This window comes from Halichoerus grypus, chromosome 6 (genome assembly GCF_964656455.1).
Source record: "Halichoerus grypus chromosome 6, mHalGry1.hap1.1, whole genome shotgun sequence".
NCBI lineage: Eukaryota > Metazoa > Chordata > Mammalia > Carnivora > Phocidae > Halichoerus > Halichoerus grypus.
In genome coordinates, this window is record NC_135717.1 from 16019337 (window position 1) to 16163515 (window position 144179).

General features: G+C 41.8%; 2 protein-coding genes and 1 pseudogene across 9 annotated transcripts; 1 reads left to right on the top strand and 2 right to left on the bottom strand.

The window, feature by feature from the left end:
- Positions 1-2161: 2161 nt before the first annotated feature.
- ITGAX (integrin subunit alpha X) lies at positions 2162-66778 on the bottom strand. Of its 3 annotated transcripts, XM_036118992.2 has the most exons (30): positions 66645-66778; positions 65952-66057; positions 64563-64666; positions 64197-64267; positions 63929-64043; positions 62545-62675; positions 62282-62427; positions 61903-62056; positions 61442-61592; positions 61162-61235; positions 60835-60964; positions 60583-60725; positions 60253-60393; positions 59950-60159; positions 56918-57048; positions 56631-56788; positions 56334-56488; positions 55493-55624; positions 55330-55403; positions 54974-55115; positions 7416-7532; positions 7247-7326; positions 7079-7162; positions 4906-4984; positions 4688-4795; positions 4501-4584; positions 4182-4295; positions 3940-4041; positions 3564-3674; positions 2162-2778 (listed from the first exon to the last, which is right to left on the bottom strand). In XM_036118992.2, exons 1-30 carry the CDS (start codon positions 66697-66699, stop codon positions 2680-2682), a joined length of 3501 nt encoding a protein of 1166 aa, XP_035974885.1. In that variant the 5' UTR covers positions 66700-66778; the 3' UTR covers positions 2162-2679. The 3 variants fall into 3 exon arrangements, with proteins under 3 accessions (XP_035974885.1, XP_077930684.1, XP_077930685.1); XM_078074558.1 differs by having other exon boundaries at positions 62282-62675; XM_078074559.1 differs by lacking the exons at positions 64197-64267; positions 64563-64666; positions 65952-66057; positions 66645-66778 and adding an exon at positions 62974-63079 and having other exon boundaries at positions 62282-62675; positions 63929-63992.
- Positions 66779-84272: 17494 nt separating this feature from the next.
- On the bottom strand, positions 84273-141844 carry ITGAM (integrin subunit alpha M). Of its 6 annotated transcripts, none has more exons than XM_036118983.2 (31): positions 141761-141844; positions 140095-140203; positions 127196-127299; positions 126827-126897; positions 126565-126682; positions 120275-120405; positions 119684-119829; positions 118813-118966; positions 117624-117774; positions 116907-116980; positions 109977-110106; positions 109538-109680; positions 99238-99378; positions 98938-99150; positions 95392-95522; positions 95134-95297; positions 93344-93498; positions 93116-93247; positions 92853-92926; positions 92483-92624; positions 92265-92387; positions 91418-91497; positions 91067-91150; positions 90676-90751; positions 90046-90153; positions 89767-89850; positions 89499-89612; positions 89312-89413; positions 88962-89072; positions 88418-88526; positions 84273-84915 (listed from the first exon to the last, which is right to left on the bottom strand). In XM_036118983.2, exons 1-30 carry the CDS (start codon positions 141786-141788, stop codon positions 88455-88457), a joined length of 3465 nt encoding a protein of 1154 aa, XP_035974876.1. In that variant the 5' UTR covers positions 141789-141844; the 3' UTR covers positions 84273-84915; positions 88418-88454. The 6 variants fall into 6 exon arrangements, with proteins under 6 accessions (XP_035974876.1, XP_035974875.1, XP_035974877.1 ...); XM_036118982.2 differs by having other exon boundaries at positions 88407-88526; XM_036118984.2 differs by lacking the exon at positions 84273-84915 and adding an exon at positions 87418-88128.
- Positions 120469-120969, top strand: LOC118552520 (prefoldin subunit 4 pseudogene; annotated as a pseudogene).
- Positions 141845-144179: the final 2335 nt, after the last annotated feature.

The following is a 144179-nucleotide window of genomic DNA, read 5'->3' on the forward strand; positions in this document are numbered from 1 at the left end:
ATGGAGTTACCTCAAAAAGTTAAAAATAGAGCTATCCTATGACCCAGGAATTACACTACTGGGTATTTACCCCAAAGATACAGATGTAGTGAAAAGAAGCGGCACATGCACCCCAATGTTCATAGCAAAAATGTCCACAATAGCCAAACTGTGGACGGAGCCAACATGCCCTTCAACAGATGAATGGATAAAGAAGATGTGGTCCACATACACAATGGAATATTATTCAGCCATCATAAAGGATGAATACCCACCATTTGCATGGACATGGATGGAACTGGAGGGGATTATGCTAGGTGAAGTAAGTCAAGCAAAAAAATACAATTATCATATGGTTTCACTCACATGTGGAACATCAGGAATAGAACGGAAGACTACAGGGGAAGGGAGGGATATCTGAGGGGGTAGAAATCAGAGAGGGGGATGAACCATGAGAGACTATAGACCCCAGGAAATGAACTGAGGGTCTCAGAAGGGAGGGGGGTGGGGGGATGGGGTAACAAGTGTGATGGGTATTAAGAAGAGCACATGTTGTGATGTGCACTGGGTGTTATACATAACTAATGAATCATTGAACACTACCTTAAAAACTAATTATGTACTATACAGTGGCTAACTGAACATAATAAATAAATAAATAAATAACACAACACAATAGCAAATCTGTAAATATGCAAAGGGAAAACGTGAAAATAACACCTGTTGCTTTCATTTTACACAAGAACCCACTCCAGTCTTTGGAGTCCATGGACAACCTTTAGGAAGATAATACGAAGGATATAGCAAGTTTTCTATGAAAGTCACCATTTGTGATGAGCACTGGGTGTTACACACAACTAATGAATCATTGAACACTACACCAAAGACTAATGATGTACCCTATGTTAGCTAATTGAATTTAAATAAAATTTTTAAAAAATGGAAGTCACCACTTCGAATGTGTGAGATGTATGGGTTAAAAACTGCTTCTTGCAGTTTTTTTCTCTAAAACTTACCACTTAGGAGACCACCAGAGACCACCAGTGATTCATGGAACACATTTTGAGAAACAACAATCCAAAGTTGGATTCTCATAAAGTCTATTCTGGAGCCCTACTGAAAGCTACTGCATAATATTTGGTCCTTCTGGAGACTCCAAAGGGATTTTGGATCCTATGATGATGAAAGGAGGAGACACTTTTGGGTGCCTGTGAAGAGCCATTTTCTAGCTTCCCCTATAATCACATGATCAACTGCCTCCTCTTTCTGTGTTTCTAATTAGAACATCCACATGACCCAAACCCCTTGGAGGTGGCAGGAGCAGTGGGATCACTCCAGGGCAGAGAATGGCCTGCTATGTGTTGACACCCAGCTCAGTGCCAGGCACCACTTTGAGCTTTATGCTAAGATGGGTGGCATAATAGCAACAGTGACCATATTGGGGGCAGCAGATCTCTGATATAGGACTTCAAAGTGCCTGCCAATCACTAACCATATGCAAACAATGTCCCCTTCACGACCTCTTAAGATTTGTAAGAAACACCAGTGTATTGCTTCACTCTAAAGACCTTTCCACCTGAGGCCATTTTCTTGTCCTACCCCCACCTGCCACAGCCCCATTAGCTCCCCATCAGTGACAGCTTTGAGAATTGAGTGAGTAGAATAAGAAGTCAGGTTACCCCAATATAGGGACGTAATAACCTCCCCTCTATTTAACTTTCTTGTCCTGGCCCCAGGATTCAGGGCTGGCCAGCACCCAACATTGGTTAAGGGACACAATGGGCATCATTGTACAGGACCCACATCCCTAAAAGGCCCGAATTTTAGATCTTTGACTTATTTCCCAATAAATGTACATACGTTGGTTTTGTGTAATGTATTAATTTGTTAAGGCAAACATTTAAATACACACTTTTTATAATTATGTCTCAGCATTTCTTCATTTACTATATTTGCAATCTCAAAAAATGGAAGTGTCCTGGGCCTCTTGATCTCTGAGAGTTGCTAGAGCTAGGTGAGCCAAAGTGGCATTGGGGCAATACTCCTGCTGGAGTTCTATTCCTCCCTCCCAGCTAGCAATGCTGACAAAGCCTGAAAGCCAAGTTTACAAATTCCAATGTGTAGACATTTTATTCCCAGTTCAGTTTGGGAAATCTGGACAGAAATTCCTGAGACAAAGTGCTGATAGTGACAGTATTTTACTAGGAATAAGGGTGATAGGGAAGCACAGAACAAATCATGGTATGTGCATCAAAGCCCACCCTCTAGAAATGGAACAGGAATCCTAATATCAATCTGGAGAGTTCAGATGTCAATCTGAAAATTATAGGGAGCCACTAAAGATAGATGAGGATTGTGGCTTGTTTAGTACTGTATTTTAGAAAGATCGTGGGTGGCAAGTGAAGCAAGAGAGACTGGAGCCTAAAGCTATTGTTCATGTATTTCTAAGTAGAAATCCAAATCAACTCCACCCAGGGGCATGGTTAGGGTCCTGTTCTGGGGTTTCCAGTTACAGCCTTGACAAGACAAATGGCCCTTCCCAGGCAAGGCACTTTGTGTGGATATATTGCATCCTCCCAAAGGAGAAAGCAGCTTCACGTGGAACATTTCTCCCCCTGCAGGCCTAACTTAGTTGGGAGTAAGAGGGCCAGGAAACCTCTCAGAGGATAACAGGTCCAAGGGACAATAGGAGGTAGTTTCTTATTGGGCAACTTGAGGGTCTGAAGTTCCATTTTCTGGGACAGTCTGCCCATTGGCTTCCACCATCATTTCCTTATACTGACGTTTGAAGAAGCCAGCCTGTGGGGGAGGAAGGAAAAGAGAATTAGGAAATCCAGTGGAAGAGAGGAAAAGGGATGGCTGGGGGGAGAGGGATCACCATTTCTGGAACGCCTACTATGTTCAAGCACTGCACTAGAATATTTAGATACACTGGGTCATTTAGTGAACCGGGTGGAATCACCTTCAGCATGAGAAATCAAGGCCCAGCCTTGAACAGACACTGCCTAGAGTCACAGACAGAATCATTGTTGGTGTCAACACCTAATCCAGGCCACTGTTTTTATGTTATAATTTGCCGTGAAGGGAAACATGTAGCGAGGAAGATGAGAGTACAAAAGACAGGAAGAAGAAGAGAGTGGAAAAGACAGGGAGAGCAATTAAAGGAGGCCTGAGAATCAGATAGGAAGGCATGGACATGGGGGACGGTTGGGGACCAGTGATGTCATAGGTGAATGGGGATCTCTCACATGCAGTGACTTAGCAAGAATGTGCACCTATATCCAAGGTGAGCTCTTTCTTACATTATAGAAAGAATGGGATCAGGGCACCTGGGTGATTCAGTTGGTTAAGCGACTGCCTTTGGCTCAGGCCATGATCCCGGAGTCCTGGGATCGAATCCCACATTGGGCTCCCAGCTCAGCAGGGAGTCTGCTTCTCCCTCTGACCCTCTCCCCTCTCATGCTGTTTCTCTCTCACTCTCTAATTAAATAAATAAATAAATAAAATTTTTGAAAAATAATAAAAAAAAAGAAAGAATGGGATCAAATTGCTGGTGGTGTCAACAGCAGAATGGAAACACTCACCTTGTACAGGATGGCTGTGATGAGAGCCAGCAGCAGCAGCCCTCCCACAGAGCTGCCCACAATAATGGGGATGGGGTTGTAGACCTCATACTTCTCCAGCACCGTCTCCACCTGGAGTGGAGGTGACCTCATCAGAAAGAACCAGAACTCTTGCTACCCCAGATTCTTCCTAGGTTCACCAATTTTAACTCCCTCCCCTCCTTCCCTTTCTCCAAAGGGTGGGACATAGAAACACTCATGGGCTTAGGGATAACTCTTCTGCTGATGGACCTTCATTTTCCCTCCCTCCAGACTTCTGAGCCTCCCACATAACACTGGAGATTTAGCATTAGGAGCCCTCTTACAAGGCTGGCCATTCCTACCACACAGTCACTACCTGAGCTCTCAAGAATGCCTCCTGTCCTGGAAGCTGGGAATACACGGATCTGTTGAATGTGATTTCAGCCACAGTCGTTACCAATACCTTCTTCTGCAATGTCTGCAAGACAGAGGGGTAGAGCTGGGGATTAGCTCTGGGAAGGCTCAGAGTTCAAGTAAAGTCCTGGTTTGAGGGTGGCCACAGACACATCTGTTACCACCTGAATTCAAGGGAGAGACACTGCTGTTGGGCCCACACACCTGGCTGACCCAACCAAAACTGAGGTTGCCCTTCAGAATGAAGTCAAGTTCCTCCTGAATGCCAAAGGAGGGGAGGTCACAGCAGAACCTCAGACAGTCAGCAATGGAGCAGTCCTAGGAACAGAGAAGTAACATTAGGCCATAGAAAGGTGGTTTTAAAGGTAGAAGACAGCATTAAACTGACTGATATGAGAGGAGCAGCCACATTTGAATTCAAGAAGGCTATTCGGCAGACAGCCATCTGAGTGTAATACTGATTTTTGAATTAAATTCCTCTGATGTGTGGCTTAAAGTGGAAATGTCCCAGAGCCCTCCTTACCAGCACAGAATTTTTCTGAATGTGGGTCAGGAAGTCAGACTCTCTGTGCACTATTCTCTCTGAAGAACACTGAATGGAGGGATTCTAGGAAAAGACACAGCAAGCATCTCAGTGGGGCCATCAAGGATTCATGAGGGACAGAGAGAATCCAGGTAAAGGGCATGAGCTGTACACAGTCCTGGAGTACCTGGGGGTGGAAGACCTCTAATTCTCTCCACACAGGTACCCCATTCAGCTCCATAGGCACAGAGAAGATGATGCTGATAGGCAGGTCCCTCTGTCCCAGGTTGTTCACCTGCACAGAGGGCAGTGAGGGCAAAGACCATGCCAAAACCCACATCCCTCCCTAATTGCTGGCTCCCAGCCCCCTGCCACAGCCCCTGCTCTTGAGTCAGCATCACCTACCTGGTATCTATGCTGAGCCTGGCTGCTTTCCTCCTGGTCTGAGGCTGAGAAGTTGAGGTACTTGGTGGACTGTTCATGGCTGGTGAGAGAAGAGGTATGGATGGATTTGAAGTTCCATGGGGGCCTCCTAAAGAGGTTCTGGCTAGCAGCATGACAGGATAGGTAGTCAGTGGGGCCTTGGGGTAGCCCGCAATGAAGTCTATGGTTGATGTTGGATAATGAGAGTGTTTATGGAGCAAGGCTGGGTTTCAAGCTCGGTGTAAGGTTCTTGCAGAAGCTCCCAACAGAGGAAACCGCCCAGGGGACTGGGCAGAGACTACAGTGAAAGGGACCCAGAGCTATGCCATTGACTCACTGGAGGCAGGGGCCGGGCCATCCGCTTTCATGGGCACAGAGGATACCGGATATGCATGTGAGACACAGAAGAGCTTTAGAGAGACTTGGGCTGATGCTGTTGACAAATGTGTACTGAACACTACCCCTGTCTGGCCTCCCACAGGCCTTCTCTCCTGTCCTGTTTCCTTGGCTTTTCTGGCACTGGGGCTTAGAGGTGAGGGAAGGTCTAACAGTAGACTGTTGACTGGATCTCAGTGTAACAATTCCTCCTGAGACCTTCTCAGACCCACGTGTGGAGACCCAGTGGCCAGCTTGGCCACTTGAACAGATGGGTGGTCTCACCTCTGCCCCTTCCTGCTCCACTGCCTAAGTACCTGTCCTTTGCCTGTACGGTCCAAATTCTAGACCACTTTTACTCTGAACTCTTATCCCTCCTCTGTGAGGAACTCCCCCAAAATGCCCCAGACTCATCCTATGGGCCTCTCAGAATGTCCCCACCCACAGAGTCAAATCAGCAGAGCACAGCTGAACTGTAGAGTCACATACATCTAGATGTAGTGTGCCCTGCCTATGGGTCCCCAGTGCACACTCTAGCAAGCAAGCTCAGAGCATGCACCTGGCTGGGCTGCTGAGAGCTCCTGGTGTGGAGGTATGAATTAGAGTGTGAGACTGGGAAGGGAGAGGATGTCCAATGAGTCACAAGGGCAGAACTAGTACAGGGGAATGTACCCAGACTAAGCCACATGGGCTTGTTGTACATCATGAGTGTACACGTTGCACAAGGGCAGGTTGTTATGTCCGGTTTTGATTATACATAATAATGTCAAATGAATTTATAGAAAGCAACTATAGCCCTGTGCTTAGAACATAGCAAATGCTAGGAAAGTATTTACTGAAAGAGGGTATATGCTCAAATATATGACTTGACTCCTGAATTTTAAACACCTCATCTATTATCCCTCCTGGAACGGCATTTTAAGGTCTTTTTCTTTTATCTAGCTTCTCCCTGATACTCGGCCTCTGCAGCAAGCAGTTCATTTCTACCTATACCTCCCAAAGGGGACTGGGAAAGGAAGAATAGCAGTTCTAAAAGCCCTATAGGGTGAAAATCTGTTTCTTGCAATGAGGAATTGTCTCACCCAAATGCCAAGGGCTCCTTTGAGAATCACTGGCTAAGCTCAATGCTATGGACTCTTCAACATTCAGCTGAAGCCTCCCCTGAAAGGAGTCTCTAGCTGCTCTTGGAAACTCATAATAGCCTCAGGGTACAGAACCACAGAGAGGTCCTTGATGAGATTCTGCCTTGGATCAGGGTAACCTCACTCCCCAACAAAGTTGTAAGAACCTCAAGACAGGAAAATGTCTCATATTTCTCAGGAAACCCAGGACAATCTTGGTGCTTTTAAGAAAGACTTCTAAGAACCGTAACCTCAGGCACCCAAGTTGCTCAGTCGGTTAAGTGTCTACCTTCGGCTTGGGTCCTGGGATCGAGCCCCGCATTGGGCTCTCTGCTCAGTGGGGAGCTTGCTTCTCCCTCTCCCTCTGCCTACACTCTGCCTACTTGGGCTCTCTCTCCATGTGTCAAATGAATAAATAAAATATTTTTTAAAAAAGAACTATAAACTCTATTAAATGTATGATGTAATGATAATATCACAATTATTATTATAGTTAGCCCACAATAAACACTCCATACCTAATTAGTAAGTGTTAGCAGTATCATCTACCAATAGAAAGGGTAGTGATAAAACCTGAATGTCCCAGGTGTTCAACTGCTGCAGGGACTGAAAACCTTGCCTAGACCGATCAGAATGTTGGAGAGGTCATGGTATGGTACCTGCTGATCACGGTGTAGATGGCATACTTCACCATGAGCTCCATCTGAAAGGTGCTCTTGCTGGTCCTGGGAGTGTTATTTTCACTGGAGAAAGAGGAGGAGCCTAGTTGGCAAGGACCCCAGAGGAGGAGGCTAGCGGGCAAGGAGGTCTAAATACCCCCAGCTCACCTGCTCACATTAGCTGTCAGAAGCAGCCGGTCTCCCAGCATGGCCTTGGGGGAGACATCAAAGGTGACCAAGAAGGTGACCTGAGGAAGAGGCAGTAATGAAGGATGTCACCAAGAAGTGAGGTAGGGTGGGGGGAGGGGAGCTGGGGCTGGACAGAAGCAAGGCTGACCTGGGCACCCTCAGGGAGGATGAAGTGGTTGATGCTGCAGCGGGTGCTCTGAATACCTTGGCCCTGGGCTGGGGTGCCATCACAGGTCAGGTGTGGGGAGTGTGGCTGCAGCTGGCTCTAGGCAAGGGCAGATGAAAAAAAGGCAGGTGAGCATTTGTTCACATTCCGAAGAGACTCCAGGAAGTAGTGACAGTTTCCTGGTATCTACCTTAAGATTATGTTTTTTAAAAAATCCTCAGACCTAAAAAAATAAAATAAAAATCCTTAGACACTATCTGGTAAAACTTCATCCTAGTAGAAATGCCAGATTTATTAGAGTTTACCCCCTTTTTATTTACTGTTCTTTAAAAAAAAAAAAAAGCATTTTATTATGGAAATTTTGAAACATACTCAAAAGTAGAGAGAGACTAGGTAAATCAACACCCCCCCGCCATGTTCCCATCACTCAATTTAAATTACCAACACCTTTCTACTCTTGTTTTATTCAGCTCTTTGCCACTTTTTTTCTGAAAAATTTAAAGCACGTTCTGAATATCACATCATTTTATCCAGAAATACCTCAAAGTATGCCACAAACAGATAAGGGTATTTTTGTGCATTTCTTTTTTTTTTAAATTTTTTATTTAAATCCAATTTAGTTAGCATATACTGTATTATTAGTTTCAGGGGTAGAATTAGGTGATTCATCAGTTGCATATAACTAACCCACTGCTCATTACATCAAGTGCCCTCCTTAATGCCAATCACCCAGTTACCCCAACCTCCCCACCAACCTCCCCTCTAGCAACCCTGTTTGTTTCCTATAGTTAAGAGCCTCTCATGGGAGGGAGACAAACCATAAGAGACTCTTAATCTCAGGAAACAAACAGGGTTGCTGGAGTGGAGGGGGTGGGAGGGATGGGGTGGCTAGGTGGTGGACATTGGGGATGGTATGTGCTATGATGAGCACTGTGAATTGTGTAAAACTGATGAATCACAGACCCATACCTCTGAAACAAATAATCCATTATATGTTAATTTAAAAAAATAAAAATAATAATTATAATTGGGAAAAAAGCAGCCTTTCATGATTTGCTTCCCTCTCTGTTTTCATCTTATTTTATTTTTCCTTTCCTTCCCCCATGTTCATTGGTTTTATTTCTTAAATTCCACATATAAGTGAAATCATATGGTATTTGCCTTTCTCTGACTTATTTCGCTTAGCATAATACCCTCTAGTTCCATCCACATCATTGCATATGGCAAGATTTCATTCTTTTTGATGGCTGTGTTATATTCCATTATAAATATACCACATCTCCTTTATCCATTCATCTGTCACTGGACATCTGGGCTCTTTCTATATTTTGGCTATTATGGACATTGCTGCTATAAACATTTGGGTGCAGGTGCCCCTTCAGATCACTAGGTTTGTATCCTTTGGATAAATACCTAGCAGTGAAATTGATGGGTCAACTTCTTGAGGAACCTCCGTACTGTTTTCCAGAGTAGCTATACCAGTTTGCATTTCCACCAACAGCGAAAGAAGGTTCCCCTTTCTCCACATCCTCACCAACATCAGTTGTTTCCTGACTTGTTAATTTTAGTCAGTGTGCCTGGTGTGAAGTGGTATCTCATTGTGGTTTTGATTTGTATTTCCCTGATCCAAGTGACGTGGAGCATTTTTTCATGTGTCTGTTGGCCATTTGTATGTCTTCTTTGGAGAAATGTCTCTTCATGTCTTCTGCCCATTTCTTGACTGGATTTTTTGTTTCTTGGGTGTTGAGTTTGATAAGTTCTTTATAGATTTTGGATACTAGCCCTTTATCTGATAAGTCATTAATGAAAATCTCCCATTCCATAGGTTGCCTTTTAGTTTTGTTGACACGTGTATTTTTTTTTTAAACATACATATTTAACTTTATTACATCATTTTAAGGGGTGCATGGATGGCTCAGCTGGTTAAGCATTTAACTCTTGTTTTCCACTCAGGTTATGAACTCAGGGTCCTGGGATTGAGCCCCAAGCTGGGTTCCACATTCAGTGGGGAGTCTGTTTGAGGATTTCTCCCTCTGCCCCTGCCCCCACTCATGTTTGCTTTCTCACTCTAAAATAAATAAATAAATTTAAAAAATAAGTAAAATCTATGAAATAATATTTAAAAAGGCTTGATTTTGTGGTGAGCGAAATAAGTCAAACAGAGAAAGACATGTATCATATGACCTCACTGATATGAGGAATTCTTAATCTCAGGAAACAAACTGAGGGTTGCTGGAGTGGGGGGTGGGGTGGGAGGGATGGGGTGACTGGGTGATGGACACTGGGGAGGATATGTGTTCTGGTAAGCGCTGTGAATTGTGCAAGACTGTTGAATCTCAGATCTGTACCTCTGAAACAAATAATGCAATATATGTTAAGAAAGAAAAAAAGAAGAAGAAGAATGTAGCAGGAGGGGAAGAATGAAGGGGGGGAAATCGGAGGGGGAGAAGAACCATGAGAGACAATGGACTCTGAAAAACAAACTGAGGGTTCTAGAGGGGAGGGGGTGGGAGGATGGGTTAGCCTGGTGATGGGTATTGAGGAGGGCACATTCTGCATGGAGCACTGGGTGTTATGCACAAACAATGAATCATGGAACACTATATCTAAAACTAATGATGTAATGTATGGGGATTAACATAACAATAAAAAAATTAAAAAATAAATAAATAAAAATAAAAAAATAAAAAGGCTTGATTTTGTGGGTATTAAGGAGGGCATGTACTGCATGGAGCACTGAGTGTTATACGAAAACAATGAATCATGGATCACTACATCAAAAACTAACGATGTATTTATGGTGACTAACATAAAATAATAAAAAATAAATAAATAAATAAAAATAAAAAATAAAAAGCCTTGATTTTATAAAACATAAAAAAATTTTTTAAGAGTTCTGTATCACAGGAATTTAAATAGTGGCAATATACATAGTGCTGTAGGTTCAAGTTATATAAATTAAAATCAAATAATTGGAATGTTTTCCATATGGAAAATATACAAATGAAATAAATTACAAAAGGACCTAATAGGAACAATATTTCATTACTTATAGATTATCATTAGGTAATTTCAGCATCTAAACAAAGACTCTGAATATTCTTTTGTTGTATTCTATATTTAAATATCTCCCTACCTATATTCCAAGTCAAGGTACTTGACTAAAATGTCTGATTTAAGGGTGTGAAAAAGATGGTGGAGGAGTAGGGTACCCTATTCCAACCGGTCCCCTGAGTTGAGCTGGATATCTATGAATGCCCATGAAATCAGCCTGAGATGTAATAAGATATATCTGGATCTCTACAAACAGAATATTGCAGGCAGTTGGTTTCGAGGTATGAAGCAGGGAGCCGTGATTCCACAGGCAGATATCAGAAGATAAACAGAAGGGGGAGGGAGCCATGGGGATCCTACCACCAGTGAGCGATAGCCTCCTGCACTAGGGACAGGGCACAGACTCACAGAGGGGTAGCAGCTGGGAAAGGAATTTATGGCAGTCCCCCGGACTGAAACACAGAGCAGTGGGGCCACACACGCAAACTGGGGGCTGCTGGCGGTTTTAGAAGCACAAAGGGCAGAAACGTGCCCCTGTGCCCCAACCTGGAGACAAGGACTGCGAGCCCTGCTGAGGGGCACAACCCAGGACGCTGCAGTTTATAGCAGCACAGACAGAAATGAAGATAGTGTGGCCTGGAGAGCTCACTGAAGAACAGACTGCGATCTCTCTGTTCTGAGGCAGAGGGTTGGACACGGTCTCTTCTGCTCTGACTCTCGGAAGAGAGGCAGAAAGCCACCAGGGAACGCCACCAGAGAACAAAAGCTCCAAAAAATGGTTCTCACTGAGCCCATTCCTCCCATCAAAAGGGGGCAGGGCAACTCTGCCCAAACAGGATTGCATGAGTAACAGCATGGCAGGCCCCACCTTCAGAAGACAGACTGTGAGAACAAGAGGCCGACATCCCTAAGGTCCCTATAAAACAGGTACATCTTGCATCAGTTGTGTTCAATAATTTAGACTCTATACATTCCCTCAACCACCCCTTAACAGAATGACTAGGAGGAGGAAAGACTCAGAGACTGTGACTTCTGCCACAGATTTACAAATGAATACAGATATAACCAAAATGTTGGAAATGGACTTTAGGGTAACAGTTATGAAGATGATAGCTAGAATGGAGAAATCAATTAATGGCAACATAGAGTCTCTAAGGGCAGAAATGAAAGCTGAACTGGCAGAACTTAAATGCTATCAATAAGATCCAATCTAATCTAGATAATCTAACAGCTAGGGTAAGGGAGGCAGAAGAACGAATTAGTGATCTAGAAGACCAATTGATAGAAAAGAAAGAAAAAGACAAGGCCAGGGAGAAACAACTCAAAATCCATGAAAACAGAATAAGAGAAATAAGTGACACCCTGAAACGTTCCAATGTCAGAATTATTGGGATCCCTGAGGGGGTGGAGAGAGACAGAGGACTAGAAGATATATTTGAGCAAATCATAGCTGAAAACATCCTTAATGCGGGGAATGAAACAAGCATTCGTGTCCGAGAGGCAGAGAGGACCCCTCCCAAGATCAAGGAAAACAGGCCAATGCCAGGGATGTAATAGTAAAACTCGCAAATCCTAGAACCAAGGAAACCATCTTCTTTTTTTTTTTAAGATTTTTATATATTTATTTATTTATTTATTTATTTATTTATTTATTTATTTATTTAACAGAGATAGAGAGAGAGCACAAGTTGGCAGAGTGGCACACAGAGGGAGAGGGAGAAGCAGGCTCTCTGCCGAGCAGGGAGCCCGATGCGGGGCTCGATCCCAGGACCCTGGGATCATGACCTGAGCCGAAGGCAGCCGCTTAACCGACTGAGCCACTCAGGCGCCCCCAAAGGAAACCATCTTAAGGGCAGTTATGGGGAAGAGATTCCTTACATACAGAGGGAAGAACATCAGAATAACGTCAGACCTATCCACAGAGACCTGGCAAGCCAGAAAGGGCTGGAAAGACATATTCAGGGTATGAAACGAGAAGAACATACAGCCAAGAATACTTTGTTCGGCAAGACTGTCATTTAGAATGGATGGAGAGATGCAGAGCTTCCAAGACCAGCAGAAACTGAAAGAATATGTGACCACTAAGCTGGCCCTGCAAGAAATATTAAGGGGAGTCTATAAAAGGAGAAAGACCCCAAGAGTGATATACAACAGAAATTTACAGGGACAATCTAAAAAAACAACATCTTCACAGGCAACATGATGACAATAAATTCAAAGCTTTCAATAATCACTCTCAACGTGAACGGCCTAAATGCACAGGGTTGCAGATTGGATAAAAAGACAGAACCCATCCATATGCTGTCTACAAGAGACTCATTTTGAACCTAAAGATACATCCAGACTGAAAGTGAAGGGATGGAGATCCATCTTCCCTGCCAGCGGACCTCAAAAGAAAGCTGGGGTAGCAATTCTTATATCAGACAAATTAGATGTTAAGCTAAAGACTGTAGTTAGAGACACAGAAGGACACTATATCATTCTTAAAGGGTCTATCCAACAAGAAGATCTAACAATTGTAAATATCTATGCCCCCAACATGGGAGCAGCCATCTACATAAGACAACTGTTAACCAAAATAAAGAGTCACATCGATAACAATACGTTAATTGTAGGAGACCTCAATACTCCACTCTCAGCAATGGACAGATCATCTCAGCAGAAAATCAACAAGGAAACAAGAGCTTTGAATGATACATTGGACCAGATGGACCTCATAGATATATACAGAACATTCCACCCTAAAACAACAGAATATTCATTCTTCTCGAGCACACATGGAACTTTCTCCAGAATAGACCACATACTGGGTCACAAATCAGGTCTCAACCGATACCAAAAGACTGAGATTATTCCCTGCATATTCTCAGACCACAATGCTTTAAAACTGGAACTCAATCACAAGAAAAAATTTGGAAGAAATTCAAACACTTGGAAGCTAAAGACCACTCTGCTCAAGAATGTTTGGGTCAAGTAGGAAATCAAAGAAGAACTTAAACAATTCATTAAAATCACGAGAATGAAAACACATCGGTCCAAAACCTATGGGATACTGCAAAGGTGGTCCTAAGGAGGAAATACACACCATCCAAGCCTCACTCAAAAAAATAGAAAAATCCCGAATTCACCAACTAACTCTACACCTTAGAGAACTAAAGAAAAAGCAACAAATGATGCCTAAGCCACGCATTAGAAGAGAAATAATAAAGATAGAGCAGAGATCAATGAAGTAGAAACCAGAAACACAGTAGATTAGATCAACAAAACTAGAAGTTGGTTCTTTGAAAGAATTAATAAGATCGATAAACCACTGGCCAGACTTACCCAAAAGAAAAGAGAAAGGACTCAAATTAATAAAATTATGAATGAAAAGGGAGAGATCACGACTAATACCAAGGAAATAGAAACAATTATTAGAAATTATTATCGACAACTATATGCCAATAAACTGAGCAATCTGGATGAAATGGAGGCCTTCCTGGAAACCCATAAGCTGCCAAGACTGAAACAGGAAGAAATTGACAACCTGATGAGGCCAATAACCAGTAATAAGATTGAAGCAGTGATCAAAAATCTCCCAAAAAACAAGAGTCCAGGGCCTGATGCATTCCCTGGGGAATTCTACCAAACATTCAGAGAAGAAATAATACCTATTCTCCTGAAGCTGTTTCAAAAAATAGAAACAGAAGGAAAACTTCCAAACTCATTCTATGAGGCCAGCATTACCTTAATCCCCAAACCAGGTAAAGACCCCATCAAAAAGGAGAATTTCAGACCAATAACCCTGATGAATATGGATTCCAAAATCCTCAACAAAATCCTAGCTAATAGGATCCAACAATACATTAAAAGGATCATCCACCACGACCAAGTGGGATTTATCCCCGGAATGCAAGGGTGGTTCAACATTCACAAATTAATCAATGCGATAGAATACATTAATAAGAGGAGGGAGAAGAAACATATGGTCCTCTCAATTAATGCAGAAAAAGCATTTGACAAAACACAGCATCCTTTCCTGATTAAAACTCTTCAGAGTATAGGCATAGAGGGAACATTCCTCAAGTTCATAAAATCCGTCTGTGAAAAACCCACAGCGAATGTCATCCTCAATGGGGAAAAGCTGAGAGCCTTTCCCTTAAGATCAGGAACAGGTCAAGGATGCCCACTCTCGCCACTATTGTTCAACATAGTACTAGAAGTCCTAGCAACAGCAATCAGACAACAAAAAGAAATAAAAGGTATTCCAATTGGCAAAGAAGAAGTCAAACTCTCTTTTCGCAGATGACATGATACTTTATGCGGAAAACCCAAAAGACTCCAGCCCCAGATTACTAGAACTCATATAGCAATTCAGTAATGTGGCAGGATACAAAATCAATACACAGAAATCAGTTGTTTTCTTATACACTAACAATGGAACTGTAGAAAGAGAAATTAGAGAAACGATTCCATTTACAATAGCACCAAAAACCATAAGATACCTCAGAATAAACCTAACCAAAGAGGTGAAGGATCAATACTCTAGGAACTACAGAACACACATGAAAGAAATTGAAGAAGACACAAAAAGATGGAAAAATATTCCATGCTCATGGATTGGAAGAATAAATATGTTAAAATGTCTATGCTACCCAGAGCAATCTTTACCTTCAATGCCATCCCGATCAAAATTCCAATGACATTTTTCAAAGTGCTGGAACAAACAATCCTAAAATTTGTATGGAATCAGAAAAGACCCCGAATCGCCAAGGAATTGTTGAAAAAGAAAAACAAAGCTGGAGGCATCACGTTGCCTGATTTCAAGCTGTATTACAAAGCAGTGATCACCAAGACAGCATGGTACTGGCACAAAAACAGACATATAGACCAATGGAACAGAATAGAAAACCCAGATATGGACCCTCAACTCTACAGTCAAATAATCTTCGACAAAGCAGGAAAAAATATGCAATGGAAAAAAGACAGTCTCTTCAATAAATGGTGCTGGGAAAATTGGACAGCCACATGCAGAGGAATGAAACTCGAGCATTCTTTAACACCATACACAAAGATAAACTCAAAATGGATGAAAGACATCAATGTGAGGCAGGAATCCATCAAAATCCTAGAGCAGAACATAGGCAGTAACCTCTTTGACATCGCCCACAGCAACTTCTTTCAAGATACATCTCCAAAAGCTAGTGAAACAAAAGCAAAAATGAACTTCTGGGACTTCATCAAGATAAAAAGCTTCTGCACAGCAAAGGAAACAGTCAACAAAACAAAGAGGCAACCACAGAATGGGAGAAGATATTTGTAATTAACACTACAGATAAAGGTCTGGTATCCAAGATCTATAAAGAACTTCTCAAACTCAACACCCAAAAAACAAATAATCAAGTCAAAAAGTGGGCAGAAGATATGAAAATACACTTCTCTGAAGAAGACATACAAATGGCTAACAGACACATGAAAAAATGTTCATCATTAGCCATCAGGGAAATTCAAATCAAAACCACATTGAGATACCACCTTACACCAGTTAAAATGGCAAAAATGGACAGGGAAAGAAACAACAAATGTTGGAGAGGTTGTGCAGAAAGGGGAACCCTCTTACACTGTTGGTGGGAATGCAAGTTGGTACAGCCACTTTGGAAAACTGTGGAGGTTCCTCAAAAAGTTAAAAATAGAGCTACCCTACGGCCCAGCAATTGCACTCCTGGGTATTTACCCCAAAGACATAGGTGTAGTGAAAAGAAGGGCCATATGCACCCCAATGTTCATAGCAGCAATATCTGCAATAGCCAAACTGTGGAAAGAGCTGAGATGCCCTTCAACAGATGAATGGATAAAGAAGATGTGGTCCATATATACAATGGAATATTACTCAGCCATCAGAAAGGATGAATACCCAACTTTTACATCAACATGGATGGGACTGGAGGAGATCATGCTAAATGAAATAAGTCAAGCAGAGAAAGTCAATTATCATATGGTTTCACTTATTTGTGGAACATAAGGAATAGCATGGAGAACATTAGGAGAAGGAAGGGAAAAATGAAGCGGGGGGGGGATCAGAGGGAGAGATGAACCATGAGAGACTATGGACTCTGAGAAACAAACAGGTTTTAGAGGGGAGGGGGGAGGTGAGATTGGTTAGCCCGGTGATGGGTATTAAGGAGGGCACGTACGGCATGGAGCACTGGGTGTTATACAAAAACAATGGATTGTGGATCACCACATCAAAAACCAATGATGTATTGTATGGTGACTAACATAACATAATAAAATTTAAGAGAGAGAGAGAAAGTGAAGGAATGGAGAACCATCTATCATGTTAATGAACATCGAAAGAAAGCTGGAGTAGCCATACATATATCAGATAAATTAGATTTGTGGGGGGTTAATTTAAATTCAATTTAGTTAACACATAGTGCATTATTAGTTTGAGGGGTAGAATTTAGTGATTCATCAGTTGCATATAACACCCAGTGCTCATTAAATCAAGTGCCCTCCTTAATACCCATCACTCAGTTACCCAATCCCCCACCAGCAACCCTCAGTTTGTTTCCTATAGTTAAGAGTCTCTTATGGTTTGCCCCCCTCTCTGTTTTCATCTTATTTTATTTTTCCTTCCCTTCCCCATGTTCATCGGTTTTGTTTCTTAATCTCCACAAATGAGTGAAATCATAGGGTATTTGTCTTTCTCTAACTGACTTATTTCGCTTAGTATAATACCCTCTATTTCCATCCATGTTGTTACATATGGCAAGATGTAACTCTTTTTGATGCTGAGTAATATTCCATTGTGTGTGTGTGTGTGTGTATACACATATACATATCACATCTTCTTTATCCATTCACCTGTCACTGGACATCTGCGCTCTTTCCATATTTTGGCTATTTTGGACATTGCTGCTATAAATATTGGGGTATAGGTCCCCTTCAGATCACTATGTTTGCGTCCTTTGGATAAATACCTAATAGTGCAACTGCTGGTTGTAGAGTAGTTCTATTTTTAACTTTTTCAGGAATCTCCATACTGTTTTCCAGAGTGTCTACACCAGTTTGCATTCCCACCAACACTGCAGGAGGGTTCCCCTTTCTCCATACCCCTGCCAACATTTGTTATTTCCTGAGTTATTCATTTTAGCCATTCTGACTGGTGTGAGGTGGTATCTCATTGTTTTGTATTTCCCTGATGCTGAGTGATGCTGAGGACTTTTTCATGGGTCTGTTAGCCACAAACTAGATTTTAAACAAAAGATTGTAATAAGTGATGAAGAAGGACACTATATCGTAATAAAAGTGTCTATCCAAAAAGAAGGTCTAAGAATTATGAATATTTATGCCCCCAACTTGCTAGCAACCAAATATATAAATCAATTAACAATAAACATAAAGAAACTCATTGCTAATAATACAATAATAGTAGGGGACTCTAACACCCCACTCACAGTAATGGACAAATCATCTAACAGAAAATCAATAAGGAAACAGTGGCTTTGAATGACACACTGGACCAGATGGACTTAATAGAGTCCATGTTATATTCAGAACATTTCATCCTAAAATAGCAGAATACACATTCTCTTTCAGTGCACATGGAACATTCTCCAGAATAGATCCCATACTGGGTCACAAGTCAGCCCTCAACAAGTACAAAAAGATTGAGATCACACTGTGCATATTTTCAAACTGCAACACTATGAAACTTAAACTCAATCACAAAAGACCAAGTGGATCACCCTATTTGTCCACCTGAGAGATTATATTCCCCCCCCCGCCTTTTTTTTTTCTTTTATTCCTTTCTTTTTTTGGTTTCTGACCTCTTTGGATTTGTCTAGTATGTATTTCACTTGGATCGTGGTTGATATTTTTGATTTTGTACTCTCGTTCATTCATTCCATCTGGGCAAAATGACTAGAAGGATGAATTCGTAAAAAAAGAAAGAACTAGATTTAATGGTTCTTTGCCACAGAACTAATTGATACAGATATAAGTAAAATGTCAGAGCTGGAATTCAGGATAACAATTATAAAGTTAGAGCTGGGCTTGACAAAAGCATAAAAGACACAAGAGAATCTCTTAGTACAGAAATGAAATCTAATTGGGCCGAAATTTAAAAATGCTTTAAGTGAAATACAGTCTAAATTGGATGCTCTAAAAGCTAGGGCAAATGAGGCAGAAGAGAGAGTCAGTGACATAGAAGACAAGTTGATAGAAAGGAAGGAAGCTGAAGAAAAGAGAAAAACAACTAACGGACCATGAGGGGAGGCATCAAGAAATCAGCGATACTATAAAACGAAACAATATTAGAATTATTGGGGTCCCAGAGGAAGAAGAAAAAGAGAGAAGGAAAGAAGGAATATTTGAGCAAATCATAGCTGATAATTTCCCTAATCTGGGGAAGGAAAAAGACATTCAAGTCCAAGAGGTAGAGAGAACCCCTCTCAAAATCAATAAAAACAGATCTACACCCAACATATAATAGTGAACCTTGCAAATTTCGGAGATAAAGAGAAAATCCTGAATGCAGCTCGAGGCAAGAGCTCCTAAATCCTACAATGGTAGAAACATTAGACTGGCAGCAGACCTATCCACAGAGACTTGGCAGGCCAGAAAACACTGGCATGATACATTCCGTATACTAAATGAGAAAAACATGCAGCTAGGAATACTTTATCCAGCATGGCTGTCATTCAGAATGGAAGGAGAGATAAAGAGCTTTCAGGACAAACATAAACTAAAAGAATTTGTGATCACTAAACCAGCCCTACAAGAAATATTAAAGGGGATCCTGTAAGTGAAGAGAGAGCCCAAAAGTAATATAGGCCAGAAAGAAACAGAGACAATCTACAGAAACAGGGACTTTACAGGTAATACAATGGCACTAAGTTCATATCTTTCAATAGTTACTCTGAATGTAAATGGGCTAAATGCTCCAATCAAAAGACACAGGGTATCAGATTGGATAAAGGAGCAAGACCCATTCATATATTGTCTACAAGAGACTCATTTTAGACCTAAAGACACCTCCAGATTGAAAGTGAAGGGGTCGGGACGCCTGGGTGGCTCAGTCGGTTAAGCGGCTGCCTTCAGCCTGGGTCATGATCCCAGGGTCCTAGGATTGAGTCCCACATCGGGCTCCTTGCTCAGCAGGGAGCCTGCTTCTCCCTCTCTCTCCCTCTGCTTGTGCTCTCTCTGTCAAATAAATAAAATCTTTAAAAAAAAAAAAGTGTAGGGGTGGAGAACAATTTATCATGCTAATGGACCTCAAAAGAAAGCAGAGGTAGCAATCCTTATATCAGACAAATTAGATTTTAAACCAAAGACTGTAGTAAAGGATGAAGAGGGACACTATATCATACACAAAGTGTGCATCCAACAATAAGATCTAACAATTATAAGTATTTGTGCTCCTAACTTGGGAGCAGCCAATTATATAAACCAATCAATAACAAAATTAAAGAACTACATTGATAATAATACTATAATATTAGGGGACTTTAACACCTACTCAAAGCAATGGACGGATCATCTAGGCAGAACATCAAGAAGGAAACAAGGGCTTTGAATAACACACTGGACCAGATGGACTCCACAGATATATAGAAGATATCATCTGAAAGCAACAGAATACATGTTCTTCTCCAGTGCGCATGGAACATTCTCCAGAATAGATCACATCTTGGGTCACAAATCAGGTCTCAACCAATATCAAAAGATTGGGATTATTCCCTGTATATTTTCAGACCACAATGCTTTGAAACTGGAACTCAATCACAGGAGGAAATTTGGAAGGAACTCAAACACATGGAAGTTAAAGAGCATCCTACTAAAGAATGAATGGATCAACCAGGAAATTAAAGAAGAATTTAAAAATTCATGGAAACAAATGAAAATGAAAACACAACTGTTCAAAACCTTTGGGATACAGCAAAGGCAGTCCTAAGAGGGAATTATATAGCAATACAAGCCTTTCTCAAGAAACAAGAAAGGTCTCAAAGACACTACCTAAACTTACACCTAAAGGAGCTGAAGAAAGAACAATAAATAAAGCCTAAACCAAGCACGAAAAGACAAATAATAAAGATTAGAGCAGAAATCAATGAAATAGAAACCAAAAGAACATGAGAACAGATCAATGAAACTAGGATCTGGTTCTTTGAAAGAATTAATAAGATCAATAAACCCCTAGCCAGACATATCAAAAAGAGAAAGGACCCAAATAAATAAAATCTTGAATGAAAGGGGAGAGATCACAACCAACACCAAGGAAATACAAACAATTTTAAGAACATATTATGAGCAACTATATGCCAACAAATTAGGCAATCTGGAAGAAATGGATAAATTCCTAGAAACTTATGAACTACCAAAACTGAAACAGGAAAAAATAGAAAGCCTGAACAGACCCATAACCAGCAAGGAAATTGAAGCAGTAATCAAAAATCTCCCAACAAGCAAAGTCCAGGGCCAGATGGTTTCCCAGGGGATTTCTACCAAACATTTAAAGAAGAGCTAATACCTATTCTTTTGAAGCTGTTTCAAAAAATAGAAATGGAAGGAAAATGTCCAAACTCATTCTATGAGGCCAGCATTATCTTGATCCCAAAACCAGACAAAGACTCCACCCAAAAGGACAATTACAGATCAATGTCTCTGATGAACATGGATGCCAAAATTCTCACAAGATCCTAGCCGATAGGATCCAACAGTACATTGAAAGGATTATTCACCACGACCAGTGGGATTTATTCCTGGGCTGCAAGGTTGGTTCAACAACCACAAATCAATCAGTGTGATACATCACATTAATAAAAGAAAAGACAAGAATCATATGATCTTCTCAATTGATGCAGAAAAGGCATTTGGCAAAATACAGCATCCTTTCTTGATTAAAACTCTCCACATTGTAGGGATAGTGGGAACATACCTCAATATCATAAAAGCCATTCTAAAAAAATCCCACAGCGAATATCATTCTCAATGGGGAAAAACAGAGCTTTCCCCCTAAGGTCAGGAACGGGACAAGGATACCCATTCTTACCACTGTTGTTCAACATAGTACTAGACAACAGACAACAAAAAGAAATAAAAGGCATTCAAATTAGCAAAGAAGTCAAACTCTCACTCTTCACAGATGACATGATACTCTATGTGGAAAACCAAAAAGACTCCACCCCAAAACTGCTAAAATTCATACAGGAATTCAGCAACGTGGCAGGATATAAAATCAATGCACAGAAATCCATTGCATTTCTATACACTAACAATGAGAAAGAGGAAAGAGAAATTAAGAAATTGATCCCATTTACAATTGCACCACAAACTATAAGATACCTAGGAATAAACCTAAACAAAGAGGTAAGGGATCTGTACTCTAAAAACTACAGAACACTTATGAAAGAAATTGAGGAAGACACAAAGAAATGGAAAAGCATTCCATGCTCATGGATGGAAGAATAAATATTGTGAAAATGTATGCGCTGCTCAGAGCATTCTACACATTCAATGCAACCCCTATCACAATACCATTGACATTTTTCACAGAGCTGGAAAAAACAATCCTAAAATTTGTATGGAGCCAGAAAAGACCCCAAATAGCCAAAGGAATGTTGAAAAAGAAAACTAAACCTGGTGGCATCATAATGCAAGACTTCAAGCTGTATTACAAAGCTGTAATCATCAAGACAGTATGATAGTGGCACAAAAGTAGACACAAGGATCAATGGAACACAATAGAGAACCCAGAAATGGACCCTCAACTCTAAGGTCAACTAATCTTTGACAAAGCAGGAAAGAATATCCAATGGAAAAAGGACAGTCTCTTCAATAAATGGTCCTGGGAAAAGTGGACAGCCACATTACGAAGAATGAAACTGGACCATTCTCTTACACCATACACAAAGATAAACTCAAAATGGATGAAAGTTCTAAATGTGAGACAGGAATCCATCAAAATCCTTGAGTAGAACACAGGGCAGCAACCTCTTCAACCTCAGCCGCAACTTCTTCCTAGACACATCGCCAAAGGCAAGGGAAGCAAGGGCAAAAATGAACAATTGGGACTTCATCAAGATAAAAAGCTTTTGCACAGCAAAGGAAACAGTCAACAAAACCAAAAGACAACCAACAGAATGGGAGGAGATATTTGCAAATGACATATCAGATAAAGGGCTAGTGTCCAAAATCTATAAAGAATTTCTCAAACTCAACACCCAAGGAACAAATAATCCAATCAAGAAATGGGCAGAAGATATGAACCGATATTTCTGCAAAGAAGACATCCAAATGGCCAACAGACACATGAAAAAGTGCTCAACATCACACAGCATCAGGGAAATACAAATCAAAACCACAATGAGATATCACCTTACACCAGTCAGAATGGCTAAAATTAACAAGACAGGAAACAACAAGTGTTGGTGAGGATGTGGAGAAAGGGGAATCCTTTTACACTGTTGGTGGGATTGCAAGATGGTACAGTCACTCTGGAAAACAGTGTGGAGGTTCTTGAAGAAGTTAAAAATAGAGCTACCCTATGACCCAGCAAATTGTGCTGCTAGGTATTTACCACAAAGGTACAAATGTACTGATTTGAGGGGTACCTGCACCCCAATGTTCATAGCAGCAATGTCCACAATAGCCAAACTGTGGAAAGATCCAAGATGTCCTTCAACAGATGAATGGATAAAGAATATGTGGTATATATATACACTCGAATATTACTCAGCCATCAGAAAGGATGAATACTTACCATTTACATTGACATGGATGGAGGGTATTATGTTGAACAAAAACAGTCAATCAGAGAAAGACAAGTATCATATGGTTCCACTCATATGTGGAATGTGAGAAACAGCACAGAGAATCATAGGAGAAGCGAGGGAAAACTGAATGGGAAGTCATCAGAGAGGGAGAAAAACCATGAGAGACTCTTAACTATAGAAAACAAATGGAGAGTTGCTGCAGGGGAGGTGGGTAGGTAATGGGGTAACTGGGTGATGGGCATTAAGGAGGGCACTTGGTGTAATGAGTACTGGGTGTCATATGCAACTGATGAATCACTGGATTTTAGTCCTGAAATTAATAATATAGTATATGTTAACTAAATTGAATTTTAATTTTTAAAAAAAGGAAAAAAAATCTCAAATACACAACCTAACCTTACAAGTAGAGGAGCTAGAAAAGGAACAGTAAATATTAAAGATTGGAGCAGAAAAAATGATATAGAAACAAAGAAAGAAAAAAAAACAGTAGAACAGATCAATGAAACTAAGAACTAGTTCTTTGAAGAATAAAATACCTAGCCAGACTTATCAAAAAGAAAAGAGAAAAGACCTAAATCGATAAAATCACAAATGAAAGAGGAGAGATCACAACCAACACCATAGAGATACAAACTATAAGAGAATACTATGAAAAATTACATGCCAACAAACAGGGCACTCTGGAAGAAATGGGCAAATTCCTAGAAACTTACAAACTACCAAAACTGAAACAGGAAGAAACAGAAAATTTGAACAGACCCATAACCAGCAAAGAAATTGAATAAGTAATCGGACAACGTGATGCCCCCAACTTTGTTTTTCTTTTTCAACATTTCCTTGGCGATTCGGGGTCTTTTCTGATTCCATACAAATTTTAGGATTGTTTGTTCCAGCACTTTGAAAAATGTCATTGGAATTTTGATTGGGATATTATAGATTGCTCTGGGTAGCATAGACATTTTAACAATGTTTATTCTTCCGATCCATGAGCATGAAATGTTTTTCCATCTTTTTGTGTCTTCTTCAATTTCTTTCATGAGTGTTCTGTAGTTCCTAGAGTATTGATCCTTTACCTCTTTGGTTAGGTTTATTCCGAGGTATCTTATGGTTTTTGGTGCTATTGTAAATGGAATCATTTCTCTAATTTCTCTTTCTACAGTTGCATTGTTAGTGTATAAGAAAGCAACTGATTTCTGTGCATTGATTTTGTATCCTGCCACATTACTGAATTGCTGTATGAGTTCCAGTAATTTGGGGGTGGAGTCTTTGGGTTTTCCACATAAAGTATCATGTCATCTGCGAAAAGAGAGAGTTTGACTTCTTCTTTGTCAATTTGAATAACTTTCATTTTTGTTGTTGTTGTTGTCTGATTGCTGTTGCTAAGACTTCTAGTACTAAGTTGAACAATAGTGGCGAGAGCGGGCATCCTTGACGTGTTCCTGATCTTAAGGGAAAGACTCTCAGCTTTTCCCCATTGAGGATGATATTTGCTGTGGGTTTTTCATAGATGGATTTTATGAACTTAAGGAATGTTCCCTCTATCCCTATACTCTGAAGAGTTTTAATCAGGAAAGGATGCTGTGTTTTGTCAAATGCTTTTTCTGCATCAATTGAGAGGATCATATGGTTCTTCTCTATCCTCTTATTAATGTGTTCTATCACATTGATTGATTTGCGAATGTTGGACCACCTTGCATCACGGGGATAAATCCCACTTGGTTGTGGTGGATGATCCTTTTAATGTATTGTTGGATCCTACTAGCTAGGATTTTGTTGAGGATTTTGGAATCCATATTCATCGAATCGTGGATCACCACATCAAAAACTAATGATGTGGCGTATGGTGATTAACATAACATAATAAAATAAAATTTAAAAAAAAGAAATTGAATTAGTAATCAGAAATCTCCCAACAAACAAGAGTCCTGGGCCAGATGGCTTCCCAGGGGAATTCTACCAGACATTTAGAGAAGAGTTAATACCTATTCTCCTCTAACTGATCCAAAAAATAGAAAAGGAAGGAAAACTTCCAAACTCATTCTACAAAGCCAGCATTACCTTGATTCCAAAACCAGACGAAGATCCCACTAAAAAGGAGAATTACAGGTCAATATTCCTAATGAACATGGATGCAAAAATTCTTAATTAAATACTAGCAAATAAAATTCAATAGTCCATTAAAAGAATTATTCCTCACAATCAAGTGGGCTTTATTCCTGGGCTACAGGGTTGGTTCAATACTTGCAAATCAATTAATGTGATACAGTACATTAATAAAAGAAAGGCTAAGAACCTTATGATCCTCTCAATAGATGCAGAAAAAGCATTTGACAAAATTCAGCATCCATTTTTTTTCAGCATCCATTCCTGATAAAAAAAAAAACAGAGATACATGGAACATACAAAGTAGAGATACATGGAACATACCTCAACATCATAAAGGCCATATACAAAAGACCCACAGCTAATATCAATCTCTGTGGGGAAAAACTGAGATCCTTTCCCCTATGGTTAGGAACAAGGTAAGACACTCTCACCATGACTATTTGTTTCTAGTGTTTTGTGGTGTTTTTTTTTTTTACATCCTCTTCAATGGAATTTTATTTTTTTAATATTTTATTTAAATGCAATTAGCCAACATATAGTGTGTCATTAGTTTCTGGTGTAGTGTTCAATGATTCATTAGTTGCATATAACACCCAGTGCTCATCACATCACGTGCCCTCCTTAATGCCATACCACCCTGAATGCACCCAATCTCATCTCACCATGACTATTTAACATAGTACTGGAAGTCTTCACCTCAGCAATCGATAACAAAAAGAAATAAAAGGCCTCTACACTGGCAGGGAAGAAGCCAAACTTTCACTATTTGCAGATGACATGATACCATGTAGAAAATCCGAAAGAGGGGCGCCTGGGTGGCTCATTCATTAAGCGGTTCAGGTCATGATCCTAGGGTCCGGGGATCGAGCCCCACATCAGGCTCCCTGCTCAGTGGGAAGCCTGCTTCTCCCTCTCCCACTCTCCCTGCTTGTGTTCCTGCTCTCACTATCTCTCTCTCTCTCTCTGTCAAATAAATAAATAAAATCCTTAAAAAAAAAAAAAAAAGAAAACCCGAAAGACTCCACCAAAAAATTGCTAGAGGTAACACATGAATTCTGCAAAGTTGAAGAACATAAAATCAATGTGCAGAAATCTGTTGCATTTCTATACACTAATAATGAAGCAGCAGAAAGAGAAATAAAGGAATTGATCCCATTCGCAATTGCACCAAAAACAATAAGATACTTAGGAATAAACCTAACTAAAGAGGTAGAAGATCTATACTCTGAAAACTATAGAACACTTATGAAAGAAACTGAGGAAGACACAAAGAAATGGAAAAGTATTCTATGCTTATGGATTGGAAGAACAAACATTGTTAAAATTTCTATACACCCAAAGCAATCTACACATTTAATGCAATCCTATCAAAATACCACCAGCATTCTTCACAGAGCTAGAGCAAATAATCCTAAAATTTGTATGGAACCAGGAAAGATCCTGAATAGCCAAAGCAATCCTGAAAAAGAAAAACAAAACTGGAGGCATCACGATTCCAGATTTCAAGCTATAATACAAAGTTGTAGTGATCAAGACACTATGGTACTGGCACAAAAACAGACACATAGATCACTGGAAAAGAATAGAGAACCCAGAAATGGACCCACAACTATAAGGTTAACTAATCTTCGACAAAACAGGAAAGAATATCTAATGGAAAAAAGACAGTGTCTTCAATAAATGGTCCTGGGAAAAGTGGACAGCAACATGCAGAAGAATGAAACTGCACCACTTTCTTACATCATACACAATAAACTCAAAATGGATGAAAGACCTAAATGTGAGACAAGAAACCATCAAAATCCTAGAGAAGAACACAGGCAGCAACCTCTTTGACCTCAGCCATAACAACTTACTAGACATGTGGCCAGAGGCAAGGGAATCAAAAGCAAAAATGAACTATTGGGACTTCATCAAGATAAAAAGTTTCTGCACAGCAAAGGAAACAATCAACAAAATTGAAAGGCAGCCTATGGAATAGAAGATATTTGCAAATGACATATCTGATAAAGGGTTAGTTTCCAAAATCTATAAAGAACTTATAAACTCAACACCCAAAAAATAAATAATCCAATCAAGAAATGGGCAGAAGACATGAATAGACACTTTTCCAAAGAAGACAGTTGGTTAACAGACACACTACATCAAAAACTAATGATGTACTATATGCTGGCTAACTGAACATTAAAAAAGAAAGAAAGAAAATATGCTCAACATCACTCAGCATCAGGGAAATACAAATCAAAACTATGATGATGTACTGTTCAACAATTCATTAGTTGTGTATAACACCCAGTGTTCATCACAACACATGCCCTCCTTAATACCCATCACTCAGCTACCCCATCCTCCCACCCCCCTCCCTTCTGTAATCCTCAGTTTGTTTCCCAGAGTCCAGAGTCTCTCATGGTTTGTCTCCCTCTCTGATTTCTATATGCTGGCTAACTGAACATAATTAAAAAAACAAAAACAAAAACAAAACATGATGAGATACCACCTCACACCTGTCAGAATGGCTAAAATTAACAACACAAGAAACAATAGGTGTTGGCAAGGATGCAGAGAAAGGAGAACCCTCTTGCACTGTTGGTGGGAATGCAAACTGGTGCAGCCACTCTGGAAAACAGTATGGAGGTTCCTCAAAAAGTGAAAAATAGAAATACCCTCTGATCCAGCAATTGCACTACTAGGTCTTTACCTAAATAATACAAAAATACAGATTCAAAGGGGTACATGCACCCTGATGTTTATAGCAGCATTATCAGCAATAGCCAAACTATGGAGAGAGTCCTAATGTCCATCAACTGATGAATGGATAAAGAAGATGTGGAATGGAATGGTCCTGGGAAATGGAATATTACTCAGCCATCAAAAAGAATGAAATCTTGCCATTTGCCACAACAATGGTTGGAGCTAGATTGTATCATGCTAAGTGAAATAAGTCAGAGAAAGACAAATACCTATACCAATGATTTCACTCATATGTGGAATTTGAGAAACAGAACAGATTAACATATTGGAAAGCAGGGGAAAAGGACAGAGGGAAACAAACCATGAGAGACTCTTAACAAGAGAGAACAAACTGAGGGTTGATGGAGGGAGGTGGGTGGGGAATGGGCTAGATGGATGATGGGTATTAAGGAGGGCATTTGTTATGATTAGCACTGAGTGTTGTAAGTAATTAACCACTGGATTCTACTCCTGAATACAATATTGCACTGTATGTTAACTAACTAAAATTTAAATTAAAGAATTTTTTAATTAAAATAGAATAAAATAAAATGATCAATATGATGTTATGGGACAAAACATATCTGGACATTCAAAAGAAACTTCAAAGCTGGAGAGTGCATTGGGAATGCCTTTCAAAAATTGTTTAAAACCGCCTTTAAAGATTTTAACAGCAGAGACAAATGCAAGAAATAAAAGAGAACCAGAAAATGAAAACAGCAGGTTGCCTTGTTAGCTGCTGCCTTAACTCAAGGAAAGCTAATACCAGGCCAAGGACCACTAGAGGATGAGATCGACACCAGGTAAGAAATTCAGGTTTCTTGGACCCTGAAGGATACCCCGATTTAGGGTCTCATTAATGTGCCTATTGTAAAAGAAGAGGGCCATTGGAAAAGAGAACGCCCCAGGCTCATGAGGTCTCTTGAGGACAGAGTCCCATAATGCCCAACAGATGCCTGACTTGGTTGATAGTCACCAAGAATGAAGGGGCCCAAGGGTTCCTTTAAACCTTGTAAAGCCTGTCGTCATATCCCACAAGGAACCTGAGTAACAATGGCAATTGGAAATAAACTCATAGACTTTTTGGTTAATACCAGGGCCACATATTCAGTACTGAACACTTGGCTCTCTCGGCCCACAAATCAAACTATAGCTGTACCAGGAGTTTCGGGAGAAGTATTGACTAAAACCTTCCTACAACCACCAGACTGTCAAATGGTACAGACTCACCTTAAACACAGCTTTCAGAATATGCCTAAATGTCCCATCCCTTTACTGGGATGTGATCTGTTAACTAAACCGAATGCTGAAGACAGTTTTGCAACTGGACACTGGATATAAAGGTACCACCAGAGCAAGCTTATGCCTTTCAAGCATTGCTACTACATCAAGGTAGAGAAGTTCTATTAGAGCTCCCTGAAGAAATCATCTGAGAGGTTAAGATCAGATGTTTGGGCAGATGGGAAGCCAGAATGAGCAAAATCAGGGACACTTGTACATGTTAAGTTTTGTGATGGGGTTAAGATTCCAAACCTCAGACATTAAAGAACAAACTAAAAGAGGAATTCAGCCCTTTGTCTTAGAATTTGGCCTCATCCACCTCTGCCAATCCCCATACAATACCCCTATTTTGCCTGTTCAGATTTAAGGGCCATAAACCAAATTGTAGAAGATATCCACCTGGTGGTAACTAATCTATATACTCTCTTAACAACCTTGTCTGGGGAGTTTCAATAGTTTACTGCTCTTGGATTTAAAAGACACGTTCTTTTAAATCCAAGTTCAGACTCTCAGTTCAGACTCCAAGAAACTGTTTGCATTTGGAAAGACCCTAAGACTAAGAATAAGCAGCAATATTGCTGGATGGTCCTTCCCCAAGGCTTTAAGAACTCCCTCGTCATTTGGGGGAAAGTCTTAGTCACGGACTTAAGGCACCTCCAATTATAAGGAGGAACCCTCCTTCAATATGTAGTTGTTAGGTTGGTTGCCAGTAAGATTAGAGAAGCCTCAGACCAAAATGTGATTTTGACCCTAAACTTTCTGGATAAGTAAGGCCATAAAGTCTCAGAGAAAGGCCCAAATCTCTCAAATATCAGTTAAATATCTGGGCTTCGAACTGTCACAGAGACAAAGGAACCTGCTCCCAACAGGAGGGAACATTAGTGAGGGTCACAGTGCTCACTACTAAAAGACAGTTGCATAGATTCCTAGGTATGGCTAGATTTTGCCATATCTGGATTCCTGATTTTGGATCCATCACTAAACCCCTCTATGAAATCCTTAAAGGAGGAAACAATGAGCCTCTTGAATGGGCTAGAGAATGCCATAAGGCATTCCAAGTTATTAAAGAAAAGCTACTCACAGCTCCTGCTTCAGGCCTTCCAGATAACAGAAAGCCCTTTGATTTCTTTGTCCATGAGAGGCAGGGGATCAGTTTGGGGAGTGCTAACTCAGAATCTGGACAACATAAAAAGACTTATTGCCTATTTTTCAAAATAATTAGATCTAATAGCTAATTGTCTGAGAACAATAACAGCCACTTGTCATCAATTACAAGAAGTAGAAAAATCTGCTTTGGGACCACCTACCACACTGCATACGCCACATAATGTCTCCCCCTACTGGAACAAAAGGGTGGCTACTGGCTCACCTCTAGAATATTAGGCAAATAGAATGTCGTATCAGACAATCCCAAAGTTACTTTGAAAGTGGTCTCAACTAATGAATCATTGAACATTATATCAAAAACTAAGCCAGTGATGGGTATTAAGGAGGGCACATACTGCATGGAGCACTGGGTGTTATACGAAAACAATGAATCATGTATCACATCAAAAACTAATGATGTATTGTATGGTGATTAACATAACATAATAAAAAAATTTTTTTAATAAAAATTAAATAAATTAAAAATTAAATTAAAAAAACTAATGATGTACTATCCCTTGGCTAATTGAATGAATAAAAAAAAGAGTAGTCTCCATCTTGAACCCAGCCACCTTGCTCCCCACCAACACATGACTGTATACAGATAATTAAACAAGTTTATTCCAGCCTGATTCAATGGATCTGCCATTAGAAAATCATAACCTTGAGATGTTCATAGACGGGAACAGTGCAGTATGGATCAAGGACAATAAAGAACTGGGTACGCAGTGGTGACCCATCAGCAAACATTAGAAGTAGAAGCCCTCCCACCGGGTATCTCCACTCAGAAAGCTGAAACCATAGCTCTCATAAGAGCCTCCATTTAGGTAAGGACAAGACGTGACTGTTTTTACTGATTCTAAATATACCTTTTTGGCAGTCCATGCACATGGAGCCATTTGGAAGGAAGGAGGGTTGTTAACTTCAGGAAATAGGGAAATTAAACAGGCCAAAGAGATTTTAGAAGTACTAGAAGCTGTTTTGGAACTCAAGGAGGTAGCTATTGTCCACTGCTGGGGACACCAGAAATTGGACTGATTGCCCAAGAGAACAATCAGGCAGATCAAACTGCCAAATTGGCAGCCCAGATGAAGACTCCAAAACCCTCTATAATGGCTTTAGTACCAGACATAGACTTAACAACATATCAACCCTAATATTCCTCTGAAGACTTAGAAAAGCTAAGGGATGGATATTTGGACATAATGCTGGCACTGAAACTGGTTGGAAATATAATGAATAAGGAATAATCTTTATCCTAGGACATCTTATGGAGGGGATAATTAGTGATATTCACCAAAGCACCCATTCTGGGCAAAATGCTGCTCTTCAGTGGATCCAAAAATATATTATGGATCCAAATATTCAAAGAACTATTTAAAATATGGTCCAAAAATGTGACATTTGTGCTACAAAACAATCCTAGGACTGAACTTCCACCAGTCCTAAAAGGTATATAAGTTACAGGCACCAAACCTGGAGAAGACTGGTAGAAAGACTTTTCCATGATGCCAAAAACAACAGATAATTTTCAATATTTGCTAGAATTTGTAGACACATTTACAAGAATGGCTTTTTCATGCCATTCAGAGTTTTCAGAAGCTATCAAAACAATTTAACTTGGGAAAAATTCTGGCCAATTGTCCCACTTCAGGTAAGAGTAGCCCCTAAAATTGGGCTTGGTTTAATCCCCTATGAAATGTTTTATGAAGGACACTTTCTACATTCTTTTCATGGCTTAGAGTTACTGATGGGGCTCATGTTAGGGAATTGGATACTATCAGGTACATTCAATTTTGGGGAAATAGTCTAAGTGCTATACCTAAGTTTGCTTCTAGCAGGTTGATGCAGTCCACAGATGTACTCTTATACTACTTGAATCCTGAAGACCTGGAGGACCAACTCCAACCTCAGTGGACAGGACCTTATTAGGTGCTGTTGACCACCATTCTTCAGTGAAACTGAAGGGAATTAAGCCATAGATTTATCACACTCAAATTAAGCTTGTTCCACAAGAATCCACAGGTTTTCTATGCCCTTTCAGCAAGAACATGGGAAAGAATGCTGCTTGGACCAGCGAACCTGTGACAACCTGAAACTGCTATTTAGGAGAGCTGGTCTGAAGAAAACAAAAGTAACAAATAACCTATGACCTATTAATAGTTTATACACTATGAATGTTATTACTTTTTCTGTTTGCATTTTCCTATTGGTTATAACCTCTCAAGCTTGGAAAGATAATTCTATGATTAGGATTTCTCAAACATTAGCCAAGGCTGGCAATCTTTCTTGCTGTTGGATATGTCACCCTACACCCCATTCAGTCTACAACGGCAGTGACCAAATAGTAATGTCTGTAACCAACTTTTCTCTTGTTCCTAATTTTTCAATACATCTAAATTGTTGCATTCCATTAGCTTCTAGTCAGGTTAATCAAGCCAGCCTCCCTCACTGCTCCCATCCCTTGTTTTCACCTAGCTATCCCAAAACATGGATCTCTCACATTCAGTGATCGGAATCCACCCCAAGAAGCTTGTAATTCTTATGTTTACAATATAATCATAACAGTTAATAATTTCACCTCTTGTAAACTTAAATGACCCTTTTTCCTTTCTCCACCTTTCAGAGATTTTGGGGAAATATGCTGTTTTAACAAAAGTCACTCATCTTGTCCTGCTCCTCTCTGTACAATACTGCAAACTAAAAGAACTTGACCACATGAGGCCCCCCCACTCCTTCCTGGATAACCTCTTACCAATTACACCAAACTTAACTATATTCTTCTTGGTTTCAAATGATACTTTCAATGATTCTTCAAAGTGAAAGTATTAACCCCTATAAATTAAGAGGAGTGCTATGTGAATCCCCATGTTATATTTTTGTCTGTGGATATCAACACTTCCCTTGGTGATATGAATTATTAAATGCCTGGAACATGGAAGGTACTTGTCTTTTAGGATGTTTGATCATCCTTTTTTTCAAATATAATTCTAATAAAATCAGCCATTGGACCAATACTCTCAACTATTCTACAGGTTAAAGAGAAATCACAAAATATTATGATTATCTTCCCAGAAATCAAGAAGATGGAATTTGGTACATGTTTGCGAGAACATTACTGCCATGGTGGGGGATGGCATCATGTGAACATACAATTAAAATTTTTTCAATAACTTTAGGAATTATAGCAAATGAAACTGCCCATGCCAAGCAGCCCAACAAAAGGCCTTAGACTCTTTGGCCAGAATAGTTTCAGATAATATAATTGCTTTAGATTATATTTTAGCAGAGCAGGATGTTTGTGTAGAAGCTAATTCATCCTGCAGCACATATATTAATATTTCCTCAGAAATTGAAGTTTGTCTTCACAAAATAAGAAAATGAGATATGTGTTACAATAAATCTCCCCTGAAGTCAAAGATTCAGATTTCGACTGGTTTTCAGGGTTATTTTCTTGAATCCTCCAAGAAATTAAGTCAATTTTCCTAGGATTGCTCATATTTGGAATATCCATATTCCTAACTTTGCTACTTAATCACAAGATGTGGTATAAAATGTTGAACAAAAACAAAAACCAAAGAAAAATTACAAAAATGGTAATGCAGAATGTTTGCTTACAAACTGGAACAAAGGAATATTTCCAAATGAGTACAAAAAGTTTCCATTCCTCTAACCTGATCTCCATACTATTTCAGCAGGAATTAGCTAGAGCAGTCATCTTCCCAATTCCCTCAATAATGAGGAACGATCAAAAGACAGTGGGGAGGATTTGGAACAAGATGGCAGAGGAGTAGGAGACCTAAATTTCGTCTGGTCCCAGGAATTCAGCTAGATAGGGACCAAACCATTCTGAACACCTATGAACTCAACAGGAGATCGAGGAAAAGAATAGCAGCAACTCTCTGAACAGAAAAGCAAACACTTTCTGGAAAGTAGGACGTGCAGAGAAGTGAATCTGAGGCAATATTAGGGAAGATAGACAGCGGGGGAGGGGGCCTCCGTCAACCGCTACTGGCAAGTGATAGAGCAGCAGAGCACAAAATCGGAAATTTTAGAAGTTGGCTCTGCTGAGGGATGTTGCTCCAGTGGCTAAGTGGGGGGTGGAACCCTCGCTGGGACAGTGTGGTCTCAGGACCCTTGGGGTCACAGGAAGACCAGGGGTGCCTGTGTGTGGCCCCAAGTTCTCGGCTCCTCTGGGGCAGAGATTGGGAGGCTGCCATTTTCACTCTCGTCCTCCAAAGCTGTACAGAAAGCTTGCAGGGAACAAAAGCTCCTGAGAGCAAACCCGAGCAGATTACTTAACCCGGGCCCGGCAAGGGCAGGGCAATTCCACCTCCAGCAAAGACATTTGAGAACCACGGCAACAGGCCCCTCCCCCAGAAGATCAGCAAAAACAGCCAGCCAAGACCAAGTTTACCGATCAATGAGAATGGCAGAACTCCAGCGCTAGGAGAATACAGCACATAGAATTCATGGCTTTTTCCCCCCTGATTCTTTAGTCTTTCAAAGTTAATTTTTTTAATTTTCCTTTTTTTCTTTTTCTTTTTTTTGAAATTTACTTTTTCCCTTTTTCAACCAACATCTTATCAATCCGTTTTTTAAAAAATCTTTTTTATTTTTCATTTTTATAGTCATATTCTATCCCTTCATAGTAGTTAACCTTATTTTTGGCATATATATATATAAGTTGTTCTCTCTTTAAAATTTTGGGTTACAGGAGAGAGGGGAAAGATGGTGGAGAAGTAGGGGACCCTATTTCAACTGGTCCCTGGAATTGAGCTGGATATCTACCAGACCATTCTGAGCACCCACGAAACCAGCCTGAGATGTAAGAAGATCTGGATCTCTACAAACAGAATAACGCAGGTGGTTGGTTTTGAGGTAGGAAGCGGGGAGCCGTGATTCCACAGGCAGATATCAGAGGATAAACGGCAGCAGGAGGGTGCCTGGCAGTGGGAATCCTGCACCGCTGGTGAGTGACAGCCTCACACGCTGGGGACGGGGCACAGACTCACAGACTGGTAGCAGCAAGGAAAGGACTTTAGGGCAGCCCCCTGGGGTGGAAACCCTCAGCGGCGGGGTCGCGCCTCCGAACTGGGGGCGGCTAGAGGTTTTAGAAGCACAAAGGACAGAGACGTGCCAGGACCTGGAGGCAGGACTGGGAGCGCTTCAGAGAGGCGCACAACCCAGGACGCTGCAGTTTATAGCAGCACGGGCAGAAATGGAGATAGTGTGGCCTGGAGAGCTCACTGAAGAACAGACTATGATCTCTCTGCTCTGAGGCAGAGGGTTGGAAACAGTCTTTTCTGCTCTGACTCATGGAAGAGACGTGGAAAGCCGACAGGGAAAGCCGCCAGAGAACAAAAGCCCCCAAAACTGATTCCCGCTGAGCCCATCCCCCGCCACAGGGGGGCAGGGCAACTCCGCCCAAACAGAGTTGCCTGAGTAACAGCACAGCAGGCTCCTCCCCCAGAAGACAGGCTGGGAAAACAAGAAGCCAGCAACCTTAAGGTCCCAAGAAAACAGGTGCATCTTGCTTGGGTTCTGGTCAATAATTTGGACTCTATACATTCCCTCAAACACCCATCAACAGAATGACTAGGAGGAGGAGCCCCCAAAATAGAAAAAACTCAGAGATTATGACTTATGCTGCAGATTTACAAATGGATGCAGATATAACCAAGATGTCGGAGATGGAATTCAGGCTAGCAATTGTGAAGACAATGGCTAGAATGGAGAAATCAATTAATGGCAACATAGAGTCTCTAAGGGCAGAAATGAAAGCTGAATTGGCAGAACTTAAAAATGCTATCAATGAGATCCAATCCGATCTAGATAATCTAACAGCTAGGGTAACTGAGGCAGAAGAACGAATAAGCGACCTGGAAGACAATATAATAGATAAAAAGGGAAAAGAGGAGGCCAGGGAAAAACAACTCAGAGTCCATGAAAATAGAATCAGAGAAATAAGTGACACCATGAAGCGTTCCAATGTCAGAATAATTGGAATCCCAGAGGGAGTGGAGAGAGAGAGAGGACTAGAAGATGTATTTGAGCAAATCGTAGCTGAGAACTTCCCTAATCTGGGGAATGAAACAAACATTCCTGTCCTAGAGGTAGAGAGGACCCCTCCCAAGATCAAGGCAAACAGGCCAACACCCTGGCATGTAATAGTAATACTTGCAAATCTTAGAACCAAGGAAACCATCTTAAGGGCAGTTAGGGGGAAGAGATTCCTTATGTACAGAGGGAGGAACATCAGAATAACGTCAGACCTATCCACAGAGAACTGGCAAGCCAGAAAGGCCTGGCAAGACATATTCAGGGTACTAAATGAGAAGAACATGCAGCCAAGAATACTTTATTTGGCAAGGCTTTCATTTAGAATGGATGGAGAGATGCAGACCTTCCAAGCCCGGCAGAAGCTGAAAGAATATGTGACCACTAAGCTGGCCCTGCAAGAAATATTAAGGGGGGTTCTATAAAAGGAGAAAGACCCCAAGAGTGATATACAACAGAAATTTACAGGGAATATCTATAAAAACAACGTCTTCACAAGCAACATGATGACAATTAATTCATATCTTTCAATAATCACTCTCAACGTGAATGACCTAAATGCTCCCATAAAACAGCACAGGGTAGCAGACTGGATAAAAAGACAGAACCCATCCATATGCTGTCTACAAGAGACTCATTTTGAACCTAAAGATACATCCAGACTGAAAGTGAAGGGATGGAGATCCATCTTCCACACCAGCGGACCTCAAAAGAAAGCTGGGGTAGCAATTCTTATATCAGACAAATTAGATTTAAACTAAAGTCTGTAATTAGAGACACAGAAGGACACTATATCATTCTTAAAGGGTCTATCCAACAAGAAGATCTAAGAATTGTAAATATCTATGCCCCCAATGTGGGAGCAGCCATCTACATAAGACAACTGTTAACCAAAATAAAGAGTCGCATCGATAACAATACGTTAATTGTAGGAGACCTCAATACTCCACTCTCAGCAATGGACAGATCATCTCAGCAGAAAATCAACAAGGAAACAAGAGCTTTGAATGATACATTGAACCAGATGGACCTGATAGATATTTACAGAACATTCCACCCTAAAACAACAGAATACTCATTCTTCTCGAGCACACATGGAACTTTCTCCAGAATAGACCACATACTGGGTCACAAATCAGGGCTCAACCGATACCAAAAGATTGAGATTATTCCCTGCATACTCTCAGGCTGTGATGCTTTAAAACTGGAACTCAATCACAAGAAAAAATTTGGCAGAAATTCAAACACTTGGAAGCTAAAGACCACTCTGCTCAAGAATGTTTGGGTCAACCAGGAAATCAAAGAAGAACTTAAACAATTCATGGAAATCAATAACGAAAACACATCGGTCCAAAACCTATGGGATACTGCAAAGGTGGTCCTAAGGGGGAAATACATAGCCATCCAAGCCTCACTCAAAAAAATAGAAAAATCCCGAATTCACCAACTAACTCTACACCTTAAAGAACTAGAGAAAAAGCAACAAACAATGCCTAGCCATGCATTAGAAGAGAAACAATTAAGATTAGAGCAGATATCAATGAATTAGAAACCAGAAACACAGTAGATCAGATCAACGAAACTAGAAGTTGGTTCTTTGAAAGAATTAATAAGATCGATAAACCACTGGCCAGACTTATCCAAAAGAAAAGAGCAAGGACCCGAATGAATAAAATTATGGATGAAAGAGGAGAGATCACGACTAACACCAAGGAAACAGAAACAATTCTTAGAAATTATTATTAAAAACTATGGGACGCCTGGGTGGCTCAGTAGATAAGTGTCTATCTTCGGCTCAGGTCATGATCCCAGGGTCCTGGGATCAGCCCCGCATTGGGCTCCCTGCTTAGCGGGAAGCCTGCTTCTCCCTCTCCCACTCCCCCGCTTGTGTTCCTGCTCTCGCTAACTCTCTCTCTCTGTCAAATAAATAAATAAAATCTTAAAAAAAAAAAAAAAGAAAGAAATTATTATCAAAAACTATATGCCAATAAACTGAGCAATCTGGATGAAATGGAGGCCTTCCTGGAAACCCATAAGCTGTCAAGACTAAAACAGGAAGAAATTGACAACCTGAATAGGCCAATAACCAGTAACGAGATTGAAGCAGTGATCAAAAACTTCCCAAAAAACAAGAGTCCAGGGCCTGATGCATTCCCTGGGGAATTCTACCAAACATTCAAAGAAGAAATAATACCTATTCTACTGAAGCTGTTTCAAAAAATAGAAACAGAAAGAAAGCTTCCAGACTCATTCTATGAGGCCAGCATTACCTTAATCCCCAAACCAGGCAAAGACCCCATCAAAAAGGAGAATATCAGACAGATATCCCTGATGAATATGGATTCCAAAATCCTCAACAAAGTCCTAGCTAATAGAATCCAACAATACATTAAAAGGATCATCCAAGACGACCAAGTGGGATTTATCCCCGGGATGCAACATTCGCAATATTGCAATGTTCAACATTCGCAAATCAATCAATGTGATAGAACACATAAATAAGAGGAGGGAGAAGAACCATATGGTCCTCTCAATTGATGCAGAAAAAGCATTTGACAAAATACAGTATCCTTTCCTGATTAAAACTCTTCAAAGTATAGGCATAGAGGGAACATTCCTCAAGTTCATAAAATCCATCTGTGAAAAACCCACAGCGAATATCATCCTCAATGGGGAAAAGCTGAGAGCCTTTCCCTTAAGATCAGGAACACGTCAAGGATGCCCACTCTCGCCACTATTGTTCAGCATAGTACTAGAAGTCCTAGCAACAGCAATCAGACAACAAAAAAATAAAAAGTATTCAAATTGCCAAAGAAGAAGTCAAACTCTCTCTTTTCGCAGATGACATGATACTTTATGTGGAAAACCCAAAGGACTTCACCCCCAAATTACTAGAACTCATACAGCAATTCAGTAATGTGGCAGGATACAAAATCGATGCACAGAAATCAGTTCCTTTCTTATACACTAACAACACAACTGTAGAAAGAGAAATTAGAGAAACGATTCCAATTACAATAGCACCAAAAACCATAAGATACCCCGGAATAAACCTAACCAAAGAGGTAAAGGATCGATACTCTAGGAACTACAGAACACTCATGAAAGAAACTGAAGAAGACACAAAAAGATGGAAAAACATTCCATGCTCATGGATCAGAAAAATAAAAATTGTTAAAATGCCTATGCTACCCAGAGCAACCTTTACCTTCAATGCCATCCCGATCAAAATTCCAATGACATTTTTCAAAGTGCTGGAACAAACAATCCTAAAATTTGTATGGAATCAGAAAAGACCCCGAATCGCCAAGGAAATGTTGAAAAAGAAAAACAAAGCTGGGGGCATCAGGTTGCTCAATTTCAAGTTGTATTACAAAGCTGTGATCACCAAGACAGCATGGTACTGGCACAAAAACAGACATATAGACCAATGGAACAGAATAGAGAACCCAGATATGGAACCTCAACTCTATGGTCAAATAATCTTTGACAAAGCAGGAAAAAACATGCAATGGAAAAAAGACAGTCTCTTCAATAAATGGTGCTCGGAAAATTGGACAGCCACATGCAGAAGAATGAAACTCGACCACTCTCTAACATCATACACAAAGATAAACTCAAAATGGATGAAAGACCTCAATGTGAGGCAGGAATCCATCAAAATCCTAGAGCAGAACATAGGCAGTAACCTCTTTGACATCGGCCACAGCAACTTCTTTCAAGATACATCTCCAAAAGCTAGTGAAACAAAAGCAAAAATGAACTTTTGGGACTTCATCAAGATAAAAAGCTTCTGCACAGCAAAGGAAATAGTCAACAAAACAAAGAGGCAACCCACAGAATGGGAGAAGATATTTGCAAATGACACTACAGATAAAGGGCTGGCATCCAAGATCTATAAAGAACTTCTCAAACTCAACACCCAAAAAACAAATAATCAAGTCAAAAAGTGGGCAGAAGATATGAAAAGACAATTCTCTGAAGAAGACATACAAAAGGCTAAGAGACACATGAAAAAATGCTCATCATCATTAGCCATCAGGGAAATTCAAATCAAAACCACATTGAGATACCACCTTACACCAGTTAGAATGGCAAAAATGGACAGGGAATGAAACAACAAATGTTGGAGAGGTTGTGCAGAAAGGGGAACCCTCTTACACTGTTGGTGGGAATGTAAGTTGGTACAGCCACTTTGGAAAACAGTGTGGAGGTTTCTCAAAAAGTTAAAAATAGAGCTACCCTATGCCCAACAATTGCACTCCGGGGTATTTACCCCAAAGACACAGATGTAGTGAAAAGAAGGGCCATATGCACCCCAATGTTCATAGCAGCAATGTCCTCAATAGCCAAATTGTGGAAAGAGCCGAGATGCCCTTCAACAGATGAATGGATAAAGAAGATGTGGTCCATATATACAATGGAATAGTACTCAGCCATCAGAAAGGATGAATACCCAACTTTTACATCAACATGGATGGGACTGGAGGAGATTATGCTAAGTGAAATAAGTCAAGCAGAGAAAGTCAATTATCATATGGTTTCACTTATTTGTGGAACATAAGGAATAGCATGGAGGACACTAGGAGAAGGAAGGGAAAAATGGGGGGGGGGGAATTGGAGGGAGAGATGAACCATGAGACACTATGGACTCTGAGAAACAAACAGGGTTTTAGAGGGGAGGGGGGAGGGGCGATTGGTCATCCGGTGATGGGTATTAAGGAGGGCACATACTGCATGGAGCACTGGGTGTTATACGAAAACAATGGATTGTGGATCACCACATCAAAAACTAATGATGTGGGCGCCTGGGTGGCTCAGTTGGTTAAGCGACTGCCTTCGGCTCAGGTCATGGTCCCGGAGTCCTGGGATCGAGTCCCACATCGGGCTCCCGGCTCAGTGGGGAGCCTGCTTCTCCCTCTGACCCTCTCCCCTGTCATGCTGTTTCTCTCTCTCTCTCTCTCAAATAAAAAAAAAAAAAAAATCTTTAAAAAAAAACTAATGATGTATTGTATGGTGACTAGCATAAATAATAAAACTAAAAAAAAAATTCTTGGGATAGAGGGGCACCTGGGTGGCTCAGTCATTAAGCACCTGCCTTCGGCTCAGGTCATGATCCCAGGGTCCTGGGATCGAGCCCCGCATCAGGCTCCCTGCTCTGTGGGAAGCCTGCATCTCCCTCTCCCACTCCCCCTGCTTGTGTTCCCTCTCTCGCTGTGTCTCTCTCTGTCAAATAAATAAATAAAGTCTTTTTTAAAAATAATAAATAAATAAATAAAATTTTAGGATAGAGTTTCTTCTAACAGACCAAAATATACCCTAAATCTCGAGTGTATGGCTTTGTTCTAGTCTCCTGCCTGATCACATTCTCTCTCTCTTTTTTTTTTTTATTTAAATCCTCTTCTTTTTTTTTTCCACCCACTTCTTATCAATTCCTTTTATAAAATCTTTTATAATTTTCATCTTTACAGTCATATTCCATCCATTCATCATATTTATCCTTATTTTTGTACATATATAAGTTGTTCTTTCTTTAAAATTTTGGGAGGCACTTTCTTCTAACACACCAAAATACACCCCAAATCTAGTGTGTGGCACTGATCTATGCACCTGCCTGATCATATTTGATGATATTCTGTTTTGTTTGTTTGGTTGGTTGGTTTTTTTGTTTTTATCTTTTTCTTTTCCTTTTTTTTTTTTTTCTTTTTTCATTCTTTCCCTTTCTTTTCCCCTGGTTTCAGGTATCTTCTGATTTCTTTAGTGTATGTTTTTCTGGGGTCGTTTTTACCCTGTTAGCATTTCATTCTCTCATTCCTCTCTTCTTCTCTGGACAAAATGACAAGACGGAAAAAATCACCTCAAAAAAAAGTACAAGAGGCAGTACCAACTGCCAGGGACCTATCAAAACAGACATTAGTAAGATGTCAGAACTAGAGTTCAGAATGGCGATTTTAAAGATACTAGCTGGGCTTGAAAAAAGCATGGAAAATATTAGAGAAACCCTTTCTGGAGAAACAAAAGAACTAAAATCTAACCAATCAAAATCAAAAAGGCTATTAATGAGGGGCAATCAAAAATGGAGGCTCAACTGCTAGGATAAATGAGGCAGAAGAGAGAATTAGTAATATAGAAGACCAAATTATGGAAAATAAAGAAGCTGACAAAAAGAGAGATAAACAACTACTGGATCACGAGGGCAGAATTCGAGAGATAAGTGATACCATAAGACGAAACAACATTAGAATAATTGGGATCCCAGAAGAAGAAGAAAGAGAGAGGGGCAGAAGGTATATTGGAGCAAATTATAGCAGAGAACTTCCATAATTTGGGGAAGGAAACGGGCATCAAAATCCAGGAGGCACAGAGAACCCCCCAAAAAATCAATAAAAATAGGTCAACACCCAGACATCTAATAGTAAAACTTATGAGTCTCAGAGACAAAGAGAAAATCCTGAAAGCAGCTCAGGAGAAGAGATCTGTAATCCACAATGGTAGAAACATTAGATTGGCAACAGACCTATCCACAGAGACCTGGCAGGTCAGAAAGGACTGGCATGATATATTCAGAGCACTAAATGAGAAAAATATGCAGCCAAGAATACTATATCCATCTAGGCTGTCATTGAAAATAGAAGGAGAGATAAAAAGCTTCCAGGACAAACAAAAACTAAAGGAACTTGCAAACACGAAACCAGCCCTACAAGAAATATTGAAAGGGGTCCCCTAAGCAAAGAGAGAGCCTAAAAGTAACATAGATCAGAAAGGAACACAGACAATATACAGTAACAGTCACCTTACAGACAATACAATGGCACTAAATTCCTATCTTTCAATAGTTACCCTGAATGTAGATGGGCTAAATGCCCCAATCAAAAGACACAGGCTATCAGATTGGATAAAAAAACAAGACCCATTGATATGCTGTCTGCAAGAGACTCATTTTAGACCCAAAGACACCCCCAGATTGAAAGTGAGGGGGTGGAAAACCATTTACCATGCTAATGGACACCAAAATAAAGCTGGGGTTGCAATCCTTATATCAGACAAATTAGATTTTAAACCAAAGACTGTAATAAGAGATGAGGAGGGACACTATATCCTACTTAAAGGGTCTATCCAACAAGAAGATCTAACACTTGTAAATATCTATGCCCCTAACATGGGAGCAGCCAATTATAGAAGCCAATTAATAACAAAAACAAAGAAACACATCGACAACAATACAATAATAGTGGGGGACTTTAACACCCCCGTCACTGAAATGGACAGATCATCTAAGCAAAAGATCAACAAGGAAATAAAGACTTTGAATGACACACTGGACCAAATGGACTTGACAGATATATTCAGAACATTCCATCCCAAAGCAGCAGAATACACATTCTTCTCTAGTGCCCATGGAACATTCTCCACAATAGATCACATCCTAGAACACAAATCAGGTCTCAACTGGTAGCAAAAGGTTGGGATCATTCCCTGCACATTTTCGGACCACAATGCTTTGAAACTAGAACTCAATCACAAGAGGAAAGTCGGAAAGAACTCAAATACATGGAGGCTAATGAGCATCCTACTAAAGAATGAATGGGTCAACCAGGAAATTAAAGAAGAATTTAAAAAATTCATGGAAACAAATGAAAATGAAAATACAACTGTTCAAAATCTTTGGGATGCAGCAAAGGCAGTCCTACAAAGAAAGTATATAGCAATACAAGCCTTTCTCAAGAAACAAGAAAGGTCTCAAATACACAACCTAACCCTACACCTAAAGGAGCTGGAGAGAGAACAGCAAATAAAGCCTAAGCCCAGCAGGAGAAGAGAAATAATAAAGATCAGAGCAGAAATCAATGAAATAGAAACCAAAAGAACAGTAGAACAGATCAACGAAACAAGGAGCTGGTTCTTTGAAAGAATTAACAAGATTGATAAATCCCTAGGCAGACTTAACAAAAAGAAAAGAAAAATTACCCAAATCAACAAAATCATGAATGAAAGAGGAGAGATCACAACCAAAATCACGGAAATACAAACAAGTATAAGAACATATTATGAGCAACTCTATGCCAGCAAATTAGATAACCTGGAAGAAATGGATGCATTCTTAGAGATGTATCAACTACCAAAACTGAACCAGAAAGAAATAGAAAACCTGAACAGACCTATAACCACTAAGGAAATTGAAGCAGTCATCAAAAATCTCCCAAGAAACAAAAGCCCAGGGTCAGATGGCTTCCCAGGGGAATTCTACCAAACATTTAAAGAATTAATACCTATTCTTCTGAAACTGTTCCAAAAAATAGAAATGGAAGGAAAACTTCCAAACTCGTTTTATGAGGCCACCATTACCTTGATCCCAAAACCAGACAAAGACCCCATCAAAAAGGAGAATTACAGACCAATATCCTCGATGAACATGGATGCAAAAATTCTCACCAAAATACTAGCCAATAGGATCCAACAGTACATTAAAAGGATTATTCACCACGACCAAGTGGGATTTATCTCTGGGCTGCAAGATTGGTTCAACATCTGCAAATCAATCAGTGTGATACAATGCATTAATAAAAGAAAGAACAAGAACCCTATGATCCTCTCATAGATGCAGAAAAAGCATTTGACAAAGTACAGCATCCTTTCTTGATCAAAACTCTTCAGAGTATAGGGATGAAGGGTACATGCCTCAATATCATAAAAACCATCTATGAAAAACCCACAGCGAATATCATTCTCAATGGGGAAAAACTGAGGGCTTTTCCCCTAAGGTCAGGAACATGGCAGGGATGTCCACTATCACCACTGCTATTCAACATAGTATTAGAAGTCCTAGCCACAGGAATCAGACAACAAAAAGAAAGAAAAGGCATCCTAATCGGCAAAGAAGAAGTCAAACTCTCACTCTTTGCAGATGATATGATACTTTATGTGGAAAACCCAAAAGACTCCACCCCAAAACTGCTAGAACTCATACAGGAATTCAGTCAAGTGGCAGGATATAAAATCAATGCACAGAAATCAGTAGCATTCTTATACACCAACAACAAGACAGAAAAAAGAGAAATTAAGGAGTTGATTCCATTTACAATTGCACCCAAAACCATAAGATTCCTAGGAATCAATCTAACCAAAGAGGCAAAGGATCTGTACTCAGAAAACTATAAAATACTCATGAAAGAAATTGAGGAAGACACAAAGAAATGGAAAAACGCTCCATGCTCATGGATTGGAAGAATAAATATTGTGAAGATGTCGATGCTACCTAGAGCAATCTACACATTCAATGCAATCCCTATCAAAATACCATCTACTTTTTTCAAAGAAATGGAACAAATAATCCTAAAATTTGTATGGAACCAGAAAAGACCCCAAATAGCCAGAGGAATGTTGAAAAAGAAACGCAAAGCTGGTGGCATCACAATTCCGGACTTCAAGCTCTCTTACAAAGCTGTCATCATCAAGACAGTATGGTACTGGCACAAAAACAGACACATCGATCAATGGAACAGAATAGAGAGCCCAGAAATGGACTCTCAACTCTATGGTCAACTAATCTTCAACAAAGCAGGAAAGAATGTCCAATGGAAAAAAGACAGTCTCTTCAACAAATGGTGTTGGCAAAATTGGACAGCCACATGCAGAAGAATGAAACTGGACCATTTCCTTACACCACACACAAAAATAGACTCAAAATGGTTGAAAGGCCTAAATGTGAGACAGAAGTCCATCAATATCCTAAAGGAGAACACAGGCAGCAACCTCTTAGACCTCAGCCACAGCAACTTCTTCCTAGAAACATCGCCAAAGGCAAGAGAAGCAAGGGCAAAAATGAACTATTGGGACTTCATCAGGATAAAAAGCTTTTGCACAGCAAAAGAAACAGTCAACAAAACCAAAAGACAACTGAGGGAATGGGAGAAGATATTTGCAAATGACACATCAGATAAAGGGCTAGTATCCAAAATCTGTAAAGAACTTATCAAACTCAACACCCAAAGAACAAATGATCCAATCAAGAAATGGACAGAAGACATGAGCAGATATTTTTCCAAAGAAGACATCCAAATGGCCAACAGACACATGAATAAGTGCTCAACATCGCTCAGCATCAGGGAAATCCAAATCAAAACCTCAATGAGATACCACCTCACACCAGTCAGAATGGCTAAAATTACCAAGTCAGGAAACGACATATGTTGGCAGGGATGCGGAGAAAGGGGAACCCTCCTACACTGTTGGTGGGAATGCAAGCTGGTGCAGCCACTCTGGAAAACAGTATGGAGGTTCCTCAGAACGTTGAAAATAGAGCTACTATACAACCCAGCAATTGCACTACTGGGTATTTACCCCAAAGATACAAATGTAGGGATCCGAAGGGTACGTGCACCCCAATGTTTATAGCAGCAATGTCCACAATAGCCAAAATATGGAAAGAGCCAAGATGTCCATCGACAGATGAATGGATAAAGAAGATGTGGTGTATATATACAATGGAATATTATGCAGCCATCAAAAGGAATGAAATCTTGCCATTTGCAATGACGTGGATGGAACTGGAGGGTATTATGCGAGTGAAATAAGTCAATCAGAGAAAGACATGTATCATATGACCTCACTGATATGAGGAATTCTTAATCTCAGGAAACAAACTGAGGGTTGCTGGAGTGGTGGGGGGGTGGGAGGGATGGGGTGGCTGGGTGATAGACATTGGGGAGGTATGTGCTATGGTGAACGCTGTGAATTGTGTAAGACTGTTGAATCACAGACCTGTACCTCTGACACAAATAATACATTATATGTTAAAAAAAAAAAAAGAAGAAGAAGAAGATAGCAGGAAGGGAAAAATGAAGGGGGAGAAATCGGAGGGGGAGACGAACTATGAGAGACTATGGACTCTGAGAAACAAAATGAGGGTTCTAGAGGGGAGGGGCATGGGAGGATGGGTTAGCCTGGTGATGGGTATTAAAGAGGGCACGTACTGAATGGAGCACTGGGTGTTACACGCAAACAATGAATCATGGAACACTACATCAAAAACTAATGGTGTAATGTATGGTGATTAACATAACATAATAAAATTTAAAAAAAGATAGTGGGGATAGAAACCAGTAACCAAAGGGTTAATGGGACTAATAAGTGCAACTGCAACTTTTTCTCCAAATCCTCTTGTTCTCAGAATGCAGCCCGCCACTATGTTTCTATAGAATCTTGCCTGGGGGCGCCTGGGTGGCTCAGTTGGTTAAGCGACTGCCTTCGGCTCAGGTCATGATCCTGGAGTCCCAGGATCGAGTCCCACATCGGGCTTCCTGCTCAGCAGGGGGTCTGCTTCTCTCTCTGACCCTCCTCCCTCTCATGCTTTCTCTCTCTCTCTCAGTAAATAAATAAAAATCTTTAAAAAAAAAAAAAAGAATCTTGCCTGACACCATGATAACAGAATATTGATTTAGTTGTCTTTCAGAGACTGAAGGCTTCACTAAGAAAATGACCAAAACCAGTCAGGACCACTGACTGTCTCTGAGCATGCACAAGTGTCCAGTGGATGAACTTTTGACATAGAAGGTCCTAAAACCCCTTGATCATGTTAAGGATGCCATTTTCTGGTTGTGGATTGCATGAAAACACATACAGAAGCTTCTAGTAGGCATAGATAACAAAATCAACCCTCCCTTACTTATTAATTTCCTTTATCTGATTCTGATGTCACATAGCTCCTCTCCCCTATAACCAGACCCTTTTTTATTTGCCTTAAAAATCTCTGACTCCCCCACTTAGAGGGGTAGATTTGAGGTTGGCTTTCCTGTCTCCTGGTTTAGCTGTCTCTTCAATAAACCGTTTCCTTGCTTCATATTCAATGTCTCAGTGATTGGCTTTGCTGTGCATCAGGTATAAAGACTTAGGTTTGGTTACCAAAGTATGCAAAACCCTGGTCTAGAGTTACCAATAAATTCAACTCTTTCTTATACAGAACAGTGTTTTAAAATATTTGAAGGTCAAGTTATGCTTTCTTTAAAAGGAATATTGCCCGGTGATGGGTATTAAGGAGGGCATGTTTTACATGGAGCACTGGGTGTTACACGCAAACAATGAATCACAGAACACTACATCAAAAACTAATGATGTACTGTATGGTGACTAACATAACATAATAAAAAAAAAGAATACTGATAGGATGTGGAATACAAAGAAATTTAAGGCAAGGTCCCCTCTCTCTCCACATTAGTAGGCTTGTGAGAACTCATTCCTGATAGTCAGTGTCTCTAAAATGCAATACCCAGAGTTGAACACAGTATGAGCCAAGGCAAGCCCTAGAAACATGACCATATCCATCCAACCATGACCAGCCCAGATCTCTTGGCTTACAAGAGGCTCCTAAGCAATGGCAGCACCTGCCTGAGCTTTGAACCCAGCACAGAATTTCTGCTGATCACCAGCCATCACTGCTTTCTTCCCCAGAAAGAAATACCTTGGAAAAGATGGCAGAGAAGTAGGGGACTCTATTCCAACTGGACCCCGGAATTAAGCTGGATATCTACCAGACCACTCTGAATACCCACGAAATCAGCCTGAGATGTAAGAAGATAGATCTGGATCTCTACAAACAGAATATTGCAGGCGTTTAGTTTTGAGGTATGAAGCGGGGAGCCCTGATTCTGTGGGCAGATGTGGAGGATAAACGGAAGGGGGAAGGAGCCTGGCCATGGGGATCCTACACCGCCGGTAAGCGATAGCCTCCCGCGCTGGGCATGGGGCACAGACTTGCACACCGGTAGCGATGGGGAAAGGACTTTAGGGCAGCTTCCCGGAAGGAAACCGAGAGTGGCCAGGCCACAAGGGAACCGGGGGTGGCTGGCGGTTTTAGAAGCACAAAGGGCAGAGACATGCCCCAACCTGAGGGGAGGACTGGGAGTGCTGCTGAGGGGCTCACAACCCAGGATGCTGCAGTTTATAGCAGCACAGACAGAAATGGAGATAGTGTGGCCTAGAGAGCTCACTGAAGAACAGACTATGATCTCTCTGCTCTGAGGCAGAGGGTTGGAAACCGTCTCTTCTGCTCTGACTCTCAGAAGAGAGAGGAAAGCCACCAGGGAAAGCCTCCAGAGAACAAAAGCCCCCAAAAAACTGGTTTTCACTGAGCCCATCCCACATCAAAGGGGGCAGGGCAAATATGCCCAAACAGGGTTGCCTGAGTAACAGCGCAAGAGGCCCCTCCCCCAAAAGACAGGTTGGGAAAACAAGAGGCCAGCAACCCTAAGGTCCCTAGAAAACAGGTGCATCTTGCTTGGGTTGTGGTCAATAATTTGGACTCTATACATTCCCTCAACCACCCCTCAACAGAATGACTAGGAGGAGGAACCCCCAAAATAGGAAACACTCAGAGACTATGACTTATGCCACAGATTTACAAATGGATTCAGATATAACCAAGATGTCAGAGACGGAATTCAGGCTAGCAATTGTGAAGACAATGGCTAGAATGGAGAGATCAATTAATGGCAACATAGAGTCTCTAAGGGCAGAGATGAAAGCTGAATTGGCAGAACTTAAAAATGCTATCAATGAGATCCAATCTAATCTAGATAATATAACAGCTAGGGTAAGCAAGGCAGAAGAATGAATGAGTGACCTTGAAGGCCATTTAATAGAAAAAAGGGAAAAGAGAAGGCCAGGGAAAAACAACTCAGAATCCATGAAAATAGAATCAGAGAAATAAGTGGCACCATGAAATGTTCCAATGTCAGAATTATTGGGATCCCTGAGGGGGTGGAGAGAGACAGAGGACTAGAAGATATATTTGAGCAAATCGTAGCTGAGAACTTCCCTAATCTGGGGAATGAAACAAACATTCCTGTCCTAGAGGTAGAGAGGACCCCTCCCAAGATCAAGGAAAACAGGCCAACACCCCAGCATGTAATAGTAAAACTCACAAATCTTTGAACCAAGGAAACCATCTTAAGGGCAGTTAAGGAGAAGAGATTCCTTATGTACAGAGGGAGGAACATCAGAATAATGTCAGAACTATCCACAGAGACCTGGCAAGCCAGAAAGGGCTGGAAAGACATATTCAGGGTACTAAATGAGAAGAACATGCAGCCAAGAATACTTTATCCGGCAAGGCTTTCATTTAGAATGGATGGAGAGATGCAGACCTTCCAAGACCAGCAGAACCTGAAAGAATATGTGACCACTAAGCCAGCCCTGCAAGAATATTAAGGGGGTTCTATAAAAGGAGAAAGACCCCAAGAGTGATATACAACAGAAATTTACAGGGACAATCTATAAAAACAACGTCTTCACAGGCAACTTGATGACAATTAATTCATATCTTTCAATAATCATTCTCAACGTGAATGGCCTAAACGCTCCCATAAAATGGCACAGGGTAGCAGACTGGATAAAAAGATAGGACCCCTCCATATGCTGTCTACAAGAGACTCATTTTGAACCTAAAGATACATCCAGACTGAAAGTGAAGGGATGGAGATCCATCTTCCACGCCAGCTGACCTCAAAAGAAAGCTGGGGTAGCAATTCTTATATCAGACAAATTAGATTTAAACTAAAGTCTGTAATTAGAGACACAGAAGGACACTATATCATTCTTAAAGGGTCTATCCAACAAGAAGATCTAACAATTGTAAATATCTATGCCCCCAACGTGGGAGCAGCCATCTACATAAGACAACTGTTAACCAAAATAAAGAGTCACATCGATAACAATACGTTAATTGTAGGAGACCTCGATACTCCACCCTCAGCAATAGACAGGTCATCTAAGGAGAAAATCAACAAAGAAATAAGAGCTTTGAGTGACACACTGGACCAGATCGACCTCATAGATATATACAGAACATTCCACCCTAAAACAACAGAATACTCATTCTTCTTGAGCACACATGGAACTTTCTCCAGAATAGACCACATACTGGGTCACAAATCAGGTCTCAACCGATACCAAAAGATTGAGATTATTCCCTGCATATTCTCAGACCATAAGGCTTTAAAACTGGAACTCAATCACAAGAAAAAATTTGGCGGAAATTCAAACACTTGGAAGCTAAAGACCACTCTGCTCAAGAATGTTTGGGTCAACTAGGAAATCAAAGAACTTAAACAATTCATGGAAACCAATGACAATGAAAACACATTGGTCCAAAACCTATGGGATAATGCAAAGGTGGTCCTAAGAGGGAAATACATAGCCATCCAAGCCTCACTCAAAAAAAATAAAAAATCCCGAATTCACCAACTGACTCCACACCTTAAAGAACTAGAGAAAAAGCAACAAATGATGCCTAAGCCATGAATTAGAAGATAAATAATTGAGATTAGAGCAGAGATCAATGAATTAGAAACCAGAAACACAGTAGATCAGATCAACAAAACTACAAGCTGGTTCTTTGAAAGAATTAATAAGATCGATAAACCACTGGCCAGACTTATCCAAAAGAAAAGAGAAAGGACGCAGATTAATAAAATTATGAATGAAATGGGAGAGATCATGACTAACACCAAGGAAATAGAAACAATTATTAGAAATTATCATCAACAACTATATGCCAATAAGCTGAGCAACCTGGAAGAAATGGATGCCTTCCCGGAAAACTATAAACTCCCAAGACTAAAACAGGAAGAATTTGACAACCTGAATAGGCCAATAACCAGTAACAAGATTGAAGCAGTGATCAAAAACCTCCCAAAAAACAAGAGTCTGGGGCCTGATGCATTCCCTGGGGGATTCTACCAAACATTCAAAGAAGAAATAATACCTATTCTCCTGAAGCTGTTTCAAAAAATAGAAACAGAGGGAAAGCTTCCAGACTCATTCTATGAGGCCAGCAAAACCTTAATCCCCAAACCAGGCAAAGACCCCATCAAAAAGGAGAATTTCAGACTGATATCCCTGATGAATATGGATTCCAAAATCCTCATCAAAATCCCAGCTAATAGGATCCAACAATACATTAAAAGGATCATCCACCATGACCAAGTGGGATTTATCCCCAGGGTGCAAGGTGGTTCAACATTCACAAATCAATCAATGTGATAGAACACATTAATAAGAGGAGGGAGAAGAACCATATGGTCCTCTCAATTGATGCAGAAAAAGCATTTGACAAAACACGGCATCCTTTCCTGATTAAAACTCTTCAGAGTATAGGGATAGAGGGAACATTCCTTGTGTTCATAAAATCCATCCATGAAAAACTCACAGTGAATATTATCTTCAATGGGGAAAAGCTGAGAGCCTTTCCCTTAAGATCAGGAACACGTCAAGGACGCCCACTCTTGCCACTATTTTTCCACATAGTACTAGAAGTCCTAGCAACAACAATCAGACAACAAAAAGAAATAAAACATATTCAAATTGGCAAAGAAGAAGTCAAACTCTCTCTTTTCGCAGATGACATGATGCTTTATGTGGAATGCCCAAAAGAATCCACTCCCAAATTACTAGAACTCATACAGCAATTCAGTAATGTGGCAGGATACAAAATCGATGCACAGAAATCAGTTGCTTTCTTATACACTAACAATGCAACTGTAGAAAGAGAAATTAGAGAATGATTCCATTTACAATAGCACCAAAAACCATGAGATACCTCGGAATAAACCTAACCAAAGAGGTAAAGGATCGATACTCTAGGAACTACAGAACACTCATGAAAGAAATTGAAGAAGACACAAAAAGATGGAAAAACATTCCATGCTCATCGATCAGAAGAATAAACATTGTTAAAATGTCTATGCTACCCAGAGCAATCTATACCTTCAATGCCATCCCAATCAAAATTCCAATGACATTTTTCAAAGTGCTGGAACAAACAATCCTAAAATTTGTATGGAATCAGAAAAGACCCCGAATCACCAAGGAAATGTTGAAAAAGAAAAACAAAGCTGGGGGCATCATGTTGCCTGATTTCAAGCTATATTACAAAGCTGTGATCACCAAGGCAGCATGGTACTGGCACAAAAACAGACATATAGACCAATGGAACAGAACAGAGAGCCCAGAAATGGACCCTCAACTTTATGGTCAACTAATCTTTGACAAAGCAGGAAAAAATATGCAATGGAAAAAAGACAGTCTCTTCAATAAATGGTGCTGGGAAAATTGGACAGCCACATGCAGAAGAATGAAACTCGACCATTCTCTAACACCATACACAAAGATAAACTCAAAATGGATGAAAGACCTCAATGTGAGGCAGGAATCCATCAAAATCCTAGAGCAGAACATAGGCAGTAACCTCTTTGACATCGCCCACAGCAACTTCTTTCAAGATACATCTCCAAAGGCTAGAGAAACAAAAGCAAAAATGAACTTTTGGGACTTCATCAAGATAAAAAGCTTCTGCACAGCAAAGGAAACAGTCAACAAAACAAAGAGGCAACCCACAGAATGGGAGAAGATATTTGCAAATGACACTACAGATAAAGGGCTGGTATCCAAGATCTATAAAGAACTTCTCAAACTCAACACCCAAAAAACAAATAATCAAGTCAAAAAATGGGCAGAAGACATGAAAAGACACTTCTCTGAAGAAGACATACAAATGGCTAAGAGACACATGAAAAAATGTTCATCATCATTAGCCATGAGGGAAATTCAAATCAAAACCACATTGAGATACCACCTTACACCAGTTAGAATGGCAAAAATGGACAAGGGAAGATACAACAAGTGTTGGAGAGGTTGTGCAGAAAGGGGAACCCTCTTACACTGTTGGTGGGAATGTAAGTTGGTACAGCCATTTTGGAAAACAGTGTGGAGGTTCCTCAAAAATTTAAAAATAGAGCTACGCTATGACCCAGCAATTGCACTCCTGGGTATTTACCCCAAAGACACAGATGTAGTGAAAAGAAGGCTCATATGCACCCCAATATTCATAGCAGCAATGTCCACAATAGCCAAACTGTGGAAAGAGCTGAGATGCCCTTCAACAGATGAATGGATAAAGAAGCTGTGGTCCATATATACAATGGAATATTACTCAGCCATCAGAAAGGATGAATACCCAATTTTTACATCAACATGGATGGGACTGGAGGAGATTATGCTAAGTGAAATAAGTCAAGCAGAGAAAGTCAATTATCATATGGTTTCACTTATTTGTGGAACATAAGGAATAGCATGGAGGACATTAAGAGAAGGAAGGGAAAAATGAAGGGGGGGAAATAGGAGGGAAAGATGAACCATGAGAGACTATGGACTCTGAGAAACAAACTGAGAGTTTTGGGGGGAGGTGGGGGGATGGGTTAGCCTGGTGATGGGTATTAAGGTGGGCACGTACTGCATGGAGCACTGGGTGTTATACGAAAACAATGAATCATGGATCACTACATCAAAAACTAATGATGTACTGTATGGTGACTAACGTAACATAATAAAATAAAATAAAATAAAAAATACCTTGCTAGCTGTCACACGTCGATAAGACAGCCCTGGTGGGTAGAAGAAGGTGACTATGGTTCCATAGGAGTCCTCACCATCATTCCACACCATCACTTTCATATTCATCTCCAGGGTACTCCCCACCAACAGCGTCTTCAAGCTAGGTGTTGGAGCAGAGGGCAGGAGATGATTCTGGGACTGGGGCTAGAAAGGGTCTGGGGATGAAACACAGAGTGGGGAGGTAGGGGAGAAATAGGGGACAGGATGTTTTTCTGAGCACAGGCTAGAAATGTTAGGGAAAGCCAGAGCAAGAGCTCCAGGTTCCAGAAAAGGAGCCGGGGAACCAGGGCAGGTCTAACGGAGTGGTAGCTCACCCTGAGAAGCCAAAGGAGATGCCAAGGTCATCCTGGCAGACATGGTCAGCTCCACAATTCTTCTCAAAGGGGAGCTGAGAGGGAAGGCAAAGCAGGGTTTTCCCCAAGATCTGGAGTCCACACCCTCCACTCCCTTCTGGAAGATTCCAATACCAGGACTTACAGAGGCTGTGTAGTATCTCTGAGCATCCACAGCCAACATAGGCCGGAGGCTTCCAAAGGAAGGGATAGGCTTGCCCACCAGGGAGAAGTTGAGACGCAAGGTGATGGGGGTCACTGAGTCCTCCACACAGGCCTAAAGGATGGACATTGAAGACAGCAGTGGCAAGGAAATGCATCTTCACAGTCACTAGCTATGTCCTGTTCCCTCATCTGCAAAATGGGGTCATAAGGATACCCAGCTGTGCTCAATTGCTACAATTCCACCATTTAGAACCTCTGCTTTGCCTGATTTCTGCCTTGAATTCCTTCCCCACAGCATCCCACATGGCTCACTCATTCTATTCAGGATCTTCCCAAACTTTACCTGATCCAAGAGGTCTCCCAACACCTTCTCTACTCTCCTCCCTGACTTTATCTTTTTTCATAGAATTCATCACTACCTGACATCTATTATTTAGGAACTTGATTGTTTTTGGCCTTCTCTCAGAGTTTCCTGTGGGCATGACTGTTTTGTCCACTGTTGCATCCCCAGTGCCTAAGACAGGACCTATCTCAGAGAAGCAGCTCCTAAAAGAATCCCAGTGCATCACCCCATAGTTCTCTGAAGCAGTGGTACTCTCCTAAAATCCAACTGTGTAGCCTCAGCCGTTGCAGGTGATCCATCCATTTACTCATTTGCTCACTCACTCATCAGCTAACCAGTGTTATGCACCTCCTGCATGCCAGGTCCTGTGGTAGGGCTAAGCCACAGTGAGAATCAGAACACACCCTGTTCCTTCCCTGCCCAGCCCATCGCCAGCCGCAGGATCTCTGCCATCCCCAGGACTCTGAGGTCCCCTTACCAGGAGGAGCAACTTCACAGTCTCACAGTACTGTCTCAGCCCAAGGACTCGGACACGAGTCAGATTCCAGGTCTTTGTCTCCTCAAAGATGGCACGAGGACTCTGGCGGCCTGGGTCGAGGGTCAGGTCAAAGGTCACAGAGCTTTGGAGGTTACCTGTAGGGGAAAGGAGGGGGTAAGGAGGGCTGAGAGAGCTAGAAACTCCCCAGGTGGACAAGGGTCAAGGCAGGAGACAGGAGTCCTGAGTTAAGGGACTCTAAGGGCCAGGGTATCTTGGGTCAGAGAGGCGAGGACTCACCCAGCCGATTCTTGGGACTTTCATAAATATGAAGACAGACATTGGCGTCGCCCAGTGCATTGACAGAGGAGGTCTCCTCCCGACACTCAAACAGAGACCTGGCTATCTCTGCAGGTTTGAATCGGATGCTCATCCACACCCTGAGTACAGGTCTGGTCCTAAGGGCAGAACACTGAGTTGAGGGCAGGTCCTTGGTCCCAGAAGGGCAAACTGGGATGGGGGTGGGGAGGCTGAAATCCTAGGCAGACTTAGAATGATCTGGAAGTGTCTGAGGAGGACTTTCTCACCTGAGCAGCAGCACCTGCCCGTGGGCCCCCACGGCCAGGTCCACCAGTCCATCCAGGGTAAGGTCCTGACCCCCACTCAGTGACTGCCCAAAATACTGGAGGCTGGGGGAGAGCTGGGAGGCTGAGATCCTCTGAACAGAGAGGGAAAGGCAAGTCAGGTTGAGGGTGATGGAAACAAGTTGGAAATCAGCAACAAAAGGAACAGTGAGGTAGGAATGTGGGAGACAGAAAGAAGAGCTCAGTAGTGAAAAGATGTCACCAGAAGTGCCTAAAAAGAGGAGGTGGGGTGGGGAAATGATGACCAGAGAAAAGATCCCCAAGACAAAAATGAAGAAGTGGTGATTGAGAGTTTGGTCTGGTGACCTGTGTCTCATTCATTCATTCTTCTACTTAGTCTCAGGTCCAATTCTGGCTCTGCTCATGAGCCATGAGGCCTTGGGCCAGGATCCAATCTTACTGTGCCTCAGTTTCCTCATCTTTCACATGGGGATAATAATATCTTAGAGTTTAGCTGTGAGTAGTAAATGAATTAATGCATATAGTTCTTTGAACAGCAAAAGTCACTAGTCACTGATTATGATGAGTATTAGAGCTAGAAGGGACCTCAGAGCTCATCTAGCCCCACTTCCCACTTTGCAGACAGTGCCTAGGCCACACAGCCTTTAAGAGGCCAACTCCAGACCTGAAATCAGATCCTCTGACCCCAGGCCCCAGGCCCCTTTTTGCTTCCGAGGACTACCCTATCTCTTCAGAGGACAAAGAGGGAAAAAGTTGGGATGGGAAGTGGCTGTACCCATAAGAAAATTCTATGCTCTGGAAACTTGCCTCCCCTGTGGGTTCCTTCTCTTTTATTTCCATTGCTCCTATGATGACCAACCCCTTGGAGAATGTGCCCTTTAAAATCTCTAGGCACTGCTGGACTGGCAGACATTAAGCATAGTAATAATAAAATGAAAGAGAAATCTAAGGACATCTGGAAAAGAAGAGGTAGGTAGAGATAGCACAAACCCAGTCAAGTAGTCTCATGCTCAAGAAAACTGATCTCACTGCCATATCCTCAGGTTGGTGTGTGGGCCCAGTGGGAACAAGGCAAGTCTTTCCCAGTCAAGTAATGTGGTGGGATACATCATAGTGGGAAGGAAGAAAATCATGGTGGACCAGCAAATCTGGAAAGGCCTCCTCTTAGAGTCAAGCCTTTCAGGTATAATTCAAGTGATATTTGCAGTTGAGGGTGTTCATAGATATGCCTCTAAACTGCTGCAGCAAGGGGAAGTTAAACCAGTTCGTTTGGAATGAATGCAGTTTCTTGACATCGGGTGTTATTGTCAACAAAGCTTTTCATTCTCTTCTTAAAGTTCCAAGTTCTTTAAAACCCCTTCAATTGTTAAACTGTATTACACTATGTATATACTCTATATGTACTAACTCATTTAATCCTCACAGCAGCAGCCCAGTGAGGTTGGTTCTCTTACTATCACCATTTTACAGATGAGGAAACTGAGCACAGATAGGTGTGTAATGACTAAGATCCTGTAGCTAGGAAGTAACAGTACTGCAGGGATCTTCTTTGACATTTCTAACAACGTTTTCAGATATAATTCATATACCATACCATTTACTCTTTTAAAGTATACAACTCAATGGTTTTAAGATGTTCTCAGAGTTATGCCACTATCACCAAATCAATTTTAGAATATTTTCATCACCTGCCAAAAAAATCCATACCCCTTATCACTCACCCCCATGTCCCTCATTTTTCTCCACCACCAGCACCTGACTACCCCTTATACACTTTCTGTCTCTACGTATTTACCTATTTACATTTCAGATAGATAGAATCATACAATATGTGCCCTTTTGTTTCTGGCTTCTTTTACTTAGCATAATGTTTTCAGGGTTCATTCATGTTATAGCAAATACTAGTTCTTCATTCCTTTCATGGCCAAATAATATTCCATTGTATGTATATTTATTTACGATGGAATTTATGTGTTCATCAGTTAATGGACATTTGGATTGTTTCCACCTTTTAGATATCATCAATAATGCTACAGTGAACATTCATGTATAAATTTTTGTGTGGACATAGGTTTTCAATTCTCTTGGGTCATACAGTATACAATTGCTGGTCATACAGTAACTCTACATATAACTTTTTGAGAAACTGCCAGATGTGTTCCAAAGTAGCTGCAGCATTTTATATTCCCACCAGCAAGGTTTGAGGGTACCAAATTTTCCACATCCTCACCAACACTTGTTATTATCTGTCTTTTTTATTCTAGCCATCCCAGTGGGTGTGAAATGGTGTCTCATTGTGGTTTTGATTTGCTGATGACTGATGACTAATGATATTTAGCATCTTTTCATGTGTGTATTAGTCCTTTGTATATGATCTTTGGAGAAATGTCTATTCAGATCCTTTACCAATTTTTTAATTGGGGCTTTCTTTACATTTTGCCAAGGGAAGAAGCCCTCCCTTTTCAGGGAACTTTCCCCATCGAGACAGACATTTGGCAGGACTGCTGATGGCATGAGTGAATGGTCATATAGCATCCAGGGAGAAGAAGGGGTGAGTAGACAGGCAGACTGAGGCAGCCAGACCTAGACTGGCAACAGGGAGCCACCAAGAAACCAAGAACTGGGTTAGAAGTCAGGAGATTGGAACCTACCTCATCACCTTTCCTGATCCACTATAAACCTTGGACAAGTCAAATCATTGATATTCTCCATGCCCCAGATTTCATTTCTAAAGTGGGTCTGTTAATGCCTGGCCTATGTACCTTGTAAAGCCACTGGGGGATTAAAAGGCCTAAGTGGAGATGTCACTCAAGAATCAAGTCCTCATACAAAGCACAGAACATACCAATGTGTTCATTTCTAAAATTCCACAGATTTTGCTTGCTGCCTACAAGGTGTCAGTGCTGGGCAAAGGAAGTAAGATGAGGTAAAGGAGAATTTTCTAGGTGGCAGAATAGAAAACAAGGAGAAGCAAGGAAGAAGTTGTAACAACTGGACCTGTGACTGGGCCTCACCTGACTATGGGAGGTGCTGATGCCCAGTCCTGAGGTTCCATGAAATAGGTAGACAGCACCCCGGCTCTCCTGCTCTCCTGGGGCCCCGATGACCACGTCTGTCAGCTTGTCCCCATTCACATCTCCCAGCACTGTCAGGGCTGCCCCAAAGCGGCCCCAGGGGTGGCCCTGCTCCCCACAGAGAATGACCTCACAATGCCACTTAGCCCTCTGCAGAACAAAACCAGTGTCAGGTCCCAACCCAGGCAACCCCTCCACCCCACACCCAGGCCTCACCCAGCCCAGCTCTCATCAGACACTCACCCCCTGGGGCAAGGGACACACAGACACCTGGCCCCCCCGGGTCGGCTTGTAGTAATGGGGAGCCCCGATGAGGACAAGGTCAGAGCTGCCATCTCTATCCACATCCACAGTGCAGAGGGAGGCCCCAAAGTAGGACCCAATCTGCAGGGCAGAGCCTGAAGTCATCCTGCCTGCCCCTGCCAGAGGCACACCCTTCTGGGACTGGACCCACTTCTCCCCAGCCACCAGGACCTTCCCCCCACAGGCTCCCAAACCCCTTCATCTCCTCCCCCTCTGCCCCTGGAGACCCTGCCACCCTTATGTTCCACTCTGGCTTCCTCAACACCCAACCTGAGTCCCTGCGACTTCAGCCTTTGGCGTCCATTGCCCAGACGCCTGGGTGAAGATGACAGCCTTCCCGGTATGTTGATGGCGGGGGGCCCCCAGGATCAGGCTCTGGACCCCCTTCCAAAGAGCCAGCTCAGCGGAGTAACCTGAGGAGGGCAGGCCTCAGCACAAAGGCTTCCCCCCCCACCCCTGAGCTCCTGCCATTCCCAGGCAGCTTATCTCCCACCTGTGCCCCCAACCTCAGCCTTTTCTCACCCAGGTAAGAGTCCCTCATGTCCACATTCTCTTGAGACATGTTGATGAAAGTGGGGCTCATATTTTGGGTGTACAGGAAGGCACCTCCAGACCAGCTGAAGCTCCCCACAGCCCCCAGAACTGGTCCATCCTGGGAGGAAAAGATTCCAGGGCTGAGCAGGCCTGAGCCAAAAGAAGACAGCCTATTCCAAAACAATGCCTGCCACCGACTCTGCTCATTATTTGGAATTTTCTTCCTCCACTCACTTATCTAACACCTTTCCTTAGCTTCCCTCCTCCCACTCCTCCCTCCTCCTACATCAATGGCATGAAAGGGACCCCACTCACGGGTGTGAACACAGCGCTGAAGCCCTCCTGGGACATCTCCAATTCAAAGGAACTACTGCTTATGGTCTGCGTACCTGGGGAAAGGCATGACACCTGGGTTCCAGAGGGAAAGATAGGCTTTGCCAAGTCTGAGAAGGACACCTCAGCTTTAGAGGATCTAATGTTGGAGATTAATACCCAAAGGGATGTGTTGGTGCCCATGGCATGGGGGCCAGATTCAAGAAGGGAAAGCATTTATGGGTGAGGGCTTCTGAAGTGAATACTTTCATCTGTAACTTACCCTCAATGGCAAAGATCTTCTCTTTCAGTTGGTTTTGAATGTCTCTCAAAGCATCAAAATTCTCCACTTTAAAAATGTACTCATGGGAGGGCTTCGATGCAATGTCATTTAATTCTTTCCAAGAATGTTTCTTTTGAAAAGCCAATCCCACCTGTCCCCAATGAAGACCAACTCAGTGAAAACAATCATAAATCTAATATGCCTAGCAAATGTTGGATGCTGATATCCTCCAATAACCCCACAAGGTCAATATTATTACACTCAGTGTACAGATGAGAAAAATGAAGCTCAGACAGCATCAAGGAGTTTAGGGAAAAGGATCAGGATCCCCAGACTGGAACACAACTTTCATCCCGAAGGTAGTAGAAGCTGAGAGATCTGGGGGTTTTGTCCTAGAAAGGGAAGTTGCCTTAAGAGGAAGCAAGGGGAGGAAGTGGTGGCAAGGCATGTCCACGTCCTACCCCAACTGCATAACGGATGATACCCGCAGACTCAGCCATAGGGATGACATCCTCATAACCCAGGCGGTCGCCTTTTTTTTGCCCATCGGTGATGACAATGAGGATCTTGGAGGCATCTTTTCGGGCCCCTCTTGAGGTATTGAACAGTTGGTTTCTGTCAGAGAAGAGGATCCAGAGACCTATGAACAGAACTGCTGCTAGCCCTTCATGCCTTTTGAGAAGAAGGAGATGCCCCTTTCTCTTGGAGGCCCTGGCCCCACCCATAGGCCCCCACAGACTGAATCTCAGTCCCAACCTGTCCCTCTCTCATGGAGACCGATGAGGCCTAAAGGAAGACCCAGATGCTTTAGGGAAGGACCTAGGAGAAGTCAGGACTCACGTGACCATTTTGATGGCTGTGGCTGTGTGAGTATACCCTCCCAGCTGGCGTACAGAATCCAACAGGACTAGTGGGTTTGAGCTGTATGTGAAGTCTTTGAAAGTGAAGTGCACCTGGAAATTGCTGGAAAACTGCATCAGGGAGAACTGGAAGAATTGCAGAGGGCTGGGAGCCAAGGCCACTTGACAAGAACCCTGGGCACTCCACCCACAAACCTCCCACAGGGGCCCTGCACACTTGCCTTCCCTCCCCCAAAGGCACACCTGGGTGCTAGGTCTCTGGAACTGATTCATCACAGCCTCCACGAAATTCAGCATCTTTGTAAAATCACGGAAGGAGATGCTGCTTGAGCCGTCGATCAGGAACACGATATCTTGCTCTTGCTTTGGACACTCTGGGAAAAGAGGTGGCACCAGTCCTCCAAGGAACACTCCCAGAGCCTAGGGAACCCCAGCCTCCTGGCCATAAGAATTCACCGCCCCCTGACCCAGGGGCTTCCCCAATCCCTGCCTAAAACAGGGCCCTTTGGCCTCCTAAAGTCCTTAAAGAGGCTACATTTGTGACACAGCTGCTCACATCTGTGTGACCTAGGCCCCTCCTGAGTGAATTCAGAATTGGTTAAAAAAAAGGAAGCTCTCCCAAACCTCAAAAGGAGACCTCCCAGCTTCCCCTTTCTGTTCCAGAGGTTCTACCTGGGTGTTCTGAAGGGAGCCCAGGCTCCTATGGGTGAAGTCTAGAGTCTAGGAGGTAGTGGGAGGGCACTCCATTCAGTGGCCAGATGTCAGTCTCCCCAGGGGCCTGAGTGTAAATGTGAAACCAGGGAGGGGCTTAGGTCTGCCATGGCTGGGTCTAAAAAGCTCACTGTTCTTACCTCCTTATCTCCCATCCTTATCAACACTAGGGAAACCAGGCCCTATGCCTCAACCTGCACACACAGACACACACACACACACGCAAACACATGTACATATATACATATGTGCATATGCATGTGTGCATGTATGCACATATACATATGTATACATGTGTGCACACATACATTCGTGCATACATATTCACATATACATACACACATATACAGATGCATGCTTATATACACACATACTCATGTATACACTTGCATGCAATTATACATGCAGACACATGCATGCACATATATATGCATATGCACAGATATATACATCCATACACACACACACACATACCGCTCAGACTGTCTGCACCCTCATCACCCATTCCTACAAAGCAATTGGTTATACCCCAGGGTGTATTGGGTCAAAATAAATCCCCTTCTCCCTAAAAATAATAGCGGCTAGCATTAATTGAGCCATCACCACGTGCCATGCACTGTGCTAAACCCTGGCCATGGATCATCTTATGTCACTCTCAGGGTTGGGTGTGTCATTATCCCCATCTGACAGATGAAGAAACTGAGGCTCCAAAAGGGTAAGGTCATAGGAAAGTGGGACAGAGACAGGGCAAGGTGTAAAATCAGGCAGTGACTTCCCAGCCCACATTTGGTACCACTATCCCATCCAGGAATATTTTTTTCCAGATCTCTCTTTTTTTAGCCACTTTTGGCCCCACTGCACTCCCAGTCACAAGTGTGTGTGCTCCTCAAAGGAGCTAGCGGCCCCCAACACTCACCCTGCAGGGCAGCCGGGAGCCTCTGGGCTTGCCAGGAAGAGGAGCCCAGCAGGAAGCAGAAACCAGTCAAGTACATGTTCTCCTGGCATGTATGGTGCACTGTGGGACCACAGGCCTAGGGACAGAGGCGCCTGATGGGAGGGGCTGCTCCTGCTTCCATCCCATCCTCCTATCCCAATACCTTCACCCTCCCCAAGACCCCTAGCCCCACCAGCCCCAGGTTCCCACTCCTTCCCTCAGGACAGCTCCACAACCCAAGGCAACTCACCAGCAACTGAGAGGGGTTAGTGGAGGCTGCCAGGGACAGGCCCAGGGACATGTTCACAGCTTCTGGGGGAACTGAGGGGACAGATATGTGCATAGTTACCCTGAGGACAGAGGAAGCTGTATAAGATCTGAGCAGGGGTCACCCCAAGACAAGGAAATCTGACCGGTGAAGGGCTTTCAGGTCTTGATGGAGCCATGGGGGTACAGGGGTGTGATGGGCAGGGAGGCCATGAGGAGGTCAAGAAGCCTGTCTAAGGTTAAGGGTCTCAGACAGAGCTGGAGCTGGGAAGTGGGTCTTCTGTGCTTCCCAAAGTTCCCCAGAGCTTGGGAGTCTGGACCTGGGTCCCAAGGAGAGGCAGTGACTCACTCTGCAGGTGGATGGGCTCACACTTGCCCATGCTGTAGTCACACTGGTAGAGGCTGCCTGTTTGGTTGGCAGCCTTTATCTCCTGGGGGGCTCCAACCACCACCCTGGAGGGAGACAAAGAACACTGCAATTAAAAATGTAGACAGCAGAGCCAGACTGCCGCTTCACTTCTCTAATCCTCAGTTATCCCATCTACAAAGTGGAGATTAATAACAATGTAAGTTCCACATGGAAGGGATTTTTGTCTGTTTTGTTCTCTGGTGTATGCCTGGCTCCTGAAACATTTAGTAGTAGGTGCTCAATAATATTTGTTGAATGGTTGATACCTACATACCTCATAAGGTTATTGTGAAGACTAAACCAATGCTCACCTAAAAATGCAAATCAAAACTACAATGAGATATCACCTCACACCAGTCAGAATGGCTAAAATCAACACAAGAAACAACAGGTGTTTATGAGGACGTGGAGAAAAAGGAACCTTGTGCACAGTTGGTAGGAAAGCAAACTGGTGTGGCCACTGTGGAAAAGAGTATGGAGGTTCCTCAAAAAGTTAAAAATAGAAATACCCTATGATCTAGCAATTGTACTACTGGGTATTTACCCAAATAATACAAAAATACTAATTTGAAGGGATACATGCACCCTGGTGTTTATAGCAACATTATTTACAATAGCCAAGAGATGGAAGCAGCCAAAGTGTCCACCAATTGATGAATGGATAAAGAAGATGTGGTATTTAGAGATAGGTATAGATAGAGATATTATTCAGCCACATAAAGAATGAAATCTTGCCATTTGCAATGACATAGATGGAGCTAGAGAATATTATGCTGAGTGAAATAAGTCAGTCAGAGAAAGACAAATACCATATGATTTAACTTATATGTGGAATTTAAGAAACAAAGCAAACAAACAAAGGGAAAGAGAGACAAACCAAGAAACAGACTCTTAATTATAGAGAACCAACCAATGGTTACCAGAGGAGAGGGGCATAGGGGGATGGGTAAAATAAGTGATGGGGATTTAAGAGTGCATTTGTCATAATGAGCACCAGGTGATGTATGGAATTGTTGAATCACTATATTGTACACCTGAAACTAATATAACACTGTATGTTAACTATACTGGAATTTAAAATAAAATAAAATAGATCAGTGCCCACATAAAGGGTGCTTGGCACAGTGCTGGGCACTTAGTAAGTGCCTGATAAATACTAGCTGTGATTATCGAGATGGCATGCCAGCACCTGCTTTCAGTCCAACTCTTCATAGCACTGGGGGAATTGCCACACCAGACAGAGGATAACAGGGTCCTGGGGAAGGACAGGACCCTTTGCATGGAGAGGAGTTGATGAGAACCAAAGGCCAGTCACCACGCAGTCTTTACCAGGTATTGCCATACTGGACCACGCTGTATCCAAATCCAGCACTGTCCATAAGGAAGGTTTTTGGCTGGTCCGTGTCCAAGTTGAAGCAGAGAGAAGAAGCCAAGGCTGGGGAAGGGGGTGAGAAAAGAAACTCTGGAGAAGGGTCTTCCTCCTGTTCCATCTCCCCAATGCCTGCTCTCCCCTACAGGCCCAATGACCCAGCATCTCCTGGACTTCTGAACTCCCAGGCTCAGACCTCCCTCAGCCCTGCTTCTCTCCTGCAGGCAGTCCAAAGACAGCTCTTCACCCATTGACCTGCTCGCAAGTTTCAATTCTCCATTTTCACAGAGCAACACACAAGCTCTAAAGACACTCCTTTGCCACCCCTACTACTGGGGGCTTCCAGGAAGAAGAATCCAGGAAAATTGGGCCAAAGTGACACTGTGAATAGAGCACAAGTTTGACTTGTTCTGCCTACTTGGGAAATCTCTGGATTGTTCAGGCAACTGGCTCCTTTTCTAACATCTCTTGAACTCCCCTAAAATTAGTTCTTCAATATACTCTTCCTCCAAAAACTCCGGATTCCAAACCCTATGTAATTCCAGATCCCCCTCTTAATGTCTGGGTCTAAAACATGTACAGTCTCAGCTCTCTCTCTCTCTCTCTCTGGACCCCAATCTTCTCATATCCCTTCATTGGGGCCCGTGACTTACCCATCAACAGAAGGAGGGATGTTCTGGTCCTGGTCATGACTGGAAGGTCAGACATGGGCTTCTGAGCTCCTCAACCACTGAGGGAACAGCTGAACAAGGGTGCAGAGGGAGCAAGTAAGTAGAGAGCTGGTCAGGAGGCCAGAAGCAGGGAGGGAAGTTGTCAGCATGACTCAGAGGTGGAGGGCGGAGAATAGGACTAAATTAAACAGAAAAAATGGTCAAGGCAGCCCACACATGCTGTGTCCCAGAGTCTTTCTTTTTTTCTTTTTAAGATTTTATTTATTTACTTGACAGACAGGAAGAGAGAGCACAAGCAGGGGGAGTGGGAGAGGGAGAAGCAGGCTCCCTGCTGAGCAGGAAGCCCAATGCAGGGCCTGATCCCAGGACCCAGGATCATTACCTGAGCTGAAGGCAGACACTTAACCAACTGAGCCACCCAGGCGCCCCTCCAGGAGTCTTTCTAACCAGAGATGTCTTGGCTTGCTTCTTTTGCCTTACCAAACTAGGTTTAGGTGGATACAAATCCCCTGCCCTGCACCACCTCTCCAAGGTTCTCTAGTTGTACTGGCAGAAGGTTCCTCTTGACCTTGAAACTTCTGTTCGCCTGGGGAGGGAAAACTGACAGATACCAGGGTAAAGTTAGGGTCCTAATGAAGACCCTGATGGGAACCCTCCACTTCAGACCTGGAAACCTCTGGGCTAGAAGTCAAGCATCCAGGCCTTATGAGAACAGAGTGAGTATTCAGTCATTTACTCAACATGCTAATTTGAGGCTGATTATGTACCTCTCTATTTTTTTAAAAGATTTTATTTATTTATTTGACAGAGAGAGACATAGCGAGAGGGAACACAAGCAGGAGGATTGGGAGAGGGAGAAGAAGGCTTCCTGCTGAGCAGGGAGCCCGATGCGGGGCTCGATCCCAGGACCCTGGGATCATGACCTGAGCCGAAGGCAGACATTTAATGACTGAGCCACCCAGGTGCAGCGTACCTCTCTATTAACAAAGAGATAAAACACAAACACAAGTCCTGGGGTCAGTAGAAAGGGCAGATGTGCAAACAGCAAGATGTTGTTATGAAATGAGAAGCCCACTGATAACAGAATAGCTTACCCAAATTAGAAGGGTGTGGATTTCCGGAAAGTCTTCCTGGACGGGCACTTGAGCTGAGTCTTGAAGGCAACTGACTATAGGGGAGTGTATTTCAGAAGGGGTAACCAAATGTAGAAGAGGCATAAGAGTGGGGGGCCTCTTGGGAAACCGGTGAAGGGAAACCAGAGAGTGGGAGGTAGGAAGTGGCAAGAAATGAGGTCAATACCATGGGGGAATGGGGAAGGAGAAGCAGGCCCCAGGTGTGGAAAGCCCCTTAAGGCATGTTTATTTTATCCTGAGGGCAGAGGGAAGAATTGAATTAAATTAGGAAGACTGAGATCTTCAAATTTACATTTTAGAAAGTTAGAAAGAGGGGCTGTATGGATCAGGTTTCATTGGGAACTAACTGGAGACAAATCAGTTAAGAAGGAGGTAATGGGGCCCTGTGGGGTGAGCTAGTTGGGGGGGTGGGGATGGACTGGAAGTTGACTGGTCCCTAAGGGGAGGACTGTGGTGATGGAGGGGCAGTGGGCTAGGACAACTTTGGTTTTTAGAAAACCAAAATTTAGTGTTTAAGAGCTTGGAATCTTTCAACCTCTCTAGGTTCCAGTTTCCTCATCCACAAAATAGGGGTGATAATAAAAGTACACATGTCCCTGGGCACCTGGCTGGCTTAGTCAGTGGAGCACATGACTCCTGATTTTGGGGTTGTGAGTTCGAGCCCCACGTTGGTGTAGAGACTACATCAAAAACTAATGATGTACTATACAGTGGCTAACTGAACATATAAATAAATAAATAAATAAATAAATAAATAAATATTAACCCTCAGATTCACCAAATAAAAAAAAGATTATTTAAAAATAAAATCTTCAAAAAAAAAGTACACACCTCCTATTGTTGCTGGGAAGGTTGAGTTAGTAAGTGTGAAATGCTGAGAAGAATGTGTAAGAGCTTCTGTTATTGGCTATTATCAATGCTATGCTGTGATGATTATTGTGTTAGTAAGAGGGGACTGAAGACCTTCCAAGAGGAGATGTCCTAGAAGAGGGTTGAATGAATGGGGCTAGACCTCAGGATAAAAGTCTGGGTTGGAGATGAGTTTTAGATCCATCAGAAGTGTTGGATGAGATCCTGATGGGAGTGTAAAGAGGGAAGAGAAAGATAGGCAGAGGAGGGGGAGAGAGCCAGTGTTGGCAGCAGAGCAGGAGCCAAAGAATATTGAGAAGAAAGGAGTCCTCAAAGAGGGAGAAAGAAGCCAGGAGGAAAAAAAAGGGGGGCATCATGGAAGGGCTGCCTTGAGAGGAGTATAAACAGCATCACAAGTTGCCAGATGTCAAGTGAGGTAAGAAATGAGGAAGTCCCCAGTTCTGACAAGAGAGGCTGCCAGGGACCCTCGAGTCGGCTGTGCCAGAGTAATGGGAGAGGATCTGAGAATGAGGAAGGTGGGCAGCAATGTCACCTGGAGATAAGGAGCCCTGAAAAGACCTCCAATACAATATGGCTGGAGAAAAGCCCTGGAATTCTTGGAGATGAAGAAAATTTGAGGGAGAAGGAAATGGTGACAGAGAAACCCAATAAAGAGAAAGGAGAAGTGACACAGATTCCAAAGAGAATAAAAGACAAACCAGAAAGGACTCAAGTCAGAAGATGTCTGTGAGACTAAGAGCTCACAGGCAGGGTGAGTACCAGAGAGGACCCCAGCCTTCAAAGGTGCCCTGAATCCTGACCTTTCCATTGCTTCCTTTCCTCGGGCTTGGGTTCCACCCTTGGTGGGTGAGAGTACACAAGACAAGAATATTGGACAAATAAGACTTCAGTTGTTCTTTCAAGCTGCCCAACATACTTCCATGATACTTCAGAGAAAAGCCAAGCAAGGTAAGACATCTCACCTTTAGCAAAAATAACTTAAACCATAAAAGTGTAGAACAGAATATGTCTTTAACTCAACCCATCCATTTTACAGATGAGAGCAGGGAGGCTCCAGCCAGGAACTAAAATTCACAGACCCTTTCCATTTCAGTGAATCATGGTGTGACACTTCCAGAAAAAGGATGGCAACTGAGGGAGATAATATAAGCAAGGAAGAAGTGGACACCCAAGTCCCCTAATCTCCTCAGCCCAGTGGGACCATGAGTCAGTCACATCCAGCTCTGTCCATCTGGCACCCCAAAGGTGTTCAGAGGGAGAGGGTCTGGGGAAGTTTGGAGGGCAGCCAGCCTTTCCCACTGCTGGCATCCCTCACTCAATAAGTTTCTGCTCTGTCCCTGAGCCTAGATGTGCTGACTGAAGGAGATTCTGGCAGGGCGGTGGGGCAGGAGGGGCTGCATCTGATCTGTCACATACTTAGGTGGGGGGGGTGGGGGCTGTTAGTGGAGAAACAAGGACAGAAGCTGTTTTAATTCAGGTCTGATTTGCCTGAGCTAAGTAGAACTGAATAATCTTGAGTCTGTCTCCCATGTTTCTTTTCCATGGAAAGAGAACAGAAATCTGGTGGGTGGAAACCCTCATATTTTTCAGTCCATTTCCACCCCAACCTTACCCTTGGGGCCCGAACGGATTTTCCCTAGAGTTTCCGCCCTTCCTCCTACTACATGAAATCTGTCTCACTTCTCTGTCTTTGAAGGACATTGCCCACCTCACCACCAGATTTTCTCAAAACAGAATTTATTTTAATTCTATAGTGTAGAAACACACATGCATACTCAGGTTCTCAGGAAGAGGCTGTCCTCCAAAAGCAACCGGTTTTCACTGAACTCCCAGAGCTCTAAGCATAGAGTTCTGTTATGATGGATGATTTGAGAGTGCTAGAGGATTTTAGCCAGTGGTTGGGAAGCTTGGGACATGGACAAGAGAAGCAGGCATAGGGTGATGACATCTTGGTGGCAGAACAAAAGAGCTGAGGTAATACTAACATATCATTGAACACTTTATGTCTGTTAGCTCACTGAATCTTCACAACAGTCCTATGCGGGTGGGGAGTTTCTATTATCCCCATTTTACAGATGCAAAATTGAGGCACAGAGAAGTTGAGTTATTTGTCTCAAGTTGCCCAGCTAGTACAAGGTAAAGACAGATTTCAAGGCACCAAAATCTTGACCACACTGCTAATGATCTTACTTCCTCCTCTCTAACCCATCTGCTGCCTGGGCAGCATTTGTTCACTCAACCATTCATCCCACACACAGGAGCTGCTCATGTGACCCAGGCTGTGGGCTAGTTGCTGGGGAAGCAAGACAAGCAGGAAAGGGTGCTGGCCTTCAAGGAGATCATACCCTACAAGGGAGACAATATTTTCATGCATTCAAATCACAAGTTTTACTAGACAGCAGGATGACTTGAATGGCTCAGGGAGGAAGTGATTAACTCTGCTTTGATGAGTCTCAGAAGGAGATGCTTGGGGGAAAAAAATGCCTTGATACACCAGGGATTGAGGTAGGGACTATAGACTTCAATACAGGGACTGTGTCCTGGCCCCTCTATCCCCAGCATTCAGCACAACACCGGACACACAGGAAGCACCCAATCAATACTTGGTACCTGCATGAAGTTAAACAATGGCAGAGCTAATCCCAGGCAAGGGAACAAGTCTTTTTGTACAGAAGATCCAATAGTTCTGGTCTCAGTCACTGTTGCAGCTCAGCTATGTGCCTGGGAAATAGCACTTGCTGCTGTTTGTTGCTGCAGCTTTTATAAGCTGAGGGCAAGGGTGAAAATTAACAATCAGTCTTCCTTAGTGAAAAATAAAAGGTGACACCTTCTCAATGAGAGCTCATTGAGAGCAGACACTCATTTCTCTTTGTCTTTCCAAGGATGGCCATTAGGACTAGAGTAGATATAACCAGGGCTCAAACATGTCTGTTGGGCATGTGGATGAATGAGTGTGATAAAAGGGTAGATGAGGGGGTGCCTGGGTGGTTCAGTTGGTTGAGCATCTGCCTTCGGCTCAGGTCATGGTCTCGGGATCCTGGATCAAGCCCCACATTGGGCTCCCTGCTCAGTGCTGAGCCTGCTTCTCCCTCTCCCTCTGCCATTCCCTCTGCTTATGCTCTCTCTCTCTCTCTGTCAAATAAATAAATAAAATCTTAAAAAAAAAAGAGTAGATGAGTTTGTGTGTGGACAGGTGAGCAGGTGACTAGGTAAATGGAAAGGTGAGTGGATGGGTGGGTAAGTGGGGTGGATGGGTATGTGGAAAGGGAGTCTGCACAGATTTGAAGTTAATGGACCAAGTGTTGAGCCCAGATCACCCTGGGATCTGCTCAATAATTGTATAAATCAGAAGGCTGCCTCAGAACAAGGCAGAAGCAGCCTTTCTAGGAGGCAAACTAACTTGAATTAGGGCAAATTTTGGATACAACAGGGATTTATTTAGGTTGAGTAAAAGGCTTTAGGAAATAAGTAGAGGAATGTTAGGGAGCACAGCAAATGTGTACCCACAATGTGGATGAGGAAAATCCTGGGGCAACAGTGAAGGGAAGAGGAAGGAGCACTGACTTGGCTCATGTACAGACATTGGCAAAACCCCTGGGAGAGCCAAAGTGTTGCTCTTGCTCTAACTCCCACTGCTGGTAAGTGATTTAGCTGGAATGAGAAGAACATAATACTTAATTTGTACTTAAGTTCTGTGAAATAGAGGCAGAAGAGAAAAGGAGAAGCAAAGACAAATCACTGGGAGACGGGGGAAAAGAAGAGGAAATGATGTAGTCAGAGTAAGGGGGGGTAGGGGCTGAAGTGTTGATAACTGGTCTATCTCCTTCTGTGTTTCCCTTGGAGAGAACATTCATACTTTCTATCTGAAGGCTCCACAATGCTGTCCCAGTCCCCAGCCTTAGATTCAGCTCACAGAGGTGAGCGGGCCAAGCTGGGCTGGAGTCCAAGCTATGGAAAGTCTGCCTGACCTTGGTCAAGTTAACATAACCTCACTAATCATCAATATCCTCTTCCACAAAATGGGAACAATAATATCCACCTCACTAGGCAGGTGTGAAGAATTTCTTGAGAACTGGATTGGCCTTCAAGACAGGACTTATCCAGCCCTGTCTGAACTACAGTCTGGTCAGCATACTCCTTAAAAATATATGAAACCTTGAGCAATGGGCTGATTCCACCTGAGCTGCAACACGTAGATCAAGATGCCCTTAAACCAGAAAAGATAGCAGTCTTCTGCCTACTCCACTCTGTTTGTAACTCAAAAACAATTCTAAATGAAAAAGTAAGTGCAAGAAAAGTCCTTGAAGTTCTGGTTTTCCTTCCAATACTACTTTGATATTTCTTTGGGACTGACAAATATTATATCCTTTTCAAAAAATTATTCCCTCATTTTTTTTTTGATGCCTTGACTTTAATGGAGCCTTAAGCACAGGAGTTGTGGGAGTTCTGGCTCAGAGCTGCTATTCCAGGTTAAGTATTACCAGTGCCCCTTTCCTTCTCCGAGGTTGTCCTGCCTAAACATACAGTCAGCTGGGATAGGCAGCCTGAGTTTAAGCAACATGGGAAATAACCTAATGGGTGTCATAGACTTCTTGACCAGTGCTCCCCCAAAAGTCACCCCTCTCCCACACACACATATATCCACTTTGCTTTCTAAGTCTGTACAAGACTCAGCATTTGTAAAAAGCTGCAAGCTCCCTCAAAAGCAGAAAAAGTAAATGCATTTACAAAAAAGCAGAGGGAGTAAGTTCCCTTGCTACTACTGCAAGCTATACATCTGTCATTCATTCATTCGCAAGTATCCATTGAGCACCTGCTCAGTGCCAGGTATAGTACCCAGGGCAAAGAAACAAATAAACTCAAGCATTTTTTCAGATAGTGATAAAGGTTATAAAGAAAACAGAGTAGCCATTGCCTTGGGTCTGGTTTCCTAGCAGCAGTCTGAGATGGGAATTTGGGGGCTGATGATTATTGAAGGAGGCTCTTAAGAGAAGGGGATGAGGGAAGCAGGATATAGCAGAGAAAAAAGCTAAATGATAATGAGACTGGAATCTAGCTTCAGCCTGATCCCAGGGGGAGCTCTGGAACAGGAATTGCATCCCAGAATGGGCCCCACTTTGAGACCAAGGTCTGGTCTGTGGTACTTGCTGTGTCCGTTAGTCATTGACCACTGGCCATTCTTCCACCTTCTCCCCACACCCAGGGATAGAGGCTGCTCCTGTTCAGCCAAGGATGATTCTCCAGAGAATGGGGCAGCTGTGAAACTTTAGCAGCCAACACATTCAACATAGAGAAATTGTTCATAACCATTGTAGAGGAATCTGGGAGGGGAACATACAGCATCTAGTGATTATAGAATCATTTAATCTCAATTTCCTTTTAGGGCAAAATGAAAGAGCAAGGTGTCCTAGGAAGGTAGGGTGGGAGCACAGAACAGCAGGCATCTACTGTCTTGGAGAGAACATGGGCCAAGAGGGGCTACACCTGGGAGAGGCTAGGCTGGAGATGTTTGTGGGAATTAGGGGAGGGAGAATTCCAGAGAGTAGGAGTAAGGCTGGGTCTTCAGGCTCAACTTCTATATCTTGGTCTTGGCTTGGTAGCTGGATTATTCTCAACAGGCAAACGTATGTATGGCAGAAACTGGCAATCTATGCATTCAATTTTTGTTTACTCAGAGGGGCCTGGAACTTCAATGGACAGCAAGGGATGAGGGCAGATTAGGGGACTGATTTCAGCAATTGTTCAAAGTCTGTGCCAAAATGGGAATGCCCACAGAGAAACTGGAAAGGAGATGGCTGTGTTTATTTTTCTTTTTATCACAGTAACCGGACCAGGGGATTGTGGAAATAAATGAAAACTAACAAAATGCCTGTTCAGTCAAAGGCTATTTATTCAGAACTTGCTCTAGCAAGAAAGTCACTTGCTAGACTATCACTTGCATTCTGACGGATACTCAAAGACAGGCAAAGGGGAATGGATAAGCTTTATCATATAAAAGAGGAAGTCTTTAGGTGTGCCTTGCCTGGAGGCTGTCGGCTCAGGGAAGCTGGAAGCTGGTTAACTAGAAGCAGGACATCCTGTGATTGGTTAGGGGAGCATATTTGGCTTTCTCTGGTTGGTCCTAAGTTGGATCCAAGGACAAAGATTAGTTATTAATCAAGGCCAGTGGCTCATTTTGAGCTAATTATTACAGGTGTTATTGTTTGGCTTCCTGGACCACTTGCTGAAGATGTGACTTCCTACAAGTCTGACTTAAAGGTGGCAGGCTGGCTTCTTGGTTTGAATATTGTAGTTAATGGGTGGGTTTCTTGGGCTGGTTACTGCAGATTATGGGTCAGAGTTCTGTTTCAATGTATGGACTGTCCATTACCCATTTGTATATTCATTCTCTCAAGATATAGAAAATGTGAAGTACTTGTTATGATGAGCACTGAGAATTATATGTGATGAATCACTAAATAATATTTCCCACAGGTGGGAAATAAAGAAAATGTGAAGTAGTTACATATAGCCAATACTATATAGTCCTGAAGAAATGTTTTGTACCACAGGGAAACAGATTTCTCTTTATTATGTTATGTTAGTCACCATACAGTACATCATTAGTTTTTGATGTAGTGTTCCGTGATTCATTGTTTGCATATAATACTCAATGCTCCAAGCAATACCTGCTCTCCTTAATACCCATCACAGAGCAAACCCATCCCGCCACACCCTCCCCTCCAAAACCCTCAGTTTGTTTATCAGAGTCCACAGTCTCTCATGGTTCATCTCCACCTCTGATTTCCCCCACTTCATTTTTCCCTTCCTTCTCCTAATGTCCTTCATGCTATTCCTTATGTTCCACAAATAAGTGAAACCATATGATAGTTGACTTTCTCTGCTTGACTTATTTCACTTAGCATAATCTCCTCCAGTCCCACCCATGTTGATGCAAAAGTTGGGTATTCATCCTTTCTGATGACTGAGTAATATTCCATTGTATATATGGACCACATCTTCTTTATCCATTCATCTGTTGAAGGGCATCTCGACACTTTCCACAGTTTGGCTATTGTGGGCACTTCTGCTATGAACATTGGGGTGCATGTGGCCCTTCTTTTCACTACATCTGTGTCTTTGGGGTAAATACCCAGGAGTGCAATTCCTGGGTCATAGGGTAGCTCTATTTTTAACTTTTGAGGCACCTCCACACTGTTTTCCAAAGTGGCTATACCAACTTGCATTCCCACTAACCCCTTTCTCCACAGCCTCTCCAACATTTGTTGTTTCTTGCCTTGTCAATTTTTGCCATTCTAACTTGTGTAAGGTGATATCTCAATGGGGTTTTGATTTGAATTTCCCTCATGCCTAAAGATGATGAACATTTTTGATGTGTCTGTTAACCATTTGTATGTCTCTTTTTGAGAAGTGTCTGTTCATGATTTCTGCCCAATTTTGACTTAATTATTTGTTTTTTGGGTATTGAGTTTGAGAAGTTCTTTATAGATCTTCGATACCAGCCCTTTATCTGTAGTGTCATTTGCAAATATCTTCTCCCATTCTGTGGGTTGCCTCTTTGTTTTGTTGACTGTTTCCTTTGCTGTGCAGAAGCTTTTTATCTTGATGAAGTCCCAAAAATTCATTTTTGCTTTTTGTTTCACTAGCCTTTGGAGATGTATCTTGAAAGAAGTTGCTGTGGGCGATGTCAAAGAGGTTACTGCCTATGTTCTCCTCTAGGATTTTGATGGATTCCTCTCTCACATTGAGGTCTTTCATTCATTTTGAGTTTATCTTTTGTATGGTGTTAGAGAATGGTCAAGTTTCATTCCTCTGCATGTGGCTGTCCAATTTTCCCAGCACCATTTATTGAAGAGACTGTCTTTTTTCCATTGCATATTTTTTCCTGCTTTTTTGAAGATTAGTTGACCATAAAGTTGAAGATCCATTTCTGGGCTCTCTGTTCTGTTCCATTGGTCTATATGTCTGTTTTTGTGCCAGTACCATGCTGTCTTGGTGATCACAGCTTTGTAATATAGCTTGAAATCAGGCAACGTGATGCCCCCAGCTTTGTTTTTCTTTTTCAACATTTCCTTGGTGATTCAGGGATTTTCTGATTCCATACAAATTTTAGGATTGTTTGTTCTAGCACTTTGAAAAATGCCCTTGGTATTTTGATCAGGATGGCATTGAAGGTATAAATGGCTCTGGGCAGCATAAACATTTTAACAATGTTTATTCTTCCGATCCATGAGCATGGAATGTTTTTCCACCTTTTTGTGTCTTCTTCAATTCCTTTCATGAGTGTTCTGTAGTTCCTAGAGTATAGATTCTTTACCTCTTTGGTTAGGTTTATTCTGAGGTATCTTATGGTTTTGGTGCTATTGTAAATGGAATGGATTCTCTAATTTCTCTTTCTACAGTTGCATTGTTAGTGTATAAGAAAGCAACTGATTTCTGTGCATCGATTTTGTATCCTGCCACATTGCTGAATTGCTGTATGAATTCTAGTAATTTGGGGGTGCAGTCTTTTGGGTTTTCCACATAAAGTATCATGTCATCTGCAAAAAAGAGTTTGACTTCTTTGCCAATTTAAATACATTTCCTTTTTGTTGTCTGATTGCTGTTGCTAGGACTTCTAGTACTATGTTGAACAATAGTGGCGAGAGTGGGCATCCGTGACGTGTTCCTGATCTTAAGGGAAAGACTCAGCTTTTCCCCACTGAGGATGATATTCGCTGTGTGTTTTTCATAGATGGATTTTATGAACTTGAGGAATGTTCCCTCTATCCCTGTACTCTGAAGGGTTTTAATGAGGAAAGGATGCCGTATTTTGTCAAATGCTTTTTCTGCATCAATTGAGAGGACCATATGGTTCTTCTCCCTCCTCTTATTAATGTGTTCTATCACATTGATTGATTTGTGAATGTTGAACCACCCTTTCATCCCAGGGTAAATCCCACTTGGCCATGGTGGATGATCCTTTTAATATATTGTTGGATCCTATTAGCTAGGATTTTGTTGAGGATTTTGGAATCCATATTCATCAGGGATATCTGTCTGAAATTTTCCTTTTTGATGGGGTCTTTCCCTGGTTTGGGGATTAAGGTAATGCTGGCCTCATAGAATGAGTCTGGAAGCTTTCTTTCTGTTTCTATTTTTTGAAACAGCTTCAGTAGAATAGGTATTATTTCTTCTTTGAATGTTTGGTAGAATTCCCCAGGGAATGCATCAGGCCCTGGACTTTTGTTTTTTTGGGAGGTTTTTGATCACTGCTTCAATCTTGTTACTGGTTATTGGCCTATTCAGGTTGTCAAATCTTCCTGTTTCAGTGTTGGGAATTTATAGGTTTCCAGGAAGGCAGCCATTTCTTCCAGGTTGCTCAGCTTATTGGCATAGAGTTCTTGATAATAATTTCTGATAATTGTTTCTATTTCCTTGGTGTTAGTTGTGATCTCTCCCCTTTCATTCATAATTTTATTAATTTGGGTCCTTTCTCTTTTCTTTTGGATAAGTCTGGCCAGTGGTTTATCGATCTTATTAATTCTTTCAAAGAACCAGTTTCTAGTTTCATTGATCTAATCTACTGTGTTTCTGGTTTCTAATTCATTGATCTCTGCTCTAATCTTAATTATTTCTCCTCTAATGCATGGCTTAGGCATCGTTTGTTGCTTTTTTTCCGGTTCTTTAAAGTGTAAAGTTAGTTGGTGAATTCGGGATTTTTCTATTTTTGTAGTGAGGCTTGGATGGCTATGTATTTCCCCCTTAGGAATGCCTTTGCAGTATCCCATAGGTTTTGGACCGATGTGATTCCATTCTCATTGGTTTCCATGAATTAAGTTCTTCTTTGATTTCCTGGTTTACCCAAACATTCTTAAGCAGAGTGGTCTTTAGCTTCCAGGTGTCTGAATTTCTTCCAAAGTTTTTCTTGTGATTTGAGTTCCAGTTTCAAAGCATCATGGTCTGAGAATATGCAGGGAATAATCTCAATCTTTTGGTATTGGTTGAGACCTGATTTGTGACCCAGTATGTGGTCTATTCTGGAGAAAGTTCCATGTGTGCTCAAGAAGAATGAGTATTCTGTTGTTTTAGGGTGGAATGTTCTGTATATATCTATGAGGTCCATCTGGTCCAGTGTGTCACTCAAAGCTCTTGTTTCTTTGTTGATTTTCTCCTTAGATGACCTGTCTATTGCTGAGGGTGGAGTACTGAGGTCTTCTACTATTAACGTGTTATTATCAATATGTCTCTTTATTTTGGTTAACAGTTGGCTTATGTAGATGGCTGCTCCCATGTTGGGGGCATAAATATTTACAATTGTTAGATCTTCTTTTTGGATAGACCCTATAAGAATGATATAGTGTCCTTCTGTATCTCTAACTACAGTGTTTAGCTTAAAATCTAATTTGTCTGATACAAGAATTGCTACCCCAGCTTTCTTTTGAGGTCCCTTCACTTTCGGTCCGGATGTATTTTCAGGTTCAAAATGAGTCTCTTGTAGACAGCATATGGATGGGTTCTGTCTTTTTATCTAATCTGCAACCCTGTGCCATTTCATGGGAGCTTTTAGGCTGTTCACATTGAGAGTGATTATTGAAAGATATGAATTTATTGTTATCATGTTGCCTGTGAAGTCCTTGTTTCTATAGATTATCTCTGTAAATTTCTGTTGTATATCACTCTTGGGGTCTTTCTCCTTTTATAGAACCCCCCTTAATATTTCTTGCAGGGCCGGCTTAGTGGTCACATATTCTTTCAGTTTCTGCTGGCCCTGGAAACTCTGTATCTCTCCATCCATTCTAAATGACAGCCTTGCTGGATAAAGTATTCTTGGCTGCATGTTCTTCTCATTTAGTACCCTGAATATGTCTTTCCAGCCCTTTCTGGCTTGCCAGGTCTCTCTGGACAGGTCTGACGTTATTCTGATGTTCCTCCATCTGTACATAAGGAATCTCTTCCCCATAACTGCCCTTAAGATGGTTTCCTTGGTTCTAAGATTTGTGAGTTTTACTATTACATGCCATGGCGTTGGTCTGTTCTCCTTGATCTTGGGAGGGGTCCTCTCTGCCTCTTGGACATGAGTGCTTGTTTCATTTCCCAGATTAAGGAAGTTCTCAGCTACGATTTGCTCAAATATATCTTCTAGTCCTCTGTCTCTCTCCACCCCCTCAGGGATTCTAATAATTCTGACATTGGAACGTTTCATCACACCACTTATTTCTCTAATTCTGTTTTCATGGATTTTAAACTGTTTGTTCCAGGCCTCCTCCTGTTCCTTCCTTTCTATCAGTTCGTCTTCTAGATCACTAATTTGTTCTTCTGCCTCGTTTACCCTAGCTGTTATATTATCTAGATTAGATTGGATTTCATTGATAGCATCTTTAAGTTCTGCCATATCAGCTCTCATTTCTGCCCTTAGAGAATATATGTTGCCATTAATCGTTTTCTCCATCCTAGCTATTGTCTTCATAACTGTTACCCTGAAGTCTATTTCCAACATCTTTCTTATATCCATATCCATTTGTTCTGTGGCAGAACTCACAGTCTCTGAGTCTTTCCTATTTTGGGGGTTCCTCCTCTTAGTCATTCTATTGAGGGGTGGTTGAGGGAATGTACAGAGTTCAAATTATTGACCACCACCCAAGCAAAATGCACCTGTTTTATAGTGACCTTAGGGTTGTCAGCCTCTTGTTCTTCCAGCCTATCTTCTGGGGGAGGGGTCTGCCATGCTGTTCCTCAGGCAACCCTGTTTGGGCAGAGTTACCCTGCCCCCTATGGGGGGGGGGATGGGCTCAGTGAAAACCGGTTTGGGGGGGATTTTTTTCTCTGGTGGCTTTCCCAGGTGGCTTTCCAAGAGTCAGAGCGGAAGTGACTGTATCTAAACCTCTGCCTCAGACAGAGAGATCGCAGTCTGTTCTTCAGTGAGTTCTCTAGGCCACACTGTCTCCGTTTCTGTCTGTGCTGTTAAAAACTACAACACCCTGGGTTGTGCGCCCCACAGCACTCCCAGCCCTTGCTTCCAGGTCCAGGCATGTCTCTGCCCTTTGTGCTTCTAAAACCGCCAGCCACCCCCAGTTCGCACGTCTGCCCCTGCAGCTCCAGGTTTCAGCGGTGGGGGGGGGGCTGCCCTAAAGTCCTTTCCCCACTGCTACCCATCTGTGAGTCTGTGCCTTGTCCCCAGCATGGGATGCTTTCAAGCTCCCTCAGCTCAGGATCCTGGAAGCTCCATCCCCCTTCCGTTTATCTTCCGATATCTACCCACAGAATCACAGCTCCCCGCTTCATACCTTGAAACCAACCACTGGAGATATTCTGTTTGTAGAGATCCAGATATATCTTCTTACATCTCAGGCTGGTTTCATGGGTGTTCAGAGTGGTCTGGTAGATATCCAGCTCAATTCAGGGGACCAGTTGAAATAGGATCCCCTACTCCTCCACCATCTTTCCCCCCTCCCTGGGAAACAGATTTTTGAGAGCTATGTCTTCAGGGATGAAAGGCACAAAAACAGGAAGCCAGGAAAACCAAGCCTATTCATTCATTCATTCATTCACCAAACATATAGTCAACAATTGTCTGCTCTGTGTTCCAGATATTGTCCTAGGGGTTCCTGCCCTCCAGGAATGCAGTGTCGAAGAGAAAAAAACACATGTTACTGACAGCATATGAGAGTTGAAGCTTCTCTTGGCTAGGCAGTCAGGAGGCTCTGGAGGAAATGACCCTCAAGCTGAGACAAGAGTCAAGTGAAGGAGGAGAGGAAGTGAGTTCTAGGCAGAGGATAAAGCATGGACAGAGACTGGGAAGTGAGAGGGAGTATCAGAGGAACACAGATACATCCTGACCTGTCCCCAGAAAATCATGTTTAGGCCTGACATCCCAATGAAATTATTAATCACACTCCCTTTCACTTTCAAAAGGGTCCTGGCTGGTCACCCTGTAGTATATGAGAGAAATATGACCTTGAGAGGGAAAGGCAGGAGCAGAAGGTGGGCTGCAGAGGTAGGCAGTGATCACATAGGGCCTTCAAAGTTCACCTTTAATACAATGGGCCCTGGCCTCAGAGCAGGAGAGCTATTTGGAGTGAAGAGTGATGTCCTGCCTGTTCATGGTGGCTCTACCTAGCTGCGGCCTCATGTTGCCTCACTCCCATTTTTCAAGAAAAACCATAAATCTGGATTTCTCTCAGAAATCTCTCAATTTTAGGGTGGGGAGAAAGAGTAACTGGGTGATGGGCATTAAGTAGGGCACGCGATGTAATGAGCACTGGGTGTTATATACAACTGATGAATCACTGAACTCTATCTCTGAAACTAATACACTATATGTTAATTAACTGAATTTAAATTAAATTAAATTTTAAAAAGAAATTTCTCAATTTTAAAATGTCAGCAACTAATAAAAAAACAAATAAACAAAACCATGTAGGCTAAATAAAACCTGAGGGCTGGATTTGGCCTAAGGGTTGCCAGTTAGAAATCTCTTTTCTTTTTTTTATTATTATGTTCAATTAGCCAACATACAATACATCATTAGTTTTTGATGTGGTGTTCAATGATTCATTAGTTACATATAACACCCAGTGCTCATCACTACAATGTGCCCTCCTTAATTCCCATCTAAACTGTAAATGAGTAAAAGGGAAGAATTTAAAAAAAAAAGACTGTGAGCTTTCCCTGAGGAAGGGAAATCCACACTATCAGAATGCATATCTCTGGTAATCTTGAGAGAGAGGAAAGAGAAATACCTTCCAAGTACCTTTCTCATGCATCTACAGGGAAAACAGTTCAGCTAATTTCTCTATCAGGTCATTTATCCACCTAGAGGGAAGGAATAAATGGGTGGGATCCCACCTTTGTGCTTTCAGAGGTTGATGATAAATCCTGGAGACCAAACCAAGTGGGTTCATCAGGAAGGTCCCACAGATGGAGAAAGTATAACTGAAACCTGTGACCATCCTGAGGATGGATAGAGTAGAACACTCCCAGCCCCCCATTTTGGGTGCCAGCCATATCATAAGTCCTGACAAGAAGGAGGGGCCTGAAATGCTAGGAACTGGGCTAGTAGCACCATCAAGAAACCTTCAGGCTTTACCACAAGTTTAGTTTCTTGGACCAAGTAGGAAAATAGAACTTTTGAGATGGTAATGGTATTACTTACAATACAGGGACAGCTGCTGTATTGGAGGTTCAGAATACCAGTGTCATAAAAAAGATTAGTGTTCATTTCTCTTTCTTATAACAATATGAGATTGTGGAGTCCAGGGCTAACATAGTAGTTCTACAGAGTTAGAACCCAGATTCCTTCTGTCTCACTCTGGTCTTCTTGGATGTTGCCCTCATGTGCAAGGTCCAAAATGGTGCACCATGGCATTCATGCCCCAGCTGGTAAAAAGATGATAAGGAGAAAGGAAGGACACTTCTCTCAGAGGGCCTGACTCCAAAGTTGTTCACTCAACCTACTCATATCCCATTAGCCAGAACCTAGTCACACAGCCATCATAGCTGCTAAGAAACTGGGAAATGGGGGCGCCTGGGTGGCTCAGTCATTAAGCATCTGCCTTCGGCTCAGGTCATGATCCCAGGGTCCTGGGATCGAGCCCTGCATCAGGCTCCCTGCTCGGTGGAAAGTCTGCTTCTCCCTCTCCCACTCCCCCTGCTTGTGTTCCCTCTCTCACTGTCTCACTGTTTCTCTGTCAAAAAATAAATAAAATCTTTAAAAAAAAAAGAAACTGGGAAATGTGCTCTTTAACTGGCTGGCTATATTAGTTACCCATTGTGGCATAACAAACCATTCCAAAGCATAGTGGATTGAGATATCAACAATTTATTATTTCTTTTTTTTTAATTATATTATGTTAGTCACCATACAGTACATCATTAGTTTTTGATGTAATGATCCATGATTCATTGTTTGCGTATAACACCCAGTACTCCATGCAATACATGCCCTCCTTAATACCCATCACCGGGCCAACACATCCCCCTATCCCCCTCCCCTCTAAAACCCTCAGCTTGTTTCTCAGAGTCCATAGTCTCTCATGGTTCATCTCCACCTCTGATTTCCCCCACTTCATTTTTCCCTTCCTTCTCCTAATGTCCTCCATGATATTCCTTATGTTCCACAAATAAGTGAAACCATATGATAGTTGACTTTCTCTGCTTGACTTATTTCACTTAGTATGATCTCCTCCAGTCCCACCCATTGATGCAAAAGTTGGGTATTCATCCTTTCTGATGGTTGAGTAATATTCCACTGTATATATGGACCACATCTTCTTTATCCATTCATCTGTTGAAGGGCATCTCAGCTCTTTCCACAGTTTGGTTATTGTGGACACTGCTGCTATGAACATTGGGGTGCATATGGCCCTTCTTTTCACTACATCTGTATCTTTGGGGTAAATACCCAGGAGTGCAATTGCTGGGTCATAGGGTAGCTCTATTTTTTTTCCAAAGTGGCTGTACCAACTTGCATTCCCACCAACAATGTAAGAGGGTTCCCCTTTCTCCACAACCTCTCCAACATTTGTTGTTTCTTCCCTTGTCCATTTTTGCCATTCTAACTGGTGTAAGGTGATATCTCAGTGTGGTTTTGATTTGAATTTCCCTCATGGCTAATGATGATGAACAATTTTTTAAATTTTTTTTAAAGATTTTATTTATTTATTTGACAGAGAGAGAGAGTTAGTGAGCGCTAACACAAGCAGGGGGAGTGGGAGAGGGAGAAGCAGGTTTCCCGCTGAGCAGGGAGCCTGATGCGGGGCTCAATCCCAGGACCCTGGGATCATGACCTGAGCCAAAGGCAGATGCTTAACGACTGAGCCACCCAGACGCCCCGTTTTTTTAAAGATTTTATTGATGATGAACATTTTTTCATGTTATCTGTTAGCCATTTGTATGTCTTCAAACAGTCAACAAAACAAAGAGGCAACCCACAGAATGGGAGAAGATATTTGCAAATGACACTACAGACGAAGGGCTGACATCCAAGATCTATAAAGAACTTCTCAAACTCAACACCCAAAAAACAATAATCAAGTCAAAAAATGGGCAGAAGACATGAACAATTTATTATTTCTCACAGTTCTGGGCAGTTCTTTTGTTGGGTTTGCCTGTGGCTGCAGTCATCAGATGGTGGACTGGGATGGAACTCCCATGATGGCCTCAAGCATGCAGTTGTGCTGGCTGTCAATTGAGAGCCTTAGTCATCTCCCCACTGTGGCTGCTCTTTCTCTAATGAACTAGATGGGTCTCAGGATGGTGGTCTCAGGATCCTGAGAAGGTGAAAGCAGAAGCTGTAGTGCTTCTAAGCCTAGGCTCTAGAACTCCCATACATTCTTTAATCCACCACATTCTATTGGACAAACCAAGACACAAGACCAGCTCATATTCCAGGTGGTAGAGATAGGCCCCTCCACTTGACGGAAAGAGCAGCAATGTCCCATTGCAAATGAGTGGGACACAAGGAGACCCAATTCACTGGGGGTCATAACTCTTTTTTTTATGTTGAGTTAGTAAGCATATAGTACATCATTAGTTTTTGATGTAGTGTTCAACAATTCATTAGTTGTGTATAACACCCAGTGCTCATCACAACACGTGCCCTCCTTAATACCCATCACCTGGCTACCCCATCCCCCCACCCCCCTCCCCTCTGTAACCCTCAGTTTGTTTCCCAGAGTCCAGAGTCTCTCATGGTTTGTCTCCCTCTCTGATTTCTTCGGCATGGGGGTCATAATTCTAATGATCTTCCATGGTGGCCCAGATAAGAACCTTATTCCTAAATAAGAAAATGAGGATAAAGACTGAAGGGATCTATTTATTCTGAAGCAAGGGACCCCAAAAAGTAAAAACAAGAGCAAATTTTCCTGGGTTTGACTGCTTATCATGAGAGATTTATGGCCCTGTTTATTAGTAACTTTGTGGTCATGCTAGGGTAATTTGTCACTAGAAATTATTTATTTTCAAACCCATCATAAAACTCCTATCTGGCTGAATTCAGCACAAGCTTCCAACTCAGTGACGTAAATGTGGACTCTGAGCCCACAGGACCTTAACTGTCCATTCAGAGACAGGCCCCTGCAAATACAGAGGCCCTCCCCTTTCCTGGGTCAGTTAAGAACTTCGGAGACATTAAGGTCTTTTATCTTTCAACTTAAGGAAGTAGAAAAACATTTTTAACGAATTTTGAAGTCAGAAGAGGAAATTGTGTAGACTCATCCAGAGGTGACATGCGCTATGGCACCCCCAAGGATTCAAAGGACCATTGTCTTATTAGTCACCCTTTAATAACATCATATTGCACTTTGAGTAAAATTGAAACTCCTCACTCTGGCTTACTAAGTACATCTGCCCAAGCTCCTGCCCACACTTTAGCCCTGTCTGTGCTGCCTCTGACTGGAACAGTCCTGCCCCTACTTGAGTCAGGTGTTGCCTCCCCTGGGGACCCTTCCCACACCTTCCCAAGCAGGATAAGCCCTCCCTCCTTCCTATCATCTCTGTTCTTATCCTGGAACAGATGTCTAAGCCATGATTGTCTATATTTTGATGAGCCCCATGAAATTGCCATTTTTGTCAACAAACATGTTGGCAATTTCATATGGTTCACCTAATATTATAACATCTAAATAACAGCCACTGTCTCCCCACACCTCCCTTGTGCCTGCCCCTGCCACAGGGCCATTCCTCAAAAGCCATCAGGTAAAGAGAAAAGCTTTGGAAGCAGACAGAGCCAGATTTGAATCCCAGCTCCATTCTATTCCTATCTGTATGATCTCAGGCAATTGGGGTGATCTCTCTAAGCCTCAGTTTTCTCATAAGTGAAATTTAGGTATTATTAAATAGCAAGTGGTGGCTACTTAGCAGGACTGGGGTGAGAATTACACTGCACACTAAGGCCAGAGTCATGGTTACTGCATTGGCAAAGGTATGGGAGAATGGGCACCGGATGTGCTCCCCTGAGGAGGGAAGGCTATCTAGAAACAGCTATCTAAACTCTACACACCCTTGGTAGCAAGTGCTGCCAGTGCCGGGCCTGGATCCCTGTGGACCTTGCCAAAGGAGCATAGGCTCATCTGTCAGACTTACAACTAGCAGAACCTGTTATCTCTTTGGCCACCAGACCCCATTCTGTCCTCATTCAGGTGAGGTCAGAAGTGCCAGGGAATTGGTGTACAGTTGACTCTTGAACAACACAAGTTTGAACTGCACAGGTCCATTTATATGTGGATTTTTTTCAGTAACTATACATACAGTACTACAAATGTATTTTCTCTTCTTTATGATTTTCTTAATAACATTTTCTTTTCTCCAGCTTACTTTATTATAAGAATACATAATATAATACATACAACATGCAAATTAGGTGTTGACTGTTTATGTTATCAGTAATGCTTAGTTCTTGGGGAGTCAAAAGTCATACATGGATTTACAACTGCATGAGGGATCAGTGCCCCTAATCCCAGCATTGTTCAAGGGTCAACTGTATACATACTCCAGTTCCTTCTGTCTTCGAGTGGGACAATGCTGAGGTTTGCATTCTACTCTGTCTCCCAGAACTCCTAATGGGGTTATGCTCCGGGGGCTCACAGTGGTGTCTCTTGAAAATACAGCCTTTTCTGGATGACTTTCCTTCCTAGCTCACATCTTTCCCCTATTTCTTGGGGCCAGTCTTAAATAAACTTCTTTGACTCAAATTCTTATCTTGGGTTTGCTTCTGGGAGAACGCAAACTTCTGAGAATATATCCTATAAATTATCTTTACACATATGCAAAAATGACATATATTCAATTTATTAATTCACCATTGTTTATAATTGCTAGAGGTTGGAAATAACATATCAAAAGGAAACTGGTTAAATACATTATGATCCACCCACACAAAGGGATACTATGCAGCCATATAAAAGAATGAAAAAATATTTTGTCTGATATAAAACATCTGAGCTATATTAATGAATAAAGCAAGATGCCGAACAGTATAAATAACATATCTGTTACCATTTGTGTAAAAAAGCTTGTATTTGTGATTGTGTCTGCATATGCCTAGAATCTTTGTGAAAGAGACCCCAAAACACACAACCTTGACAGCCCCTTATGAGGGACTTGAATGGCTGGGGGGACCATAATGGAAGGGAAACTTCACCACACATGCTTGCACATCTTTTGATTTTTGTACTATGGACAGGTTTATCTATCCAAAAAAAATAATAATAATAACATTAAAATAATAAGTAAATGCATAGATAAAGGGAGGTGCACCACTGCTCCTTGGACCTTATATAGCTCAAGTGTGGAATGGGTGGACAGGCTCCTGGTGGCTGACCAGATCCTGGCTCCACCATGGTTCTTCCAATGTGGTCTCCATCCAGCTGCACAGGCTCCTGCAGGTCTGTGTCCTCACCCACGAAAGGAAGTCTCTCTTCCCTCAGCAGGAGCAGAATCTGTTGCATTCCCTTTATGTTCACCCACAAAAGCTGCCATCACCTCTGTCAGGAGGAAGGTCCAATGGCACCTTAACCCACACATGAGGAAGCCCAAGCACTTCCCTTCTGCCTGAGAAGTGGTACTGAAGGCACTCAACCCCATCCAAGAGACATCTGAGTCATGCACACAACTCATGCACATGCTTGCACACACACTTATACAAACATACACAAACATGAATGGAAGTCCAAGCTGTTCTTTCCTGAATAAGATGCTACCACCCCACTCTCCTAATAGATGAATCTGCCCAACAGCCTGGGGACCTGCATGTTGGTCTAACCAATGTCCTACTTGCTGCAGGAGAGGCCACTCAATGGGGAAGGAGCTGTTACTGGGTCTGGGCAGCATCGGGACCAGTTTCACTCATCATGTCCTTGTACTGCCGTTTGAAGAAGCCGAGCTGTGGAGGCAGAGACAAAGTAGTAAGGACTACCAAAGCCAGGGAATTGGTGAAGGCCATGCAGACCAGGAGGGGAGACAGAAGGACCAGGAGGCACAAAGAATAATGTGGCAGAGTGTAAAGAGACCTGGGGAACATGGGGCAGGGAAAAAGATGGCATTGATGTTAGAGACAGGAAAGAGAGAAAATAAATAAAACACAGAAGAAGGAGAAGAAGAATTAATACCTATATAGTGGTCATTCTATACCAGGGGCCATTCTAAGTGCATTACATATATTGGGTTAATACCTGATTACCGTCACAAAAATGGTATTGATACTCTCATTTTATAGCTGAAGAAACAGACTCTGTGACTTGGTGGGAGTCAAAGCCAGTAATGAGCTGCTGGGTAAGAAGCAGTAACAGAGAGGGGGGCAGACAGGAAAAGGGGATACCTTGTACAGTCCAGCGGTGATGAGGGCCAGAAGCACCAGCCCCCCCACTGAGCTGCCCACTATAAGTGGTACAGGGTTGTGCACTTCATTTGGCTCCACTTTGGTTTCTGTCTGTGGCAGGGGGAGGGAGGGTACATCAGGGGAGATGATGAACTTCAGATTTCTGGGGGTTCCCCAGTCAGACTTTGTGAACTCCCTGAACCCAATGACTAACCCCTCCCTCTGCCCTCACTCCTCCTTCCTCTCCTCCTCCTCCTCCTTTGTCTCTTTCTATCTCTTTACCTAGAGATCTCCACAAGCCCAGCCTCCCTTCCTCCCTCCAATAGTCCCTCTGGGTCAGAGACAGATACCTGGGCCCTCAGAAATGCCTCCTGTCCTGGAAGCAGGGCAAACTTCGAATTATCAAATAAGACCTCTGCCGTGCTCACAACCTGAAGGTAGTTTGTTGAAGTCTATGGGAGAGAGAGGATGGAAGCTGGACACGTGGGCCCCTGAAGTGTCATGTCTGTGCCCAGCTGAGCCTTGGCCCTCACATACTTTGATATACCAGTCAAACGAAAGTTTGCCTTGGAGAGTGATATTGACTTTTTCCTGGATGCCAAAGGACAGGATGTCACACTGGATTCTCTGGCAGAGAGCAATGGAGCAGTTCTGGGGGAGGGAGCAGAGGGGAGAAATGACTAAGCTGGATACAGAAAACGTCCATGCACCCAGCCCACTCGGTTGACAGATGGTACTCAGCACCAACAAGGGAACAGTGCTGAGTATGCACATGGTCCTAAAGCTGGGTTAGGTTTATTCTCACCACAACCGGAGTCTTCTTAAGCTCCACCAGGAAGTCAGAGAGAGGGGGGTCCCTCTCCTTGGTGTGGCATGTCCTGGAGAGGTTCTAAGGAAAGAGAGACACTGTGAGAAGGGAGGGAATTGAGGGCTCATGGGTCCACCCTCAAGGAGATTGAAATGGCCAAGGTCCAGGAAAGGGTCAAAATGGCTCCAAAATCTAACAGAGGAAACAGAGATTTTAGGAAAGACCAGGGCTATGGTCGTAGGAATTGGGTCACTCCTCAAGGCCAGCTAGACTTACCTTGGAAAAGGTGACCTGGGGGTTGTCCCACACAGTCAGCTGGTTCAGTTTGATAGGCACCCAGAAGACCACACTGATGGGGAGGCTCCTCTGCCCCAAGTTGTTGAACTGCACAGTGGGGGGAGGGTGGCAGATATCAGAGCTCTGGCCTTTCTGCTCCCACCAGCAACTAGAATCAGGCTCCCCACTCCTGACAGCCCAGTACAACTAAATAAGGCTCACAGACCCTAGCAGCCTGCCTCTTGATGCTTTCTGGGAGGCAGAAGAGTGTAGGTATTAAACACACATTCCAGAGCCAGACTGGTACTAAGTAGTGGCTCTTCCACTACTAGTGCTGAGACCATGGCCATGTTCTGTTAACTTCTCTGATCCTCAGTTGTTCCATCTGTGAACTGGAAATAATGATAGTCCCTCCTTCAAAGAGTCATTGTAATGATAAAATGAGTTAATTGTGTGTGTGTGTGTGTGTGCACTTGTGTGTGTGTGCTTGTGTGTGTACAGGGTGAGAGTGAGCTTGGAACAGAGCCCAGCACATAGAAGGCATCTGATGCATGTCTCCCATCATTATTTCCCATTATTGCATTCCCATCACATTGATTTCCCTCTCTGGTCTCCTTCTCAGCTACCCACCTCATACTTATGCTCTATAGTGTGGCTGGTCTTCTCCGCAGCTATGAAGTTGAGATATTTGGTGGAGACCTCATGGCTGATGGGAGAAAGAAGAAAGTACAGGAGGTGTCAGGACTTCAGAGGTGTCCTGGGAGGGGTCTTGGGCTAAGTGTTTTAGGGAATAAACAGACACATAGGTAATGCTGCCCTGAGAGGGTGACAGTGGGATGGTGTGTAGGGGGCCATGTGTGTCAGACACACAGGATGTGCTAGCTTGGGTCATGCACACACACACACGTGCATACATGCACAAATACACACCCATGCACACATATGCTAGACACACACACACACAAATACACAATGGGCCGCCCATTGGTAAAGGCAGAGCTAAAGCCCTAGAAGCCAGCACCTGGTGACTACCATGAAGACCATGTATTTCACAGGCAGCTCCAGCTGGAATTCAGTTTTGTTGGTCCTTGTTGTGTTGTTCTCACTGAAGGGAAACAGAGAACTTTCTTGTATATGTTTTCCACTAAATTATAATCTCTTACGGGCAGGAACCACAGATGTCTTGTCCATTGCTGTCCCACCAGCAGCATTGGGTACAATGCCTGGCATATGGTGGATGCTCAGTCAGTATTTATTGAATGAATGAATAAATAAATAAGTGAGCTGAAGGGAGAACCAGTGGGGAGAGGGCAGTGGTCCACACTGGGCAGGGGTTTGGAACCTCAAAGCGGGGAAGCTGGGCATAGCACACCTCGTCACATTGGCCTTGAGGAGTAGTCTGTTTCCAAAGGAAGCATCAGATTCCACACCAAATGTGATATTAAAAGTGACCTGGAGTTAAAGAAAAGAGAGACAGTTGGGGCACCTGGGTGGCTCAGTCATTAAGCGTCTGCCTTCGGCCCAGGTCATGATCCCAGGGTCCTGGGATCGAGCCCCGCATCGGGCTCACCACTCTGCAGGGAGCCTGCTTCTCCCTCGCCCACTCCCCCTGCTTGTGTTCCCTCTCTTGCTGTGTCTCTGTCAAATAAATAAAAATCTTTAAAAAAAAAAAAGAAAAGAAAAGAAAAGAGAGACAGTCAAAAGAATAGAAGAAACAACTCAAATGTCTATCAACTAGAGAATGGATAAATAAAATGTGGTGCATCCATATAACAGACGACTTTCAGCAGTAAAAAGAAATGAAGTATTGATACATGCTGCAAACATGGATGATCCTGGAAAACATGACCACATACTGTATAATCCCATTTCTATGAAATATCCAGAATAGGTGAATCTAGACACAGAAAATAGATTACTGGTTGCCTAGAGCTTGAAGAAATGAGAGGACTGGAGCTGATGGCTTAAGAGAGCATGGTCTTTTCTTGAGGTAATAAAATATTCTAAAATTGATCATGGTGATGAATGTGTAACTCTGTGAACATAATAAAAGCCACTGAATTGTGTACCTGAAATGGGTGAATTCTTTGGTATATGAATTATATCTCAATAAACCTATTTTTCAAAAAAAAAAAAAGGGAGCCTCTACCTTAAAAAAGAGAGAGAGAGAAGAATTCAGAAGAAAACAAAAGAGAAAAAGAGGAGGACAGCAGCCTGACCTCTGAGGAGTTTGGGAAGATGGGGTGGTTTATGCTGCAGCTGCTATTCTTCAAGCGCTCAGGCCCATTGATGGAGTCATCAGCCTCACAAGTCAGGCGCCAACGTTGCCATGAGAGCTGCTTCTGGAAGGCAAGGGAGACAAAGGTAGTGATGTCAAGCACCCCCTGCAGGGACAGGGAAAGCAAAGTCAGACAGAGCCTGAGAAGAATTTGGCTACCTGGGCTACTGACACCCTCCGATAGGACAAGCCAGGTGGGTAGAAGACAGTGACCTGAGTCCTGTAGGAGTCCTCGCCCTGGTTTCTCACAGTCAGTGTCACATTGAGGTCTCGGGGACCACCCACTACCAGGGTGTCCAGGCTGTGGAAAGAACAAGCCAGGCCATGAGATGCTGAGGGCTTCCATGTGGCAAGTCTGCCCTGGTGGGAAGGAGGCACAGACACTTGGAGAGAGAAGACAGTGGATGGGGCAGCCACACAAACACCCTGAAGCAGCTGCTCTGTGCCAGGCTCCCTCAGGGGCCAGGGGAAGAACAGAGCACCAGGTTGTAGTGCAGATTTGCAGGTAGCATGAGGAAAAGAAACTCACCCCAAAAAAGTGAAGGTGATGCTGAGGTCATCATGGCAAATGCCATCACTGCCACAATTCTGCTCGAAGGGAAACTACAAAAAAAAAAAAAAAAAAAAGAAAAAGAATATGATGAAAGGAAAGGAAAGAATGAAATGATGTGAAATGAAACAATAAAATAAAATATTGAAATAAAATTATGTGAAATGAAATAAAATGTGCTTCAGTGATCTTGGCCTCTGGTCCCTTCCATGCCCCTGCAGGACCCCAACTTGAGGACTCACCAAAGCTGTGAAGTGTCTCTGAGCATCCACAGCCAGCATTGGCTGGAGGTTCTTGAATGAGGGCATGGGCTCCCCCACCAGAGAGAAGTTGAAGTGCAGGATGATGGGGGTCACTGAGTCCTCTACACAATACTGAGAGATAGTAGGGGTTTAAGGGTGTGCCCTCCTCAGCTTCCCAAGCCCACACCATGCTTGGAGGACCCAGAAGTATGGCCAACCCTTGCTCACCACTAACAGTAGCTTTAGGGTTTCACATTCTTGATTCAGCTTCAAGATCCTTGTCTGTCTGCGTGTGCTGTTCTTTGTCTCATCAAAGACAACCCGGGGATGTGGGAGACGTGGGTCCAGAGCCAGGTCATATGTAACATTGCTCTGGATCTCTCCTGAGGAGACAGGGCAGCATGGTGGTGAGGAGCCCAGCTTTGGAGTCAAACAAGCATGAGTTTGAGGCCCAGCTCTATTGCTCTCCAGCCATATGACTTTGGACATGTTATATGACCTCTTTGAGTCTCCATTCCTTATTTTTAAATTGAGAATAGTAATTGTACCTTCCCAGTGGTGAAAATTAAATGAAATAGTATCCATAAAGCATTTAGCACAGTGCCTGCCACATAGCAAGTGCTCAATAAATGGTAGCTATTCTGTCACATACTAGAAAATTATATTTTCCTGGCTGCTCTTAACTTTTTTAACGTTGGTCTTCAGCAGTTTATGCTTTGGTATGGTACAATGTATAATGTTTTATACATTGGTATAATATACTATGGTATGGTTTCCTTTATATTTATCCTGCTTTGATTTGGCAGAGAATCTTGATGTCTTTCATCAGTTTTAGTAAATGTGTTACCACTATTTTGTTGCTTCTCTTATTCTCTCTTCCTTTTGGAATTCCAATTACATGTTTATTAAATTTTTCACATGTCTTATGATTTCTCTCTGTATTTTTCATCCTTTTTTCTCTGTGTGTGTTAATCTAAATATTTTCAAATGATTTACTTTCCAGTTCACTAATTCTCTGTTCTGCTTCTAACCTGCTATTAAATGTATTTATTGAACTCTTAATTTCAGTCAGTGTATTTTTCAGTGCTAGATTTCCATTTTACTCTATTTTATGAACTCCAGGTCTTTTCTGAACTTCTCCATCACTTCCTCTTTTTTCTTGAAGATATTAACTGTAGTTATTTTTTAAATTTCTAATAACTCTGATTTCTGAATCACCTATCGGTCTATTTCTATTGTCTATTGTTTCCCTTGGTTGCTGGTCTGAATAGACATTGTTTCAATAGAAAGACCAAGTTGCTTACCAATGTCCCTCTCAAATTTGTTTCCCCAGCATTGGAGAGCTCAACTTCTACTCAACTCTGTAGTTGCTATCTTCTACTGAGTTTCTCAGAGTATTGACCTAGACATACATGGCTTAGGAAGTCAGCCAATGACTTGGGAGGAATTTATATGTAGGTTTTGGGGCACCTTCTGTGCATTCTCTACTCTCCACACTGGCTGCCCCAAACTGATTGCTGTCTCCTCAGCCCAATAAGATTACTGCTAGAAACCTAATTTTATTTCCTCCCCTTTTCTCTCTAGTACCACCATTACTATTCCTCACACCAAGCACAATGTTATTTTTTCAGAATAGAGATAAGGAGGAAGTCAAGTTAGTTGTGATAAAATGCATGTCTGAATGTTTTATGAATCTGTATTTAGCTTCATCAGTTCAACCGCCCCTTTAAATGAGTTATCTCTTGAGCTTAAAAAAAAATCCTGGTTAGTTCATAGGTGTGGGGCCATTGCTGCTCTGGAGAACTGAGAGAGTAAGGGAGTGCCACATACTCACTTTTTGGTGGGGGCCTCTCCACCCAGCCAGGAAAGTGACTGCACTCCAGCCAAGCTTGGAAAAGACTGTCAGAGCCTGTCTGGAAGTTTGCTCTGAACTGCCAGAAGGCTGGGAAGACTGAAGTGGACCACCCATCAATGCCTCTAGTCATTTAACCCTTTCAGGCTTACCTACCCAGCCTCACCTTCTCTTAGTCGGTCCCGTGTGTTCCTGCGGACACGGAGGCAAACTCTGACCTCTCCAGCAGTCTGACCTCTCTCCACCTTTTCATGACACTCAAACACATTCCTTGCCACTTCCTTGGGTGTGAACTCCATGGTCACCTCAAGTCTCAGCACAGGCTGGGATCTGTAGGGACACCAGAGGGCTATCAAGCGCCTTCAGGCAAGAAAGCCATTCCTTAAAGGGAAGATATTTGGTGTGCTCTAAAAGAAGTTCTCACCTGAGCAGCAGCACATGGCCTTGGGCCCCTATAGCCAGGTCCACCAGTCCATCCATTGTGAGGTCCCGGCCCCCACTTAGTGATTGACCAAAATACTGGAGCCCAGAGGAGACCTGGGAGGCTTGAATCCGCTGAGAGTAGAAAAGGGGAGAGAAAGAGTGTGGGAAAGAATATGGAAGTGTGTAACTCAGTCGCCCAGAGTGACCCAAGGACATATTGTCTGGGCTCCACTCAAGTCTCATCTCCTACAACTTCTCAAGGAATTAGGGCAACTATGCAGCTTTAGACCACAGCCTTGAGATGACATCCAAAGTTTCCATCAATTACCTAGGTTTTCCAGGAAAAACAAAGTTTTACAGGAAAGAAGTGACATAGCATGCTATTTGACTCAGTTGAATCTCATTTACATGGTCAAGATAATGCAAACACTGAATATTGATCTTACCAAAATTCTCGTATAATATAAGGAGTGGAGCAAGAGGGCAAAAGTTCCTAGGTGGCAAGCTCTCTGAAAGAGAACTCAGTCCCCCATAATGAGGAGTCAATGTTAAAACAATAATGAAAAAGCAACAAAATAATCATGTCATTGGGAATTATGGAGAATGATTGAAAGAGCTGCAAGAAAGTTTCAAGAGAAAATGAAGAGGAAGTCACAGTGTGAGTGTGGTGATTGTTATTTTCATAATGATACTTTAAGAATAATTTTAACTCTTGGGGCGCCTGGGTGACTCAGTCGGTTGAGCATCTGCCTTCGGCTCAGGTCATGATCCCAGGTTCTGGGATCAAGCCCCACATAGGGCTCTCTGCTCCTCGGGAAGCCTGCTTCTCCCTCTCCCACTCCCCCTGCTTGTGTTCCCTCTCTCATTGTGTCTCTGTCAAATAAATAAATAAAATCTTTAAAAAAAATTTTTTTTAACTCTTTATGTGCAAGAATAATACTGTAACATTAAGGAGGGCACGTGATGTGATGAGCACTGGGTGTTATATGCAACTGATGAATTACTGAACACTACATCTGAAACTAATGATGTACTATATGTTGGCTAATTGAATTTAAATTTTAAAAAAAGAATAACACTGTGAGAATAACAGCCAAATGAATTAAAAAGAAATTTTAAAAGTGATTTTGTCATGCACTTAATGCCACTGAATTGCACACCTAAAAATGGTTAAGATGGTGAATTTTATGTCATGTATATTTTATCACAATTTTTTAAAAAGTGACTGTCAACTAAAAGGAAGGATGAGGAAGCATGAGATGCTGGGAATGTGCTAAGCCTTAATCCAGATGGTGCTTACTCAGCTTCACAGATATGTGAAAATTCATCACTTAAGATTTGTGTGTTTATTGAATGTACATTATACCTCAAAGTTTTTTGAGAAAAATGTATGGTATTCTGTTGGGAGGAAGTTCTGTTTTGTAATTAGGTATAATGTTGGGAGATCCACAATATGCTTACTTATCCAAACACTGACCACCCTCATCCCTAATCATAGAGAAAAAGCAAGAAAAAATACAAACAATGGAACAGGATAGGATAGTAGAACAGTAGAAAATGATAGAATGATCTTTTTTGCATTTGTTTTTGATTCCTGGGTCTGAGGTGTGTGTGTGTGTGTGTGTGTGTACATAAAAAGCACACTCCCCTTACCCTTGTTTTCCTTTGCAGGATGAGTTATGATGCAAATAAGGGGAGGGAACTAGGGCTTTCACTGCTTACTTTAGATTGATAAATTTATACAAGCATGTCAAGCTTTTGTAATAAAATAAAGTAAAACCAGAGCCTTCACACCCCATTTACACAGAGAAGCAACAGGTGTCAGTGAAAAAAGGCCTAATTATAATATTCACACAATGGTGGAAAGAGGCTCTATGATACAGAGAGAAGTAAGGCAGTGGTTCTTAGCCCTGGCAGCAACTAACAAGTGTCTTTAAAATACTGGAGTGGGTGTTGTATGTAAGTGATGAATCACTGAATTCTACTCCTGAAACCAATATTGCACTGTATGTTAACTAACTAGAATTTAAATAAAAATTTGAAGAAAAAAATAATAAAATAATAAAGATACAAAATGTTAAATAAATAAATAAATAAATTTAATAAATAAATAAAATACTGGAGCCTACATGGTATACTATTCCATTTATATGAAGTTCTAGAATGGGTAAAACTAATCTATGGTGGAAAATAATCAGAACAGTTTCCTCTGGAATAGAGCAGGGTCAGAAATTGACTGGATAGGAGCAGGAGGGAACTTTCTGGAGTGGTAATTATGTTCTATATCTTGATAGGAATGTGGGTTACACAGGTGTATGCATTTGTCAAAATCACTGGATGGCAAAGGATTTGTGCATTTCCTGTCTGTAAATGTTATCTTAAAAACAACAGTAAGCAAATATTGAATTCTAGTTAGTGATATTCTAACTAGATATATCTAACTAGAAAATCCAACTAAATATTCTAACTAGTGAATTCTAGTTAACTGCTTAAGTAGTTAAGGGTATTGTAACTTTGAAATGCATTAAAAACAAGATGGACTCATGGATGGATAGAAATAGGATGAATAAAAGGATGGATCTGTGATAACATAAATGTAGTCAAATGTTCATTATAGATTCTAGGTTGTAAATATATGGGTGTTCATTGTACAATTCCTTCAACTTTGCTGTAAATTTGAAAATTTTCTAAATAAAATGCTGGAAAACTCTACTGATACCTGGGACACCAACCCCAGACCAATTAAATTGGAACCCTTACTAGCAGGGCCTAAGTATCTGTGTTTTTTTAAAACCTTCAGGTGATTTCAGTGTGTTGATAGGATTGAACCTCTGGCATGAGGGATTTGGCAGGAGCTATGGAGGGACAGAGAGAAAAAAGACTTAAGAAAAATGTGAAGCTGGAAAAAAGCCAGAGACCCAAGGGCAGAAGACCAGATGGCCTCAGCTGTCAGTGATGGGAAAGAACCAGACTGTGAGAGTCCCTCCCAACAGTGGACTCTATCTAGCAGGTAACAGGGAGGCATTTTAGAGAGGAAACCAGTTGTAGTGACCAAGATTTCAAGTGACCAACCATCAAGATGGGCTACATAATTTGTAGGATCCAGTACCCCCCCCAAAAAAGTGCAGAACACCTTGTTCAAAAATTAAGAATTTCAAGAGAGCAAGAGCAAAACATTAAACTAAGAGCAAGGTTCTTCTTATTTTCAGTATTAAAACCAGGACAGATCTGAACAAACCAGGACTATTGGTCTCCCTACCAAGACTGACTGAGATTCAGAAGAAAGGAATGCCTACATCCCAACACTTCCAGCTGGCCATTTACCACCTCTGAGCCTTAATCTCCTCATCTGTAAAGTGGGGATGGTGATGCCCCATGCACCTCCTATAGTTGTGGTAAGAATTTCTATGAAGTGTGTTATTACTTTTGAAGGTTCTGAAAAGTAGTACTGGGAGAACTGATCTGGCAGCTGTGGGGATGTTGAATGAGAAAGGGACAGATCAACAAAGAGGTTACTGTCATGACGGGGACAGTGACCCGACCTCACCTGGCTGTGAGACAGACTGATGCCCGGTCCTGAGGTTCCATGAAATAGGTAGACAGCACCCTTGTTCTCCTGCTCTCCTGGGGCCCCGATGGCCACGTCTGTCAGCTTGTCCCCATTGACATCTCCCAGCACTGTCATGGCTGCCCCAAAGCGGCCCCAGGGGTGGCCTTGCTCCCCACGGAGAACAGCCCCACACTGCCACCTAGCCCTCTGCTGAATAAAAAGTGTCAAGTCCCAACCAGGGCAACTCCCCCACCCCACACCCAGGCCCCACCCGCCCAGGCTCCAATAGTCACTCACCCCCCGAGGCAAGGGGCACACAGACACCTGGCCTCCCCTTGTCTGCTCGTAGTAATGGGGGGCCCCGACGAGGACCAGGTCAGAGTTGCCATCATTATCAATGTCCACAGAGCAGAGGGAGGCTCCAAAGTAGGAGCCAATCTGAAAGAGATGAGTCCAGGATCACATCTCTTGCCACCAAAATCAAAGTGCGAGTGTTTTCTCTATATGAGGAAAAATTATACCAGCTGGGGAAAGCACTTGGAAGCAGATGTGATTTTCTGTATGATTCAGATTCTCATTTGAATGTACTGCCAGCTAAAGAAAAATATTATAGAGTTGATGGGCAGTGGCTGAGGATTTACCAACAATGGTGTTCCAGAGAGATGATTAGTATAGCAAAGAAGAAGTTGAATTGGAAACTACACAGAAAAGCCTGTAAGAGCATACAGAATATCTTTGCAATATATTGTTAAGTCTTTAGGGGGGTAAAAAATACAAAGTTGACAGTCTGGCTAGTAAGGAAACAACTGGCTTAGGTTAAAAATAACTATTGCTACAGGAATTTTTTTGCAGGATATTGAGAGGTATTGTCTACCTTTTAAAATAATTTTTAAAAAATAAAAAATAAATAAAATAATTTTTTAAGTATGTTCCAAAGAAACAAAAATATGTTCGATGTCAATGTGTAGAATTCATACACAAGACTCATCCATTTAGTCATTCATTCATTCATTCATTCAACAAAGGTTTGCTATTTGCTGAGCATGAGGCTGGGTAGTGGAAACAGTGCTTTCCAGGGCTCTGCATGGAGCAGGGTAGAGCAGAGGGAAACAGTAACAGACAAATAGGGAGACATATTTGGCAATTTCAAAGTGGGCCAAGTTCTAGGAAGGAAAAGTGCAGGAAATGTCAAGACATGATTCACTACAATCTGATTTCTGCCCCACACACCATTTAAAAAGGCCTCACTCATTGTCCAATAAAGGTATTTAAGCCTTGAAATTGGGCAACATGATGCCCCCAGCTTTGTTTTTCCTTTTGAACATTTCCTTGGCGATTCGGGGTCTTTTCTGATTCCATACAAATCTTAGGATTGTTTGTTCCAGCACTTTGAAAAATGTCATTGGAATTTTGATCAGGATGGCATTGAAGGTATAGATTGCTCTGGGTGCCATAGACATTTTTTTTTAGGTTTTTTTTTTTTTTAATTTTATTATGTTATGTTAGTCACCATATAATACATCATTAGTTTTTGATGTGGTGATCCACGATCCATTGTTTTCGTATAACACCCAGTGCTCCATGCAGTACCTGCCCTCCTTAATACCCATCACCCCGTTAACCAATCCCCCCTTCCCCCTCCCCTCTAAAACCCTCAGTTTGTTTCTCAGAGTCCATAGTCTCTCATGGTTCATCTCTCCCTCCGATTTCCCTCCCTTCATTTTTCCCTTCCTTCTCCTAATGTCCTCCATGCTATTCCTTATGTTCCACAAATAAGTGAAACCATATGATAATTGACTTTCTCTGCTTATTTCACTTAGCATAATCTCCTCCAGTCCCATCCATGTTGATGTAAAAGCTGGGTATTCATCCTTTCTGATGGCTGAGTAATACTCCATTGTATATATGGACCACATCTTCTTTATCCACTCATCTGTTGAAGGGCATCTCTGCTCTTTCCACAGTTTGGCTATTGCGGACATTGCTGCTATGAACATTGGGGTGCATATGGCCCTTCTTTTCACTACATCTGTATCTTTGGGGTAAATACCCAGGAGTGCAATTGCTGGGTCATAGCATAGTTCTATTTTTTTTTTTTTTAAGATTTTATTTATTTATTTGAGAGAGAGAGCACGAGCAGGGGGAAGAGACAGAGGGAGAGGGAGAAACAGACTCCCTGGTGAGCAGGGAGCCCGATGCGGGACTCGATCCCAAGACCCTGAGATCATGACCCGAGCCAAAGGCAGACGCTTAACCGACTGAGCCACCCAGGCGTCCCTCTATTTTTAACGTTTTGAGGAACCTCCACACTGTTTTCCAAAGTGGCTGTACCAACTTGCATTCCCACCAACAGTGTAAGAGGGTTCCCCTTTCTGCACAACCTCTCCAACATTTGTTGTTTCTTTCCCTGTCCATTTTGGACATTCTAACTGGTGTAAGGTGGTATCTCAATGTGGTTTTGATTTGAATTTCCCTGATGGCTAATGATGATGAGCATTTTTTCACGTGTCTGTTAGCCATTTGTATGTCTTCTTCGGAGAAGTGTCTTTTCATATCTTCTGCCCACTTTTTGACTTGATTATTTGTTTTTTGGGTGTTGAGTTTGAGAAGTTCTTTATAGATCTTGGATGCCAGCCCTTTATCTGTAGTGTCATTTGCAAATATCTTCTCCCATTCTGTGGGTTGCCTCTTTGTTTTGTTGACTGTTTCCTTTGCTGTGCAGAAGCTTTTTATCTTGATGAAGTCCCAAAAGTTCATTTTTGCTTTTGTTTCTCTAGCCTTTGGAGATGTATCTTGAAAGAAGTTGCTGTGGGCGATGTCAAAGAGGTTACTGCCTATGTTCTCCTCTAGGATTTGGATGGATTCCTGTCTCACATTGAGGTCTTTCATCCATTTTGAGTTTATCTTTGTGTATGGTGTTAGAGAATGGTCAAGTTTCATTCTCCTGCATGTGGCTGTCCAATTTTCCCAGCACCATTTATTGAAGAGACTGTCTTTTTTCCATTGCATATTTTTTCCTGCTTTGTGGAAGATTATTTGACCATAGAGTTGAGGGTCCATATCTGGGTTCTCTATTCTGTTCCATTGGTCTATATGTCTGTTTTTGTGCCAGTACCATGCTGCCTTGGTGATCACAGCTTTGTAAAATAGCTTGAAATTGGGCAACGTGATGCCCCCAGCTTTGTTTTTCTTTTTCAACATTTCCTTGGCGATTCAGGGTCTTTTCTGATTCCATACAAATTTTAGGATTGTTTGTTCCAGCACTTTGAAAAATGTCATTGGAATTTTGATCGGAATGGTGTTGAAGGTATAAATTGCTCTGGGTAGCATAGACATTTTAACAATGTTTATTCTTCCGATCCATGAGCATGGAATGTTTTTCCACCTTTTTGTGTATTCTTCAATATCTTTCATTGAGTGTTCTGTAGTTCCTAGAGTATAGATCTTTTACCTCTTTGGTTAGGTTTATTCCGAGGTATCTTATGGTTTTGGTGCTATTATAAATGGAATCATCTCTAATTTCTCTTTCTACAGTTGCGTTGTTAGTGTATAAGAAAGCAACTGATTTCTGTGCATTGATTTTGTATCCTGCCAGATTACTGAATTGCTGTATGAGTTCTAGTACTTTGGGGGTGGAGTCTTTTGGGTTTTCCACATAAAGTATCATGTCATCTGCAAAAAAGAGTTTGACTTCTTTGCCAATTTGAATACATTTTCTTTTTGTTGTCTGATTGCTGTTGCTAGGACTTCTAGTACTATGTTGAACAATAGTGGTGAGAGTGAGCATCCTTGACGTGTTCCTGATCTTAAGGGAAAGGCTCTCAGATTTTCCCCATTGAGGATGATATTCGCTATGGGTTTTTCATAGATGGATTTTATGAACTTGAGGAATGTTCCCTCTATCCCCATACTCTGAAGAGTTTTAATCAGGAAAGGATGCTGTATTTTGTCAAATGCTTTTTCTGCATCAATTGAGAGGACCATATGGTTCTTCTCTCTCCTCTTATTAATGTGTTCTACTACACTGATTGATTTGTGAATGTTGAACCACCCTTGCATCCCAGGGATAAATCCTACTTGGTCGTGGTGGATGATCCTTTTAATGTATTGTTGGCTCCTATTAGCTAGGATTTTGTTGAGGATTTTGGAATCCATATTCATCAGGGATATCTGTCTGATATTCTCCTTTTTGATGGGGTCTTTGCCTGGTTTGGGGATTAAGGTAATGCTGGCCTCATAGAATGAGTCTGGAAGCTTTCTTTCTGTTTCTATTTTTTGAAACAGCTTCAGGAAAACAGGTATTATTTCTTCTTTGAATGTTTGGTAGAATCCCCCAGGGAATCCATCAGGCCCTGGACTCTTGTTTTTTTGGGAGGTTTTTGATCACTGCTTTAATCTCGTTACTGGTTATTGGCCTATTCAGGTTGTCAATTTCTTCCTGTTTCAGTCTTGGTACTTTATAGGTTTCCAGGAAGGCATCCATTTCATCCAGTTTGCTCAGTTTATTGGCATATAGTTGTTGATAATAATTTGTAATAATTTTTTCTATTTCCTTGGTGTTAGTCGAACTATTATTATAAAGCAGTGATCACCAAGACAGCATGGTACTGGCACAAAAACAGACATATAGACCAATGGAACAGAATAGAGAGCCCAGATAGGGACCCTCAAGTCTATGGTCAAATAATCCTCAACAAAGCAGGAAAAAATATGCAATGGAAAAAAGACAGTCTCTTCAATAAATGGTGCTGGGAAAATTGGACATCCACATGCAGAAGAATGAAACTCGACCATTCTCTAACATCATACACAAAGATAAACTCAAAATGGATGAAAGACCTCAATGTGAGACAGGAATCCATCCAAATCCTAGAGGAGAACATAGGCAGTAACCTCTTTGACATCGCCCACAGCAACTTCTTTCAAGATACATCTCCAAAGGCTAGTGAAACAAAAAGCAAAAATGAACTTTTGGGACTTCATCAAGATAAAAAGCTTCTGCACAGCAAAGGAAACAGTCAACAAAACAAAGAGGCAACCCACAGAATGGGAGAAGATATTTGCAAATGACACTACAGATAAAGGGCTGGTATCCAAGATCTATAAAGAACTTCTCAAACTCAACACCCAAAAAACAAATAATCAAGTCAAAAAGTGGGCAGAAGATATGAAAAGACACTTCTCCGAAGAAGACATACAAATGGCTAACAGACACGTGAAAAAATGCTCATCATCATTAGCCATCAGGGAAATTCAAATCAAAACCACATTGAGATACCACCTTACACCAGTTAGAATGTCCAAAATGGACAGGGAAAGAAACAACAAATGTTGGAGAGGTTGTGCAGAAAGGGGAACCCTCTTACACTGTTGGTGGGAATGCAAGTTGGTACAGCCACTTTGGAAAACAGTGTGGAGGTTCCTCAAAACGTTAAAAATAGAGCTACGCTATGACCCAGCAATTGCACTCCTGGGTATTTACCCCAAAGATACAGATGTAGTGAAAAGAAGGGCCATATGCACCCCAATGTTCATAGCAGCAATGTCCGCAATAGCCAAACTGTGGAAAGAGCAGAGATGCCCTTCAACAGATGAATGGATAAAGAAGATATGGTCCATATATACAATAGAATATTACTCAGCCATCAGAAAGGATGAATACCCAGCTTTTACATCAACATGGATGGGACTGGAGGAGATTATGCTAAGTGAAATAAGCAGAGAAAGTCAATTATCATATGGTTTCACTTATTTGTGGAACATAAGGAATAGCATGGAGGACATTAGGAGAAGGAAGGGAAAAATGAAGGGGGGGGGGAATCAGAGGGAGAGATGAACCATGAGAGACTATGGACTCTGAGAAACAAACTGAGGGTTTTAGAGGGGAGGGGGGTGGAGGGATGGGTTAGCCCGGTGATGGGTATTAAGAAGGGCATGTACTGCATGGAGCACTGGGTATTATACAAAAACAATGAATCGTGGATCACTACATCAAAAACTAATGATGTATTGTATGGTGACTAACATAACATAATAAAATAAAATTTTTTTTAAAAAAAGGCATTTATGGGGCGCCTGGGTGGCTCTGTCGTTAAGCGTCTGCCTTCGGCTCAGGTCATGGTCCCAGGTTCCTGGGATCGAGCCCCGCATCGGGCTTCCTGCTCGGCGGGAAGCCTGCTTCTCCCTCTCCCTCTCCCCCTGCTTGTGTTCCCTCTCTCGCTGTGTTTCTCTCTGTCAAATAAACAAATAAAATCTTTAAAATAAAAAAATAAAAAAATTAAAAAATTAAAAAAGGCATTTAAGCCTTAACCTAAAGTCAGTAGAATTTTTTTATCTTTAGGTCAAGTTGATTAGGGTATAATTTACATACAATAAAATTCAGCCTTTTTAGTACAGTTTTGTGTTTTGACAAACACACAAAGTTATGTAACCACCACCAATGATCAAGATATAAGTTTCATCATTCCCAAAATATTCCCTTATGCCCTGATGTAATCAACCTCTTCCCTCAAACACCAAGCCCTGGCAACCACTGATCTGTTTTCTGTCCCTATATTTTTTCTTTTTCCAGAATGTTATAAATGGGATTATATAGTATGTAGCCTTTCATGTCTGGCTCCTTTCATCCAGAATAATGCATTTAAGATTCAGTCAGGTTGTTATGTATATAAGTAGTCCATTCCTTTTTATTTCCAATATTTCTGATATTCCACTGTATGGATGTACCACAGTTTATTTATTCATTCCCCAGTTGAGGGACACTTGGATTGTTTCTAGTTTTTAGCAATTATGAATAGAACCACTAGAAATAGTCACATGAAGGTTTTCAATGTGAACATCTGTTTTTGTTTCTCCTAAGTAAATACCTAAAAGTGGGATTGCTGGTATGGCAACTGCATATTGAATTTCATAAGATATTGACAAACTGTTTCCAAAGTAGGCATGCCATTTTTCATTCAGACAGCAATGTATGAGAGTTTTAGTTGTCACACATCCTTGCCAGTACTTGATATTGCCACTTTATTTCTTTATGTTAATCATTCTAATAGCTATGTAGTAGTATCTAGTAGTGGTTTTAATTTGCCTTTCTGTAATGATTAATGACATGGAGGATGTTTTCATGTGCTTATTTGCCATCCGTGTATCTTCTTTGGTGAAGTGTCTGTTAAAATATTTAGCTTACTTCTTAAATGGATTGTTTCTTGTTGAGTTTTTAAGAATCCTTTATATATTCTGGGTATAAGTCTTTTGTCGGCTATATACTTTTTAAAAAGGAGGAAAATTTGCAAATATTTTGTCCTAATCTGTAGCTTGTCTGTTCATTCTCTTAATAGTGTCTTTCATAGAGCAAAAACTTTTCATTTTGAGAAGTCTTATTTATCAGTTTTTCCCTTATGGACCATGCTTTTAGTGTTATAGCTAAGAACCCTTTGCCTAACACAAGGTCACAAAGATTTTTCTCGGATGTTTTCTTCCACAAGTATTGTATTTTAGACTTTACATTCAGCTCCATGGTCTATTTTGAATTAATCTTAATATGATATGAGATATGGGTAGAGGTTTTGTTTTGTTTTGTTTTTTACTATGGATGTCTAATTGTTCCATTGAAGTCTCCACTGAAAGGTCTTTATTTATACACAAATAATGAATCATGGAACACTACATCAAAAACTAATGATGTACTGTATGGTGACTAACATAACATAATAAAAAAGTATTCAGGAAAGAAAAAAATAAAATAAATAAAATAAAATAAATTGACTATGCATGTCAGTCTGTTCCAGACCTATTCTGTTCCACGGATCTTCATGTCTATCCTTTTGCCAAAACCACACTGTCCTGATTACTATAACTTTATAGTAAGTCAAAAGTCAGGTAGTGTATGAATTCTCCACTAAACACCTAATGGTATTTGTTTAGCTTCTTTTCAAACTGTTGGATATGCAACTTTCTTTGATTTTCCATATAAATCTTAGAATCAACTTGCCAATTCTACAAAATAAACATCTAGGATTTTGACTGGGATTATGTTGAATATATAGATCAGCCTGGGGAGAATTGACATCTTTTTTTTTATGTTAGTCACCATACAGTACATCATTAGTTTTTGATATAGTGTTCCATGATTCATTGTTCTCAACAATACTGAGTCTTCCAGTCCATGAACACAGTATATCTCTCAATTTATTTAGGGCTCTGATTTCTCTAATTGGTGTTTTCATAGCTTTCAGCATACAGAAATCATACACATTTTGTTAAATTATATCTAAGTATTTCATCGTCTTTGGTGCTATTGTAAATGGTATTTGTTTTCCTCTTTTTTCCTTCTTTCTTCTTTTTTTTAATTTTTATTTAAATTCAATTTAGTTAACATATAGTGTATTATTAGTTTCAGGGGTAGAATTTAGTGATTCATCAGTTGCATATAACACCCAGTGCTCATTACATCAAGTGCCCTCCCTTTTTTTTTTTTTTTAAGATTTTATTTATTTATTTGACAGAGACAGACAGCGAGAGAGGGAACACAAGCAGGCGGGGTGGGAGAGGGAGAAGCAGGCCTCCCGCTGAGCAGGGAGCCTGATGCGGGGCTCAATCCCAGGACCCAGGACCATGACCTGAGCTGAAGGCAGACGCTTAACGACTGAGCCACCCAGGCGCCCCCCTCTTTTTTTTTTTTTAAGATTTTTATTTATTTATTTGACAGAGAGAGACACAGGGAGAGAGGGAACACAAGCAGGGAGAGTGGGAGAGGGAGAAGCAGGCTTCCCACTGAGCAGGGACCCTGATGCAGGGCTCGATCCCAGGATCATGACCTGAGCCGAAGGCAGACACTTAACCATCTGAGCCACCCGGAAGCCCCACCAAGTGCCCTCCTTAATGCCCATCACCCAGTTATCCCATCCCTCCACCCACTTCCCCTCCAGCAACTCTATTTGTTTCCTAGAGTTAAAGGTCTCTTATGATTTCCCTTGCTCTCTGTTTTCATCTTATTTTTCCTTTCCTTCCCCTGTGTACATCTCTTTTGTTTCTTAAATTCTATATGTGAGTGAAATCATATGGTATTTGTCTTTCTCTGACTGACTTATTTTGCTTAGCATAATAACTTCTAGTTCCATCCATGTCATTACCAATGGCAAGATTTCACTCTTTTTGATGGCTCAGTAATATTCCATAGTGTGTGTGTGTGTGTGTGTGTGTGTGTGTGTGTGTGTACCACATCTTTATCCATTCATCTGTCACTGGACATCTGGGCTCTTTCCATATTTTGGCTATTGTAGACTTCTTTTATTTAAATTTCCAAATGTTCATTGCTAGTATAGAAATACAACTGATTTTTATATATTGAGCTTGTATCCTGAGAACTTACTGAAATAGCTTATTGGTTATAATAGTTTTTTGTAGATTCTTTGAGATTTTCCATGCAACATGTAATCTGCAAATGAGACAGTTTTATCTCTTCCTTTCCACTCTATGCTTTTCTCCCTCTTTTTCTTGACTTACTGCACTGGCTACATCTTCCAGTATGATGTTAATAGGAGTGGTGAAAGTGAATATTCTTTTTTTTTTCTCATTCTCATTTTTCTATTTAAAATCAATTAATTAACATATAGTGCATTATTAGTTTCAGGGGTAGAGTTTAGTGATTCATCAGTTGCATATAACACCCAGTGCTCATTACATCAAGTGACCTCCTTAATGCCCATCACCCAGTTACCCAACCCCCCACCCACCTCCCCTTCAGCAACCCTGTTTGTTTCCTATACTTAAGAGTCACTTATGGTTTGTCTCCCTCTGATTTTGTCTTATTTTATTTTATATTCTTTTTCTTTTCTGTTATTTTTCTTCTTTTCTTTCTTTCTTTATGAAAGTGAATATTCTTGTTTTATTTCCAATTTTAGGGGGGAATGTTCTCTTATTTTTTAGTGTGATGTTAGCTGGACTTTTTTTTAGGTTTTATTTATTTATTTATTTATTTGAGAGACAGAGTGAGCGAGAGCATGAGCGGGTGGAGGGGGGAGGCAGAGGGAGAAGCAGACTCCCTGCTGAGCAGGGAGCCTGACATGGGGCTCAATCCCAGGACTCTGAGATCATGACCTGAGCCGAAGGCAGATGCTTAACCAACTGAGCCACCCAGGTGCCCCTGGACCTTTTTTTTTTATAAAAAAAAAGGGGCGCCTGGGTGGCTCAGTTGGTTAAGTGACTGCCTCCGGCTCAGGTCATGATCCTGGAGTCCCAGGATCGAGTCCCATGTTGGGCTCCCCACTCGGTGGGGAGTCTGCTTCTCCCTCTGACCCTTTCCCCTCTCATGCTCTCTCTCACTCTCTCTCTCTCCAATAAATAAATAAAATCTTTAAAAAAAAAATCCCTCCTTCTGTGCCCCTGTCCCCCCACTCACACTCTCTCTCTAAAAAAAGAAAAGTGAGGACACAACATTCTCAAATGCAAAGCTTATTCCTGTGACTTTCCAGCTCAAAGCCCTCTGAAACCTCCTTTACAAAACTCTGACACACATGGCACCTGGTGATGTCCATCCTGGAATCTCAGCCCCCAGGGTGCCTCTGTTTGCACATTTGTGCTCCACATTCTCTGCACTTACCTGGCTGCCCTTGATAACAGCGTTGTTCTCCCAGGTACCAGCATTCTCTCTGAACATCACCACCAGGCCAGTGTGCTGATATCGAGGCGCCCCAAGAACCAGGTTTTGTACCCTGCTCCTCAAGATGACTTCAGCAGCATAACCTGAAGATGGTGATCTGAGAAGGTAAGTGCTTTCCTTCACAGACCCTGCCCCCTCTGAGAGACCTATCCCTTGAGTAGGGGCAATGCAGTGGCCCCATGCTTAGTAGGTGGGGATAACTGGACCCTGCACAATATTCCCCTTTGTTATGGAAATTAAACGGAATTAAATGGAAATTTTGAAATTTCTGTCTTTAAAGTTATTCCAAGGGCCCACGAAAAATCCAATGATATATATGTTAATTGAGTTATAGCATATCCTGACCCCTTCTTAAAGTTACCCTACCCTTTCCACTTACCCAAGTAAGCATCGTTCATGTCTGAATCTACCCTGGTTGTGTTGATGAAGGTAAATTTATCCTTTGACACATGAAAAAAGGCTCCACCAGCCCAGTCAAAGCTCCCCACAGCACCTAGCAAGAGACCATTCTGGAAAACAGGGTAGAACAAGATTGAGCAACCTGCAACTTCAGTGCAATCTTTATCAAAATTCCAATAGCATTCTTCACAGAAATATAACAAACAATCCTAAAATTTGTATGGAACAACAAAAGACCCCAAATAGCCAAAGCAATTTGGGCAGCCACTGTGGAAAACAGAATGAGGTTCCTCAAAAATTTAAAAATAGAATTACCATTATTATCCAACAATCCTACTTCTGAGGATTTATCCAAATTAAATGAAAACACTAACTCAAAAGATATCTACACTCCCAAGTTCATGAAGCATTATTTACAATAGCCACAACATAAGGGCACCTGGGTGGCTCAGTCAGTTGGTCGTCCAACTCTTGATTTCAGCTCAGGTCATGGTCTTGAGGTTGTAGGATTGAGCCCCATGTTTGGCTCCATGCTGAGCATGGAGTTTGCTTGAGATTCTCTCTTTCCCTCTGGCTCTGCCCCTCCCCCCACTCACACCCACTCGCTCTCGCTCTCTGTTTCAAAATAAAACCATGAAAAAAATTTAAAAAAACAATAGCCAAGATATGGAAATAATCTAAGTGGAAACATCAATGCATGAATAAAGAAAATGTGATATATAACACAATGGAATATTTCATAAAAAAGAAGGAAATCCTGCCATTTGTGACAACATGTATGGACCGACCTTGAAGGCATTTTGCTAAGCGAAATAAGTCAGAGAAAGACAAATAGGGTATGATCTCACTTATATGTGGAATTTAAAAACAAAACAAAACTGAATTATATAGATGCAGAGAACAGATTGGTGGTTGCAAAAGACAATGAATGGGTTGGGAGGGTAGGCAAAATGGGTGATGGTAGTCAACAGGTACAAATTTCCAGTTATTAAATAAATAAATGCAGGGATGTAATATAAAGCATAGTGAGTATAGTTAATAAAATTGTAATGTATATTTGAAAGCTGCTAAGAAAATAAATATTACCAAGAAGCAGTCCCAAATGGAGGCTATAAAAATGAGAATGAATGAGGCAGAAGAGCAACTCAGTGATATAGAAGATAAAATGATGGAAAATAAGGAAACTGAAAAGAACATAGAAAGAGGGTGCGTGGGTGTCTCAGTCGGTTAAGCATCTGCCTTCAGTTCAGATCATGATCCCAGGGTCCTGGGATCAAGTCCCGCATTGGGCTCCCTGCTCAGCGGGGAGCCTACTCTCCCTCTGCTTGTTGCCCTCCCCCCCCCCCCGCTTGTACTCTCTCTCTCTCTCTCTCTCTCTGTCAAATAAATAAATAAAATCTTTAAAGAGAGAGTGAGAACTACTGAATAACAAAGGGGGGACTTAGAGAACTCAGCAGTTCCATAAAGTGAAGTAATAGCTGGATAATAGGGGTCCCAGAAGATGAGGAGCAGGAGAGAGGGGCAGAAGGTTTATTTGAACAAATTACAGCTGATAATTCCCCTAATCTGGAGAAGGAAACAGGCATTCAAGTCCAGGAGGCACAGAGAACCCCCTTAAAATCAATAAAAATAGGGCAACACCTCAGCATATAATAATGAAGCTTGCAAATTTCAGAGATAGACAGAAAATCCTGAAAGCAGCTCGGAACAAGAGGTCCCTAACCTCCAAGGGTAGAAACATCAGGCTGTCATCAGATGTGTCCAGAGACATACATGGCAGGCCAAAAAGGACTGGCATGACATATTCAACGTGTTAAATGGGAAAAATATGTAGCCAAGAATACTTTATCTAGCAAGGCTGTCATTCAGAATGGAAGGAGAAATAAAGAGTTTCAGGACAAACAAAAACTAAAGGAATTTGTGAACACTAAACCAACCCTGCAAGAAATATTAAAGGGGATCCTCTGAGTGAAGAGAGAGCCCAATAGTAACAAAGACCAGAAAGGAACAGAGACAATCTACAGAAACAGCAATTTTACAGGTAATACAACAGCACTAAATGCATATCTTTCAATAATTAATCTGAATGTAAATTGACTAAATGCTCCAATCAAAAGACACAGGGTATCACACTGGATTAAAGAAAACAAGACCCATCGATATGCTGCTTACAAAAGACTCATTTTAAACCCAAAGACACCTCCAGATTGAAACTGAGGGGTAGAGAAGCATCTATTATCCAAATGAACATCAAAAGAAAACTGGGGTAGCAATCCTTATATCAGACAAACTAGATTTTAAACCAAAGACTGTAATAAGAGATGAAGAAGGACACTGTTCCATAATAAAAGGGTCTATACAACAGGAAGATCTAACAACTGTAAATATTTATGCTCTGAACTTGGGATCAGCCAACTATATACACCAATTAATAACAAAATTAAAGAAACACATTGATAATAATACAGTAATAGTAGCGGATGTTAACACCCCACTGACAGCAATGGACAGATCATCTAAGCAGAAGATCAACAAGGAAACAAGGGCTTTGAATGACACACTGGACCAGATGGACTTCACAGATATATTCAGAGCATTTCATCCTAAAGCAGCAGAATACGCATTCTTCTTGAGTGCACATGAAACATTCTCCAGAATAGATCACATCCTGGGTCACAAATCTGGTCTCAACTGGTACAAAAAGACTGAGATTATACCATGTATATTTTCAGAGCACAATGTTTTAAAACTTGAAGTAAACCACAAGAAAAACTTGGGAAGGAACACAAATATATGGAGATTAAAAAATCATCATACTAAAGAATGAATGGATCAACAAGGAAATTAAAGAATTTTGAAAAAATACATGGAACTAAATGAAAATGAAAACATGACAGTTCAGAAGCTTTGGGATGCAGTATCTATCAATAGAGACCTTCCTCGTGAAACAAGAAAAGTCTCAAATACACAAGCTAACATTACACCTAAAGGAGTTGGAAAAAGAACAGCAAATAAAGCCTAAATCCAGCAGGAGAAGAGAAATAATAAAAATTAGAGCAAAAATCAATGATATAATTTTTTTTAAAAAAAAGCAGTAGGGCGCCTGGGTGGCTCAGTTGGTTAAGCGACTGCCTTCGGCTCAGGTCATGATCCTGGAGTCCCGGGATCGAGTCCCACATCAGGCTCCCTGCTCAGCAGGGAGTCTGCTTCTCCCTCTGACCCTCCTCCCTCTCATGCTCTCTGTCTCTCATTGTCTCTCTCGCAAATAAATAAAATCTTAAAAAAAAAAATTTTAAAAAAAAGCAGTAGAACCAATCCACTAGGAGCTGGTTCTTTGAAAGAATTAAGATTGATAAACCCCTAGCCAACTTATCAAAAAGAAAAGAGAAAGGACCCAAATAAATAAAATCATTAATGAAAGAGGAAAGATCACAACCAACACCGAAGAAACACAAACAGTTATAAGAACATATTATGAGCAACTATTGCCAACAAATTAGGCAATTTGGAAGAAATGGATGCATTCCTAGAAACATAAACTACCAAAACTGAAACAGGAAGAAATGGAAAATGTGAAGAGACCCATAATCAGCAAGGAAGTTGAAGCAATAATCAAAAATCTCCCAACAAACAAGAGTCCAGGGCCAGATGGCTTCCCAGGGGAATTCTACCAAATATTTAAAGAAGAATTAATACCTTTTCTTCTGAAGCTCTTTCATAAAATAGAAAAGGAAGGAAAACTTCAAACCCATTTTATGAGGCCAGCATTACCTTCATCCCAAAACCAGACAAAGACCCCACCAAAAAGGAGAATTACAGACCAAAATCCCTGATGAACATGGATGCAAAAATTCTCACCAAGATACTAGCTAATAGGATCCAACAGTACATTAAAAGGATTATTCACGGGGTGCCTGGGTGGCTCAATTGGTTAAGCGGCTGCCTTTGGCTCAGGTCATGATCCCAGGGTCCTGGGATCGAGTCCTGCATCAGGCTCCCTGCTCCCCAGGAAGCCTGCTTCTCCCTCTCCCTCTCCCCCTATTTGTGTTCCCTCTCTCTTCGTCTCTCTGTCAAATGAATAAATAAAATCTTTAAAAAATAAAATAAAATAAAAGAATTATTCACTATGACCAAGTGGGATTTATTCCTGAGCTGCAAGGGTGGTTCAACATCCACAAATCAATCAATGTGATACACCACAATAATAAAAGAAAGGACAAGAACCATAAGATCCTCTCAACTGATGCAAAAAAACCTTTGACAAAATTCAGCATCCTTTCTTGATTAAAATTCTCCACCCTTTAGGGATAAAGGGAACATTCCTCAACATCATAAAAGCCATATGTGAAAGATCCACAGTGAATATCATCCTCAACAAGGAAAAGCTGAGAGCTTTTTCCCTAAGGTCAGGAACATGACAGGCATGACCACTCTCACCACTGTTGTTCAACATAGTACTGGAAGACCTAGTCTCAGTGATCAGATAACAAAAAGAAATAAAAAGCATCCGAATCAGCAAAGAAGAAGTCAAACTTTCACTCCTCGCAGACAACATGATATTCTATGCAGAAAACCCAAAAGACTCCACCAAAAAGTGCTAGAACTGATATAGGAATTCAGCAAAGTTGCAGGATATAAAATCAATGCACAGCAGTCATTTGCATTTCTATACACTAACAATGAGGCAGAAGAAAAAGAAATCAAGGAATCAGTCCCATTTACAATTGCACCAAAAACCATAAGATACCTCAGAATAAACTTACTCAGAATAAACTTAACCAAAGAGGTAAAGGATCTGTACTTTGGAAAAACTATAGAACATTTATGAAAGAAATTGAAGAAGGCACAAAGAAGTGGAAAAACATTCCATGCTCATGGATCAGGAAAACAAATATTGTTAAAATGCCCATTCTACCTAGAGCAATCTACACATTTAATGCAATCACTATCAAAATACCATCAACTTTTTTCACAGAGCTGGAACAAATGACCCAAAAATTTGTATGGAACCAGAAAAGACCCTGAAAAGCCAAAGAAATATTGAAAAAGAAAACCAAAGCCGGAGGCATCACAATCCAGACTTCCAGCTATATTACAAAGCTGTAATCATCAAGACAGTATGGTACTGGCACAAAAACAGACACATAGATCAATGGAACAGAATAGAGAACCCAGAAATGGACCCTCAAGGCCAACTAATCTTTGACAAAGCAGGAAAGAATATCCAATGGAAAGAGACAGTGTCTTCTACAAATGGTATTGGGAAAACTGGACAGTAACATGCAGAAGAATGAAACTGAACCACTTTCCTATACCATACACAAAAATAAATTCAAAATGGATGAAAGACCTAAATGTGAAACAGGAATGCATCAAAATCCTAGAGGAGAACACAGGCAGCAACCTCTTTGACCTCAGCCACAACAACTTCCTGTTAGACATGTCTCCAAAGGCAAGAGAAACAAAAGCAAAGATGAACTCTTGGGACCTCATCAAAATGAAAAGCTTTTGCACAGCAAAGGAAACAATCAACAAAACTAAAAGGCAACCTATGGAATGCGAGAAGATATTTGCAAATGTCTTTTCAAATAAAGGGCTAGTATCCAAGATCTATAAAGAACTTATCAAACTCAACACCCAAAAAACAAAAAATCCAATCAAGAAATGGGCAGAAGGCATGAATAGACACTTTTCCAAAGAAGACATCCAGATGGCTAACAGAACATGAAAAAATGCTCAACATCACTGGGCATCAGGGAAATACAAATCAAAACCACAACGAGATATCACCTCACACCAGTCAGAATGGCTAAAATGAACAACTCAGGAAACAACAAATGTTGGCAAGGATGTGGAGAAAGAGTGTGGGTGGGAATGCAAACTGGTGCAGCCACTCTGGAAAACAGTATGGGGATTCCTCAAAAAGTGAAAAATAAAGCTACCCTACAACCCAGGAACTGCACTACTTGGTATTTACCCAAAGGATACAAACATCATGATTCGAAAGGGCACATGCACCCCAATGTTTATAGCAGCAATGTCCACAATAGCCAAAATATGGAAAGAGCCCAGATGTCCATCCACAGATGAATGGATAAAGAAGATGTGGTATACATATACAATGGAATATTACTCAGCCATAAAAAAGAATGAAATCTTACCATTTGCAATGATGCGGATGGAACTAGTGGGGAATTATGCTAAGCGAAATAAGTCAGAGAAAGACAAATACCATATGATTTCACTCACATGTGGAATTTAAGAAATAAAACAGATGAACATAGGGGAAAGGAAGGAGGGAAGGAAAAATTAAATAAGATGAAAATAGGGAGGCAAAGCATAAGAGATACTGAACCTAAGGAAACAAACTGAGGGTTGCTGGAGGGCAGGTTGGGGGGGAAGGGGTAATTGAGTGATGGGCATTAGGAGGGCACTTGATGTAATGAGCACTGGGTGTTATATGCAATTGATGAATCACTAAATTCTTCCTCTGAAACTAATAATACAGTATATGTTAACTAAATTGAATTTAAATAAAGAAATTTTTAATTTTTTTAATTTAAAAAAGAAAATAAATCTTTAAGTTTTCATCACAAGAAAAAAATTTTTGTAACATATGTAGGGATGAATATTAATTAGACTTATTGTAGTGATCATTTTGCAATATATACATATATCAAATCATTATGTTGTATACCTGTATGACATCATACCATATACCCATATCCATATCATATATCCTCAACAATAACAACAACAAAACAGGATTGATAAGGAAAAGAAAAGGGACCACTGCTCCCCATCAAAGAAGTGCCTCCCAACAAGTACTCATTGCAGATAAAAGCCCCCAGACCCTTGCATGTCTTCTCCTTCCTCTTGCCCAATCCCAATTTAATGAAGGACCACTTACAGGGGTGATGGCAGCACTGAAGCCTTCCTGAGACATCTCATGCTCAAAGGAGCTGGTACTTCCTGTCTGAGTACCTGTGAGGAGGAGAGCCTTCTACATTAAAGAAAGCAGAAGAACTGGAACTCAAATGCTATGGTGACCAGACAAAAGGAGGTTCAGATGGCAGCTATTTGAATTAGAAAGCATATACCCCTTTTATAGAGATGGTGGCTATTTGGCTCCAACTGGTTTTTGCCACATGGGAATGCAGTCTAATCTTCCAACTTTTTAAGACAAACCATAAATCCAGATTGTATATGACCCTTCCCCCAGTGTTTTAAATTCTTTTAATCAGTAAACATTTATTGAGCACCCTCCATGTACCAGGCACTATTCTAGACACTGGAGATATAGCAGTGAATCAAACAGACAAATGTTGGCAACATATCCAAATTCTTGGAGAAATACTGTCTGAGGTTTGGCTCCCCTACCCTCCAATTTTCCAGCCTACAGCCAAGGCTTGCAAAGTAAAGATAAAGTCTAGATCCTTTGATTTCAAAGGAAATGACCAAGTGAGGCCAGAGCTGCTGGGAACTAGAGGAAGTAGAGAGAGAGTTGAATTGATCCTGAGTCAGGATACCAAGGGTTAGGAGGGTCTAGTTTCTAGAAGGGAAATGCATGTTGGAGGGTAAGGGGCTGCCTCTGGAGCTGCTGCAGGAATGCAGAACCTTAGCTTACCCTCAATTGCAAAGATCTTTTCCTGAAGCTGGTTTTGAATGGTCTTCAGAGCTTCAAAGTTATTCACCCGGAACACATGATCACGAGGAGGCTTGGATGCAATGGTATTAAGCTCTTCACGATTTTTTGCAGCGTTGAAAGCATCGCCCACCTGTTACCAAGGAATAGTGGCCAAATCAGTCACCATCTGCAGTTAGCAGTCTCATCCAGCAAAGAAAGTTCTGCAGGAAAAGAATCTGAAACAGTATCTGTCAAATGAGGGAATGCACCAGAAGGCCCCTGGGACAGGGCCACCAAGTATAGTAAAACAGGTTGTGCACTGCATGAGGCATTCTGTCAAGGGAGTAATTAGCAGCTAAAATCCAGCTTTTGGTCCTTTTGCTGTGTCATGCCCAGCACATGTGTGGGGCTGACCTCTCCCCAGAGTAAAGGGAGTCTTTTCCTCTATATGAAGCAGTTTCCTACTTGTCAAGCCATGCACCGATGATGATACCTTTTTCTATGTCATACAAGGTACTGTGGTAGTTTGATTACACTGATGATCCCAATTCTTTACCCTTTCCTATATCCAAGCCCTTTCCCCCAAAACTTTGCTGTATCCTCTTACTCATAGCAGAGTAATCTGCCCTGCTTATGTCTCTGGGTGCAGCCATGTGTCTTGATAATATCCATTAGCATAATATCCATGATGCAGAAAGAGGCTTCAAAAAGTGCTTGCAACATTTCCATTTGCTCTTTTGTTCCTCTGCCTTCACCATGAGGATATGCCCAGGCTGGCCCATGGGAGGATAACACAGGGAGCAGAAGAACCAAGTTACCCCACTTGTTCCAGCCATTCCAGTCCAGCAAACAGACATAACTGGCAACTCTCAGAAATGGAGAGAGTTCAGCCAAGATCAGCAGAGCTGCCAACCAACCTTCAAATGAATACAGATGTACGAGTGAGCCAGTCAAAACCAGAAAAATTGCCCCGCAGAACTACAGACTCATTTAGTGTTTTAAAGACTGAATTCTGAGATAATTAGTTATACAGCCTCATTGTAACAATAGTTAACTGATACAGGCCCATATGGGCTAGCAATGACCCTTGGCCCACCCTGGTTTTAGGGATATTTTCAAACTGAAGGAAGGGTGTATCCAAACAGAAACCCTCCACAGAAGCATCAGGCCAGAGAGCCACATTTCCTACCCCAATGACATAGCGAATGATCCCCTCTCTGTCTGCTTCAGGGATGACATCCTTGTAGTCCAAGGGATCGCCAAACTTTTCTCCATCTGTGATGACAACTAGGATCTTAAGGGCATTCTCCCGGGCTCCACTACTGCTATGAAACAGTTCTCTTCTGTCCAGGGAAGAGGAAAGAAAAGTCAACTGTGAATAGACAGAGATACTCTTAATGCTAGGGAGGGAATGTCAGCAGTCACAGACACAGATGCAGCTAAGAGGAGTTCGGGCTCCCCTGGAATGAACATTGAGATGTGGCTGCCCCAAGACCTGGAAAGGCAGCAAGAGAAAGGAGAAGCGTGGAAGGAAAGGAAATCCTCACTGCCTTTATATACTTTTGCATAGACTGATTTTTTTTTTAGCTATTATTCCTCTTAAATTAAAACAAAATTTAAGCTTAATGCACCCTCACAAACCTTTCCTGGTTTGATGCAAAACTCTATAGCTCATCTTCCTGAACTTTTGTCCCAACCTCCACCCTCACCTCTACACACACACACACACACACACACACACCAGAGTGAACTTCCAAAACAAGATATGGTGACATCTTCTCACTGCTTAAAACATTCAGTGGATCCCCACTCACTTTCCAGTTGCCTTAAGTGACCTGGCCTCAAATGATCTCTGTAGCTTCCCTCTAACCTTACCCTCACATCTCCCCTTCACTCCTACCTTTACTCACAACTTGTATTTCATGAGTGTACCATGAAAAGTCCCTCCTCCACCTTTACTCATGTCCTTCACCCCAACCCTGTCTGAACAATCCCCTTCATTCTTTGAATCCCAGCAAAAAAATATCACCTCCTCCTTCCATCCTAAGCAGAGAGCTTACACTACTTTGCGGATTCCTGTGGCAGTGTGTGTCCTCCCGTACAGCTGTCTTATTGATTTCACCAGAAATTCTGGGTCAGGGTTTTTCTTGAACTGATTGAAGGTGAAATGAGTCTGGAAGTCTTCAGAGAACTGCATCAAAGAAAACTGGGAACAGGCATCTGGCATTACATTGGAGAAAGTGACCCTCTTCCCACTTACCCATCTCCCAGGAAGCCCTACATAAATCTTGAAACATTCCAGTCTCCAAATCCCTCCAAATTCTACACTGTCCCCAGTCCTTCTGCCTCACCAGGACAGAGATCTGCCATCAGCTCCCACTTCTAAGTATTAGAACTCAGCCCGAGATGATATGTTTTATCTCCCATACCAACCCTTATCAATTAGTCAGAGCTGCTTGCTTTACAGAGGGCTGGAAGAAGCTGAGGCTGCATCCATACAGAGCAGGAAAGAGAATCATGAAAGAAAACCATGATCAATTGGCAATTTGACAATGTCTGCAATAGAAGTAAAAGCGGAAAGTGGCGGCCTCGTTGCCATGTATTTGCCAGCATTATATGAGCTATTTTCTAACCTACCCATATGCCCTCACCAAGGTTTTGGACTTCTTGGATTGATTCATCACAGTTGAGACAAAGTTCTTCATCCGCTGAAAGTCACTCGGGATGATGCTACCAGAGCCATCAATCAAGAAGGCAATATCACTGTCCTGCCGAGGGCACTCTTGGGGAACAAGAGAAAGAGCATGAACTAATTAAGTACTTGAGACTGGGGTTCATTTTTTGCATGTCAGCTCTCTGCTAAGCAGTGAAAATAAAAGGTAAACAATATGCAACCCATGTTCCAAGCTTAATAAAAACATGGACACAATCCCAAGATCACAGCCACCAAGAAGAAGGCATCTGCCAGAAAATACCGATGTTACTTTTGAAGATCAACAAAAGATAAACAAATTTTCATGGAATACAAGGAGAATCCCATAACTGAAGGAAGAAATAGAAGTAAAAAAGAAACAACTACAAAATTCAGAAGATGCTTGTAAGGACATCATGCTTGCAGATAGATGACTACTGCTTAATGATACCTTATCAAACTGGTGATGTTTTCATTAGCCATTCACAAGAATAAACACAAGAAATGCTAGGAGAAGCAAAGAAAAATTTGCAGGAAGAAATTGATGCCTTTGAATCTAGAGTGGAATCAATTTAGCAGGTGTTAGCATATTTAAAAGTTCAATTATATGCAAAATTTGGGAGCAAAATAAACCTTGAGGCTGATGAAAGTTAAACATTTTATAATACTTTTTAAAATTTGTTTAATAAACTTGAATGTTGTTTCATACAATTTGAAATATGGATGAAGTATAGAGAATTTTGGTTAATTCTGCCCAAGGAAGTCAGGAAAAGTAGTGATATGAGAGCTAACTCTGAGAATGAGAAATAATTTGCCAGAAATACAAAGAGAAATATAGTAAAAAAAATGAATAGTACATATAACAATATGCTGGATGTCCTCCTCCCTTCTGTCCCCAGCCCCAAATCCACTTTCTACCCTCCTCCAATCTGCTCTGCACCCCAGGAAGTCAGCCACATGGACCCCATGCATTTTGGGTTTCTTTGCCCTCTGATTTCTATTTGGATTTGCCCAATTAGGAGCCTCAACAGAAGACTGGAGGGAGGGAAGAATGAGATCAGAGTATTCTCCCTGTACTCCCTCCCTGGAAGGTTGCTTTGGGCCAGCTGTGACCCTCAGTGGAAGATCACTGCTCCTTCAAGGAGGCACACTCCTGACAACTCTCTCCTCTTCTGAATTCTGGTTACTTCTCCCTCTCCTTGTCCAATCAGCCTAGGAGTGGAAACAGTTCTGCTGCTGCTTGCCCTGGGTTCCTGGATCATCTACTGTAGTTCCCTAAGACTCTATCAAACCTTTAAAATTAGTCCCTTTGAAAATAAACCCTTCTCAAATTATTCTAACTGGAGTGTACCATCTATTCCAGTCAAAACCCTGACTGATACAAAGGAAATGAACCTAAAATAATTCTGCAGAATTGAGGAATGGAAATGGCACTACTAAGATAAATCTGTGTGATGAGAATGGAGATGAGCCTATGTCATTAAGCACAGGAAAGTTGGGAAGGGCCTCTCTATCCAAAAAAAGAAGTTTGACTTTATACCTTAGGCAGTGGAAAGCCACTGAAGTTTTCTTAGAAAAGGGGGTGAGGTGATCTTTTTTGTATTTAGAAAGATTACTGTAGCAATGAAAAGTTTCTAGCCACTCTATTCACGATTGCCAAACATTGGAAACAACCCAAACATCTTTCAATGTGTGAACAAATGAACTTGTGACTGGGACTGTGGTAAATCTATGCAATGGAATACTATTTGGCAATAAAAATGGAAAGAACTACTGACACACACAACAACATGGATGAATTGCAAATACATTATGCTAGTGAGAGAAGCCACTCTCAAAAGGTTATAATTCCATTTATGTAGCTTTCTTGAAAAGACAAACTATATTGTGATGGAGAACAGATTAGTGAGTGCCAAGGGCTAGGATGGAGGGGGAGAAGGCAACTAACTATAAAGAGATAGCACCAGGGGCCCCTGGGTGGCTCAGTCAGTTAAGTGCCTGCCTTCGGCTTGGGTCATGATCCCAAGGTCCTGGGATCGAGCTCCATGTTGGGCTCCCTGCTCAGTGGGGAGTCTGCTTTTCCCTTGCCTTCTGCCTGCCATTCCCCCTGCTTGGACTTTCTCTCTCTGTGTCAAATAAATAAAATCTTTTTTTAAAAAAAGAGAGATAGAATGAAGGATTTTTTTAGGGGAGTGACAGAACTCTTGTATTCTGTTCATGTTGGGGTTTTTTTTTAAGATTTTATTTTTAGGGATGCCTGGGTGGTTCAGTCAGTTAAGTCTGCCTTTGGCTTGGGTCATGATCCCAGGGGCCTGGGATGGAGTCCTGCATTGGGCTCCTTGCTCAGTGGGGAGCCTGCTTCTCCCTTTGCCTGCTGCTCCCCCTGCTTGTGCTCTCTCTGACAAATAAATAAAATCTTTTTTAAAAATATTTTATTTTTGGGCACCTGGGTGGCTCAGTTGGTTAAGCGACTGCCTTCGGCTCAGGTCATGATCCTGGAGTCCCTGGATCGAGTCCCGCATTGGGCTCCCTGCTCGGCAGGGAGCCTGCTTCACCCTCTGACCCTCCCCCCTCTCATGTGCTCTCTCTCTCTCTCTCATTCTCTCTGTCTTAAATAAATAAATAAAGTCTTTAAAAAATATATATATATTTTATTTTTAAGTAATCTCTACAACCAGCATGGGGCTGGAACTCACAACCTGGAGATCAAGAGTCACATGCTCTACCAACTGAGTCAGCCAGCCACCCCATGTTCATGTTGTTTTTTGTGAAAATCTATACATACCTTAAAATTCAGGGAACTGTACACTAAAAGAAAAAAGGCCAATTTTACTGTATGATCTTTGAAAAAATAAAATTACCCCCAAAAAAGTATTGGCTTTTTTTTTTTAATTTTATTATGTTATGTTAGTCACCATACAGTACATCACTGGTTTTGATGTGGTGATCCACGATCCATTGTTTTCATATAACACCCAGTGCTCCATGCAGTACATGCCCTCCTTAATACCCATCACCAGGCTAACCAATCCCCCCTCCCCCCTCCCCTCTAAAACCCTGTTTGTTTCTCAGAGTCCATAGTCTTTCATGGTTCATCTCTCCCTCCAATTCCCCCCCCCCCCGTTTTTCCCTTCCTTCTCCTAATGTCCTCCATGCTATTCCTTATGTTCCACAAATAAGTGAAACCATATGATAATTGGCTTTCTCTGCTTGACTTATTTCACTTAGCATAATCTCCTCCAGTCCCATCCATGTTGATGTAAAAGTTGGGTATTCATCCTTTCTGATGGCTGAGTACTATTCCATTGTATATATGGACCACATCTTCTTTATCCATTCATCTGTTGAAGGGCATCTCGGCTCTTTCCACAGTTTGGCTATTGCAGACAGTGCTGCTATGAACATTGGGGTGCATATGGAGTATTGGCTTTTTAAAAATAGATAAGCAGATTCTAACATTTATATGGAAAACATACAAAGAAAATTAACCAGAAAATTTTTTGAAAATCTCGAAGATATGTTAAATGAAAAGAATCAAGTGTGTACAACATGCTACCATTTGTGGCACAAAGTGAAGACTACAGATATGTATATGTTTGTGAATATAGAGTATCTCCAGAAGACACAAGAAACTGGTAACTGGTTGAATCCCAGAAAGAAAACAGTAGGCTGTGGGAACCAAGAGAGAGAAGTATTATGTGCTTTGAATTTTGAATCATTTTTAAAGAACTGAAAATGTTTTTTAGAACGAAAAGTATGGAATCCTGAGAGTGAGGACTGAAGACAGAAATGTGAGGGTAAGAGCTGAAGCCACAGAACTGAATGTAATTGGGCAGGAAGAACACATGGACAAGAATAGAAGCTGTAACCTGGTACCCCTACACATGCAAAAAAGGCAGAGGAAGATGGCCTCGAGATGAAGTTTAGCAGAAGCCCTTGGCAGGGGAAGAAGCAAGAGGGAAGGAGGGAGAGGAGGGGGGAGTGGAGGAGAAGGGAGGAGAGGGGAGAAATCTGGAGCCAAGGTGTCTGGCGAAGGAAGAGATGATCTGTAGGTCACATCAGAAAAGTCAGCAAACATGAGCACAGAATAGAGATTTGGCATTTAGGGAGTCACAAATGCCATTGGCAAGAGGAAGATTTATATGATGGTTGGACAGAAGCCAGATGTCAGACGGTGAAGAATGGTGATATGGGGGAAATGGAAACAAGAGGAGAGAACTCTTTCAAGAAGTTTGGTGGGGAAAGAAAGGAGAAATAGCAGAAGATGTAGAAGAGACCAGGGAGAAGAAAGGATATTTTCATTGCTATCAATTTTGGTGATTGGTTGTTTTTAAGATATGGGTAAGTGTGAGCATGTTTACATTCAAAGGAGGGGGAGAAATTTAAGCTCCTGGAGAGAAAGAATGATTGCGGATGTGGGCTTTGAGTTGGTGATGTGATAAAGCCTCAAAACCCCAGATAGGGGGCGCCTGGGTGGCTCAGTCATTGGGCATCTGCCTTCGGCTCAGGTCATGATCCCAGGGTCCTGGGATCGAGCCCCACATCAGGCTCCCTGCTCCGTGGGAAGCCTGTTTCTCCCTCTCCCGCTCCCCCTGCTTGTGTTCCTTCTCTCACTGTCTCTCTCTCTGTCAAATAAATAAATAAAATCTTTAAAAAAAAAAAAAAAGCCCAGATAGAAAAGTGATTCATGGAAAGGCAGACAGTCAGGGAGACACTGCCAAAAGTGGTACCATTGCAAAAATTTGAACAAGGAGAAGGGGTAAGCAGAGGGAGTTCATCCCTGACAACCTTGATTTTCTTTGTGAAGAAGGAAGGAAAGTTATCTGTTGAGAGTAAAGTACAAAGGAGCAGAGCTCGAGGGAAAAAAAAAAAAACTATCAAAGGAAGATATATCTGCCCTTGGTAACAGAACCAACTTGAAGACAAGCAAAAGGATGGCCAAGCAGTTGAAGACAGAAGTGGCAGAAAGCAGCTTGAAAAAAAGATACAGTCACTCACTCACTCTCTTTCAATCAAAAAATGTTTGGGGAACAAGGATGTGATAGGCAGCCACCAAGGTGGTGCACAAGGTTCTCAACCTCCTGGAAATAACATCTTCACATAGTCACCTTCTCTTGAGTGGGAGATGGACTTTTTGTCTCACTTCAAAGGAACATAAGATGGCAGAAGTAATGTACTATTACGCTTGAGATTAGATTATGAAAAGACTGATTTCTTTCTTGGGTATTTTCTCTCTCTCTGGCTCTCCTACTCCCTTGTTTACTCACTCTGAGGGAAGTCAGCTGCTCTAGGAGGAGCAGATGTAAGCTGCTTTATAGGGAGCCTCATGGGACAAGCAACTGAGAGAAGCCTCCAGCCAACAGCCAGTGAAAACTGAGGTCCTCAGTCCAACAATCTTGTAAATGAGCTTGGAAGTGGATATTCTTCCCCCAGTCAAGCCTTTAGATGAGAGCACAGCTCCAGTTTAACAAATTAACTTCAATTTCATGAAAAACACTGAGGCAGAGGCACCCAGCTAAGCCATGCCCAGATTCCTGATTCACAGGAACTGTAATATAATTAACGTTTATTGTTTTTAGCTGCTAAGTTTAGGGCAATTTGTTAAGCAGCAATAGATAAAAGAGCATAGAGCAATGAACAAAGTAGGCAGTATCCCTGCTATCATGAAGCCTACATTCTAGAAGAAAACACAGAAAACAAGTAAAATATGTATATACAGATATGAAGATGGTAAAGTGTGACAATGTGGTAGGAAGTAATGGTGGAAATGATAAGAGCCACTCAGGAAAGGCCTCTTTGAAGAGGTGACATTTGAGCTGACAATAATGGGTTGTCAGCTAAGATCTGAGGGAAGAGCATTCCAGGCTGAAGGAATAGTAAGTGTAAAGGCCCTGAGGCAGGGACAGCTTGGTGTCATTCTTGGAGAAGAAAGGCAGCCAGAGTGCCTGGAGCACAGTGGCTGAAGTAGAAAAGTTGGGAGAGCCTCAAAGGCTATGATCAGGAGACTCGGGCACTTACTCTAAGGATGATGGGGGGGATAACATCTCACAAAGACGAGTGGCTATATCAGGACTTTTCTTAAAGTTCAAGACCATCGCATCTCCCCCCACTGTCTCTGTTGGAGCCCAATTCCCTCCGGCTTCTGCACCTAGACCTCTAAGTCAACTCTCAGGCTGTAAACAGCCCCCATCCCAGTTCTGCCCTTACCCTTACATTGCCCATCTGTATTCTCTGCCAAAAGCCACCTACCTCTGAGCTTCTCTGGGAAAGTCTGGGGCTGCTGCCATAGGTTGGATCCAAACAGGAAGCATAAGCCGTTCACATAGGTGTTCTCATTACAAGTTTGGTGCACAGTGGGGCCACAGGCCTGGGGAAGTTGCAGGTGGGAGGGGTTGTTCCTGCTTCCTGTCCTTTCACCCCAGCACCTCTACCCTCCACAGACCACAGCCCCAGCAGCCATGGGCCCCTGACTCCCTCCCTCAGGACACTCCCATGACCAAGGACAACTCACCAGCAGTCGGAAAGGGCTGGTGGCAAATGCCAGAGACAGGCCCAGAGACATGTTCACCGCTTCCAGGGGGACTGAGGAGACATATATACATGGTCACCTTCATGGAGTAAAAGGGGTTCTGTGAAGGTGAACAGAGGTCACTTTGACCTGAGAGACATGGAGACCTGACAGGTCAAGGAGGAACCCAAGTCCTAGGAAAGGAACATGAACAGGGTACCTGAGGATGTCTGAGGTAGAGTCTGTATGCACAGAGGCTGGGGAGCTGAATACCTGGGCCCCCAACCACACACCTCCAAAACAAAAGGAATGCCTGGCAAGTACATACAGGTGGAAACCTAGCCCTGGGTCCCGGGGGGGGCAGTGACTCACCCTGCAGGTGGATGGACTCACACTTGCCCGTGCTGTAGTCACACTGGTAGAGGCCACCTGTTCGGTTGGCAGCCTTTATCTCCTGGGGGGCTCCAACCACAAACCTGGGGGTGGGGGGGATAAGGTAGGAACAAATCACCTCAGGGACAAGAGAAAACTCTGACATGTGGGGAGAGAAGGAGACCATAGAAGTTCGGCCACCCAGAGGAAAGTGAGGAGAGCCAACCCTCACATATACTTACCAATTCCCAGAAAGGGAAGAAAGACTCAGCAAAGAAAAAAGTGGGAAAATTTTAAATCTTGGAAGGGGAAGGGCTCTCTAAGAATGACACAAAACCAAGAAGTCATTTAAAAGCTGTTGAATCCTATATTATACACCTAAAACTAATATAACACTGTATGTTAACTATACTAGAATTAAATTTTTTTAAAAAATGAATAAATTCAACCACAGACCACAGTCATTTTAAATAAGTTTCTGTATGTGATATCAGGGAAATGCAAATCAAAACCCAATGGGGGGGCGCCTGGGTGGCTCAGTCGTTAAGCGTCTGCCTTCGGCTCAGGTCATGATCCCAGGGTCCTGGGATCGAGCCCCGCATCGGGCTCCCTGCTCGGCCAGGAGCCTGCTTCTCCCTCTCCCACTCCGCCTGCTTGTGTTCCCTCTCTAGCTGTCTCTCTCTCTCTGTCAAATAAATAAAATAAAATCTTTAAAAAAAAAAAAACCCAATGCGGGGGGAGGAGCAAGATGGCGGAGGAGTAGGAGACCTGGATTTCGTCTGGTCCCAGGAATTCAGCTGGATAGGGATCAAACCATTCTGAACACCTATGAACTCAACAGGAGATCGAAGAAAAGAATAGCAACAACTCTCTGAACAGAAAAGCGACCACTTTCTGGAAGGTAGGACGTGCGGAGAAGTGAATCCGAGGCAATATTTGGGAAGATAGACGATGGGGGAGGGAGCCTCCATCAGCCGCTACCAGCAACTGATAGAGCCGCAGAGCACAAAATCGGAACTTTTAGAAGTCTGCTTCGCTGAGGGACGTCGCTCCAATGGCTAAGCGGGGGTGGAACCCTCGCGGGACAGTGTGGTCTCAGGACCCTCGGGGTCACAGAAAGACCGGGGGTGCCTGAGTGCAGCAGAGCTCCCAGGTATCAGAGCGGGGAAGCCGGCTGCAGAGACGGAGCCGAGGAGCGGGCTCTCAGCTCGGGGTTGCCATAAACCATGATCCGCGGCACAGTCAGGCCGCTGCTCCTCCAGCAGGGACCCAACAAGCAGCAGATCCGGGGAGACTCCCCTTCCTCCCCGGGGAGGAGCGGCGCAGGAGCGTACCGCAGGGATCTGCTGGGTTTGGAGACTCCACACTGAGCCAGGTGCCAGAGATAAAAACACTCGGTCACAGGCCAAGTGAGCACGGAGTGCAGCTGGAGACCAGGGAGACGGGAGTGATTGACTGCTTTTCTCTGGGGGCTCACTGAGAAGCGGGGCCCCGAGTTCTCGGCTCCTCTGGGGCAGAGATTGGGAGGCCGCCGTTTTCACTCTCGTCCTCCAAAGCTGTACGGAAAGCTTGCAGGGAACAAAAGCTCCCGAGAGCAAACCTGAGCAGATTACTTAACCAGGACCGGCGAGGGCGGGACAATTCTGCCTCCAGCAAAGACATTTGGGAACCATGGCAACAGGCCCCTGCCCCAGAAGATCAGCAAGAACAGCCAGCCAAGACCAAATTTACCAATCAATGAGAATGGCAGAACTCCAGCACTAGGGGAATACTGCACATAGAATTCATGGCTTTTTTCCATGATTCTTTAGTCTTTCAAAGTTAATTTTTTTTAACTTTTTTGTTTGAATTTTTCTTTTTCCCTTTTTCAACCAACATCTTATCAATCCATTTTTAAAAAAATCTTTTTTATTTTTCATTTTTAGAGTCATATCCTATCCCTGCATAGTAGTTACTCTTATTTTTAGTATATATATATATATATATATATATATATATATATATATATATATATAAGTTGTTCTCTCTTTAAAATTTTGGGATACAGTTTCTTCTAACAGATCAAAATATACCCTAAATCTCTAGTGTATGGCTTTGTTCTAGTCTCCTGCCTGATCATATTCTCTCCCTTTTTTTTTTAATCCTCTTCTTTCTTTTTTCAACCAACTTCTTATCTTATCAATCCCTTTTATAAAATCTTTTATAATTTTCATCTTTACAGTCATATTCCATCCCTTCGTCATATTAACCCTTATTTTTGTACATATATAAGTTGTTCTTTCTTTAAAATTTTGGGAGGCACTTTCTTCTAACAGACCAAAATACGCCCAAAATCTAGTGTGTGGCACTGATCTATGCACCAGCCTGATCATTTTTGATCATATTCTGTTTTTTTGTTTTGTTTTGTTTTGTTTTTGTTTGTTTTTATCTTTTTCTTTTTCTTTTCTTTTTTCTTTTCTCTTTCCCTTTCTTTTCCCCCAGTTTCAGGTCTTTTCTGATTTGTTTAGTGTATATTTTCTGGGGACATTGTTACCCTGTTAGCATTTTGTTCTCTCATTCATCTATTCTCCTCTGGACAAAAAGACAAGACGGAAAAAATCACCTCAACAAAAAGAACAAGAGGCAGTACCGACTGCCAGGGACCTAACCAATACGGACATTAGTACGATGTCAGAACTAGAGTTCAGAATGATGATTTTAAAGATACTAGCTGGGCTTCAAAAAGGAAGGAAGTTATTAGAGAAAACCTTCTGGAGAAATAAAAGAACTAAAATCTAACCAAGTCGAAATCAAAAGGGCTATTAATGAAGTGCAATAAAAAATGGAGGCTCTAACTGCTAGGATAAATGATGCAGAAGAGAGAATTAGTGATACAGAAGACCAAATGATGGGGAAAAAAGCAGCTGACAAAAAGAGAGATAAACAACTACTGGATCACGAGGGCAGAATTCGAGAGATAAGTTATACCATAAGATGAAACAATATTAGGATAATTGGGATCCCAGAAGAAGAAGAAAGAGAGAGGGGGGCAGAAGGTATGTTGGAGCAAATTATAGCAGAGAACTTCCCTAAGTTGGGGAAGGAAAAAGGCATCAAAATCCAGGAGGCACAGAGAACCCCTCTCAAAATCAATAAAAATAGGTCAACACCCCGACATCTAATAGTAAAACTTACGAGTCTCAGAGACAAAGAGAAAATCCTGAAAGCAGCTCGGGAGAAGAGATCTGTAACCTACAATGGTAGAAACATTAGATTGGCAACAGACCTATCCCAGAGACCTGGCAGGCCAGAAAGGACTGGCATGATATATTCAGAGCACTAAATGAGAAAAAAATGCAGCCAAGAATACTATATCCATCTAGGCTGTCACTGAAAATAGAAGGAGAGATAAAAAGCTTCCAGGACAAACAAAAACTAAAGGAATTTGCAAACACAAAACCAGCCCTGCAAGAAATATTCAAAGGGGTCCTCTAAGCAAAGAGAGAGCCTAAAAGCAACATAGATCAGAAAGGAACACAGACAATATACAGTAACAGTCACCTTACAGGCAATACAATGGCACTAAATTCCTATCTTTCAATAGTTACCCTGAATGTAAATGGGCTAAATGCCCCAATCAAAAGACACAGGCTATCAGATTGGATAAAAAAACAAGACCCATCGATATGCTGTCTGCAAGAGACTCATTTTAGACCCAAAGACACCTCCAGATTGAAAGTGAGGGGGTGGAAAACCATTTACCATGCTAATGGACACCAAAAGAAAGCTGGGGTTGCAATCCTTATACCAGACAAATTAGATTTTAAACCAAAGACTGTAATAAGAGATGATGAGGTACACTATATCATTCTTAAAGGGTCTATCCAACCAGAATATCTAACAATTGTAAATATCTATGCCCCTAACATGGGAGAAGCCAATTACAGAAGCCAATTAATAACAAAAGCAAAGAAACACATCAACAACAATATAATAATAGTAGGGGACTTTAACACACACACACACCCCCAATGTAATGGACAGATCATCTACGCAAAAGATCAACAAGGAAATAAAGACTTTAAATGACACACTGGACCAAATGGACTTCACAGATATATTCAGAACATTCCATCCCAAAGCAAGAAAATACACATTCTTCACTAGTGCCCATGGCACATTCTCCAGAATAGATCACATCCTAGGTCACAAATCAGGTCTCTACCAGTACAAAAGGATTGGGATCATTCCCTGCATATTTTCAGACCCCAGTGCTTTGAAACTAGAACTCAATCACAAGAGGAAAGTCAGAAAGAACTCAAATACATGGAAGCTAATGAGCATCCTACTAAAGAATGAATGGGTCAACCAGGAAGTTAAAGAAGAATTTAAAAAATTCATGGAAACCAATGAAAATGAAAACACAACTGTTCAAAATCTTTGGGATACAGCAAAGGCAGTCCTAAGAGGAAAGTATATAGCAATACAAGCCTTTCTCAAGAAACAAGAAAGGTCTCAAATACACAACCTAACCCTACACTTAAAGGAGCTGGAGAAAGAACCGCAAATAAAACCTAAACCCAGCAGGAGAAGAGAAATAATAAAGATCAGAGCAGAAATCAATGAAATAGAAACCAAAAGAACAGTAGAACAGATCAATGAAACTAGGAGCTGGTCCTTTGAAAGAATTGACAAGATTGATAAACCCCTGGCCAGACTTATCAAAAAGAAAAGAGAAATGACCCAAATCAACAAAATCATGAATGAAAGAGGAGATCACAACCAACACCAAAGAAATACAAACAATTATAAGAACATATTGTGAGCAACTATATGCCAGCAAATTAGATAATCTGGAAGAAATGGATGCATTCCTAGAGATGTATCAACTACCAAAACTGAACCAGGAAGAAATAGAAAACCTGAACAGACCTATAACCACTAAGGAAATTGAAGCAGTCATCAAAAATCTCCCAACAAACAAAAGCCCAGGGCCAGCTGGCTTCCCAGGGGAATTCTACCAAACATTTAAAGAATTAATACCTATTCTTCTGAAACTGTTCCAAAAAATAGAAATGGAAGGAAAACTTCCAAACTCGTTTTATGAGGCCACAATTACCTTGATCCCCAAACCAGACAAAGACCCCATCAAAAAGGAGAATTACAGACCAATATCCTCGATGAACATGGATGCAAAAATTCTCTCCAAATACTAGCCAATAGGATCCAACAGTACATTAAAAGGATTATTCACCATGACCAAGTGGGATTTATCCCTGGGCTTCAAGGTTGGTTCAACATCCGCAAATCAATCAATGTGATACAATGCATTAATAAAAGAAAGAACAAGAACCATATGATCCTCTCAATAGATACAGAAAAAGCATTTGACAAAGTACAGCATCCTTTCTTGATCAAAATTCTTCAGAGTATAGAGATAGAGGGTACATACCTCAATATCATAAAAGCCATCTATGAAAAACCCACAGTGAATATCATTCTCAATGGGGAAAAACTGAGGGCTTTCCCCCTAAGGTCAGGAACACGGCAGGGATGTCCACTATCACCACTGCTATTCAACATAGTATTAGAAGTCCTAGCCACAGCAATCAGACAACAAAAAGGAAGAAAAGGCATCCTAATCGGCAAAGAAGAAGTCAAACTCTCACTCTTTGCAGATGATATGATACTTTATGTGGAAAACCCAAAAGACTCCACCCCAAAACTGCTAGAACTCATACAGGAATTCAGTCAAGTGGCAGGATATAAAATCAATGCACAGAAATCAGTGGCATTCCTATACACCTACAACAAGACAGAAAAAAGAGAAATTAAGGAGTCGATCCCATTTACAATTGCATCCAAAACCATGAGATACCTAGGAATAAATCTAACCAAAGAGGCAAAGGATCTGTACTCAGAAAACTGTAAAATACTCATGAAAGAAATTGACGAAGACACAAAGAAATGGAAAAACATCCCATGCTCATGGATTGGAAGAACAAATATTGTGAAGATGTCAATGCTACCTAGAGCAATCTACACATTCAGTGCAATCCCTATCAAAATACCATCCACTTTTTTCAAAGAAATGGAACAAATAATCCTAAAATTTGTATGGAACCAGAAAAGACCCCGAATAGCCAGAGGAATGTTGAAAAAGAAACGCAAAGCTGGCAGCATCACAATTCCGGACTTCAAGCTCTATTACAAAGCTGTCATCGTCAAGACATTATGGTACTGGCACAAAAACAGACACATAGATCAATGGAACAGAATAGAGAGTCCAGAAATGGACCCTGAACTCTATGGTCAACTAATCTTCAACAAAGCAGGAAAGAATGTCCAATGGAAAAAAGACAGTCTCTTCAACAAATGGTGTTGGCAAAATTGGACAGTCACATGCAGAAGAATGAAACTGGACCATTTCCTTACACCACACACAAAAATAGACTCAAAATGGTTGAAAGACCTAAATGTGAGACAGGAATCCATCAACATCCTAAAGTAGAACACAGGCAGCAACCTCTTCGACCTCAGCCGCAGCAACTTCTTCCTAGAAACATCGCCAAAGGCTAGGGAAGCAAGGGAAAAAATGAACTATTGAGACTTCATCAAGATACAAAGCTTTTGCACAGCAGAAGAAACAGTCAACAAAACCAAAAGACAACCGACAGAATGGGAGAAGATATTTGCAAATGACATAACAGATAATGGGCTAGTATCCAAAATCTATAAAGAACTTCTTAAACTCAACACCCAAAGAACAAGTGATCCAATCAAGAAATGGGCAGAAGACATGAAAAGACATTTTTCCAAAGAAGACATCCAAATGGCCAACAGACACATGAAAAAGTGTTCAACATCGCTCGGCATCAGGGAAATTCAAATCAAAACCTTAATGAGATATCACCTCACATCAGTCAGAATGGCTAAAATTAACAAGTCAGGAAACTACAGATGTTGGTGGGGATGCAGAGAAAGGGGAACCCTCCTACACTGTTGGTGGGACTGCAAGCTGGTGCAGCCACTCTGGAAAACACTATGGAGGTTCCTCAAAAAGTTGAAAATAGAGCTACCGTATGATCCAGTAATTGCACTACTGGGTATTTACCCCAAAGATACAAATGTAGTGATCTGAAGGGGTATGTGCACCCCGATGTTTATAGCAGCAATGTCCACAATAGCCAAACTGTGGAAAGAGCCAAGATGTCCATCGACAGATGAATGGATAAAGAAGATGTGAGATATATATATATATATATATATATATATGTGTGTGTGTGTATATACACACACACACACACACACACACACACACACACACACACACACAATGGAATATTATGCAGCCATCAAAAGGAATGAGATCTTGCCATCTGCAACAACGTGGATGGAACTGAAGGGTATTATGCTGAACGAAATAAGTCAATCAGAGAAAGACATGTATCATATGACCTCACTGATATAAGGAATTCTTAATCTCAGGAAACAAACTGAGGGTTGCTGGAGTGGTGTGGGGTGGGAGGGATGGGGTGGCTGGGTGATAGACACTGGGGAGGGTATGTGCTATGGTGAGCGCTGTGAATTGTGTAAGACTGATGAATCACAGACCTGTACCTCTGAAACAAATAATACATTATGTGTTTAAAAAAAAAAGAAAAGAAAAAGATAGCAGGAAGGGAAAAATGAAGGGGGGAAATCGGAGGAGGGGACGAACCATGAGAGACTATGGACTCTGAGAAACAAACTGAGGGTTCTAGAGGGGAGGGATGAGGGGATGGGTTAGTCTGGTGATGGGTATTAAAGAGGTCACGTTCTGCATGCAGCACTGGGTGTTATTTGCAAACAATGAATCATGGAACACTACATCAAAAACTAATGATGTAATGTATGGTGATTAACATAACATAATAATAAAAAAAAATTTTTTTTAAATAAGAGCATTGCTAAATCCAAAAAAAAAAAAAAAACCAATGAGATATACCTTACACCTGAAGCATGGCTAAAATCAAAAAAACACAAGAAACAACAGGTGTTGAAAGGATATGGAGAAAGGGGAATCCTCTTGCACTGTTGGTAGGAATGCAAACTGGTGCAGCCACTCTGGAAAACAGCATGGAGGTTCTTCAAAAAGTTAAAAAATAGAACTACCCTACATCCAGCAATTGCATTATTGGGTATTTGCCCAAGGAATACAAAAATACTAATTCAAAGGGATACATGCATCCCAATGTTTATACCAGCATTATCTACAATAGCCAAACTATGAAAAGAGCCCATATGTCCATCGATTGATGAATGGATAAAGAAGATGTGGTATATTGAGGTGCATGACTGGCTCAGTCAGTGGAGCATGTGCCTCTTGATATTGGGGTTGTGAGTTTGAGCCCCATGTTGGGTGTAGAGATTACTTACAAATAAAGCCTTTAAAAAAAAAAGAAGTTATGGTATATACATACAATGGAATATTACTCAACCATAAGAATGAAATCTTGCCATTTACAATGACATGGATGAGCTAGACAATATTATGCTAAGTGAAAGAAGTCGATCAGAGAAAGACAAATACCATATGATTTCACTCATATGTGGAATTTAAGAAGCCAAGCAAATGAGCAAAGGGACCAAAAAAAAAAAAAAAAACCAGGCAAACCAAGAAACAGACTCAACTACAGAGAACAAACTGATGGTGACTAGAAGGGAGAGGGGTGGGGGGATGGATTAAATAAGTGATGGGGATTAAGGAGTGCACTTCTGATGAGCACCGGGTGTTGTATGGAAGTGTTGAATCACTATATTGTACACCTGAAACTAATATAACACTGTATGTTAACCACCTGGAATTTAAATTAAAACCTTTTAAATTTTTTCTATATGTGCAAGTGGCCAACAGACACATGAAAAAAGTGCTCTACATCACTGGGCATCAGTGAAATACAAATCAAAACCACAATGAGATACCACCTCACACCAGTCAGAATGGCTAAAATTAACAAGTCAGGAAACAACAAATGTTGGTGAGGATGTGGTGAAAAGGGAACCCTCTTACACTGTTGGTGGGAATGCAAATGGTACAGCCACTCTGGAAAACAGTATAGAAGTTCCTAAAGAAGTTAAAAATAGAGCTACCCTATGACCCAGCAATTGCACTACTAGGTATTTACCTCAAGATACAAACATAGTGATCTGAAGGGGTACCTGCACCCCAATGTCTATAGCAGATAGCAGCAATGTCCACAATAGCCAAACTATGGAAAAAGCCCAGATGTCCATCCACAGATGAATGGATAAAGAAGATGTGGTATACGGGCGCCTGGGTGGCTCAGTTGGTTGAGCGACTGCCTTCGGCTCAGGTCATGATCCTGGAGTCCCTGGATCGAGTCCCACATCGGGCTCCCTGCTCGGCAGGGAGTCTGCTTCTCCCTCTGACCCTCCCCCCTCTCATGTGCTCTCTCTCTCATTCTCTCTCTCTCAAATAAATAAATAAAATCTTTAAAAAAAAAAAAAGATGTGGTATACATATACAGTGGAATATTACTCAGCCATCAAAAAGGATGAAATCTTACCATTTACATCAAATGGATGGAACTGGAGGGTATTATGCTGAGCAAAATAAGCCAATCAGAGAAAGACAATTATCATACAGTTTCACTCATATGTGGAATATAAGAAATAGTGCAGAGGATCATAGAAGAAGGGAGGGAAAACTGAATGGGAAGAGGGGCACCTGGGTGGCTCAGTCATTAAGCGTCTGCCTTTGGCTCAGGTCATGATCCTAGGGTCCTGGGATCGAGCTCTGCATCAGGCTCAGGAAGCCTGCTTCTCCCTCTCCCACTCCCCCTCTTGTGTTCCCTCTCTCGCTGTCTCTCTCTTTCTCTGTCAAATAAATAAATAAAATCTTTAAAAAAAAAAAAAACTGGGAAGAAATCAGAGAGGGAGACAAACAATGAGAGACTCTTAAGTATAGGAAACAAACTGAGGATTGCTGGAGGGGAGGTGGGTGGGGGATGGTGTAACTGGGTGACTGGCATTAAGGAGAGCACATGATGTGATGAGCACTGGGTATTATATGTAACTGATGAACTAATGAACTCTACATCTGAAACTAATGATGTACTATATGTTGGCTAATTGAATTTAAATAAAAACATTTCTGTACATGATAAACTACCACAAGCAAAGTCAAAAGACAAGCAATAAACTGGGCAGAGGGAGATTAGCAACTTGTGCCACAGACAACGTTCCTCAATATAGTTAGAGCTCCTACAAACCAATAAGGAAAAAAAAGAAAGAAAGAAAAATGGGCAACAGATAAGAAAAAGGTGTTCACAGAAAAGGAAATACATCTCTCATTTAAAAATAAGTGCAGAAGAAGTCAAACTCTCTCTTTTCACAGACGACATGATACTTTATGTGGAAAACCCAAAAGACTCCAACCCCAAACTACTAGAACTCATACAGCAATTCAGTAATGTGGCAGGATACAAAATCAATGCACAGAAATCAGTTCCTTTCTTATACACTAACAATGCAACTGTAGAAAGAGAAATTAGAGAAATGATTCCATTTACAATAACACCAAAAACCATAAGATACGTCGGAATAAACCTAACCAAAGAGGTAAAGGATCGATACTCTAGGAACTACAGAACACTCATGAAAGAAATTGAAGAAGATACAAAAAGGTGGAAAAACATTCCATGCTCATGGATCAGAAGAATAAACATTGTTAAAATGTCTATGCTACCCAGGGCAATCTATACCTTCAATGCCATCCCAATCAAAATTCCAATGACATTTTTCAAAGTGCTGGAACAAACAATCCTAAAATTTGTATGGAATCAGAAAGGACCCCGAATCGCCAAGGAAATGTTGAAAAAGAAAAACAAAGCTGGAGGCATCACGTTGCCCAATTTCAAGCTATATTACAAAGCAGTGATCACCAAGACAGCATGGTACTGGCACAAAAACAGACATATAGACCAATGGAACAGAAGAGAGAACCCAGATAGGGACCCTCAACTCTATGGTCAAAAAATCTTTGACAAAGCAGGAAAAAACATGCAATGGAAAAAAGACAGTCTCTTCAATAAATGATGCTGGGAAAATTGGACAGCCACATGCAGAAGAATGAAACCTGATCATTCTCTAACACCATTCACAAAGATAAACTCAAAGTGGATGAAAGACCTCAATGTGAGACAGAATCCATCAAAATCCTAGAGGAGAACATAGGCAGTAACCTCTTTGACATCGGCCACAGCAACTTCTTTCAAGATACATCTCCAAAGCCTAGTGAAACAAAAGCGAAAATGAACTTCTGGGACTTCATCAAGATAAAAAGCTTCTGCACAGCAAAGAAAACAGTCAACAAAACAAAAAGGCAACCCACAGAATGGGAGAAGATATTTGTAATTAACACTACAGATAAAGGGCTGGTATCCAAGATCTATAAACAACTTCTCAAACTCAACACCCAAAAAACAAATAATCAAGTCAAAAAGTGGGCAGAAGATATGAAAAGACACTTCTCCGAAGAAGACATACAAATGGCTAAGAGACACATGAAAAAATGTTCATCATCATTAGCCATGAGGGAAATTCAAATCAAAACCACATTGAGATACCACCTTACACCAGTTAGAATGTCCAAAATGGACAGGGAAAGAAACAACAAATGTTGGAGAGGTTGTGCAGAAAGGGGAACCCTCTTACACTGTTGGTGGGAATGCAAGTTGGTACAGCCACTTTGGAAAACAGTGTGGAGGTGCCTCAAAAAGTTAAAAATAGAGCTACCCTATGACCCAGCAATTGCACTCCTGGGTATTTACCCCAAAGACACAGATGTAGTGAAAAGAAGGGCCATATGCACCCCAATGTTCATAGCAGCAATGTCCGCAATAGCCAAACTGTGGAAAGAGCCGAGATGCCCTTCAACAGATGAATGGATAAAGAAGATGTGGTCCATATATACAATGGAATAGTACTCAGCCATCAGAAAGGATGAATACCCAGCTTTTACATCAACATGGATGGGACTGGAGGAGATTATGCTAAGAGAAATAAGTCAAGCAGAGAAAGTCAATTATCATATGGTTTCATTTATTTGTGGAACATAAGGAATAGCATGGAGGACATTAGGAGAAGGAAGGGAAAAACGGGGCGGGGGGGAATCGGAGGGAGAGATGAACCATGAGAGACTATGGACTCTGAGAAACAAACAGGGTTTTAGAGGGGAGGGGGGAGGGGGGATTGGTTAGCCCGGTGATGGGTATTAAGGAGGGCACATACTGCATGGAGCACTGGGTGTTATACGAAAACAATGCATCGTGGATCACCACATCAAAAACTAATGATGTATTGTATGGTGACTAACATACATAATAAAATTAAAAAATAAAAATAAAAATAAGTGCAAATTATTTTACTTTTCTTTTTTTATATTTTTTTAATTTATTTATTTTTTAATTTTATTATGTTATGTTAGTCACCATACAATACATCACTAGTTTTTGATGTGGTGATCCATGATCCATTGTTTTCACATAACACCCAGGGCTCCATGCAGTCCGTGCCCTCCTTAATACCTATCACCGGGCTAACCCATTCCCCCACCCCCCCTCCCCTCTAAAACCCTCAGTTTGTTTCCCAGAGTCCATGGTCTCTCATGGTTCATCTCTCCCTCCTATTCCCCCCCTTCATTTTTCCTTTCCTTCTCCTAATGTCCTCATGCTATTCCTTATGTTCCACAAATAAGTGAAACCATATGATAATTGCCTTTCTCTGCTTGACTTATTTCACTTAGCATAATCTCCTCCAGTCCCATCCATGTTGATGTAAAAGTTGGGTATTCATCTTTTCATATATGTTTTAAAGAGAAAAAGTGTAAGACAGAGACCTCCACCTGTGGTCCTTACCGGGATCCCTCAAGCTGGACCACGCTGTGCCCAAAGCTCCTTGCGTTGTCTTGGAAGATCGTTGCTTTTTCAGTCTCCAGGTTGAATCCATCACTTAGTAAGACCAAGGCTAGAGGAAGAAGAAGGGGTGAGGGTCAGGCGGAGTTAAGAAGATAAAGCAGCTTGCCCTCCTGCTCCATGCATCCACCTGCTGAAATTCACCCTAACCCAGCATGGAAACGTCTGCCTCCCAGGTCCAGCTCTGTTAGCCTGAGGCAGAGATTAGCACACTTTTTCTATAAAGGGCCAGATAATATTTTAGGTTTTGTGGTCCAAAAAAACAAGAGAGAAAATGCATTTCCACAAATTTTTCAATAAGGAAATAGAAAACATAATAATTGAGTACTAATAAGGGGTGCCTGGCTGGCTCAGTCAGTAGAGCCTGTGACCCTTGATCTCGGGTTTGTGGGTTCAAGCCCTATGTTGTGTGTAGAGATTGCTTAATAAAATCTTTTTTAAAAATTTATTAATGAGACAAATGGAATTCTTTGGGGAAGATAACCTCACTTCACTGGGATTCAAAGTTAGCATTCCCTATCATGAATTGATTCTAAATGCTCATTTGAGGGGCACCTGAGTGGCTCAGTGGGATGAGCAACCGACTCTTGATCTCAGTTCAGGCCTTGATCTCAGGGTCTAGAGTTCAAGCCCCCCATTGAGCTCAATGCTGGGTGTGGAGCCTACTTTAAAAAAATTAAAAATAAAAATAAATATCTGAGACCTATGGCTTACAGGTCATACAAAAACAAGTGGGAGGAAGCCTCCCCCAATGCCTACAAGCCATAGTTTGCTGATTCCTGGCCTAAGGACCCCCAAAGTAGGGTGCATTCAGCCAGTCTCTGAACTCCACCCTCTGCTCCCACCCTGCTGATTTGCCTAACAATCAAGTTCCTAAAGACTCTCAATTAGGCAATTTCTTTCCTATGCAATTCCCAAGCACTTTTTTTCCTTCTTTTTTTTTTAAGATTTTATTTATTTATTTATTTGACAGAGGAAGATAGCGAGAGCAGGAACACAAGCAGGGGGAGTGGAAGAGGAAGAAGCAGGCTTCCCGCCGAGCAGGGAGCCTGATGTGAGACTCGATCCCAGGACCCTGGGATCATGAACTGAGCCGAAGGCAGACACTTAACAACTGAGCCACCAGACGCCCCGTTTTTTTCCCTTCTTTGGTTCATTCTCCACAAAGCATAGGCATAAAAGGAAACAAAATTGAATCATTTTGGTCAGTCATTCAACAAACATTTACACCTGGATCCTTGGAAAATAGAACTCTGGGCAAAGTGAAGGTGATAAGATGGAATTGAAGAAGAAACACTCAGAATCCAATATGTGTTGTGCACCCTTGGGCATACCATTCCACCTCTCTCGAGCCTCAGTTTCCTAATCTGTAAAGTGAAGGGGCCAGCCAAACCCCATTGCAAAGTCTATGAATTTAATTATTCATCCAAGCTTCTCTGGGCATTCCATCTTGGTCTGGTTCTAATCTCTGCTTCATTTTGAATCCCTTATCCTTCTCCAAATCCCCTTTATCTTCCCCCAGGCTAGATATTCTGTGCCCTCTCTCTCCACTCAGACTCAAAATAACCCTTCCTCACCTTGAGGGCCCCCCTCCAAGTCCCTGGTGTACCTGTTAAGAGAAGGATTCTGTGAGTCATAGCTGGAGGGAGCAGGAACTGTGCAGCTGCATGCACCACTGAGCCACTTCAAGGAAGCCACCAAAGACAGGAAGGACCAAAAAGGAGAAGTTCGTGACAGAAGTCTGTTAGCGATTCAAAGGAAGAGGGTGGGGGCTCAGTGAGCATGCAAGCCTTGCCTGACCTTCTTGGGGCTACAAGCAGCCTGTGCTCCCTTCCTCACCAGATTCTTGGCCCAAATCATCAAGATCATTGTCCCAGGGGCGCCTGAGTGGCTCAGTCGTTAAGCGTCTGCCTTTGGCTCAGGTCATGATCCCAGGATCCTGGGATTGAGCCCCGCATGGGGCTCCCTGCTCTGCGGGGAGCCTGCTTCTCCCTCTCCCCCTCCTTCTGCTTGTGTTCCCTCTTTCACTGTGTCTCTCTCTGTCAAATAAATAAATAAAATCTTTAAAAAAAAAAAAGATCATTGTCCCAGATGATGTGGGAAACAAAGGCAGAAGAAAAAATTATTAAATTTCCTTACTACCTACAGCCCATTGACAAGTCCTTGAAACATGCAGAGTGACCTTCCTCTAGGGACTCTGCTGCCTCGATGTTAATACTGTGCTAAGGACAAAAGGCAATCCTAGCCTGACAAACCGCCCCCACCCCCCGCCCCAGAATCCTGTAAGTCTACTTTAACGTATAAAACTTCCTTTGGAAACTTCCTTTATCTCTAAAACCCCCAAGATACGTTTTGGCAATCATCCCCCAAGCATATGGCCCACCAATACACATCTGAAGGGTCTCATGACTAAGGTTTTATTAGACAGTAATAAATGACCTTTTCCCAACAATAGCTAGCTCTGTCAAGGTCCTGGAAACGTTGCTTCCAAAATGCCTTAGAGACTTACGCTATCCCTAACCCCTTCCCAACTTGAGAGTATAAAATGGACCACTCCTCATGACCCCATTGCAGTTCTTTCTGCCCACGGGTCCTGTCCCCGTGCTTTAATAAAATCACCTTACTGCACCAAAGATGTCTCAAGAATTCTTTCTTAGCCTTCAGCTTCAAACCCTAACATCTTTCCTACATCACCAAAGGTGTTCTTTTTTTGCCCACCTGCTTCTAGGGTTGGCCAAGGATTATGAAAAGCAAGCTGAATAGACTTAGGGCCTGCTTCCTGGACCATGTGTCTAAACGTTAATACAGACCAAGTATGTGTGGGAGGTCACACTGTTTCTCCCTGAAAGCACACTTTGCAAAATGTCCTTGCCTCATGCCCAAGGAAACAAGGAGTACCCTTCAGCCAGTGCTGTCTTCCTTTTGCAGCCATCAGAAAGGACAATTCAGATACAGAGAAACCCAGTGCTTTTTGAATATTATTTTGCTTTAAAAAAAAAAAACTAATGAATTGTTGAACACTACATCAAAAACTAATGATGTACTTACTATATGTTGGCTAACTGAACATAATAAAAAAAAATTTTTTTAAAGCCTCAAACCCTTTGTCCAGGAGTTTTCACTTCCAGAAATTTATCCCAAGAAAGAGTTGAGAAGTACAGTCAAAAATGATGTATGTACAAGCTTGTTCACTGTGGCATTGTTTTTATAATGAAAAACAAGAACAGCCTAAATACCCAACAACAGAGGGATGGTTGAATGATGCCTCACTCTATGATATATCCTTGCATTCCATCATGTCTACTCACTTCTAAATCTGTTTTCAAAGACATGGGATCATAATTTCATGTGTTAACCTTCAAGACAAAACTGTCAGTTATTTTATCAGCAAAACTGGGTTTATTCAGGAATAGTAGAAATTACAATTTGAGACTTACAAGCTATGGCAAAACCAGAGGCAAGTTCCAAAAACAAAGGACAGGAAAGCTCTTTTATAGAGGAAAGGAGGGAGTTGGGAGGGGCTGTTATAAACAAAAAGTCCATTGGAGTAAACTGGGAGTGCAAAGTGTAGTGGCTTTTCATTGCTGAATTGGGACAGTCTTTCATTGGCAGCTGTTGGTTGGCAAGGAGAAAATCTTTTTTCCTCGTGCTGGAGGAAAAAAATATAAAGTACTGGAGGCACGTACTGCATGGAGCACTGGTTGTTATACAAAAACAATGGATCGTGGATCACCACATCAAAAACTAACGATGTATTGTATGGTGACTAACATAACATAGAAAGAAAGAAAGAAAGAAAAAGAAAGAAAGAAAGAAAGAAAGAAAGAAAGAAAGAAAGAAAGAAAGAAAGAAAGAAAGAAAGAAAGAAAGAAAGAGAAAAAGAAAGAAAGAGAAAAAGAAAGAAAGAAAGAAAGAAAGAAAGAAAGAAAGAAAGAAAGAAAGAAAGAAAGAAAGAAAGAAAGAAAAGAAAGAAAGAAAGAAAGAATAGCTGTCTTCCTATTGTGAATGTAGGTCTTTTCCTGTCGGGG

Coding starts and splice junctions, on each gene's coding strand:
- ITGAX (XM_078074558.1), bottom strand. CDS start 66,699: ATGTCTGACCTTCCAGTCATGACCAGGACCAGAACATCCCTCCTTCTG. Junction 55,404..55,492: donor AGAGATACTACACAGCCTCT/GTAAGTCCTGGT, acceptor CTTCCCTCTCAG/CTCCCCTTTGAGAAGAATTG. Junction 2,779..3,563: donor TCACAGCCATCCTGTACAAG/GTGAGTGTTTCC, acceptor CCTCCCCCACAG/GCTGGCTTCTTCAAACGTCA.
- ITGAM (XM_036118983.2), bottom strand. CDS start 141,788: ATGACTCACAGAATCCTTCTCTTAACAG. Junction 91,498..92,264: donor TCTTCCCAAACTCCTCAGAG/GTCAGGCTGCTG, acceptor CTTTAACTCCAG/GTCACTTTTAATATCACATT. Junction 91,151..91,417: donor CTCAAGGCCAATGTGACGAG/GTGTGCTATGCC, acceptor GTTTCCCTTCAG/TGAGAACAACACAACAAGGA.